At 36.5% G+C, this 133,952-nt stretch overlaps 2 protein-coding genes, 1 long non-coding RNA gene and 2 pseudogenes across 12 annotated transcripts in view; 4 read left to right on the top strand and 1 right to left on the bottom strand.

Moving 5' to 3' along the window:
- LOC131512218 (uncharacterized) overlaps positions 1–5,372 on the top strand; it is a 35,563-nt gene extending 30,191 nt beyond the window's left edge. Inside the window, exon 5 of the long non-coding RNA XR_009262031.1 lies at positions 5,223–5,372. This is a non-coding gene — a long non-coding RNA (uncharacterized LOC131512218). The remainder of the gene's footprint in view (positions 1–5,222) is intronic.
- Positions 5,373–25,683: 20,311 nt separating this feature from the next.
- Positions 25,684–26,061, top strand: LOC131512214 (small ribosomal subunit protein eS12-like; annotated as a pseudogene).
- Positions 26,062–39,727: 13,666 nt separating this feature from the next.
- Positions 39,728–48,116, top strand: LOC131513145 (cilia- and flagella-associated protein 44-like; annotated as a pseudogene).
- DNAJC19 (DnaJ heat shock protein family (Hsp40) member C19) lies at positions 48,079–54,278 on the top strand. 5 transcript variants are annotated; one of them, XM_058730601.1, is made up of 7 exons: positions 48,079–48,254; positions 48,751–48,862; positions 49,094–49,145; positions 49,225–49,298; positions 50,377–50,456; positions 51,009–51,079; positions 52,561–54,278. In XM_058730601.1, exons 2-7 carry the CDS (start codon positions 48,788–48,790, stop codon positions 52,629–52,631), a joined length of 423 nt encoding a protein of 140 aa, XP_058586584.1. In that variant the 5' UTR covers positions 48,079–48,254; positions 48,751–48,787; the 3' UTR covers positions 52,632–54,278. The 5 variants fall into 5 exon arrangements, with proteins under 5 accessions (XP_058586584.1, XP_058586585.1, XP_058586583.1 ...); XM_058730602.1 differs by having other exon boundaries at positions 48,739–48,862; XM_058730600.1 differs by having other exon boundaries at positions 48,642–48,862.
- Positions 54,279–54,607: 329 nt separating this feature from the next.
- FXR1 (FMR1 autosomal homolog 1) lies at positions 54,608–122,022 on the bottom strand. Of its 6 annotated transcripts, XM_058730594.1 has the most exons (18): positions 121,875–122,019; positions 101,609–101,661; positions 99,903–99,996; positions 89,058–89,129; positions 88,488–88,636; positions 88,170–88,263; positions 87,630–87,746; positions 85,747–85,917; positions 84,369–84,447; positions 80,593–80,702; positions 75,304–75,390; positions 73,823–73,880; positions 73,673–73,735; positions 68,559–68,762; positions 66,586–66,786; positions 65,780–65,860; positions 62,184–62,275; positions 54,608–61,415 (listed from the first exon to the last, which is right to left on the bottom strand). In XM_058730594.1, exons 1-18 carry the CDS (start codon positions 121,923–121,925, stop codon positions 61,245–61,247), a joined length of 1,947 nt encoding a protein of 648 aa, XP_058586577.1. In that variant the 5' UTR covers positions 121,926–122,019; the 3' UTR covers positions 54,608–61,244. The 6 variants fall into 6 exon arrangements, with proteins under 6 accessions (XP_058586577.1, XP_058586575.1, XP_058586579.1 ...); XM_058730592.1 differs by having other exon boundaries at positions 73,673–73,880; positions 121,875–122,022; XM_058730596.1 differs by lacking the exon at positions 65,780–65,860 and having other exon boundaries at positions 121,875–122,015.
- Positions 122,023–133,952: the final 11,930 nt, after the last annotated feature.

Genomic DNA, 133,952 nt, shown 5'->3' with positions numbered 1-133,952 from the left:
AGAGTGTCGTCTCTAAATCTCTGTGTTGGTGATGTAGCTGATTTTACAAAGACATTGGCCAAGATCCTGGAAGCTGGAATGGACTAAAGGGTCAGGGTTAAGACAGTATAGTATAAAAAGAACCAGAAAAGAATCCTATATTAAGTAAAACTAAAGTTAAATATTCAAGAGACCAAGTTCAAAAGACCATAAACAGGATCAAAATTTGGGCAGCCAAATGGTAAGTTTTCAGACATACAAAGATCAACCAGAGTAATAATATTTAGAAACCAAGAATAAAGGGGTGATTAGTGTGACCAACTTCCATATATCAACAACTTGGCATCCCATTATGGATGATTCAAAGAAACCTTTATTCTAGGACTCGTTTAGTCTCAATACTAAGTTATAACACTCCTGAGAACTCTACCCAATGCCATGTGTATTGAGAGTCTTCTCCATTCAAACTGGTAAGAACATGAACTATTCTCAGCCTTTTGTGAACTCCAGAAAGCATTTGGCCTATTGTTTTTTTATTCTTCTCTCCCTGGCCTCAGTGAGTTTCCTCTCATGCATGTACAGATTAGTACTCAGCCAAAGACTTGAGGAGATATCTCTGCAGACCTCTGGAGCTCTCTCTCAGTGAAGTTCCCTCCTCTCCAACACTCTTCCCACAAATTCTAGCTGCCTAGACTTTCTTAAACTGATCTATCACTTCAATACAATAAGATCACCAGAGTCAGCTTTGGATACCCCTCCCTGTACTGTGACTTGGAAACTACCTCCAGGATGAAAATTGGTATAATCTTAAACCTTACCTCATTTATCTTCTCTAAGGGTTTATGGTCCTGCACTATCTTTTTTCCAGTATCTTTAAATAGTTGTTCCATATATTTTCTTTGATTTTCTAGTTATTTATGATGCAAAGGCAATTCCTGTAGCAGTTCCTTCTTATGGGAGGGAGTAGAAGTCTTAATACACTTTAAAAACAAGTCAGCCTTGGGGCACCTGGGTGGTTCAGTCAGTCAAGCACGTGACCCTTGATCTCAGGGTTGTGAGTTTGAGACCCACGTTGGGTATGGAGATTACTTGAAAATAAAAATCATAAAAAAAAAAAAAAGTCTGCCTTCACTTTCTGTGGTCTGCATTCATCTGAAGAGAAATCTGGTTGTTAAAGCTCGAGTTGATGATTTCATGTACTTTTCTTGACCCCTTCTTCAGTTCGGAGTCTATGTGCAATGCAAGGATCCAGAAGCTCTGATCCAGTTTGGTGTCCTTAGTTTTTTCCTCTCACCTTCAAAAACGGCCCCTCAATTCAGATAATTTCTCCCAGCTCTACTCCTTCCTATCCAACATTCTAAACTCTCCTGACTTTATTTTAATGTCTCTAGTTCCCATCCCATGCCATGTTCCTAGTCTCTACTTCTCAGATCAATTCTTTCAAACTGATACACCTTTTGACCTATCTTCCTAGCCTAAGTTCTTTCCTTACTGCTTTTTCAAATGCTACACATTACATTACAAGTGACGTAAAATCCAACTCAAATTAACTTTCATGAAACGAGGTGTTTATTGACTGGTTGAAGTCTGGTGGTGGGTCAGGATTCTGAGTCAGTTGATTCAGTGGTTAAAAGATGTCCCCACACTTTTATTTCCAACTTCACTGAGGTATAATTGACAGATAAAAATTGTATATAGTTAATTGTATTAATTATATATATAATTATATATAATTGTATATATGTATATATTGTGAAACGATTACCACACTCAAGCTAATTCACCCATCAGTCTCCTCATATAGTTACCATTTGTTTTTGGGTGTTGATGTGGTGAGAACATTTAAGTCTACTCTTGCTCTTTCTTCATTTTCTCTTGCATGATATCAACTTTAATTCTAAGGCCAACCTCACTCATTGTAACAATATGGCTGCAGTACTTCCAGGCTTCTTATCTGAACAAAACAGCCCAGAAGATGAGAAAGATAAAGATTCTTTCTCAGATGTTACTAGAAAATATTTTTGCCAGTACCTTTGGCTCAAATCAGCCCGTGTCACTTCTGAACCTAAATCTTGACCAGGTGACAGAATAATGTTGCTGCATATGCAGCCCCTTCCCTAGAGATAGGAGTGAAGTCAAATTCCCACAAATACATGGGTTGGGTCAAAGAGTAGATAGTCAAATGAAAATAAGGTGACCAAGAGGAGGAATAGATGTTGAAGACTACACCCTGAACTTTGCTCCTCAGAGCTCCCTTGGCTCCATGTTCTGAAATTCAATAACCATATTCAAGCCTCTCTCATACAACTTCAGAGCCTGACCCCAGCCCCAGGAAGCACTCATAGCCATTGCTTACTCAGCAGGTAGGTTTTAGAATAAATAATATCCTGGAAATAAATTTATTTTGTGACTTTATTTCTCTATATGAAACTATATATATCTTCAGTGTACTATATATCCTCACTGAGCTGAAGCAATTTCAAATACTTAAACCAGTACTTGAGTATCTTACTTACTCTAGCTCTGCCTCTTAATAGGTGTGTGACCCTAGGTAATTTACTGGTCTTCTATGTGACTCATTTATCTCATTTGTAAAATGGGAATAATAATTGTACTTACTTACAGAATTTCAGAATAAAATTAGCTTAAATGTATTAATACACATAAAACACTTGAAATGTGCCTTAATATAGGAAACATTCAATAAATCTTTATTATTTCTTTGTTATTTCATATTATTATTTTTAGTAGTAGTAATACTATTAGTATTGGTATTTCAATATGTGACAATATACAGGTCTATTCATGATGTGATTCAATTATAGACAATTAATCTTCCTATATTTATCCCGCAAGCATATCATCCCTTTATCATCTCAAAACGTATACATAATACTGTCCCAAACCATCCAGGCCAATTTTGTCTCCCTAGAAACTTGTAAGTTAAAATAAATTATGTTGATGTGGACAACACATAAAAGGGCTTTTTTGGTTAAACAAAATGATCTATAAGAATTATCAAAAATTAATTTTAATATTACAGAAAATGAATAATAAAATATATGAGTGGTACATTCCAAGCATGTCATGATGATGGGAAAACCTTCACACACTTCTAGTATTTGAGGTAAATATTCCTGAAAAGGGGGGGTTTCCAATAAACTGAGATGACAGAAAAAAGGCAGTTTGATGAGTAATCAGGGGAATCAGATAAGCCAAATTGGGACAAAGATGGTAAGCCAAAGTAACAAATATTTAAACTGTTTGGTTTTTGGGGGCGCCTGGGTGGCTCAGTCGGTTGGGCATCCGGCTTGGGCTCAGGTCATGTTCTCACAGTTCGTGGTTCAAGCCCTGAGTCAGGCTCTGTGCTGACACCTCAGAGCCTGGAGCTTGCTTCCAATTCTGTGTCTCCCTCTCTCTGGCCCTCCCCTGCTCACACTCTGTCTCACTCTCTCAAAAATCAACATTAAAAAAAATTTTTTTTAACTGTTTGGTTGTTTTGTTTTTTTTGTTTTTTTTTTTAAGAAAGGAAAAAGGAAAGGGAAAGAAGGGAAAAGGGAGAGAAAGGCAATAAAAAAACATCTAGCGGGGAAAGATCTGGGTTTGTTTCCTGAAACTGCCACTTACCAGCTATACACTCTTAGGCAAATAACCATTCTGATTCAATTTATTCATCTTTAAAATAAGAGAAATAATAGTACCTACTTACTATTGTCTTTCATCATTCTAGCATTTTAACATGAAATGAAAAAGAGCACATTTTATAATCTATGGAATCTTAGAATCAATGAAATGTGGTAATACTATGATAATCATTAAATAAGATTATGCATGTTGGGGCGCCTGGGTGGCGCAGTCGGTTAAGCGTCCGACTTCAGCCAGGTCACGATCTCGCGGTCCGTGAGTTCGAGCCCCGCGTCAGGCTCTGGGCTGATGGCTCGGAGCCTGGAGCCTGTTTCCGATTCTGTGTCTCCCTCTCTCTCTGCCCCTCCCCCGTTCATGCTCTGTCTCTCTCTGTCTCAAAAATAAATAAAAAACATTAAAAAAAAAAAATTTAAATAAGATTATGCATGTAAAGCACCTAGCACAGTGTCAGGGCAATCTCCTTAACTTCTCTGGCTACACTTGTATTCATTTTCGTAAATCAGAAAACCGAAAGTTATTCCACCTAAAAAAAAGTGGTTTTCCCAGTGTATAAAATAAATTCTGAAGGATATAAAAATGTCTACTAATCATAAATAAAATTAAATCAACAAGAACTAAGGAACAAAACTCTAAAATTGACTGTAAAGAGAAATAACAATCTAATTCCATTTGAAATAAATAATATAACCTCAAAAAGCAAAAAGAAAGAAACCAAAGAACTGGGACTATATGTCCTCAATCTAAAGACAAAATGTATTGAAAAAGAAAAAAAAAAAATAATCCAAGTAACTTCAGAATGAAGTAACTAATCTAGATCACTGGCCAAATCTAGATCACTGCCTGCTTTTCACACATAAAGTTTTATTGGAATACAGCCATGTCCTTTTGCTACTTATTTTTTATGGCTGAATTCCCACCACAGTGGCAGAGTTTAGTAGTTGTGGCAGAGATTATATGGCCCACAATGCCTAAAATGATTATTATCTGGCCCTCTACAGAAAAAGTTTGTTGACCCCTGTTTTAGAACACAATTGTGATGGTTAATTTTATATGTCAACTTGACTGACAAGGAGGTGCTCAGACTAAACACTGTTTCTGGGCATGTCTGTAAGAGTATTTCTAGATGAGATTAGCATTTGAGTCCATGGACTCAGTAAAGTAGATTGCCCTTCTCATCATTCAAACTCTTGATGGCCTGAATAGAACAAAAGGCAAAGGAAAAGGAATTATCCCCTTTTTTCCTGCATCATTGTTTAGCTGGTATATCTCAGCTTCTCTGGCCTTTAGACTGGGATTTACACCACTGGCTCCCCTGGTTCTTGGTCCCTCAGACTTGAACTGAATTACACCACTGGCTTTCCTGGGTCTCCAGCTTGTATATGACAGACCATAGAACTATTCAGCTTACATTACTGCATCAAATAATTCTTCATAAGATATATGAACCTGTTTCTCTAGAAAACTCTGACTAATACAATACATAGACTGTATACTTAAGGATTAAGATAAAAAGATCAACAATCTTGAACTCTATTTAGTAGTTTTCATCATAGTGATATGAAGATAATAATTCTGAAACTATATTTTATGTATTATAGAAGTGACCAAGTGAGTAAATATTGAAGTTATTGGGAACCATAGTTCTCACTGCTGGAAAAGAACGATACAAATATGGAATGAGATAACGCTTAGATGAGCCATCAACCTAGCTGCCATCAACCTAGATCCATCTGCAGAGATCCTAAAAGTGATTAAGTCCCTAATAGCAATTAACATACCACTGCCTAGATCTTGGTTTCTAAATATCATTCCCATATGAAATGAACCAGAACTCTTTAGAGAAATGGCAGATTCCTCAGCAGAGGCAAAAAATAAGATGAGACTGGAACATCTATCTCATTGTGCAATAAAGTTAAAATTGCTCAAAAATTGATGGGACATGCTAAAATAACCAAGAAGCCCACTTAAAAAATGTTCTCACAGGAAAATCTTGGAAATTTTTTAAATAAAAAATAATATCTGGAGAAATAGCTGATTCTAAGGGCTAGAGAGGGAAATTACAAAATTAGTCTGGACCATTTTTATTTGAGTATAGTTGACACACAATGTTACATTAGTTTCAGGTATACAACTTAGTGATTTGACAAGTTTGTACATTACACTATGTTCACCACAAGTATAACTACCATCTGCCCCATTACATTACTATTACAGTATCATTGACTATATTCCTTATAGTCTGCTTTTTATTCCTGTGACTTACCTATTCCATAACTGGAGGCCTGTCTCCCACTCCCCTTCACCCATTTTGCCCAACCTCCCACTCCCCTCCCCTTTGGCAAGCATCAGTTTATTCTCTGTATTTATTAAGTCTGTTTTCTGTTTTTATTCATTTTTTAGATTCAATTTATGAATGGAATCATATGGTATTTGTCCTTCTTAGTCTGACTTATTCCACTCAGCATAATACCCTCTAGGTCTCAACCTCATCCTTTTTTATGGCTGTTTAATATTCCATGGTGTGTGTGTGTGTGTGTGTGTGTGTGTGTGTGTGTGTGTACACCACATTTTTCCTTTTTAAAAATTTTTTTTAATGTTTATTTTTGAAAGAGAGAGAGAGAGAGAGAGAGAGAGACAGAACACGAGCAGGGAAGGGGTAGAGAAAGAGGGAGACACAGAATTCGAAGCAGGCTCCAGGCTCCAAACCGTCAGCACAGAGCCCAACGTGGGGCTTAAACTCACGAACTGTGAGATCACGACCTGGGCTGAAGTCGGACGCTTAACCAACTGAGCCACCCAGGCACCCCAACACCACATTTTTCTTTTCTATTCATCTACTAATGGATACTTAGGTTGCTTCCATGTCTTGGCTATTATAAATAATGCTGCAATAAACATAGGAGTGCATATATCTTTTTTAGTTAGTGTTGTTGTTTTCCCTAGCTAAATACCCAATTATGTAATTATATGTATACTGGATCATATAGTATTTCTGTCTTTAATTTTTTGAGGAACCTCCTTACTGTTTTACAAATGGCTGCACCAATTTATATTCCCACCAACAGTGAATGAGAGTTCCTTTTCTCTACATGCTCACCAACACTTGTTTCTTGTGTTTTTGAGTTTAGCCATTCTAACAAGTGTGATGTGACAGCTCATTGTGGTTTTTATTTGCATTTCTCTGATGATGAATAGAGTTTGGGCATCTTTTCATGCATCTGTTGGCTATCTGTATGTGTTCTTTGGAAAAATGTCTATTCAGGTCCTCTATCCATTTTTTAATTGGATTGTTTGTTTTTGCAGTGTTGAGTTGTTTTTGTGATGCCCTGAAAGTAAGAAACTGCTGAGCCAGAAAGGAACATGTAAAAAAAGACTCAGAAGCCAAACTGAAAGAAGTATAAATGGCTGAAACAGGAATAATTTGAACTTCAAAATTAATAACATAGTATTGAATTATAACCCAAAGTATAAAATAAGTAGGCATGAGTTAATACTGATATAAATGATTTAATAAATAAATATATGGGAGCAAAGGAACAAATTTTCATTACACATGAACTCTAAACAATATATGTAGATATCCCCCACTTTAAGAAGTAGAACTTAATTTAAATTCCTTTGAGTGGGGTGCCTGGGTGGCTCAGTCAGTTAAATGTCTAACTCTTGATTTTGGCTCAGGTCATAATCTCATGATCTCGGGAGATCAAACCCCACCTCAGGCTCCGGAATGACAGCACTGACCCTGCTTGGGATTCCCTCTCTCCCTCTCTCTCTGCTTCTTTCCTGCTCATGCTCGTGCTCTCTTAAAATAAATAAATAAACATTAAAAATAAAAAATAAAAAAATAAATCCCTCTGAGTGTGGGATACCTTCAAAAGAATACTGTCTAGCTTCCAAAAAATAAAGAAAGGGGAAAACAGAGATATCTGGCAGATACTATCTTAACCAAATGATCAAAGTTAAAATCATCAGTGATAAGGCAAGTTAATATCATGTACCATCTAATATAATGCAATGAGAAGAATATCCCTGTGGTATTCTTCCCCAAAACCCATAACCCCAGTCTAATAATGAGAAAATATTAAACATACCCAAAGTGAGGTACATCTCACATCTACAAAGTACCTGACCAGTAATCTTCAAAACTGTCGAGGTTATGAAAACAATGAAAGACTGAGAAACTATCACAGATCCAAGGAAACTAAGGAAACATATAGGCTAAATGAACTGTGGTATTCCAGGATGAATTCTGGAACAGAAAAAAGAATACTATTGAAAAAACTCATGAAAGGTAAATAAAGTCTCTAATCTAGCTAATAGCATATTCCAAAGTTAAGTTTTTTAATTTTGATAAATATATCATGTTCACATAAGATGTTAACATGAGGGGAAACTGTGAGAGGGGTATATAGGAACTCTCCCTATACTGACTTTTCTATTTTTCTATATACTTAAATTATTCCAAAATAAAAAGTTTATTTAAAAAAAATGATAAACAATGATAACCCACTTAAGAAAATAAGAATGAGGGGCGCCTGGGTGGCGCAGTCGGTTAAGCGTCCGACTTCAGCCAGGTCACGATCTCGCGGCCCGTGAGTTCGAGCCCCGCGTCAGGCTCTGGCTGATGGCTCGGAGCCTGGAGCCTGTTTCCGATTCTGTGTCTCCCTCTCTCTCTGCCCCTCCCCCGTTCATGCTACGTCTCTCTCTGTCCCAAAAATAAAAATAAAAAATAAAAAATAAAAAAAAACGTTGAAAAAAAAGAAAATAAGAATGAAAGAGTACATACTGATAGTATAAGTGAATGAACAAATGAATAGGAAAAAAGGAAAAGCTCTAACTGCAGAATATCAATTAATAAATGTAAAAAGAATGGCAGAGTTAGGAAATTCCATTTTACAATCATCATAAAAATAATAAATTCAGGCAAGAATCAGAAAAGGATGTTATAACTATTGAGAGAGACTTTAAGGATAAAAAGATACACAATATTAGAGAAACGCATATCAGTTACTAATTTCAAAGGTAAAAATGGTTAATATTACCAATAATAGGACAACTGACATCAGGTACCTCCTGATATGATGCACTAAGGTGGACACAATGTCGCTTATATAATTTTCCTATCAAAAATTCATAATCTAGATTTACTTATGAGGAAACAACAGTCAAACCCAACTGAGAGTCTGTAAAACAACTGGCAGGTAGGGGTGCCTGAGTGGCTCAGTTAGGTTAAGCCTGAATCTTGATTTTGGCTCAGGTCATGATCTCATGGTTGTGGGATCAAGCCCAGCCTGGAATTCTCTCTCTCCCTCTCTCTCTGTCCCTTCCCTGTTCGCATGTGCACGTGCTCTCACTCTCTCAAAATAAATAAATAAACTTAAAAACAAAATCAGCAGGTATGTTCCAAAAATAATAACATGAAAGAAAAAGAAGGATTAAGGAACTATTACAGGAAACTATAGAATTATAACGACACGGTGTAGTGCATAATCATGGATTTGTTCCTGGGTTGTAAAGAAAAAAATGTTACACTGTCATTGATTCAAGGCAATAAACCATTCAATCTACATCAATTTTTAATTGAATCAGTTAGTTCTACCATACATGATTCAGAAAACAGAACCAGACAATCATGCTGAAAAATTAGTATGACTTCTGCTTTTAGGAATTAACACTAAAGAAATAAAAATATTTCAAATAGTTAACAATGTGAGCATATTTATTATAGCATTATTTATAAGAGCCAATATTTTGAAAATAATCTAAATGCCCGTATTGTAACATGTTTTAGGTTGCAAATGACCAAGAACTCAACTTAAAAGGGTTTAAACAGAAAGAAACGTTATTTGTTGGCTCTTATAACTGAAAAATCTCCAAGAGAAGAAGATTTTAGGGCTATCTTCAGGTTTCATTAATGCCACCAACACTCATCCTTTGATTCTGCTTCATTTTTTTTTCTGAAGGTCAGTTTCATCTTCTAACTGGCCCACTTAATGGTTATTATTTGAATACACCAAACAGAGTATGAAAATCTTATTCCCAGAAGTTCTGACAAATGTCTTCTTAAATCATACTAGCTCTAACATGGCTACATGTCCACCCTGAACCTGATCATATGGCTTTGCTAGAGTAATCTCACCCATAACATATGGCTAAAAATTACATAGTGGGAGTTTACCAAAGAAATGCAGAATACAATTACTACTAAGAGGGAGAATTGATACTAGGCAACAGACACAGGCATCTCCCATGATGTCCAGGATTAAGCCACTGCTCAAATATAGTATGATACATCCATTAAAATTAGGTTGAAGAAGATTATTTTTTTTACATGGAAAGATTTCCACAATATATTGTTAAGATAGGAGAAAGCAGTAACTAAAAGAATAAAATTATTTACAACATATTAATAGTGGAGTTTATAAATCCTCTGAACTTAGAAGCAAAATTCTGTGTGAATAAGCCATTTAGTATGGATATGCTTCATAGTAATTATCTGGTTCTCAAAGGGTTATAGTTCCCAAAAAAGCAAAGAATGAATGACAAGGGTCCCTTGCAATTTTGAAGAGGAGGAAACTGAGGTTCAGAGGGATTAAATGCCTTCCTCAATGTCACAACAATCTGCTAATATCAGAATAAGGCAAGATTCCAGTCTTCTGATCCCTGAACAAATGCTCTTTCCATGTTGCCACACTGCCTTAACTTAGCTCACTGGGCAGTATGGTCCAGGTTGCAACTTCTTTCAAATTAAAATTTTATTAAAAGTTGAGAACTGGATAAGCTTTTCTATTTTCAAATGTATCACAGAAGTTCATAATGTGAAAGGAAGAAACTAAAGAAAGCAATTTTTCTCAAATATGGATCCACTGACCTCTTAGAAATGTGCACCATAGACTTATTCCCAAAAGTCAACAAGTTCCTTATAGCAATATGTTTATGTCTGATTTATAATAATCTAAAATTAATATTTCAAATCTATATTGATACTCCTAGTAGAATATAAGCTCTCTGAGGGCTGAGCTTTTTTTTTTCTTTTTTATTCCCTATTTACCCCCAGTGCCTAAAACAGGGTCTGAAACATATAAGTATCTGACACATGAATTACTAATGAACAAATCAACTCATAACTAATTTCTGCCACATAAGTCCATTACACATGTTTGTGTCATGTTCACACTGGCACTAAGGTGTCCTGTTTCTATTGTTAAAAGCTAAAGAGAGGCTCCTGGGTGGCTCAGTCAGTTGAGCATCTGACTTTGGCTCAGGTCATCATCTCACAGTTTGTGGGTTCGAGCCCAGTGTCGGGCTCTGTGCTCACAGCTCAGAGCCTGGAGCCTGCTTTGGATTCTTGTGTCTCCCTCTCTCTCTGCCCTTCCCCTGCTCACACTCTGTCTCTATCTGTCTCTCTCTCAAAAATAAAGATTAAAAAAATTTTTTTTTAAAAGCTAAAGAGAAAAAGAGAAAGGTAGATTCAGTAAGTAAATGATATGCTTGCACTTACTTGAGACCAAATAATATCTCAGTTTGCTGTACAAATGAATAAAAGAAATTGGTTAAACAGTTGAGTCATGACTGGGCACTATTAATTAGATATGCCAAATTAAAACAAACTTACCCCATAACAGACAGTATCAAACACAACTTTCAACAGATGGATTTGGTTTCAGCAAACAACATCATCCAATGTATTAAATTAAAATTTTTGCTTGTTTATGCTTAATTTATTGATTCCCTTCAATTTTGTAGAAGCTACAAACATAAGAAATCTATGCCTAATTTTATATTCTTAAACTTTTACATACTTCACAATTATTTAAGTCAGTATCATAAATCTAAAATACTTTTTCCTCTAAAAGTTGTCTTTATATTACTCAAGTTTTAAAACCTATAAAGTAGTATATGTGTGGATCAAAAATTAGGAATTAAAAAAGTTAGGAATTCAAATCCGTTTCATAAAAGCCTTATTATATAACCCTGAGTTCTAATACCACTGTGGCTCCGTTTTCATTCGTAAAGGTGAGAATAACTTGAAAAGTATTCAGCAGAATAATTTTATTAATCATAAATTTTAAGAATCTGAAATAATCTGGAAAAGTAATATCCAGTCCAACATTCATTTTACAAATGAGGAAGCTCAGAGGAATTAGAGTGACTTGTCCAACATCAACTAATAAGTCATGGTAGGAATGGGCTGAGAACCTAGATCTAATCATTGCATCTACTGAAAAATGCCAAGCATTGTAAAAATACCTCTTAATGACAATGATGTTTTAACTCAACAGCCTATTGTTCTTAAATTGATTCCTGGGCACTGTTCTTGTTACATTCCTTAAGTACAAAGAAAAGCAGCATACTGTTCTGGATTTATACAATCAGATTTGAGGGCTGACATTATTGTAATTGCTTGGTCCTTGAGTCAACTGGCAGTGCATCAACCATTAAAATCAAAAGTATGTTAAAAAGCAGGAAGATCCTGGCAATGTATAAATGCACTTACAAAGAAAAGTCAAATTTGAACCTATCAACCTTGGCAGTTTTCCTTTAAGAGAGCCCAGAAAAGCCACAGTGGCCATAGAAATTAAAACTGTGTCTTAAATGAATGAGATGCTGAAAATATGAGAAGCTAAGGAAAGAATAATAAGCACTTGAAGCCTCTATACACCAATCAGGGTTTTTAAGATACATTTGGGATTCCATGTAATAGATGAAGCATTGGAGTGAATAATAAGACCAAACTATAAGAATAATTCTGTACTCCTTATCCTAGACTCAGACCAATCAGTGTGATAGTGCACAATTTATATTTAAATGTAAATTTCAAAACTAATTATGATTTCCAAATAGCAGATGGTAATTCAGTTAGAAACACAATCAAAAGAAAGATTCATTTAGTTTGCTTAAAAGGTTTTAGCAAACAGGATGAAAAACAAAGTTCATACTGGTCATGGGTTTCAGAAAGTACACTGGAAGCTGTGGACATCCCATGGATATTATAATCAATTCCATTTAATCAAGATCCTAACTGAACCAGAACCTTCTGATTTCTCGCTGAAGCTGTTCTGAAAACTTGCAGAAAACCCAGCATCAACCCATTCCCATAGGGGTTTCTCTTTAGGAACAATTCAGCCAGTAGATGCGCTGGTTTTCTTTGCCAGGCATCTTAGGCCTATCCTTATAGGCTACCACATACTATATTGTATGCCCTAGATTTGCTGAAATGATCTCAATCCCAATTTTTGTATCCCATTATCAGAGTCATGAGTCCCAATATTTGGCTAAAGAAATATGATCTCCATGACTTGGCACAAAAGTGAACCAACAAGGCCCCATTAAGGGGACTCTCAAATCTTTGAAGCAGTCCTAGAATTTAATATTAAATTTTTTTAAATGTTTATTTTTCAGAGAGAGAGATAGAGTGCAAGCAGGGAAGGGGCACAGAGAGAGGGAGACAAAGAATCTGAGGCAGGCTCCAGACTCTGAGCTGTCAGCACAGAGCCGAACACAGGGCTGAAGTCAAACGCCTAACTGACTGAGTCACTCAGGCGTCCCCAGAATTTAATATTAAAGATGAGTTCCTGGTTACCATCATGTGAAAGCCAGTTTCTTACTGGCTTTTCTCTCTCTCAAACATTTTTTTAAATTTATAAATAAATAAATAAATAAATAAATAAATAAATAAATAAATAAATAAATAAAATAGATACTAAAAAAACAATAGAACAGATCAATGAAAGCAGGAACTGGTTCTTCAAAAAGATCAACAAAATTGATAAACTTCTAGCAAGACTCATGAAAACAAAAAAAAAAAAGAGACAGGACTCGAATAAAATCAGAAATGTAAGAGGAGAAATAACAACCAATATCACAGAAATACAAAGGATTGTAAGAGAATATCACAAAAAATCATATGCCAACAGATTGGGATACCCTGGAAGAAATGGATAAATTCCTAGAAACATATAACCTACCAAAACTGAAGCAGGAAGAAATGGAAAATTTGAACAGATTCATTACCAACAATAAAATTGAGTTAGTAGGATGCATGGGTGGCCAGTCGGTTAAGCATCCAACTTCAGCTCAGGTCATGATTTCATGGTTTGTGGGTTCGAACCCGGATCAGGCTCTCTGCTGTCAGCACGGACCCTGCTTTGGATCCTATGTCCCCTTCTCTCTGCCCTTCCCCTGCACTCGCTCATGCTCTCTCTCCCTCTCTCTCAAAAATAAACAAACATTAAAAGATTGAATTAGTAATCAAAAAACTCCCCAAAAGCAAAAGTCCAGAACCTGATGGCCTCAGAGGCAAATTCTACCAGACATTTAAAGAAGAGTTAAAACCTATTCTTCTCAAACCATTCAAAAAAACAGAAGAGGAAGAAAAATTTCCAAATTCATTCTATGAGGCCAGCATGACCCTGATACCAAAATGTGATATAGACACCACAAAAAAAAGAGAACCACAGGCCAGTATCTCTAACGAACATAGAGGCAAAAATCCTCAACAAAATACTAGCAAACCTGATTCAACAACATATTTTAAAGACATCTCACACAATCAAGAGGGATTTATTCCTAGGATTCAAGAGTGGTTCAGTATTCATAAATCAATCAATATGATACATCACATCAATAAGCAAAAGGATAAGAACTATATGATCTGTTCAAAAAATGCAGAAAAAGCATTTGACATAGTACAACATATATTCACAATAAAACCCGTCAACAAGGTAGGTATAGAGGGTACATACCTCAACATAATAAAAGCCATATATGAAAAACCCACAGCTAACCTCATACTTGATGAGGAAAAACAGAGCTTTTCCCCTAACATCAGGAACAAGACAAGGATGTCCACTCACACTCTCTGATTCAACATAGTACTGGAAGTCCTAGACACAGCAATCCGAAAAGAGAAAGGAATAAAAGCCATCCAAATTTGTAAGGAAGAAGTAGAAGTTTCACTATTTGCAGACAACATGATAATATATATAGAAAACTTGAAAGATTCCACCCAGAAACTGCTAAACTAATAAATGAATTCAGTGAAGTCACAGGATACAAAATAAATGTACATAAATATGTTACACTTATATATACTAATATTGTAAGCACCAGAGAGAGAAATCAGAAAACAATCCCATTTACAACCACACCAAAAATAATAAAATACCTAGAAGAAAACTTAAAGAGGTAAAAGACCTGTACTCAGAAAACTATAAAACACTGATGAAAGAAATTGAATAAGACACAAACAAATGGAAAGACATTTCATGTTCACAGATTGAAAGAACGAATATTGTTAAAATGTCTATACTACCCAAAGCAATATACACATTTAATGCTATCCCTATCAAAATACCAACAGCATTTTTCACACAATAAGAACAAACAATCCTAAAATTTACATGGAACCACAAAAGAACCCAAATACTCGGAGAAATATTGAGGAAGAAAAATGAGGTGGGGCGCCTGGGTGGCTCAGTCGGTTAAGCGTCCGACTTCGGCTCAGGTCACGATCTCGCGGTATGTGAGTTCGAGCTCCGCATCGGGCTCTGTGCTGACTGCTCAGAGCCTGGAGCCTGTTTCAGATTCTGTGTCTCCCTCTCTCTCTGACCCTCCCCCGTTCATGCTCTGTCTCTCTCTATCTCAAAAATAAATAAATGTTAAAAAAAAAATTAAAAAAAAAAAAAAAAAAGAAAAATGAGGTATCACATTTCTGACATCAAGTTATATTACAAAGCTGTAGTAATCAAAATAGTATGGCAATGGCACAAAAAAAGACACACGGATCAATGGAATAGAATAGAAAACCCAAAAATAACTCACAGTTATATGATCAATTAATCTTTAACAAAGGAAAGAGGAATATCCAATGTGAAAAAGACAGTCTCTTCAACAAATGGTGTTGGGAAAATTGGACAGCTATGTGCAAAAAAAGAATGAAATTGGACCACTCTTCATTATACACAAAAATGAACTCAAAATGGATTAAAGACCTAAAGGTCACACCTGAAAACATAAAAATCCTAGAAGAGAATACAGGCATTAATTTCTCTGACATCAGCCTTAGTAACTTCTTTCTAGATATGTCTTCTGAGGCAAGGGAAACAAAAGCAAAAATAAACTATTGGGACTATATCAAAAGAAAAGCTTCAGCAAAGTGAAGGAATCAACTAAACTAAAAGGCAACCTCAGGAATGGGAGAAGATATTTGCAAATAACATATCAGATAAAGGGTTAGTAAAAAAAAAATAGAGAGAGAACTGATATAACTCAACACCCAAAAAACAAACAATCCAATTAAAAATGGGCAGAAGATTGGGGTGCCTTAGTGGCACAGTCGGTTAAGCGTCCGACTTGAGCCCAGGTCATGATCTCACACCTCGTAAGTTCAAGCCCCACAATGGGCTCTCTGCTGACAGCTCAGAGCCTGGAGCCTGCTTTGGGTTCTGTGTCTCCCTCTCTCTTTGCCCCTCCCCCACTTGCATTTTCTCTCTCTCTCTCTCTCTCTCTCTCTCTCAAAAATAAACACTTTTCAAAAATGGGCAGAAAACAATAGACGTTTCTCCAAAGAAAACATACAGAGAGCCAACAGACACATAAAAAGATCCTCAACATCACTCATCATCAGGAAATGTAAATCAAAACTACAATGAGATATCACTTCACACCTATCAGAATGGATAAAATCAACAACACAAGAAACAAGTGTTGACGAGGATGTGGAGAAAAAGGAACATTCATGCACTGTCAGTGGGAATGCAAAGTGGTGCAGCACTGTAGAAAACAGTATGTAGGTTCCTCAAAAATTTAGAAATACCTACCATCCACTACTAATACCATTACATTATTTACTCAAAAAAAATACAAGAACACTAATTCAAAGGGATACATGGACCCCTATGTTTATTGCAGCATTATTTGCAATAGTCAAATTATGGAAGCAGTCCAAGTGTCCATCGATAGATGAGTAAAGAAGATGTGGTATACATATGTGATGGAATATTATTTAGCCACAAAAAAGAATGAAATCTTGGCATTTGCAGTGACATGAATGGAGCTACAGAGTATAATGCTAAGTGAAATATCAGTCAGTAAAAGACAAATATCATGCGATTTCACTCATATGTGAATTTATGGAAAAAAACAAATGAACAAAAGAGAGAGAAAAAACAAAGAACAGACTCTTAACTACAGAGAACAAATTGATGGGTTACCAGAGGGGAGATGGGTTGGGGGATGAGTGCAACAGATGAAAGAGATAAAGAGTACACTTATCATGATGAGTACTGAGTGATATACAGAATTGGTGAATCACTGTATTGTATACCTGAAACTAATATAACACTGTGTATTAACTAACTGGAGTGAGTGAATGAATGAATGAATGAATGAATGAATAAATAAAGACTCGTGATTAGTTGGAAATATTGAGATGATTGGTTCTGTAAGAGAAGCTTTTTTCACTAGCAGGAAAGTAAAGGAATGCTCTGGTATTCAATTGTCACTCACCCATCCAGGAGTGGATAGTGACACCACAATTGAAGTATTTTCTTGGGAAGCTGATTTTGAATTTTTCTTTCTTTTTTATTTTTAAAGTTTACATGCCTTCCTCAGAAGAAAAGCACACCTCTCTTTGATCTCAGTGATATCATGAGACTAAGATGCTGCTATGGACTGAAATGTGTCCCTCCAAATTTATGTTGTCGTCCTAACCCTCAGTATGACTGCATTTGGAGATAGGACCTTTAAAGAGGTAATTAAGGGGGCATCTGAGTAGCTTAGTCCAACTTTGGTTCAGGTTATGATCTCACAGTTCATAGGTTCAAGCCCCGTGTCAGGTTCTGTGCTGACAACTCAGAGCCTGAAGCCTGCTTTGGATTCTGTGACCCCTCTCTCTTTGTCTCCCCCTCCCTCTCTCTCTCTCTCTCTCTCTCTCTCTCTCTCAGTCTCTCAAAATTAAATAAACATTTTTAAAAATTTTAACAAAAAATTAAAGAGCTAATTAAGGATAAATGAGGTCACACAGGTGGGGCCCTCATCCAATAAAACTGGCATCACTATAAAAAAAGGAGAAACATCAGGGGTCTCTATGCATACTCAGAGAAAAGGCCATGTGAGGATACACCAAAAAGGTGGCCATCTGCAACCAGCAGGAAAAACCAAACCTGCTGACACCCTGGTCTTGGACATCCAGGTTTCCAAACAGTGAGAAATAAATTTCTGCTGTTTAAACTACCCATTCCAGGGTATTTTGTTATGGCATATCTAGAAGACCAAATCCTTAATATAACTTCTCCAACTAGATGGTGCCTGAAACTTCACCTTAGGTACTCCTCTTAAATTATTTAAAGAGCACACAGCTAAGGACCAAGTACATGACATTTGGGACACTAAAAATTAGATAGAAACATACAGTCTTATGAACTCAACACGTTAAGGAAAGACTCCAAGATAAGCACACCTGGGAAGAAAGGACATCCCAGAAAGAAGAGAGCCAGAAAAGAGTGTCCTAGATTCTGTCTATAATCTCTGCTCAAATCTCTGGCTAACTCTTGAACCATGTTTGCACAGGGCAAATTGCAATCAGCCTAGATAAGGCTAGAGGAGCTAAAATGAAACTTCAGCTATTGCTCTCTTATAGAAAAGACCAAATTTTCAGTTTGAGCTGAGAGAAAATGACAAAACAAATCAGTATCTTCAAAAAAATAATGAGTGACATTACTGCAAATAGCAGAATGGAGAACTCCAAACCTTCATCCCTCTTAAAGCAATCAACAAGCTGACAAAAAAAAAAAGTCAGAATCAACTTTTTCTGAACTCTGGATATAATAAAAGACTTAAAACATCCAGAAGAACACATAATAAAGAAACTACTGAGTTTTGGTAAGAGAGGACTGTAGCATTTATTTACCTAAAATCCCCACCCCACCCAGATCAGGTGGCAACCATGAAGATAGTGGCCCAGATTCCTGATGCAGCTTTCTGGTGACAAAGGTGAACAATATGAACCTTGTCCTTAAAGAACTGTAGTTGTGTTTTTGTTCTATCTGATAGCTCACTGAGGTGTCACCTCAGGGGCTTCTCTACTCCCTCTTTACACCCACATAATTTAGAGCTTTCTCAGGCCTGAAGAGTGGTGGGAATATAAAATTATGCAGTTCTTTTGGAGAAGAGGTTAGGATTTACTCAAAAATGTAAGCAGAGAATTAACATGTAACCCAATAATTCCAATCCTAGGTACATATCCAAAAGAATTGAAAATAGGTGTTCAAATAAAAACTTGTACATTAATGATTCTAGCAGTTCTATTCACAATAGCCATAAGATAGAAACAACCCAAATGTCCATCAACTGGTGAGTGGATAAACAAAATGTGGCATATCCATATGATGGAATATTATACAGCCATAAAAAGGAGTGAAATACTCATAGATATACTACAACATGGATTAACCATGAAAACATAATGCTAAGTGAAAGAAGCTAGACACAAAAGACTATATATTCATTATTTGACTTACATGAAATATACAGAGTCGGCAAATCCATAAGAAAGAATGCAGATTAGTGATTTCCAGAGGATGGGGGCAGGGGAGAATGAGAAGTGAGTAACCAACTGACACAGGTTCCCTTCTAGAAGATGAAAATGTTCTGAAATTAGATAGTGGTGACAGTTAATATTATGAATACACTAAATGCCAGTAAATTGTAAACTTTTAAATGGTTAAGGGCGCCTGGGTGGTTCAGTCAGTTAAGCATCCAACTGTTAGTTTTGGCTCAGGTCATGATCTCATGGTTTGTAAATTCAAGCCCCAAGTCAGGCTCCGTGCTGACAGCATGAAGCCTACTTAGGATTCTCTCTCCTACTTTCTCTCTGGTCCCCATCCACACTCACTCACATGCTTTCTCTCTCAAAACAAATAAACTTTACAAATAAATAAACAAATAAATAAAATGGTTAAAATGTTGGGTTTTATGTTTTACGAATTTTATGAATCTATTAGAATAAATGAATTCAGTAATGTTGTAAGATACAAAACCATTACACAAAAATCTGTTGTATTTCTATACACTAATAACAGACTATCAGAAATGATAAATTTGAAAAACAATCCATTTAGAATTGCATCAAAAAGAATAAAATACCTAGGAATAAATTTAAGTAAGGAAGTGAAAGACTTGTGTAGCGAAAACTATGAGACATTAATGTAAGAAATTGAAGATACAAAAAACGGAAAAATAATTTTTGATCATGGATTATAATAATAAATACTTTTTAAATGTCCATACTACCCAAAGCAATCCACAGACTCAACGCAATCCTTATCAACATTCCAATGGTATTTTTCACAGAAATAGAAAAAACAATCTTAAAATTTGTATGGAGCCACAAAAGGCCCCAAATTCCCCAAGCAATCTTGAGAAAAATGAACAAAGCTAGAGATGTCACACTCCCTGGTTTCAAACTCTATTACAGAGCTATAATAATTAAAACAGTATAATTACTGGCATAAAAGCAGACAGATTAATCAACAGAATAGTGAGCCCAGAAATAAACACATGCATATTTGGTCAATACAATTACAAGAAAGGATCCAAGAATATATAATGGAGAAAGGGCAGATCAATAAACAGTGCTGGGAAAATTAGACAGTCACATGCAAAAGAATGAAACTGGACTTTCATATACCATACACAAAAATTAACTCAAATGGGTTAAAGATATGAATGTAACACCTGAAATTATAAAAGTTCTAGAAGAAAACATAGATGGTAAGCTTCTTTTTTTTTAATATTTTTTAAAGTTTATTTATTTATTTTGAGAGAGACAGTGAGTACATGAACAGGGGAGGGGCAGAGAGAGAGAAAGAGAGAGAGGTAATCCCAAGCAGGTTCTGCAGGGACAGCACAAAGCCCAACAGGGTGCTCAAACTCACAAAACTGTGAGATGATGACCTGCACTGAAATCAAGATTTGGATGCTTAACCAACTGAGCCACCCAGGTACCCCAGGTGGTAAGCTTCTTAACATAAACTTTGGCAATGATTTTTTGAATCCGACACCAAAAATAAAAACAAAAGCAAAAATTAGCAAGTAGGACTATATCAAACTAAAAAGCTTCTGCACAACATAGGAAAATAATCAACAAGACAAAAGGTAACCTACTGGATGGGAAAAGATACTTGCAAATCATATATCTTGTAAGGGGTTAATATTAAAAATATATAAAGAACGGTAACAACCCAATAGTGAAAACAAATAATTCTATTTAAAAATGGGGAGAAGATCTGAATAGACATTTTTCCAAAGACATACAAATGGCCAACAAGCACATGAAAAGATGCTCAACATCATTAATCTTCCAGAAAATGAAAATCAAAACCACAATGAGATATCACCTCACACCTGTCAGAATGGTTAGTATCAAAAAGATAAGAAATAACAAGTTTTGGTGAAGATATGGAGAAAAGAGAAAACTTGCGCACTCTTAGCGGGACTGAAAATTGATACAGCCACTATGGAAAACAGTTTGGAGGTTTCTCACAAAATTAAAAATATAATTATCAGGGTACTTGGGTGGCTCAGTTGATTAAGCATCTGACTTTTGATTTCAACTCAGGTCATGATCTCAGTTTGTGGATTCAAGCCCTGCATTGGGCTCTGCACTGACAGCACAGAACCTGTTTGGGATTCTCTCCCTCTCCCTCTCTCTCTGCCCTTCCCCTGTTCATGCTCTCTCTCTCTCAAAATAAATAAGTAAACATTAAAAAAATAGAATTATCATACGATCCAGCAATTCCACTTCCAGGTATTTACAGGAATATATATGAAAAATGAAAACACCAATTTGAAAAGATAATAGGCATCCCTATGCCCACTGCAGCACTCTTTCCAACAGAAAAGATATGGAAACAATCTAAGTGTCCAATGATAGATGAATGGATAGTAAAATTGTGGTATATATACCATGGAATATTATTCAGCCTTAACAAGGAATGAATCTTTTTCATTTGCAACAATATGGATGAACCTCAAGACTTGAGGATTTTATGCTAAGTGAAATAAGTTAGAGAAAACCAAATATTGCATAATCTTTTATTTGCCATCTTTAAAAAACAAAAAAAACAAGATCATAGATACAAAAAACATATTAGTAGTTGCCAGAGGCAGAGAGAGGGTAAGAGAAAAGGGCAAAGAGGGTCATAAGTAAAAAAAAAAAAAAAAAAAAAAGTTTTTAATTAAAAAATAATTTAAACAAAATTTTTTAACATAATAAAATTCAGTCTCCATAGTCTCCAGTATTTTTCACAATGTCCAGGATACAATCCAAAATCACTTAACATATCAAAAAATAGAATAAACATTATTTATACTCAAACAGAAGGACAGGAAAGTGTGACCTCAGGATACTCTGGACATTAAAATTAGCAGACAATGATTTTTCTTAAGTTTATTTCTTTATTTTGAGAGAGAGGGAGAGAACACCAGCAGGAAAACTTCTGCTCTGTGAAAGCCGCTGGTAAAAGAGTGAAGAGAGAAGTCCAAGACTTAGAGAAAATATCAACAAAATATATACTGGAAAGAAGACTCTTATCTAACACATACCAAGAATTCTTAAAACTGAACAATAAAAAAAATAATAATAAAAATAGGGAGATTCATGAGATTCTTTGATGGACTATACCCCACTTCCAGTGCCACCATTCTGTCACTGAAATTGTTCTCAAGAAACTGAATGACCTGTTGGAAAAAGCCAGGGCTGTTAATATGGGTGTTGCTGTGGGCTTGTCATATATGGGCTGTTTATTACATTGAGGTATATCTCCTCTATACCCAGGTTGAGTTTTTACCATGGAAGGATATTGAATTCTATCAAATGCTTTTTCTACATCTATGGAGATACTTATATGACTTTTATCCTTCATTCTGTTAATGTGTATCGCACTTGATTTATGGATGTTGAACTATCCTTGCATCTCAGGGATAAATCCTTCATGATGATGGGATATGATCTTTTTAATGTGCTGTTGAATTCAGTTTGCTAGTATTTTGTGGATGCTGCCCCATAATGATGTTTTCTCAATCTTAATATTCAGGGTCCTCCAACACAATGGATGGTCCTCACACAGAGCTCCCAGTCAATCTTCATTTTCCTTCATTTCCAAACCAAGAATAGGCAGATAAAAATCCTCATATATTTAAGTAAAATCTACAGCATGGAAGAAAAAAATCATGGGAAGCACAGAAAGAAACTGTCCTTTTAGGAAAAAGCAAGAATTAAGAGGAACAAAGAAAACCATTTTAAAAGTATGCCCTGATTGAAGTAGTCTTTGGAGAGCCAAATATTTCAAACTTATCTCTTGTTTGATACACTAGGATTGTGAAACTTTGGAACAATAAACCAAGATTTGGAGTGGATAAAAGCTACGCTCTTCTTGCATTCTGATCAAAAGTTTATGGCCGGTAGACCCTTAGGAACATTGTCATATATACTCAGAGATACAAGTACTCTAAAGATTGCTGTTATGTTCAAATCGAAACTAAGATATTAAAGGGGCACCTGGCTGGCTCAGTCAGTGCAGCATGTGTCTCTGGATCTGAGGGTCATGAATTCAAGCCCCACATTGGGCAGAGAGAGTACAAAAACAAAAAAACCACTAAAATATTTAAAAATTTTGATGAGGGGAGGCTTGGTGGCTCAGTCAGTTAAGCATCTGACTTCAGCTCAGATCACAATCTCACTGCTCTTGTGTTCAAGCCCTGCGTCGGGCTCTGGGCTGACAGCTAGGAGCCTGGAGCCTGCTTCATGTTCTGTGTCCATTTCTCTGCCCCTCCCCTGCTTGCGCTGTCTCTCTCTATATATATCCCTGTCTCTCTCTCTCTCAAATATAAAATAAAACATAACAAAAATTTTTCTCATTAAAAAATTTAGATGAAGTGTTTGATTGTTATAAAAGAAAAATTAACAGAGGAACCTGGGTGGCTCAGTCAGTTACGCATCCAACTCTTGATTTCAGCTCATGTCATGATCTCATAGTTAGTGGGTTCAAGCCCTGCATCAGGCTCTGTGCTCTCAGGAGATTCTCTCTTCCCTCTCTTCCTCTCTCTGCCCCTGCTCCACTCGCACACATGTGTGCGTGCTCTCTCTCTCTCTCAAAATAAATAAATGTTTTTGAAAAAACAAAAATTAACTCTTTAAAAGAGAGTCAATTAACAACTGACTCAAAATGAAGTAAACAAACTGAATGGAATAAACTGAAGTGGCAAAGTTCTACATCCCAGTTTTTACCAATGCATGAGAGGGAGAGAGAAGGAAAAAAGAAACCAGGCCCAAAGAGCTTTACTTGTTAATCTTCTATAAAGTCAACAAGTAACAATTATTACGTTATTTAAATTTTACAGCCTTCATAAAAAGATAGAAAACTTCCAGGGCACCTGAGTGGCTCAGTTGGTAGAGCATCCAACTTCAGCTCAGGTCGTGATCTCGGGGTTTGTGAGTTCGAGCCCAGCACCCTGTGCTGAGAGCTCAGAGCCTGGAGCCTGCTTTGGATTCTGTGTCTTAGTCTCTCTCTGCCCCTCCCCCACTTGTGCTCTGTCTCTCTCTGTCTGTCAAAAATAATAAATGTAAAAAAAAGAAAAGGAAAAAAAAATTCCCAAGCAAAAATAATATATTAGCAAGTTTGAATTCAAAATTTGATTAAGAAGATAATATGTCATGATTAAGTAAATATTACCCACAGATGTCAGCAAAACTGGCAGGATAAGAAACTCTGAAAGTTCAATCCTCCATAAAATCAATGAAAAACTTGCAAAAATTGTCAGAATTTATTTAGTCAAGAAACACTATTAGATATTGGTTAGAAGAGTGAGCTTTGTGTCATTTTAACTTACCCTACTCCCATCTCCTGCTTCCTAGCTATTCAGCAGCTTTGAAAAAACAACAATCCACATTTAGGTACTGGAGGGAGCAAAACAGACCTAGAGCTCTTTCAGAGGCTCAGTTCCAAAAAGGAGTCAGTATTTGATCTGTCTTGTTCCTATAAGGCCCTACTCAAAAGATCTGTCGTTATCAATAAGCAAGAAGGAAATGCCTCATCATATACAAGGGATTTGCAATAACATTAATTGCTAATTCCCCATCAGAAACCATGGAGGCCAGAAGGAAGTGGGAAGACATATTCAAAGTGCTAAAAAATTTAAACTATCAACCAAGAATTCTATATCCAGCAAAATTAACCCTCAAAAATGAAGGAGAAATTAAGACATTCCCAGATAATAAAAAAAGTAAGATAGTTCTTCTCTAGCAGATCTGCCCTACAATTAATACCAAAGGAACTTTTTCAGACTGAAATAAAAGGATACTAGACAGTGATAAAATAAAGAGCACCAATAAATGTAACTACATAGGTAAATATAAAAAATGGTATAAATGTGTTTTTTGTTTTTAATTTATTTTCCATCAAATATAAATGACAGCTGCATAATTCAATAATTATAAATCTACTTTGGCAGGCAAATAAAATTATAAAGATGTAATTTGTGACATAACAGCATATGAGGGTGGGTGGAATGGATCTATAGAGGAGCAAAGTTTTGTATACTGCCGAAATTAAGTTGGTTTTAATTGAAACCAGATTGTTATAAATTAAGAGGTTAATGGTAATCCCCAAAGCAATCTAAGATACATAGCAAAAGAACTGACAACTGATATTTTCTATAGTAGAAAATATCTGCTCTTTCCTTGCGGCCACCCAGTTGCGTGAAGGCAGAGGCTCAGGTGCAGTCAAGATTCAGCTCCACATGGGTGCCTGGGTGGCTCAGTCAGTTAAGTGTCCAAATTCAGCTCAGGTTGTGATCTCACAGTTTGTGAATTTGAGCCTCGCATTGGGCTCCATGCTGACAGCTCAGAGCGTGGAGCCTGCTTTGGATTCTGTGTCTCCCTCTCTCTGCCCCTCCCCTGCTCATGCTCTGTCTCTCTCTCTCTCTCTCAAAAATAAACATTAAAAAAAAAGTTGTTGTTTTTTTTTAAAGATTCAGCTCCACCCATAATCTGCCACCATGGCTGAGGAAGACATTGCTGTTGGAGGTGTAAATACTGAGTTGCTGAAGACCACTCTCATCCATGATGAGAGTACATGGCCTAGTACATGGAATTCGCAAAGCTGCCAAAAGCTTAATAAGCACCAAGTCCATCTTTGTGTGCTTGCATCCAACCGTGATGAGCCTATGTATGCCAAGTTGTGGAGGCCCTTTGTGCTGAACACCAAATCAACCTGATTAAGGCTGATGACAACAAGAAGCTAGGGGAATGGGTAGGCCTCAGTAAAATTGACAAAGAAGGAAAACCCTGTAAAGCAGTTGTGTGGTGGCTAAGGACTATGGTAAAGAGTTCAGGCCAAGGATGTCATTGAAGAATACTTTAAATGCAAGAAATGAACAAATAGAAAACTTGGTTCTTGTTCCAAGAAAAGAAGGAAAGAAAGAAAGAAAGAAAGAAAGAAAGAAAGAAAGAAAGAAAGAAAGAAAGAAAGAAAAAAGAAAAGAAAAAGAGAGAAAGAAAAGATCTATTTAACACAAAAGAAAGGAGTAATGGAGAACTGGAGGATCAAAAAAAAAGACATAAGATATGTTAAAAACAGCAAAATGTGTTAATTCCTACCTTATTAGTAATTGTATTAAATGTAAACAGATTAAACTCTCCAATTAAAAGGGAGACATTAATGAACAAAGAAACATGATGCAGCTATATGCTTTATACAATAGACACACTTCAAATTCGAAAACACAAACAGGTTAAAAGAAAATGGAAAAAGATATACCACGTAAAAAGAAATGAAAAGAGCTAGAGTAGTGATATTAACATCAGACAAAACAAAATTTAAGACAAAAATTGTTACTAGAGGGGCGCCTGGGTGGCTCAGTTGGTTAAGCATCCTACTCAGCTTCAGCTCAGGTCATGATCTTACAGTTCATGGCTTCAAGCCCCACATTGGGCTCTGGACTGACTCTGTGCCTGCCTCTCTTTCTGCCCCTCCCCCATTCACATGCACATGCTCTCTCTCTCAAAAATAAAAAATTTGTAATAATTTTGTATTATTATAATTTTTGTATATAATAATTTATTATTGTAAATAATAAAAAAATTCAAAAAATTGTAGTAGAGATAAAGAATGACATTTTATAATGATAAAAAATGTGAACCAAGAATATATAACATTCATAAACATATATGCATCTAACAGAGCTTCAAAATGCGGGAATAAAAAATTGACAGAATTAAAGAAAGAAATAGTTAATTCAACAGCACTAATTGGAAATTTCAATATCCTCATTTTCAATTATGAACAGAACAGCTAGACAAAAGATCAGTAAGGAAATAGAAGCCTTAAACAACACTATAAACCAACTACACCTAACAGACATCTACAGAATGCTCTGTAACAGAAAAATACATATGCCACTCAAGTGCACATGGAATATTCTCTAAAACAGATGATATTTTAGGACATAAAACAATTCTTATTAATTTGGGAACTGAAATCATGCAAAGTGTATTCTCTGATGACAATGGAGTGAAACTAGAAATCAATAACAGAAGGAAATTGGGGAAATTAAACAACACTTTCCAAAATAACCAATGGGTCAAAAGAAATCAGAAAGGAAATTAGAAAATACTGTGAGATTAATGAAAACAAAAATACAACTTTTAACAATGTGGAACTGAGTCAAAGCATGGCTCAGACGAAACTTTATAGCTGTAAATGCCTACTAATAGAAAGAAGCTAGGGGCATCTGGGTGGCTCCAGTTGAGCATCTGACTCTTGGTTCCTGCTCAGGTCATGGGTCCTGGAATTGAGCTCTGTGTTGAGCTCTGCACTGAGCCTGGAGCCTGCTTAAGATTCTCTATCCCTCCCTCAGGCCTCTCTTCCCTGCTTGTATGGTCTCAGAGAAGGAGGAGGAGGAGGAGGAGGAGGAGGAGGAGGAGGAGGAGAAGAAGAAGGAGAAGAAGAAAATATTTTTTTTAATAAAATAAATAAAAATTAAAAAAGAAGTTTAACTCTGCATATCTCTACACCCTTCCCTTCTGTGACTACACTCGATAATTTAAAAATAGCATTTATAACATTTAAAAGCCTTCTCTAATACATGGCCCATTTCCTGGCTACTGTATTTCTGTGTAAACAGTAATATTTTCATCACTCACATATAAGACTGGAAACTCTGTCCCCTTCCTACCTTTGTCCCACCTGATCTTCACCAGAAGGGCAGAACAGGATTCTCTCTCACATCCTACCCCATGCTCACACCAAATGAAAAGAAGATGATTTACCATAACAATAAATTAACTGCAACAGGAAAGGTTTGTTTGTTTGACAGGTCTCCAGTGTGGAGATGGTGAAGATCCAGGGCAAGCCAGAGCCTGGTAGGGGGAGGGGTAAATGGAAAGAAGACAGGAGAACAAGAGGGAAACAGACTTCCTAGTGCCCCAGGTAGTGAATTCTCAACTGTCTGAAAGGTGACCTGAGGAAAGAAGTTCACAGAAATCATTCAACTCCAAATTTATCCTTGATTCTGTCTAATGAATGCTGTCTGGTATTTGAGACTGAGCCCATATGTCTTTCTAACTATGGCAGTTAATTTATTACAAACTATATTTCAGTGTATGGAGAATGAATGATTCTGTTCTTAATTCCATTTTTCTTTTCATTTGCTTAACAGTCACTAAGCCCCTCCCCTACAAGCTAATCCTACTCTGCTGACAGATTCCTTTCAGTGATATCATTACTTCACTGTTCTTTTTTTCCTTTTATAAAACACTTCAACTTTGAATGATCTAAGCATCTCAACTAAAGGATATGTCAAAAATAAAGAAATGCAAGCATAAATGAATTGTGTCTTTAAAACAATAGAATTTGGGGAGCACCTGGCCAGCTCAGTGAGTGAAGCAAGTGACTCCCAACCTCAAGGTTGTGAGTTCAAGCCCCACACTGGGTGTAGAGATTACTTAAAAATAAAATCTTTAGGGGCATCTGGATGGCTCAGTCAGTTGAGCATCTAACTCTTGATTTTGGCTCAAGCCATGATCCTGGGGTCATGAGATCAACCCCCTCATCAGGCTCTGTGCTGAGCATGGAGCCTGCTTAAGATTCTCTCTCTCTCTCTCTCTCTCTCTCTCTCTCTCTCTCTCTCTGAGCACCCCCCCACCCCCGGCTTGTACTCTCTCTGTCTAAAATAAAATCTTAAAAAATAGAACTTTTTATAATTTATATAGAATCACTATTTTTAACAATATCCTTGTTCTAAGGATATTGATCTCACCTCTAGGCTAATGACTGCCAAATTTGATTTTTCCATACCCAATTCTAACTCATACTCCATAATTCCAGTTGCCTATTGAACTTTCATTAGATGTCTCATTGTCACAGCACCAAAATACTTAAATGGCACTTGATTCCCACAGAGTTCCCAGTACCAAATCCTCTCATGGTCCTTCTGTATCTCACTTGTTCCTGGGAATTAGGACAGCTTTGCTGGTGCCCTCATTTCAATAAGCCCATCATTAAGGCAACAACTTCAGCTTCTGCCTCAAGTTTCTCTCTCCACAAGGCTCAGGCTCAAATCTAAAGTACCAAGGTCTCCTCCTCCCCATTTCCAGTCACATCTGATGAGGGAGCATAAAGCAAGCTGAGGACAAAACACAAGCTAGCAACCTCCCACCCCCAGGTGGGATTTTTGTGACATTCCCCAGGCACTCCTGGTAGCCCAAGAACAAAGGAAAGGACAGAAAACAAGTGGTTAAACTGACAGAGTCTCCATCAGTTTACAAATATCTTATCAACAGCCTTACCTCCAGGAACTCCCTACTATCTTAATGAGAATGCATGAGAATGCTTTGCTAGAGGTAAAACAACCCTAGCTTGACAATAGCTAGGCCTCCAGTAATCTGTGAGTCTTCTTTAGCATATGGAAATCGCTTTAAGAAACTTCCTCTTAAAAATGAAAGACTGGGACTTCATCAAGATAAAAAGCTTCAGCACAGGGAAGGAAACAATCAGCAAAACTAAAAGGCACCAAAAGAATGGGAAAAGATATTTGCAAATGATGTATCAGATAGATAAAGGGTTAGTATCCAATATCTATAAAGAACTTCTCAAACTCAATACCTAACAACAAAAACAACAACAAAAATCCAGTGAAGAAATGGGCAAAAGACATGACTTTTCCAAGAAAGAAATCCAGATGGTTAACAGACACATGAAAAAAATGCACAACATCACTCATCATCAGGAAATACAAATCACAACCACTATGAGATACCACCTCACTACCCTATGGCCCAACAATTGCACTACTAGGTATTTATCCAAAGGATACATAAATGCTGATTTGAAGGGACACATGCAACCCAATGTTTATAGGAGCACTATCGACAATAGCCAAAGTATGGAAATAGCCCAAATGTCCATCAACTGATGAATGGATAAAAAAGATGTGGTATATACAATGGAAAATTACTCAGCACTCAAAAAGAATGAAATCTTGCTATTTGCAACAATGTCGGTGAAACTAGAGTGTATTATGGTAAGCAAAATAAATCAGTCAAAAAATGACAAATATCATATGACTTCACTCATAAGATACAAAACAGATGAAAATAAGGGAAGGGAAGCAAAAATAATATAAAAACAGAGAGGGAGGCAAACCATAAGTGACTCCTAAATATAGAGAACAAACTGAGGGCTGCTGGTGGGGTGTTAAGCAGGGGAAAGGGCTAAAGGGTGAGGGGCATTAAGGAGGACACTAGCTGGGATGAGCACTGGGTGTTACATGTAAGTGATGAATTACTAAGTTATATTCTTGAAAAAAATATATTTTTTTTTCTTAAAAAAAAAACAAACTTCTCTTGACTTACTTCCCCCAACTCCACAGTATATAAGCAGTCACTCTTCACAACCATCCAGTGCAGATCTTACTGCCCATGGGTCCTGTCCCATGCTTTAATAAAATCACCTTTTTGCACCAAAGATATCTCAATAATTCTTTCTTGGACATTGGCTCTGGACCCCCAACACTCCAAAACCCCATCAACATCCAACCACAATCCTTATGCAATTAAACCCTGTGACAGTTTATCTCACAGGCCTACATATAAATCTGTTTTAGACTTAGAGTAATATCACTGTAAACTAGTCTGTTCTCTCTTTTCTCTCTACTCCCTCCTCTCTCTCTTTCTCTCTTTTCCTCTCCTTCTTTCCTCCCTCTTTATCAACTAAATTCAAAATGTCACATCAGCTTGTCCAATCCATTTATAATCTATGTTATAAGAGCTCCCAAGGCAAATTAGATACATGAGACTATATGAAAACTATATGAAGAGATCTCTTCAACTATGTTCCTCTTCATTGGAAGTAAATGGAATAACCATGATTTGTGCTTTCAAGCAAGGTATGCAAGATTTTCTATGTCCATTCCCAGCAGATGAACAATATTTTTGCAACAAAGGAAAAAAATGCAATTTCTTCATATTCTTTGTTAAGATCCTTTATTTATTTATAGTCAGATCTTGCTAGTTTTTTTATATTACTATAAAGAACAAGGAGACTTTGGATTTCAGTGACGGTGGCCAAAGTAATTCAGATCATCCTCTAAAAAAAGGCAAACTGGAAAGAATAGATAACATACATAAAACATTGACTTGGATAAGTCAGGACAGCTAACAAGATTAAAGAATAATTTATCTGAAATATTAGAGAAGTCAGAGATTCAGAGAGTTTAGCCAAACATTGGCCTCTTTTGCCTTGACTGGTGGCATTTGCCAATTTTGGGTGAGGTGACTGAGATACTATAGAGCGTTTTTTGACAGGTTTATGCAGCAAGGATGACAAAATTGATTCCAGGCTTCCCAATGATAAGAGCTCCAGTAAACCATCCATCTTTGTATGAGCACTCCCAAAGAGCATTCTCTGTTGAGTTGAGAGAACCAGAATGAAACCCAGCTTCAAGTTAGGTATCTGAGTGGTTTAGAAAATATTAGTTGGATTAAAGTAATTACATAAGTAGGTGTTTGTAGACATTTGGAAAAGGGAGAAAAAAATCCCCTATGGAAAATGTAACATTTCTCAAGTTCCAACTAATTTCTACAAATAATTTTTAAATGAAATATCTGGCAGAAAATGAAGTACAAGCAAATACAAGAGAAGTCAGGACAACAAACAAGAATAAGTATAAACAACAAACAGCTCTAGATTTGATCATACATGAACTTAAAATAGCTATGCTTTTTTTTTTTCATTGAAGAGATTAAAAATTTTGTCAGTGAGCTAAAACTATACCCAGTGACCAGAAAGTTTATAAAGAGCCAAACAGAAATTCTAAAATTGAAAAGGAACCAAAATTAGGAACCCAACTGCTGTGTTTAGCAGCATATTAAACTTAGCTAATGAGGGAATCTATAAACTGAAAGATCAGGAAAAAAAAAAAAAAACCTTTAATAATGAAGCACAGAAATAGAAAAGGATGCACAAAACAGAATTCAGAGTTTGGTGGTTTTAAGAAATATCCATAATATATCTTATATATTCCATATATCCACAATATATCTTAAGATATATCCACAATATACATTTGACATTCATCCTCTCAAAAGTTAGAGTTTAATTCCTCTCCTCTAGACTGGGGGCTGGACTTAATAATTTACTTCTAACAAATGGAATATGGTGGAAGTAACAGTGTAGAACTTCCAAAATTAGGTCATAGAAGGCATTGAAATCTCTTCCTTGCATTCTCTCTCATTTCACTTAATCTGGGGATAGCCAGATACCCTATCATGAGACATGCAACAGCCTTATGAAATATACTATCCACGTGGTGAGGAAATGTGGCCTCCTTTCAAGAGCCATGTGAGCAAGCCATTTTGAAAGAGTTCTCTTTAGCCACATAAAAACCTTTAGATGAGTATGGCTCTAACCAACATCTCAACTGCAACCTCATGAGAGAGCCTGAGCCAGAATGATGATTGCTCTATAATTCTTGATCTAAAGAAACTGCATTATAACTAATGTTTGTTGCTTTAAGCTATAAATTTTGGGGTGGTTTGTTATTCAGTCATGGATAACAAATTCACAGAATAAAAGAAAACAGATGCAGTAAGAATTTTTTACACGTTATCTAACTGAGGTTTCAGAAAAAGAGAAAACTGAAAACAGGGTAAAAATAATACCTGAGGAAATATAACTGAGAATTTTTCAAACTGAAAACAAAAATCCATAGGTTCGTGAAGAAAAACTATTCCCAAGAAATGTAAATTAAAAAAAAAATCCACATCTGGGGCACCTGGGGGGCTCAGTCGGTTGAGCGTCCAACTTCGGCTCAGGTCATGATCTCGCAGTCTGTGAGTTCAAGCCCCGCATCGGGCTCTGTGCTGACAGCTCAGAGCTTAGAGCCTGCTTCTGATTCTGTGTCTCCCTCTTTCTCTGCCCCTCCCCCACTCATGCTCTGTCTCTGTCTCAGAAATAAATAAACATTAAAAAAAAACCCACAGGTAGGTATATTATAATTAAATTGCTGAGGGAAAAAAAGATAAAGATAAAAACTTAAAAGCACACCCCTCCAAAAAATGATAGAGGTACAAAACTATACTGAGAGACCTTTCTTCTCACCAGAATACAATGGGAACCACAGATAATGAAATGGCTTATTTAAAGTTATAAAAGAAATTAGCTATTAATCTACAGCTATATAGAGAATATAACCTTTAATAAACAAAACAAAGATATTTCTGAGTAAACAAAAATTGTAGGTCACCAACAGGCCTGCAATAAAGAACTACTGGAAGTATTTCTTCAGGTGGAGGGAATATGATCACAGACAGAATCATGGAAATGAAGAAAAGAAAAACAAAAAGAATAAAGAACAACAGAGATGATAACTATATGGGTAAATCTTAGTGAATACTGACTGTATAAAATAAAAATAAGGTTTTCAGCATTTAAAATGCATGTATAATTAAAATATATGAAAATAACACAGAAGGCAGAAAGGGGAAAAAGTCTTTTAAGAAATCACAGAAGTATTAATGTATATTAGATTCTAGTAAGTCAAAAAGCCATGGTATACTATTAAAAGTAGCCACCACAATAACAGTAAAAGAGTGTGTAACTAACAAGTAATGGAAGAGCAGAAACAGAATTCAAAAAACAAAACACTTGACTAATCCAAAAGAGGATAAGAAAGAAACACTGCAGTTAAATTCTCTGCTCAGGGTCTCACATGGCTGAAACCAAGTTGTCAACTCAGGCTGCAATCTCACCTGAGGCTTGGGGGCCTCTTCCCAACTCAGTGCAGTTATTGACAGAATTCAGTTCTTGCAGGTATAAACTAAGGACTCGTTTTCTTATTGGCTGTCAGCTCCTAGAAGTTGTTCTCAGCTCCCAGAAGCCACTTTCAGGTCCTAGCCACAGGCCTTTTGAAACATGACGGCTTACTTCTTCAAAGCAAGTGGGAGAATCTCCTTCCAGTCTGCTGGACAGTCTACTTTATGACAGTTTCTTACATAAAGTAATATAACCACAGGAATGACTATCAAATCACCTTTGCCATATTATGTAATCTAATCAAGAGCAATGAGCCCACCATATCCACAGGTCCAGCCCACACCCACAGGGATAAATCATGCTATGGATGAACACCAGTGCCTCGGAATCTCGGGAACTATCGTAGAATTTGACTTACCACAGTGTGGGCTGTGGGGAGGGAGAGAATACAAAGGAATGGGAAAACCTTGAATGGGTAGAGAGTAACTGGAAAAGGGAATAAAACGGATTGAGGAGTGATGGCAAGGGGAAAAAGAGCTGAGCAAACAGCATTGAGGGGAACTGGGAGCGCTTAGAGCTTTGTCTGTCAATAGATTTTGTGTGAGGCAGACAGTAAGAAAGAGACAATAAGGACACAAGACCTTAAAGAAATTCTTCTATTATGTCTTAGTCCCTCTTAAAATATTTTCTTCAGAGACCGCCGAAAATATCTTAATTTCTTTCAACAAATTGTATGTGCAGTTATTTTTGTTTGTTTTTATGTTCTGCTTCACTGTTGTTCCTATCAGTGCAAATATGTGCTCAGAATGAACTTCAACATGAGCCAACATTGTTTTGATTATACTGGAAAGATCAGGCTTAGGACGCAAACAGACCTTAAATAAAATCTCTAGTCCTTCACGTACTGGCTAAGTTATGTTTTTAAACCAAGAGCCGCTTATTAAGCATTATGTGCCTATGCTAACTGATGTTGCTTACTTTAGCTGATGATCAAGATATTGCCTCTAGTAGACTGTTTTATCTCCTATAACCTGGTTAAGTGACAGCTGTGATCACCAGCTTATCCAGAGTGACAATGAAATAACTAAATGCTGTTAATTGCTTCATTAACTTCCTTATGGATAAATTGCTTACAGATAAATTCCCTAATATCCTTATGGTTACATGCATTAAAAAGGGTATCTATAACTGTCTCAAGTACATAATAAATGTCAGCTTCTACTATGATAGTTTTTATTATTTCTTGCATCCTGGTAAACCAAATAGCATATACTATAATTAAGTCATGATCTGAAAAACAGAAGAGTGAAATGAAAACATGTCAGGAGGAAAGATCATACTAAGATCATGCTTCCCAGCTTAGACTGCAAAAGCACCACAGAGGCTGAGGTTTTCATCTGTCTCACCATAGATTTTTTCTCAGAGCTCTGCTCTGAGTGTTCAGTGAGTACAGTAAGTGCTCAATGAGTACAATATTTAATAAATGAAAACAATATTCAATGTCTGAATACCAGTTGTACTTGTGGTGCACAATGGCCTTATTGAGGGATCCAGGTTCGGATCCAGGTTCAAGGTAGAGGTAGAAGACTTACCTGTCAGAAAGTGAAGGGCTTGGTAGGGCTTAAAAGAGTGGAAAATAAATTATGTTCTTGATAGAAGATACTGCAAGTAATAAGTTCATTCATTTTACAAATATCCTTTGAGCACTTTCTATATGATAATAGATATGATGATAGATCTTGTAAGGAGTAAAGTATATGAGACATGATTTCAACTCACAAGAATCTTCAGGAATGGGAAAAGATATTTGCAAATGACATATGACAAAGGGCTAGTATCCAAAATCTATAAAGAGCTCACCAAACTCCACACCCGAAAAACAAATAACCCAGTGAAGAAATGGGCAGAAAACATGAATAGACACTTCTCTAAAGAAGACATCCGGATGGCCAACAGGCACATGAAAAGATGCTCAACGTCACTCCTCATCAGGGAAATACAAATCAAAACCACACTCAGGTATCACCTCACGCCAGTCAGAGTGGCCAAAATGAACAAATCAGGAGACTATAGATGCTGGAGAGGATGTGGAGAAACGGGAACCCTCTTGCACTGTTGGTGGGAATGCAAATTGGTGCAGCCACTCTGGAAAGCAGTGTGGAGGTTCCTCAGAAAATTAAAAATAGACCTACCCTATGACCCAGCAATAGCACTGCTAGGAATTTACCCAAGGGATACAGGAGTACTGATGCATAGGGGCACTTGTACCCCAATGTTTATAGCAGCACTCTCAACAATAGCCCAATTGTGGAAAGAGCCTAAATGTCCATCAACTGATGAATGGATAAAGAAATTGTGGTTTATATACACAATGGAGTACTACATGGCAATGAGAAAGAACGAAGTATGGCCCTTTGTAGCAACGTGGATGGAACTGGAGAGTGTGATGTTAAGTGAAATAAGCCATACAGAGAAAGACAGATACCATATGTTTTCACTCTTATGTGGATCCTGAGAAACTTAACAGAAACCCATGGGGGAGGGGAAGGAAAAAAAAAAAAAAAAGAGGTTAGAGTGGAAGAGAGCCAAAGCATAAGAGACTCTTAAAAACTGAGAACAAACTGAGGGTTGATGGGGGGTGGGAGGGAGGGGAGGGTGGGTGATGGGTATTGAGGAGGGCACCTTTTGGGATGAGCACTGGGTGTTGTATGGAAAACAATTTGACAATAAATTTCATATATTGAAAAAAAAAACAAGAATCTTCAGTTCAACAGAGAAAATACTTGTATACCAATAATTTCTGTACAAGGCTAGATGAGGTAAGCGGCATGTGTAAAACAAAATTGTACAGTTTAGAGAAAAGAGATCACTTTAGACCATGGACTAGCTCAGTGCCATGAGCCAAATTCATCCTGTGGCTTGTTTTTGTCAAGGTCCACAAACTAAAAAGGTAGTTTTCACATTTTGATAGAAGAATAAATAGATTACATATGGCCTGGACAGCCTAAATTTTACTATCTGTCACTTTACATAAAGTTTATGGACACCTGTTCACAATGAACAAAGAAGAATAAACAAAAGAAAGCTTCACCGCAGGCACACTGGATCTGGGCCTTTAACTGATGGACAGAGATATGGGATGGGGAAAGGGCACTTGGAACAGAGAGAATCGTTTGAATAAAAACCCAGGGGCAGTGGACTTGAGTGCACATCTGGAGAATAATGGTGACAAATCCTATTTGGCAGGACTATGAGGTTTATGAAGGGAGAAGTGGAAGAGTCTGGAATGATTGTGTGGGTGGGCTAAAGAAGTTGACTATGCAGTTACCAAGGACATCACAGTTGCCAGGAAGAATTTCATGGGGTTTTTGCAATGGCCTCTCTTCAAGGACTCTAGAAGATGATTTGTTTCACAGTAGAGCACTATAGCAATGAGATGCTTATGACAATTAGCCAGGAATGAATCCCATGCTTCATTCTGGCCACCAAATAACTTATGAACGCAACACGTATCCCCTTAACTTCAGCCTACGTCAAACTGAAACTCCCAAACGGGTGCCTAAAGACACCTTGTTTTATTACATCTCATCTCCTCCACCATCTACCTCCCTGAAAATGTGATTTAAAATGGGACTTCAGACAGACCCTCCAGTGTAGCTTTTGTTTCACATGACACTATGTTATTAATTCATGACACTATATTATTAATAATATTCACCAACAAGTCACAGACCCACTATTTCACCCTCATTTAGTGGCAATCTCCTGCAATCAAATAATTGTGCTTGTCTGTCTGGCCCGGGCACAAGACGCACTTACACAGACTGTTCTGCTGGTCAGTTCCATTTGCTGACAGCTCAGCAGGGAGGGCTCAATTTACTCAATGCATAAAGCTACTACATACACGTGGAACCCTGGCTGGGGACGGGGGAAAAAGAACTGAGAAACACAACAGAAAAAGACATGCAAAGATGGAATGAAATGGAGGGTTGATTGGGAAATCTCCGTTTGGAAAAAGGCACCTAGGCTACCCCAATTTCCAAGTCCCCTGAAATTCTGAGTGCCTCAATTTTCCTTCCTCACAGACTGAGAGCAGAGTCTTTATCCACAAATACATGCCCCCTAAGTGCTGTCACCCTGGTCAAATACATTTCATTTTTCTGACTGGCCCTCCACTCATGCTCTGGACCAAATAAGGAGAACAGTTCTGGTAATTACAAAGTAAATCAGGAAGTCAGACTAAGATGCAGTAAGGAAAAAATGAAACAGCTTGAGAAAAGGGAAGAAAAAATCACAGGAGACATAGTTATAAATTATTTTATAATAGCCACAGGGCAGGCTCAGCTGACTGGATGCAGATGAGGCTGACTGGAGTAAACAGTGTCTGGACCTTGGGTCCTCCTTTCTGGCTTCATAGCAACCCCTCCACTTCCCCATTACCGTAGGTCTTTGAATGGTTCCTACCTGGGCAGTCTTTGGTCCCACTTGTTCTAAATCTCTTCTTTCTTCCTTTCTTTCTGTACTCCAATTAAAGTATTCCTCTTACTAGTTATAATCCCAAAAGTATCTCTTAAAATACTTCACAGAGGAGCTGTTGATCACAGCTCAGTATTCATATCCAAACAGGGAACAACAAGATGAATTCCCAATGGAAGATTGTCAGGTCATGGCAGGATCACTGGAGGAAAGGAGGGCAGGAATAGGATAAGTGGAGGTGGAATGAAGAAGGAAAGGAAGGAAATATATACTGAGCACCATTTAGTTTTACATATAGCATTATGTGAGCAGCTGCCTACATAAGATTCCCTAGGCTAAATGGTTGTTAGTCAGGAACTTAAGAGTCCACTAATCCAGATCTGAGATAATTCCTAAAAAACAGTGGTCAGGAAAGACAGGAAAAGGTAATTCTGTGACCCTCTCATCTCATGACCCTAACATTACACACACCTGGAGTGTGGACAATAAGGGTGGGCAGTTACTGAACTGTGTCAGCGCTTTAGAAGTCAGTCAACCACTCCGAGGCCCTGTATAAAGCAAAGCTGTTGGGGAAAAAATGGTCTCTACACTTTCTTCTCATTCTTAAATTATATAATTTAATTTCATCAAAATTATTAGATTCAGTTAAAATAATTGAATTAAAATATTAATTAACTATATGGTTAAAATATGTAATTCAATGAATTTTGTCAAATTTCCCCCTCTATAAGGTCATTCCTACAGCAGATAAACATGCTTTTATTTCTTCCATCTTAAAAAAACAAAAACCCCTCCTTACACTACTTCTCCCTCTGGGAACTGTCCTTTCTCCAATTCCTTTCTCAGCAAAATTCTTTGAAAGAGATGTCTTATAATCCCTATCTCTATTCTTCTGTCCCCATCACAGCACAGAAGCTCTTCTCATATCACCAGTGATCTCTAGCAGTCAATTCTCAGTTGTTGTTTCATTTGACTATTAGCAGCATTTTACACACTTCTCCACTCAACACTTTCTTCATTTGACTTCCAGGACACCACACTCACCTGGTTTCTGGTCACCCTTTAGAGTCTAACTTTCTGGTTCTTCCTCATCTCCCTGAATTCCAAACACAGAGGATCCACAAAACAGCCCTTATTCCTCTTCTTTCTCTCTCCACTTAGGCAATCAATGATTTCATCTGTTCCTTGGCCTTGAAGACTATCTCTGGGCTGATGACTCCCAGACCTCTCTCTTGACATCGTACTTATACATCCAAAAGCCTATGTGAAAACATTCTTTATATACCTAATTGATATCTAAGTTCAAATTTAACATGAAAAAAGTTCCCCAGCTTGTTCTTCCTGAAGTCTTTCTGGTCCCATCCAGTGGCAACTCAATCCTTCCAGCTGCTCAAGCCTACACTTTTGGAGTCACTGTTGACTCCTTTCTTTTTCTCACACACTACATTTCCTCCATCAGCAAAATCTATCAGTTCTTTCTTCAAAACATAAGCAGGAGTCCGGCCCTCCTTTCCATTTCCACTGCTACCATCATCTCCTACTTGAATTATTTCAGTAGCTTCTTAGAACAGTCACCACCCATGCTAGAGACAGACAGAAAGCATAGCCAAATGGACTAACTGGGGAGAATTTAATAAAGGAACTATTTACAAAGGTATCAACAGGATTAAGAGAAACTCAAAATGATGGCCAAAGTGTCTGCGTCTAATAAGGCCACTGGGGCCTTATTAGTAGTAGTAGTCACTACTACTCTTAGACTTGAAGGAGCAAGGAGTGGGAATAACACACATATGTTCACATGCGAACACACACATACGACAGAAACTGTATTCTTCAATGGACAAACTCAGTCAGCCTGTGGCAACCACTAGGTATGAAGATGAAGAAATGAACATCATTAACTGACTGTCCTCCTACCTTCTCATCTTCTGATCATGGACATAAATGAACCCCAAGCCAGAATACAAGAGAGCTTCCTAACTTCGTGTGTTCCTCTGGGATATAGAGCAGAATGGAAAATGACAGAGAAGGGATCTGTAGGGAAAAACAATATATCTGGCAAAATATCCTCATCTGCAAAACAGAAATAAGTATTATTGTCATAAAGTAAAGTGAAATAATCTACATAAAGAATATAGCACAATGTCTAGCACATAGGTTCTAGGGAAAAACAATCTTATTTGCCTGGTATCATATTTCCAAGTGTGGAATTTTATGGAGCTATGCTTTCCATACTTCCTATCATGACCAATTAATGGGCTATAAACTTCATGGGTTTTCCAAGCATTTTTTTCTAAGAAACAGAAATGACCAGCATACATCTCATGAAGTAAGGATAAATATTGTCTCAAAAACATTCATTTCAATTAAATTCAATTTAAATACACATAAAATTCAAACTCAAAATAATACCTAGGACTCAGAATGTTTTTTCTCCTTCCATTTGGGAGCTACTGAAGCCTTGGCTATCTCTCCCCTCACTTATCTCATGACCACTACTTCCTTGAACTGCTCTTTTGTAATCTAGGATTTTGCTAGCAAAACATCTTTGGCTCAGATGAAATTCAAAGAGGTATTGCCCTGGCTTGGGTACCCCAACTGGTAAGCTACACTGGAAGACATATTATTTTAGTATTTAAAGATGGAGTTGTTCAAATTCTTGAACTCTGCAATCCAAAAGGCCTCACAATTTTGCAGAAAGGAAGAAAATTTCAAATGCAGATATTCATTTGAAATGTTTTTCAAATCCTATACTGCTTGTGTCACTGCTTTACCTTATGAACATGATGGAGAAATTCTAGCTACAGGGAATAAAGACTAAACTGTCTTCTTTGAGGTAGAAAAAGATTATAAGCTAATCGATTATGTTACTATTCTTGGACCTGTTTGCCAGTTAATATGGTCCTTGACCTCCCATCCTGAAAGTACTTTACTGATTATCTGTGAAACGGCTATGCTCTTGAAACTCTATTTCCAACCATTAAGGAGGAAGGGGAAGATCATGATGTAGTTTCCTATGAAATCGAAGACATATGCATAAAATGTTTCCATTCCTCAGGTGTCAAATCTAAGATTCTGTGATTAACAGAAACAGAAAAGAGAAATAAATAAAAGGAGCCAGAAGAGAAAGAAATGAAAGAAAGGAGGAAACGGACAGCAGCAGAGATGAGAGAAGATGGAGAAAAGGATTTCCAGGGCAAAAAGGAGGAAGAGAAACCATTACCTGAAATCTTTATTCCATCAATTCCCTGTCACATCCTCTATGGATTTTACTCTGAGCCAGGGAAGTTCCAGGCTTTTTTGGGAGGGTATGATTCTGGTTTTCTATCATTGTGAGTTCCCCCCATATGACAAAAGTAGTGATATCACAGAAAAGAAAGATGAACTTGTTGATTTTCATCTTCTTGAAGATACAGAGGATAATACCATCCAAACTATCACTTTCAGCATTAACCAAGATATGATGTTTTTTGGAATGCAAATGCAATGCAAATTGCTCAAAACAGAGCAATTCAAGTCTATATCCTAAATCAGAAAAATCCTTCATTGACAACTATGGTGGACTACTGGCACTTCAATATGCATGACAATATGCATGGATGGATTAAAGGCATCTATCCCAGCTTGATGACCATTTCTTGGTGACTACTGGAATAGATAATAATATTTTTGCTTTCACCATTTTTTCTGAATTTGAGCTAAAGAAAGCCATCAAAGCCAAAGTGCTGTCGCTCAGGTTTGGAACTGAAGCACAGCTAATTACAGAAGATATTGAAGATCCCAAAGTCTACAGTATTGAGAACGCCAGAAGAAAAAGAGAACATGATAAGTTAATGAAAGAAGTGAAAGAAATAAAGGTGGGAAGAAAGAACAACTCAAAGCTTTGAGGAAAAAAATTTGGAAACTCCTAGAAATGAATGAATAATTACCAAAGCGAGGCATCTCAGTGGCTCAGTCATTTGAGCATCTGACTCTTGATTTTGGCCCAGGTCATGATCTTAGGGTCATGGGATTGAGCCCCGTGTCAGGCTCTGCACTGAGCACGGAGCCTGCCTAACATTCTTTCTCTCTCTCCTTCTCTCTTACAAACAAACAAACAAAATTAAAAAAAAAAAATTACCAAAGCATACACAATTTAAATGAACAGATTTTGATCTAGATTCCAAAATTCATGCCAAGATTGACAGCTTATAAAATTCAACAAGTGGGAAAGGAATTTGCTTCGGAAGAAGAGAAACATCAACTTGGCTTCATGAAGCTACAGAACAGATTTCATGATTCATTGGAAAGTGATACTATTGGGGAGCCTGGGTGGCTCAGCTGATTAAGCATCCGACCTCAGCTCAGGTTGGGATTTTGCAGTTTGTGAGTTTAAGCCCCACATCGGGCTCTATGCTTACAACTCGAAGCCCAGAGCCTGCTTCAGATTCTGTGTCTCCTTTCTCTCTGCCCTTCCATGTTTGCACTCTGTCTCTCTCTCTCTCTCTCAAAAATGAATAAACATTAAAAAAAAATTAAGAAAAAAAAGAAAGTGATACTATTGTGGTTCATGCCATACAAAGTGATCACACGTATCTTCCTAGAGGTTTGTGAAGCCCTCTAAATACTCCAAGTCCAAATGAGTAAGTCAATCAAAGAGAAGAACAAGTAAATTGGAGAGGTTTGAAAAAGGGAGCTGGAAGAAAGGGTGGCCAGAAACATACAGGTGGGATTATTAGTGTGCTGGAAGAATCAATTACAGAAAAAAGGAAGAAATGTCGGCATAAAACCCTAAGCGAAATTATGGTGGAAAATCAAATTGAGAAAAGGAGGAAATATATAAAAGCTGAAAGGGCCCAATTTAAGATTCAGCAGTGAACAAAAAGAATGGAAGAAACCATACAACAGTAAATCTTATGATGACTATGAAGATCCCAAAGATGCTCAAACCATCAAAGAGGCCCAGTTGTAACACGGCAGACTTCAATCTGAAGACAGCCTCAGACTATAAGATACCTGAGCACATGAGAATAAACACTGTCAAGAAGAAAGAGAAACTGGGACACCCAGACTCCATGGCCCATTCAAAGAAAATGCACATGAACAAGTGCATCCTCTCTCTTCAAGACCTTAAAGTGGCTGCCAACAAAGAAATACAGTGCCTGGTACAAGAACTGAAGAGCATTCAGTCGATTCTTCCCCACATATCCCAGCATATTCCTAGTCCCCAAATGCCCCAGATACACCCAGGAGAAGTTCCAGAAAAGAGATTTCAATATGATGAGGAAATGCTCCTAGTTTTAAGCAACAGTAAATGAAGAGTCAAGATGAAAAGGCCCCCTGAAGAGGAACAGGCAGCATCTGCAGGCCCAGGTGGAGGATTCCAGGTACAGGAAAACTTAACAAAGAATGTTGGGAGAGGTATAAACAGCTTATCCAAAAAGAGAGAGATGGTAAAACTATAAGCAGAATAGAAGAAACAGTTTGTCAACTAACGATAGGAAAGTTTGGCGGTACGATATACCTAGAAGTCCTTCAGACGGTTTCTGTGAATACAACGCTTGGAGAGCTAAAGATAAGAAACTTTGAAAGGAATTACTGAATGCAAAAGAAGATGTGGTAGGAAAAGCTTGCTCAAGTGTGATGGGAGCTGATGACAAAGACCAAGGAACACACTGAAAAGCTTCATCAGATGAATGATTTATGTATCGAAAAGAAGGAACTTGAATCTCGGTTGAATACCTAAAGAACCACCAGGGCACTGCCTTCCAGGGCCCTAGGAAAGCAGACATTGTGGCAAAAGAAAAGGTCACAGAACTGATCCAAGTCCAGGCAGAAAGGATTTGGGTCTTAAAGGAAGAGGTTTCTTTTACTTCAGAAAGGTGGTCTCATCCTCTCACCCATTCAGCCTCCACAAGAGAATAAGATGAAGCCCGTATGCATTGTCTCTAAGTATGCCTTTTTCTCAAATCCATCCAGGATTTCTGACATAGAACTGACCAGAAGTTGTTTCCTTGTCTCCTGCAACAATCCTATTATTTTAAAGTAAACTTATCTAAAAGTCTAAGACCAGATCCAGTCATACAGTTTTAATAATTTTTCTCCAACTTGGTTACCTTAGAACTGACTGAAGCACTTAACATCTATTTCCTATTGAACTGAATTATTTTTGATCCGTTTGGAACTCAGCGGATTGAATATGGAGTCTCAGAAGGTTGTACCTCAAAATTGCAAGAAAGCATCTGTAATACATCGTGTCTTAGTAAATTTGTCTCTTGGTTATCGGAATTTTTAGCCATTGGCAAGACAAACTATCATTCAGCAATCTGTGAGAAAACTTCTTTTCCAATGCTTGGAAAATAAACTCTGAAGTCAAGTGTTCTCTGAGAGGACAAAAAGTAAAAGCACAAACTATTCTGCCAACATTATCTTAGAATAAGAAATGCAAATTAGAATTCAGACATTGTTAACTTCACAGAGCAGTTATTTAAGGGTTCAGGATGCAGGAAACACAGAGCAGTTTGCTTTGGACTGGCAGAAATCAGGAGACTACCCAGTTTCCTGAATCACCTCTGGTTTCAGCAAATTACTCAGCTCTGAATGGAGTAGTGTGTTTTACAAAATGGTCAATAAGGAGGCTTTTCTCTGAAGATGTTTGCAGCTCTACCAGTATTCTAGGTATTTCCATAGTTTCTCATGTCCTATGCCATTTTCTTTCAGGTTCTAGTAGAGTCATTTGCTGTTTTTGATATAGATCCAGAAGAAATGGTAGGTTACATTGCCCTGAGAGATCATCTCTAACAATCACTTTTGATTGTGCATAACATTTTTTTTTAAGTTTATTTATTTATTTTGAGAGAGAGAGAGAGAGGGGGGGGAGCATGAGTGAGCGAACATGAGTGGGGGAGGGGCAGAAAGAGAGGGGGAGAGAGAATCCCAAGTAGCCTCCTCGCTGACGGAGCCAATGCAAGGCTCGATCGAAGAACCATAAGATCAAAAAAAAAAAAAAAAAAAAAAAAAAAGAACCATAAGATCATGACCTCAGCCAAAATCAAGAGTCAGATGCTTAAGTGACTGAGTCACCCAGGCGCCCCATGATTGTGCATAACATTTTAACTAATTTGAAAGTGTCCTTTTCGTTTGGAGGTTAAGTGCTCATGGGAATTCATGGCTATACCCACTTATGGTCCCACTGATATTTGGATTCCTATTAGTAATAGAACAGAGCAATTTAGATTCAGAGCTCTAATATTGGTCCATTATTAATGAGCTACTCCACTGAGCTGTCCCAGAGTATAAACTGATTGCTGAGAAGGAAAGGTGAAGAAGCTAATATTGCATCAATGCAGAAAGTGACTCAGCAATGTCAAGTCTTCCTAACCTGATGAGGTTGCTGATCTATGCCCCAAATTAGATAGGACTTGTTTCTCCTCATAGATTTTTTTCATATTTCTAATTAAGAGGTCTGAATAGTTCAGACCTATTACCATAAGTCTCTGGTATAGGAGCTTCTATACTGGAGAACATCCTTTACCTGCTTTTTCTGTTGTATGCCCTAAACTATGTGTGCCTTTCAAGCATTTTAAAAAATGTGTCAGTCATTAAAATAAATAGATACATACACACACACACACACACACATTAAATTCAGTGCGTATTTGTGTGTGCATGTGTGTGTGTGTGTGTTCAAGTATGTATTTGTATGTATTCTCTGTAATGTAAAATGTATTTCTTACTAAGAGATCATAGTCTCAAAGTATTTGAAAGGCACAATGCAAGAACACTTTATCCACTCTCGTCTCTCACTTATTCTTCCCCAAGAAGTTACTTACCTGACTAGCAAATTTGGGAAAAAAAATTGAGCAGAGTCCTTTCTCATTCTCTTGTCCCTACAAGCTCCCTCTTTTGTCTTCTCTTACTCTCTGTAGTAGACAAAATAATGGCCCCCAAGATATCAGGTCTTAAAATCAGGAACCTGTAAACAATACCTTATATGGCAAAGTCTCTGCAGCTATGAATAAGGATTTTGAGATGCAGATATTATCCTCGATTATAGGATTGGGCCCTAAATGCAACTGTTGCATCCTTTAAAAGGGAGGAAGAGGAGATTCTATACATAAACAAAGTCAATCTGAAGACAGAGTAGAGAGAGATTTCAAGATACTGACCTTCCCTGAAGATCGAAGTGATGCAGTCACAAGTCAAGGAATGCAGGCGGTCATTAGAAGTTAGAAGAAGCAAAGAATGATTATCCATTCTTCAATTGCTGGAAATTTCAAAAGATTAATTTTAAAGGTTCTTTCCATGCCCTTAGTGTGAAAAGATTACCAGAGTTACATCTATGAGTGAGGTGAGATATCCTCAGAATTGGGAAGGCTCTGCACATCAACTTGTACTTCAACATGCCTCATAATAATAATGGCCAATACACTGAGTAATAATTACATGCAGAACATACCATGTACATAATTCGGTGAGGTGTGCATCATTACCCTTGTTTTACAAATGAGAAAACTCAGAGTCACAAATAACTTATCCAAAGTCCTACAACTAATGACAGAACTAGGTTGTACATCTATTTTGATTTGCCTCCAAAAACAGAGCCCTGTCCACTTCAACTTCAAGTGTCTCTCTGTGTTACCTATCCTTGGTTTCCTGAGACTGGGCTTCTGTATGTTAACCTGTTCCTCAAGCAAGCTGTATGCTGCAGTTTGTACATACAAAAATATACATAATAAGAAATTCTTTACATATTACATAACAAGAAATTTTGTTCACAAGAAATGACATTACAAAAATATCAGGGCTAGAAGAATTCTTAAAGATCCAAATAGCGAATCTTTTTACAGAAAGGGAAAACAAGGCCAACAAATTTGCATACATGTCTAATATGCAACCAGCTAATCAAAGCAAAATTTCCTTGCAATGTAAGCAAATTTTTAATACTTTGTAAATTCTAAGTGGAAAGTAACTCCAAACTTACTTGATCATCCAAACACTGTAAAACTTCGATTAATGTCTCCGTTACTTTTGTCTTCCCAAGCATATATGTAGGGCTGTATGAAGCTGATGCCTTGTAATGGCAAAACCACCCCTACTTTTTGAGGGGTTGTGGGGATTTGGGGATCCCATGATCAGAATACTAACTGTATTTAAAGTGGTAATTCCACTTCACAAAACAAACCTCAAATATTCCCACAAGGTCCCATCAAGTCACAAATTAAAATTCTTTTAAATATGAGAATGCTACCGAGCACCCCTGAAACACAGTGTGGTTTGTTGTTTTAGTTTTCTGGGACATATTCTCGTTTGCTATACTGGCTTGCTACATATTTATTTGGCTTCAGGTGGAACTGTTACTGCACATTTAAGAATATTCATTACCCTCGACAATCATAAACGAAATAAACGGTGAATGCATGTGCTGAGAAGGGAGGAAAAACGTTCTGAGTAAGGCTACACAGTATTTGTTCACGCCCTGTTGCACCAATACCTTTCCCCACAGGAATTTCCAAATACCTCCGGCCAGGTAGCAAAGGGCAAAACAGAAAAGCCCCAGCTTTGAGCCCAGTAAGGAGGCCATCCGCCCACCCATCAGCCAATCTGAAGCCGTATTCCGCACCTGCCCACTGCTTGAGCGACCTTTCCCCTACGGCCCGCTGCGGTCCCCTTTTACGACAGTTTTCCGGCCTAATTTGCGGCCGCTACTGCCGTATTTCCTAGGCACCTGTGTCTGAGCGGTTTGTGCCTGCTGGTGTCCGCGTCGCTCTCTGGTAGGGGCGTGAAATTTTGTGGCTACGGCATTTGGTCTGGAATGAACGGCGCTCTCGGTGGAGGCCGGGGAGCCGAGCCAGAGCCATGGTAAGTGCGGTTTTCTGGTCCCCTGGGCGATCTCGGGCCCAGGCCACAATCTCAACTCGTGACCTGGGAGGAGGGGAGCCGAGGTTGTCTCCCCAGTGAGACTCTGAAGATGTAGGGCCCCGAAGAGTCGCACCCTCTAGGACACAGAGCTGCTGGGTCAGCTCTCTAGGGCCTTTGTGTTCTACTATGGCCTTTGTGCAGGGGGCTGCAGTCCCTGGTCCATTGTCTCCGAGGCTGAGAGATTACTGGAAACGCGTCTGATTAGATCTGCCCTTCCGCAAACATCCTAACAGTACCTTCTCTACTTTGCTCTTTTTCCTTGGCTCTTGCCGATACATCTCTTCTCGGTTCCTGAACACATTTGGGCGTCGGTTCTGTGGTCGAGAGACGCCCCAGTGCCGAAGGCACTCTGAAAAGCGAGTCTAGTGAAGTCCACATTTGACGTTGAGATGCGTTATCAGAATTCTACAGTGACCTTAAACAGTTCTTTCTCTAGCGGAAATTTTATTTCCATTATTCTTGATTGAACTTGAATGTGGCCTCATTTGCCCGGAGATGCAAAAGACGTTTTCAAAGGGAGGGAAATCATTCTTTTCACTGCTGTAAAGGTAAATATGCAAGTCGGCTCGCCCTTCCCTTTCACAGTGAAAATCCAGTATCTCTACAATGAATTGGACATAAAAGTCCTTTTAAAGGGCCATTGGGTAGGATATTTTCATCCTAAAAATTGTTTCTCCCTTTGAAATAAAACTTCTGATGAGGTGGAATGGGAGAATGGGTACCATAGGGAAGGGTGATAATTAAAAGAAGTAAATATTTACTCTGCTTCCCCTTACCAGGCCAGTACAGTGGTAGCAGTTGGACTGACCATTGCTGCTGCAGGATTTGCAGGTTTGTTTATGGTTTGGAAGTGGAAATGAAGCAGGGAAAGTTGGAGACTTTTTAATTATTTTGTTGCTTTTGTTTTTAGGCCGTTATGTTTTGCAAGCCATGAAACATATGGAGCCTCAAGTAAAACAAGTTTTTCAAAGTCTACCAAAATCTGTAAGACTTACTAAACATTTTTGCTAATTCTTTGCTGTGTTATGAAGCCCAGAGTCACATTTGAAGAGGGTAAATTTCCAAACATCCATGAAGCTCTTAAGGGATTACTTTGGGCCCCTTCTCTTGCTTCCAGCAAGAAGGGTTCTGAGCTTTGTAATGTTGTTACCCTGAAAAAAATCAAAATGTTTTGTGTGACAGAATTGGGGCTGAGGGATTAACACAATTCTGGTACTATGAAAATCAATTCTACTTCATTGTGTAGATACTATTAACTCCAGCATCATTTGTCCACAAATTCTTGCCTTCCCTCATCTGCTCTACATCACAAAAAGAATCTAGGAAGCTGAAGTGATCCATTCTTAACTGTGTGGCCCTGGCATTCTCTAATAGATACTTGGATATCACTGGAATTAAGTAGGCTATAGAGTATGACTGGATATGAATGTCACACCTTCCATGGTCACAGTTCAGAATGAAATTGGCTGTGGCAGCCTGTTGAGTATTTATTTTTATTGTTGTGATTGAATGTGAGAGAATAGAGTGATGGTAGGCTTTACCAATATGATCTCTGACATAACAAGGTCAGAAGAGCTGGTAGCATAATATTCTCGATACTTAGTCTTGTTTTAGTAGTTGCCTTGACCCTCAAAATACCCTTGACTCACTCATCTGAAAACATCTCCAAATCCTTTTTTTGAGGCACTTGTTTTTCTAAAACATATAATCATATTCTTACATCAAATTTTTATCTGTAACACAGCTAGCTAACTTGGAATAATCTTCCTGTTATTCCCAGAACTGGCTTTGAGGCACTGTTGTTTTGTCTTATATTTTTAAGACAGTTTTTCTGGGGGGAAAAAAAAATATGGATGTTTAACAATCATTAAAGTATTTGCTGCTACTTACAAAGCTAAAATACCATAGGAGTTGCAGTTAAAATTCTCTGAAAAGTCTTAATTTTTCTGCTGTTTCTAGGAACAGTTATCAAAATTAAACTTTCAGTTTTTCAGTTATCAACTTTAATAAACATTCAGTTTATTCTAATAACCCATTTTTACGAATGCATTTCCTCTTTCAGGCTTTCAGTGGTGGCTATTATAGAGGTGGGTTTGAACCTAAAATGACAAAACGAGAAGCAGCATTAATACTAGGCGTAAGGTAAATAATTTCTAATATTTGTAATATTTTTCTACAATTCTAGAGCTATGAGCAAACATAAAAAGATCTTTTGTTAAGAGTTATAATAGTTGTATACATTTTTAAGATCTAAACACTCCCTACAAGTCCATTGAGAAGGCACTCTGGTACATAAGCACTCAGTTCATTGAAAGGCTTTTAAACAGATAATTGCAGTGCTCAGTGTTGTTCTCTAGAACACATTTTTTTTTTTTTTTTTTTTTTGTGGTGAAATTCTGCCTTCATTTCCAGATACTTAAACATGTTTTACCTTTTAGTAAAAGGGTTTTTATGATTATCAAGTTCAACTAATTTTTTAAGAATGTCTTATTTTTCTAAGGAGCTGTTTAGTTCCTTGATTCAGAATATTCATCTTTCTTATGTGATATGAAAGAGGTTCCTAAACCACTTCTCATATTGTTTTGATGACTTGACTCCAGTTTCACAGCATCTTTAATTGGCTTTTATATATAATTTTTTGATGTGATCCAGACATAGTCTGAAGTAAACTATACCTTTTCCTTTTTAAATTAGCCCTACTGCCAATAAAGGAAAAATAAGAGATGCCCATAGACGAATTATGCTTTTAAATCACCCAGACAAGGGTAAGTACCTGTTAAATTCTTACACGTTTTAAAGTGACTAGTTGTTACTAGTGGAATAATTTCATATTTAATTCTTGGCTATTACAAGAGAAATGCTTAAATCTGTGTGTAAGCACTATTGCCCAGGCTGGATCAGTTTTCTGGTGTCTTAAAAGAATAAATCCTGAGTGAAAAAATTTATAGAATAATGACCATGTCATTTGAAAGTAGGGGTAAGCATTAACAATGTTTTCAGATCTTAAGTAGTGATAAAATGTAACTTCTAAATACTATTAATACTACTGGTTTTTTTTGGGGGGGGGGTGGACATATTCTTAAAGGAAATGTTAAGTTTCAGTTAAACTAAAAATTTAATTTTTTCTATCCATTTAGACCTTTGAACTATAGGTTTCCTAGTTAGAAACCTGTAGGATATATTTCTCTCTGATACATGTCTAAGCAGCTTTGGCTGTGTTCAAAGAAAGCAAATAATTATTTAGGAATACCAAAATAGAGACCACAAAATCCATGTTCCAGTGCACAAATCTTTTTACTTTCATCGGATAGGCCTTTCATTAAGAGTGTTTTGAGTTTAAACTTGGTTGTGATTGTTTTTATCTGACTGTAGTAGCCTCCTTTAACGAAATTTAGTTTGCATTAACTGGGGGGGCTTCTGATTCATTTAGTATGGTGCCTGTAACATTGCATTTCTACCAAGCTTCTTACTGGGATGCTGATGCTTGCTGGTCTGAGAATCACACTTTGAGAATCATTGCTCCAGCAGAGTAGTAGGAAAGCACCTGCAGATAACATCATGAAGGCACAATTAGTAACATGAAAAGAGAAAAACTGTGAAGGATAGAAAAGGAGTGCAAATCATAGTGGGGTCTTTCCAACAAAGCTCAGAAACCTCTGAGAACATCATGTTTTCAAAATAACATAGTACAATAAATTCATGTTCATTTACAACTTATAATCATCATAAATAGGTAACATACACCATTTCAAGGTCACATGTGGAGGTGTTTTTAATCCTTTTTGTCAAGTTTAAGTTTTTAAAGGTGCCATTTTTGTGGAAATACTCCTCATGTGATTTACTTCGTTTACTGTTGATCATACATATTACCATACATTTGGTGATCTGGTTGCAGTGTCCTCATTATTTTCTGCTATCAGATGAGCATAGGGATCCTTGAAGAGAATAGGTTTTCACCAAGCAGAAATTAAGAAACCATATTATAACTATTCCTTTTGGGGCGCCTGGGTAGCTCAGTCGATTAAGCAGCTGACTTCAGCTCAGGTCATGATTTTGCGGTCCGTGGGTTTGAGCCCCGCGTTGGGCTCTGTGCTGACACCTCAGAGCCTGGAGCCTGCTTCTGATTCTGTCTCCCTCTCTCTCTCCCCCTCCCCCACTCCGGCTGTGTTTCTCTCTCTCAAAAATAAATATTAAAAAAAAATTTTTTTAAATAAAATAACTATTCCTTTTTTCTTTCTTCCTATAGGAGGATCTCCTTATATAGCAGCCAAAATCAATGAAGCTAAAGATTTACTAGAAGGTCAAGCTAAAAAATGAAGTAAATGTGTGAATTTTAAGTTCTTGTTAGTTTATGTATATGCGTGCTAGCTTTTTATAATAAAAGGCCTCAAAGCTACAAATTTTAAAAATGATTTAGCACAAGCTAAACCAAAGCTTGGGTATAAGTTTCTTTGAATTTGAGGATTTTAAATCAGGTGATAAAATATTTGGAGATTTAACACTCAGTAATTATGGATAAATGCATACCATCTGAATAGAAATATTTTTCATTATTCATTTAGCAAGTAATTTCTTACCCACTTCAAGGCAAAATGAATGTGACAGTCTGACTTTGAAAGGGCTCCCAATCTAATGGGATGCTGATAAACTGGTAATTAAAATACAGCAGGGATAGGGGCACGTGGATGGCTCAGTCTGTTAAGCATCTGACTTCAGCTCAGGTCATGATCTCACAGCTGTGAGATCAAGCCCCACATAGGACTCTGCACTGGGCATGAAGCCTGCTTAAGATTCTCTCTCTCCCTCCCTCTCCCAGGCTCACACACGTGCACACACGCATTCTCAAAAAACAAAAACAGTGGGATATTAGGATGGCATGAATTCATACAGGTTATAGGAGGGATTCATCTTCTTGTGAGAAAAGGCTGTTCACAGTTCAGAAAACTGACCCCACTGCTTGTAACCTTAAATTTTAAAAATGAATTTAGGTACATCTTTGACCTAAGAAATATATCTAACTATAGTATTGACAATTTAGATTTCATACATTAAAAACTATACCACTGTAAGATGTTAGAGTATAGGTCTTGTTTTTAATCAAGAAAATAATTACATTGTATTGAACTAGCCACTTAAAGAAATGGAATATATATATATATATATATATATATATATATATATATATATACACACACACATATATTTGCATAATAAAGTTTTGCATTTGCTATAACCAAGGTTAACCATAATTAGTAAAACTGAAATTAAATGCTCTCAGTTATCAAAATACTCAGCTTGGACTACTGGAGAATTTATACTCCTATTTAAATGATATTTGAGGGTAAAATGGCTATTGGCCTAAACCTAAAACCTAGGGATCTTAACCACAAGACCTGTATAAAACATATGAAGTAAATAAGTAGTCTGTGGCCACCACTGGAAATACTATCTTTAGCTCTAAAATGGTAATTTATACTATCATCTAAACCTTTAAGTCATCTTAAAGTTCCTAATTGTCAATGGAGAGCACAAGACCTTCAAGGTCAAAATTGTGGAAGGCAATCATATTTAGTGTTGGAATGTGTTTACCTGCGCTTCAGAGTTGGGTTAGACCTGCCCTAGGTTTATTTCCCATCCTGTTTCCTTGTTTAAAATCTGATCGAGTCCACTTGTTAAGATTTAGAGTATGAGAAAGCACCAGTTTACAGCAGCCATGGGTGTTACATATGAGAAGTCTTTTTTAGTAAAGAGGTATGAAGGTAGTTTGTGATTCAAAGTAGTTATGTTCTAGAAGTTACTGAAACACTGAATTTAACAAACACCGAACCATTTGTTCATACCTCTGAACTTCTGGGTCCCATTTTTATCAACCAGTCAATATATAACCTTGTTTTATGTGTGCTTCTATTTAAAGACATCTTATTCATGTTGTTGATTCATTAACATTAAACTTGTAGTCAACAATATGGCTCCTGTCAGCATATTGCAGCCTTGTGTTTAGGAATGCTAGGCAGCACTTCACTAGGCTTGAGGACAGTTAAACAGGAAAGCCATCAATAAGGACAAAAATGTGAAGAACTTGGCATTAAATGGACCACAGAAGGCATACTTGTTTACAATATAAATGAAACAAGGCAAGCTTCACTTTGAGCACTGGGTCATTAAATTTTTCACTACTCTTTATGGCCACGAATGACTAGGAAAAGTACCTACACATGTTGATTTTGGGGTTACAAATAAATTTTACCAAGTAGGTGAATTTGCAAATAAGGAATCTAATGAAGAAGACCAACTGTATTTTGGCTTACTAACCTTTTATTTCAGTCTTTTCGACTAATCAAGTTTCTTGAACAAGAGCTTTAAGAGATATTATCAATTAAAACTAAAAACAAATTTTTGAAAGACAAATAGAGTGTTAATAGGCCCACAGGCAGTCAAGCATGAACCTTGAAAGGGAAAACGTCATGTAGTAGGTATATTTTTAGGTGTGTAATACAAATAGCACACCTGTTTAAAGGCAAATATTAAGACAATGAAAAATGCTTTAAAATAACACTGAGCACAACAAAGCATGTTTTTCTTTCACAGTAATCAGTTTTATTTCCTCTAGGCTTACCTTAAATAGAAGAATCCACATTTCATTGTAGGCTATTAAGCACTCCTACCATTTTTCTTGGGGAAAGGTCACTTGACAGAGGGCTTCCAGATCATAGTGGGTAATTGATTCAAGTATGATCTGTGTAAAAAAGCCTTCCTCTTTTAATATTTTTTTTTTTAATGAAATACTTGATGTGTAATGTTAACGTTGACTACTTAACAGTGTGCTAGACAAGTAAGCATTTAAGCGTTTCACAAGGAAACAATAGTGAGATTAAGTAATTTACCCAAAACAGCATTCTGAATGAGAAGGCTGATCTTTCTCAAACCTAAAGTTCCATGCTTTGTTAACCTCTGCACTGTGGTACCCTTCACATATTTGAAAACCCAGGGATATTTGCCTTAGTGGTAAGGAAATTTGAGTCTGGGACTTTGTCCTTACACCTTCAGCTTGGGGCCTTTTTATCAGTAGGTACTCAAATGGTTTTTTAAGGGTGGGGTGGGGGGAAGTGGAGGTATGAACACAACACTGGGACATAGGAATATCTGGCATACCAGAGATATAGTTCCCCTAATTTTGCCTTGACTGCCTCAGAGTTGACATTATGAGTCCTATGCTGCTTTATAAAAAATGCTTTGTTGGTGAGGAAAGTAGGGTATGATAAGTGGTCCTCAAAGTTAAACCTTTTTCCTCTCTTATTTTCCAAATGATGAAAATACCTATGGGGGGAAAAAAAAATTGGGATGCTTGGGTGGCGCAGTTGGTTAAGCGTCCAAGTCTTGATCTCAACTGAGGTCATGGTTTCACCATTTTTGAGTTCAAGCCCCACATCAGGCTCTGCACTGATATTGCAGAGTCTTGCTTGGGATTCTGGTTCTACTTCTCTCTGACCCTCCCCCACTTGTGCTCTCTTTCTCAAAATAAACTTAAAGAAAATTCCAGTTCTACAAAATCAGTATCCCAGAACACCCAAACCATTCAAGAACTTGTGTGAAAATAGGTGGAATATCCATACATATGTATTCTAATTCTAGAAGATTGGTTATATGGTTTTCTCTGCTATCCTTACTCTAGAATCGAAGCAAAAAAGGGCATAAGGCAGCTAGAAGTAAAAAGTAGGTAACTAGCATCTTTAATACAGGGGTAAAACCCTAAGCATGTTAACTGTGCCACACTACAGTTATATTCAGCGTACTGAAAATGTACACCTTACCTTAAACCCTGCGTCAGAAATGATTATTTAAAAAATTCACTCAGGCAGAATGCTTCAGAGTTGACAAGTCACATTTAAGTTTCAACACTCAGGCTAGAATTGAAACAGTTGTTTCAATGGGAGAACAGGATAGAAAAAAATATCTAAATGAGATAAAGTACAAAAACACTGTTTAAAATGTTAGAGTGGGTTTTTGGTTATAAAAGAGAATCTTGGACTGAAAGTAACCTTGAGTACCAGGAAACGTCAATGACCTAAGCTCCTTTTGCTCTTGGCACTGTTAAGAGTACTGTGTATCTCTGCTTACAGCCAAAGCCAAGTGTTGCCTTAGCAACAGAATATAGGAGCTTCTATCCAGTGTTACTAGTTTTTCCTGACCAAAAGACAATGTCTACAATCCAGTGTTAAGGTCTAATATGAATATGTTAACACTTGCTGTTACCTTAGTACAAGTGCAATTAATGGCATGTCAAAAGTAATGTTTCCATTCTTCTTTACAACCTGAAAATGGGCAGGTTGAAAATGAAACTCAAACAGGTTGACGCAAGCTCCAAGGCAATATAAATTGGTTTATCCACAAAAACTGTGGGAAATTTTTTGCAATACTCTCTAAATTAAAAAATGAGCAACTACTTTTGACAATGCAAGTAAAAAAGTTACAAAATTATTCACAGAATACCCCTGTAGTTTCACCCCAAGAAAAATTTACCAATCACTGAAACAAAGAAATTTGGCAAGTTATTAACTAGTATACTAGGGAATAGTGGGGCTTTAAGACTGAGATCAGTGAAAAATAATCTTGCCCTTGCTTTTTGCTATCTTTAGACTGCACATGGCATAGTTGGAAATGTCTGGTTTAAGTACACAGAAGCTCCCAATTCTATAAATCTATACCTGCAATTTTCAAATTACCAAAGAAGTAATATGCAAACCAAATGTATTGGTGGAGATCCTCTTAAAGAGAAAGCTACATGATAGTCTACACATTTCAGTACTTGAAGTAGTAATATAGAAGGTACAGATGATTCTTTACAACGTGATCCGCTGATAACCTTTTAAAAAACAATATATTTGAGTATGTATCTCTCTCACCAATAAGGGGTTTTCAGGATGATTAGACTCTTGGTTGATTTCTAGAGTAAAATGATCATACTTAAAAAACCATACATAAGAAAATGCCACGTTTGTAGGTCAAAAATGGTCAGCTAGTGGCAATCTCCTATATTTCAACATATCGGACTTTCAACAAGTTGAGTGCAACTTCAAATTACTACCACTTGCCAAAATTTAACTATATATAGCAGACTGATTGTTGCTTTGAGTTTCTGAAATAAAACCCAAATGCTATCAAAGGTTGTGACTACTATCCATTCAAGAAAGCTTTCTAATAAAACAAAGTTTAAAAAAGGAGTCCCCAAATTCACTATACCAGATGTCCTTATAAAAAAGTATAGGGGATCCTGGGAGGGGCCCCTGAGTGGCTGGGTCCATTGAGAGTCTCTTGATTTTCAATTCAGCTCAGGTCATGATCCCAAGAGCAGAGCCTGCTTGGGATTCTCTCTCTCTGCCCGTCCCCTGCCTGCGTGTGCACTCTCTCAAAAGAAAAAAGGTATAGGGGATCCAAACCATAATAGCAAAGGTAGGAAACTCAGTGAGGATTCACACCATCCTTTTATCTTTTGGAATAATGCCAAACACAGAGATCCAGTTCAATCCAAATTCCTTAAAGCCTTTTAGAAAATCCAAGTGTAAAAGTAATTTACCTTTACTCTCCAATAATCACCAGTACAGGGCTTAATGCATTACAATCAGGTTTTCCATTCATCTGTCCTTCCTTAGATTAAAAGCTTTATTGTAGGCATAGCCTATAGGAAAACTAGGTTGATTTCAACCTCAAGAAAATGCAAATCTGTGTTAAGTTGTATCTGGTACTATTATCCAATCTAAGTGCAACATTGTTAATATGCCAACTCGCAGAGACCTCTCTCAAATTACAAATCAGATTTCTAGCAAATAACAGCTACAAAAATACCCGATGTTAGCATCGAGGTGATGGATGGACCCAAGCTACTAAAGAATGGCTGACATGGAGATCCAGAAAACAATAAAATACCAGCTACTTTTGCCTCTTCCTCAGTAACTTATTAGTGTCTCTGTTCTTAGATATTTTGCTTCCGTACGTGTACCTGTATTTGTTTTGCACAACTATTTAGGCAACTTCCCTCAGTCTTGTTCTAAGGAATGTCTGAGGTTTTCACGAACAGTTTGATGTGCTGCTTAACTCATTAAAATACACAAAACGACTTAAAAATTGGTGTATTCTTAGTACAATTTTACCAAAGGTGACTGTTTTACCAAAGGTGACTGATCTATCAACAAAGACCCATACACACCATTTTGCAAGTTTTAGGCCCACTGAAGGCTTTAAAAAGGTGATTCCATGGGCACTTGGCTCACTCAGTTGGTAGAGCATGCAACTCCATCTCAGGATTGTGAATTTGAGCCCCACGTCCGATGTAGACATTACTTAAAATCTTTAAAAAATAATGAAATGAAAAGGTAATGCCAAACCCAAGATCCTAGGCTTGCCAAAGTTTCAGGAAAAGATTTTTATCCCCACATAATCTTAATAAGCTTCCAGATGTGATTTCACCTAAGTATACTGAAATATGGGGGTTGCACAAGACGTTTGGGGCTTTTCTGTTGAGTGTCTTTTAGCATGGACTAACAGCAGTAAGTTTTCCCAGAGCAACATCTCACTTAACTGGTGTAGTAGCCAAAACATACATCCCTCTCAAATAATCTGGTGGGCTACCTAATCACCAATAGCTATCGCCTTTGGGGAATAGGCTTTTCTGAATCAGAGTATACGGTATTTACCCAAGAAAACACTCATGGTTCTGCAGTACAGAAGATGCTGGGTTTAGTCACTTGTAAATAATGAAATCTTGATACTTATTTCCTAGAATGTGGTTATTCTGAACAACTGATTGTATAATACCCACTTTCTAAGATGGTTTTAGGTTACTTTCTCAGTGAAACAATCTTTATGGCAGAAGAATCTTAGTGAATCTATTCTACATGAAAGAAAATGAAAAATCATTTTTTTCTTTACACCGTATTTACCACTTTGGGGATTAATGAAAATTCTCTTAACTTGTAATTAATCTGTAACCCTGTTACTCTAGACAAGAATTAAAAGGCCAACAGTTTTACTTCTTTCTTTTGATGGTTAAAAAAGACATCTGTGGGTTAAGTTTTTTTTAAAACTCAGGATATGATTTGATACTGTTATTCAAAATCCAAGGATTGCACTATTCATACCACACCTTACTTATAAATTCTATTATTAGGATTTTAGGGAAATGCAGTTAATGCCATCACATGTTAACCTCAGTGATAATAAACGTGAGGTCTAGGGTTATATGTACACTGACCTGACAATTATTACATTTTTAGCAATACCTTGAAATGTCTTTCAGCCATTATAAATGAACTAAAACCACTTAACAGTTTTATGCACATAACAAATTAACACAAATTATGCACATAAAAAACACTTTCAAACATCAAGTGACAGAAAGGGCTGTCTTTCTTGCTCAGTGGTCTATATATACCACTATAGAAAAAAATCCTCCAGTAAATCCACAATTATCTGATATGACCTCACAATTATCTGCATAATTATATCATTATTACTCTTTGAAACACTTTATGTGAAGTCTTCATCTTCCTAAAATTAAGTAATGTGGCTAAAATATATACAAAAAATACAATCATTAGTTTGACAATCTTCAAAATTATTTCCTTGAGAATCAAAAACCAAGTTCATGGTCTACTTCTTACTTAAAAATTGCTCACCATTCTGATTTATAAAAATATTTTTTAGTAAATTATCAAAGGCCAAAGTAAAATTCTGCATTTTATCCCACTGCCTTCCAAAAGTTGCCTTTGAGTAGATTATAAAACTTTTCCTAATTATTAAATGTATGACCAATTCCCTAAGCCAATCTATTCTAACAGACTAAATTTTAAGCTTTCAGAGGTTTCATTACAAAATAATTAACTCATCAATTAATATTTTTATACTATTTATGAGCAAGTAATGCTTTTTTAAAAGCAATTAGGATAACTATTCTAGGCCTATTACTAGTTCCAACTACTATGCTATAAAAAGTATACTGGTATAAAAAGTAGAAAGTTAAAAATCAGCAAATGGAAGATCAAAGTTTATTTACTACCTGCATACAAAAACATATTGCACATCAAACAACCAAAATCAAAAAAGAAAAAAGAAAAAAGAAAAAGAAAAAAGAAAAAAAGGAAAAGAAAAAGAAAAAAAAAGGAAAAGATACTCTACTGAAGACTAACATGTACTTTTATACAGAATAAACCTGGAAATTGATCTTTTCAGTAGTTCAGGTTATCTCTGAAATGGACATGACTAATTCAGCTTAGTGTTTTAACTAAAGCTATGTTTGATTTTTAAATACTGTACACTTTAATAAATAAACCAAACAAAGCCTCAATGTAGAACAGTCACTGCCAATATCACCCAGTGTCCCTGCAGATGAGTTTAACAAATGTATTCCAGTGGTCTGCAGATTTTCCTCAACATACAGCATTTAAAAAACACATTAAAACAGACCAGTTTCCAGACTAAACTAATGAAGAATTACAATTCAGTGCAAAATATTTTAGACTGCATTTCATTCTAGTTTTCCTCAGGTGAAGAAGTGGTTGCATATTATTAAAAATGTAACAAAAGCAGCTAATGCTTTCATAAAGAATATTACGTTAGGGATCCCACCCCACCCTCCTCCCCCCATCTCTGCCATATTTTGAAAACAAAATAACATTTCCTATAGCCAGCAACTTTTTTTAATGTTACATATACTATTCTCAAGGCACATCTGATGATATATTTTATAACACAGTAGGTGTCAAAGTATGTTTAACATATGATTTCTTCAGGATCCCTCCCCTTTCTGAATTCCAAATGGAGGAACTGAAAGTGCGATGTAAAGACTGGCGATCCATATTCTATCTTTGGCAAGCTTGTACAAGCACTATTGTAAAATGTAATGTAAAAGAACTGTAAACTAGGAACTTCTTCAGTTTATGAAACACCATTCAGGACTGCTGCTTCTTGAGTGTTTTCTTCTTTTAAGGTATTAATCTTTTCTTCTCCTGGAGTACGCTGTAGCTTAGAAATTTCATCGCCAGAAGCACTAGTTGGGCCATTTATTGCCTTTTCTGAAGGACCATGCTCTTCAATCACATCTTTTGCCTGCCAAAGGGAGACAACTTTTTCAACTTCTTTATAAATGAAATCTATAGCTGAGGAGGAAAACAGCTATATAAACATTAGCTAATAAATCATTTCAGTTTCACATATGACATTGGATCAAAGAATTAAAATGTTCTTAAAAGTTTCAAAGCATATACCAATGTATTCCACCTCTACTGGTCTTTCAACTCTATCTCTAGTACCTAGCAGTCCTTAACAACAGGAAGAAGAATCTGGACTTGTTTACTGAAAACATGAACCTAATTTAATTTTAACCACTGGAAAGCTCACCATGTAAAAGATATAAGGTTAATACCCTAAGCAAATAATGCCTATTTTACTCACCTTTACATTTCACATCCGTTAAAGCATTTAAAAGACTTGACACTTAAAGAGGTCTATAGCTATCACTGAGAAGAGATATATATAGCCTACTGATCCCCAAATTAAGCCAATAGTTTCTGTCCAATATCTTTGGATAGACTGAATTTTACAAATGCTATTTGGAATTCTAAATGAAAAGTATTCCAGGCTCAAGCATGCATATCTTCAGTTACCTGGGGCCAAGAACAAAACAAAGAGTAATCTTTAAAATATTATTTGTCTAGTTGGGGAAACAAGTGATCATACAATAAGATAAGAAGTAAACATAAAGCTAAACCATACCAAAAAAAATAATAAAAAAATAAAATAATAATAAAAAACAAAAACAAAAAAAACAGAAACGAAAACCAAACCAACAAAACCTACAGGTTAAATTCTCCTTACCATTTCTTTCTTGTTTTTAGCCAAAGTTTCCCTTGGGATGTTTCTTTGTCTGCTCTGAGACTCAGCTCTAGAAATATAATCTGCAACTGTGACTGTTGAAGATGAGAAAAAAATTACAGGTGTTGAAAAAATATTTCTAAAGTTTATTTATGGATAAAGAGTAATTTTACTTTTAAAATAAACTGACGGTGGGTAACCCAATTTCAAAATTTTAAGCTGGGTACCACCTCCAACCAAAAACAAAGCTTGAAAAATGTGCCTGTGATTTAGTGCTGACAATAGAAAATTCCAAGCTGGAGATCAAGGAAGCCTAGATTTTAAGTCAGCTTTCTGAAGAATCCAGCCATTGCTTCTGGTTGACTCCACGGTTGGGATAAAGTTTGATATAGAAATCCACAACCAAGAATAGGAAATGCAGCATTCTCAGCCCAGTGTTTGCAATTCTCAGTGGGGAAAAAATGGGGCACATTTGGTGCACATCACGGTGTGCTATACTTCACCAGAGATATAAAAGATGTACTCATATATTAGGTTTTTTTTTTTTAAGTACAAGATATCCAAGTGTGGTATTTTACAGTCCTTCTTTTAACATTTCACACTAGAAACCATTGTGAGTGATCTAAAATAAAAAACTACAAGCAAACTAAAGATGGCAGACCATCACCCTAAAAACGTGGACAATAATCCTGGTGGGGAAAAGGGCCACCATTAATTCTGTAACAATCCCTTCCCTGCTTCAATAATCTTTCAAGGGACTAACTGAAGTGTATGTGTGTTTGCAAGGAAGTGGATGGCAATAGTGACATAAGAAAAAGACTAACACAAGCTAACACCCTTCTGCCAACCCAAGTGGAAAAAAATGATCTCTGTTCTACAGGTACTCTGGCCTCACTTTACACCTCAATCCTTTCTCTTTAGGACTTTATAGCTTAGAATTTACTGATTTGAAGAAATGTCAAAATGATTGCTCTCTTTCAAAGAATTATTTTCTCCCAGAAACTGGTGAAGAAAATCTGATTATGTGAAATACAAGGTATTTTAAATTACAGGATGAGAGCAGGTTTATGTAAAGAATGAAAACTTCAAGTAAATTTTAAATTATTTAAAGTCACTAGGGGAGAAATGGTCAGTCCATTAGTTTCAAATTATATGAAAATAAATCATTTTGATAAAATAAGAAAGCTGGATGGTATTTACAATTCACTTTTTTGTGATCACAAACTAACATAATCCTTTTATAAGATCCAAGAACGTTCTGAAACTATTAATCTTTTTAAATCTCAAAAAACCACTTAATTCAGAATGCAAATCATTTATTAGAAACAGCACTAAATAAAAGATGTTTCCTGTCTAAAACTGCCTCTTGTCTTCCAAATTGTAAGAAACTCACTGTGCTCATTTTGAAGCTTTTAAAATCATTTAAATCCACTGTTAATTTATAAAAACACTTAGTAATAGTTTCCACAATTAAGAAGAGGAATACTATCAAGTCCATTTCATTATTATGTACACATATATGGTGGCAAAAACATTCTAGAAATGATTCTAGTTTGTGTAACACCTTCATGAATTCATTCTGTTTCCATAGTTCAACCCTTAGTGACACCTGGAAGAACTCAGCTACTTGGAAACCCTTCTGCATAGACAGACATATTGCTAACTTTGAGTATGTGACAACTGTTAGAACCCTTCATCCACTATGCACACACATAGAATAATATACTTTTTTGATATGGGTATCAACATTAGAGGCACATAGCTGGAAAGGTAAAAACTTACCAGTGCCCCTCCCCCATAAAGGGAGGTACAACTAAAAACAAACTCAATTGACTCAAAACCTGTTTATAGCTAGTCCTTACAATACTAGCCACTTAAAAGGTCAATGAAGATTAATAATTAGAAAAAAAGATAGGCAATTTGTGCAGCATAATTTGGACTGTAGAATTTCCTAAGTGGTCTAAGTATAACCAACTTGACACAAGTGTTATAATCACATTCTTATTAGTAAGGAATATTCACTGCTTAATTTATACTAAAGACAACAAGAAATCTTGAGCAAATGAGAATAAATTAAATTATATAAGGGAATGTTGACATTTTAGGAGGCTACTTTCCTAGAAGCACTGCCAGGGGCAAGGAGAAAATGATGTGCCTGTTCCATTAATCCTATCTTGGGGGGCTGGAGGGGGGGCTTTTAACAGTTTTTTAGGGGGAGGAGGCGGAAAGGCAGGCTAGGGAACAAGAATTTCCAGGAAAAGTGGCAATCCAAAGAACAGAGTAAAATAGGAATAAATGCACTATAGAACACAAACCATCATATTACTGGACACCCCAAACTACTCAATTTTCAATTAATATCACACAGAAAAATCTTTCTCTTCTTTAACACCACTATGTTTTTGATGTCCACTGACTTAATAAACCACCATCTAGTTAAAAAATTATGTTATATGTTAAACCCACAATGTACCTTGAATTTTCTTATTTATAAACGATGGCCAGAAAGTACTGTATTCACCACTGTGCCAACTTTAAAAAACAAAATAAATATGATTGCTTGATCTAAAGAATATTTCTAACACTACAGAGAGAAGAAGAGAAAGAAAAACAATAAAAAAACTTGGTGGAAACTTTCTATTTTTGACAATATTAAATTCCTTTTTAATTTACAACTACCTTTAAAACACGGACTTTTCTTCAAGAATGGAACTAACACCTTTAAAACCAGTTTTCCCAAATGTCTCTGCAACCACTAAACCTAAAATATTAAAGATACTTGAATTTACATTCTGTATTTGGGGAATAGACACCCAAAAATTTGCTTTTGTAAAGAATGCAGAAAATGATTAGTTCAAAAGGGGTTTATTTTTGGTGCACACAATTTCTTCATTGTGAATATACACGTGATTCTCTGTACACAGGAAACGGAATTATGTTCAAAATAATATAGACACAGCAAACAAGTTTCTTTGAAGTTACTAAAAATTATGTCTACTTAAATTAACATTCTAAAACTAAGTAAGTACTATTAATTTGAATAGTTAGTAGGTGTAAGGGAAAAGGCATCACACTACAGTAAACAAACAAAACATAACATGCATTCCTCTTATTAGAAAAAAGACACTTTCAAGTATTTTTCTCATTTATGCTTTTTTTGTTAACTGTGGGTATTTACAATTCCCACAAAAATGAGGTGCTGAATCCAGATATAGTGAGCAGCACCATGCAAAAGTTGCCCAATTTTGCCAATCAACCTCAACCACAATCTACAACATAGTCCCTGGGATGGCAGGCCCCAATTCAAGTATGAAGAATCTGCCAAGTGGACAAAATAATGGTCTTCTCAATAGTATTTCCATGTAAAAAAATTAAAACACAACATTAGTTCAATTAGACAGGTTACTAAACATTTACGAAGTGAAGGAAGAATGCATTTTAGTAGTCTTATTAGTTGAGAAAACAATTTATGTAATGCACATCTTGAATGTATATGCACACATGTGTACATGTAAGTATAATATATTTAGAAAGCAGACACATGACATTTTTTTCATGCTTGTGACCTGGTGTTGTCAACAGGTCCACTCAAAAGTTACCTGGCTGTCTATCTTCTGCCTGACCCCTGAAACGACGCCTGCGGCTACGATTGCGTCGCTGGGGTTTTTTTTCACTATCATCTGTAATTGCAAAGTTTACCATGAACTATTCTGATAAAAACAAAAAACAAAATAAAAAAAACTTCTTTCCTTCAAAGATTTAAGAAAAGCGAGAGAGAACCTTTTAATTAAACAGGGAAGATAAAACGACATACATTACTGACAGGAAAATAATTTTGTAGTTTTAACCATTTCAAATAGATTAAAAATGGAATTACCATCTGGAAAGTAAGAGGGTTTTAACTCTTAATTGAACAAACTGAAAGACTTAATTTAAATTACCATGATTCAGGAATAAAGTCTTCCTTTCCAATAAAATTTAGTTTTTAGCAAAGTTAATAACATTTTAGCCCTTTGAAAGTTAATGCCTACTCAATATACATACCTTCACTAATGTCATCATAATAATTTCTAAAGAAGCAAGCTGAAAGCCCAATTTTGGTTTATGAACAGTAAGAGTATTAAGTGCCTTGCAGTTTGAATATTTATATTGATTTAATGGCATCAAAGGGCACTTTTAATAAACACTTTCAAGTTTCAAATAATTTGGCTATATAAATCTGAAAACCAGACATTTCAGACAGATACAAAGCTATCTACCTTGTTTGAATTGAAGTAAACACTAAGAAAACTTCAGTATGTGAATTGCATTAAGTTTGGGTTTTGTTTTGTTTTTGTTTTTTGAAAAAAGCATCATACATTAACAATAGACAATAATATATCTTTTTCCCTAAGTGCTTACATACCTAGCCCATTTTCGTTAACTGAAGCTGTATCAGATTCAGTCATCCCATCCATCAGAACAGCATCTTCATCAGTCCTTCGTCTACGAGACCGCCTACGACGGTTAGTACTGTGATGAGATTCGCTGGCATCAGTGTCTGCAGTCTGATCAGATTCTGTATTATCAAGTAAGCTGTATGGATTGCTGTCTGGATCTTTGAGCACTATATGCATGTCAGAGGCAAGAAACATTCGTTTAAGAGAGCTGCAGTCATTAGAAATGCTTTGATCTATATTGAACTACATCTACAATTCTCCCCCTATATTCCATATTCAAAAAAAATGTTTCCTGTATGACTATTTTTCCTGGAAAGTAATATGAAGAACTTTAAATGGCAATGAAAAATTAAAGCAGAAGATGAGCAAACACCCTCACCTTCCTACCACTTCTCTTTGTTTTGAAAATGTATTAGAAAACAGTATATTATTACTTGCTATTTTTGACATTCACATCCTTAGCTAGTCCTACCCAGAAGCTAGAGAAATGAAAAGTGGAGAGACATAAATACACAATTTTGTCCCCTTTACCAAGTTCAAGGTGTCAGCTGCTTCTTTGTGCTAATGTTAATGTGCTATACCCAAGTATATCACAACACCTGCATTCCATGGCATAATAGAAATGTTACGAAACTGAAGCAATCAAAACAAGTGTATACAAAAAAAATCAAACTAAGAAGGTTCAAATTCTAACTGGTTATAGGAAAATATAAAGTTGACTAGTACTCCCATCTCCAGAAACAAAGAATGAAGGTGGGGTAAAGTAGGGTGAGGGTGAGAAAGGGAAAGTTTTAAGATATAATCATAAGGAAAAAAATACCCATCTTACCTATGTGCATTTATTGCCTCCACCAATCAAATTATAGAAGAAATTCACCTAATCACGATTTTTCCTTTCTAAGTTTCCGTAACAGCTAGCAAGCTAGCATCTTTGCAAAAGACACTAAGTTTATCCATTAATCATAAGCACTAGGTAAAGTACATTTATTGTGCAATTCAGCATACTACAATTTTACAAACCTTGGTAATAGTGAGCAATGTAGTAAAATATAAAAGTATTTCCCTAAAAGCCTGTAAAATAAACTTAGGGCTCAAAGATCACTGGAACCAGAGTACCTTTTAAAAATTGTGTGATTTGTTCCAGTTTTTTGTAGTTTGTAAGCAAGTCTGGTATATATTTAATTATATATACGTATGTTCTATAACATTTAAAATACCATATAAACTTTCACGAGGTGTATATATATACATTAAGAAAACATGGTTTTCTTAAAGTGGTATACAATAAAGATATGTTAAGGCTGTATCTATGAAATAATCTAGTTCACACATCTCTAATGATTCTGTCCCCCAGCCCATTAAGCTAAGCAAAAACATTCTCACAACTCCTACCAAAAAAAAAAAAAAAAAAAAAAAAGGAAGGAAGAAAAAGACATTGGAGTAAAAAGTTGCTCATGCATCTCAGTTCTCAGTCTTCTATACAGCTCAATTCCTCAAACAATACAAAAATTTTTAAATTTCACAATTCTTCCCTGTTCCCAAAATCGTACATAGTGCAGCAAAAGTTCTCAGTTGATTTTCAACATTAAGAATATTTAGTATTACATAACTTAGATCTCTCTTTGCATTAGAATTTTCTGGGTCTGGCAAACAGAAATATAGAACCCAAAAATTCTAGCAGAAAAAAAAACATTCTAATTAATTATGTAAGCCCCCCAAAACTAGAGGAATCTTTGACCACTGAAACAGAATCAGCCAACTAAAATTTCTGACTGGAAAATTCTAGCTAAACCTTCACTGAGAAACACTCTCCAAGGTTTCTCCTTATCATATGCTCCACTACCTTCCTCAGCGAGAAGACACTTGGGGAATGAATTAACTTGTACAAGGTTATACTGTTTACAAAATAAGGATGCTGACATAGTATATAAAAGACTACCAGAACTGATGGAGGATTTGCCACCACGTGGTCCACCACGACCTCGACCCCCTGAAACACTTCTCCCTCTTCCTCCTGGGCGTCTCCTACTGTCACGCTGATGTCGGCTCTCTCGATCATCTTCTCCTGCCAATGACCAATCACTCAGCTCGTCTTTACGCTCAGATTCTGTTTCAGAGGGGTTAGACAGCTCAGAGTTTGTACCTTGGGAAAGAGAACATAAGCCAATTAGATTCCTGATTTTTTTAAAAAAGGGAAAATAAGGAGTGAAACTTTCCAAAATTATTTCCTACACATTATTTTAATCACCCTATTAATTGGCTGATTCAAAGGAAGCTAAATTAAAATTAATGTGAAATTTACTAAGTAATAATCAAATATAATATTATACTAATAATATAGGATCTACTAGTGGGAGATTAAAAATTGGTTTAGATATACTATAACTTGGTAATTATACTTAGCAGAGATTTCTGTTTCCATGAATACAGAAAATAAATATTAAAACAAGCAAAAAAAAAAAAAACTGGTTTAGATGTGCAGAAAGACAGCCAATATAGTATTACAGCAAAGACACAAAACATTACATAGATAATGCAAATGCAGTTAGTATCTGGAAATAGTCAAAAAAAAAAAAAAAAAACTTGCCCACTTTTAGGTTTTAGTATAATGAAATAACCGCTATTATATTTTAAAGCAAATTTAATCATATTCACAAAAACGAATAGTTTAATTGTACAGTGTATTCTACCATTATTTTATTGATTCTATGAAGCACACTATTTCACACTTTAACATCTCTGAAATCACAGTGTTTCTCATAATTGATAGTCTCTTATAAATTGTGAGTGTATCTTTAGTGGTTGTACATAAAACAATTACATTTTATGAACAGTGGCTTAAATTAGAATACACTATTTGAAATTACAGAATAAATTTTAAGAATGTTACTGAGAAGACAACTTTAACCTGACAGAAAAATTTATCATGACTCTAAGAGTTTACAGACCATTTCTAAGGTTCCAGTGACCTATTTTAATAGCGATCTTTTAAAAATTTAAACATTGCAAAGATTCTATAAAAGCCTGCAATATCATTATCATTATATCACAATTATGTGTTAGATTTAGATGACTCAATCACTACAATACTCATTTCCACTTCTATTCTTTGTTAATTCTGGGATGCCACTTCCATCCCTCCCTTTTATATCAAATATCCAAATAGATCTCTCCTTGAGAGCCCAGTTCAATTTGTAGTTTCAGACCAATTTAACTGAAAAGACTCCTCCCCTCCTATTTCCTTAGAAGTAACATGTATCTATCATGCAATGCTGTCATGTGTTGTTTTCTATTTTCTTCCCTTTGGATTTACATCTCCCTTGGCCTATGGTAGAGCTTTCTTCTACCTCTAAATGCCCCCCACACACCTAACAATTAGCACAATTCTGTTAAAGCAATCTGCTGCATGACTTTGATGTTCATTTGCTCATCTCCCAAGTAAAAGTGATTCCATGATAAACCACAAGTTCCCTACAGTTAAACCCCAGTCATTTGATGATGGAAGTAAAACGTAAGAATTCTTCAGATGCACAACAGTAAGGTACCCACAATAAAACTTAACAAATGAAGAGGCCTAACAATTTCCTTTCTCCTTTAAAGAAAATTCTTCAACATTCATCTTTTTTTCTCCACTTGACATTAAATATGAATGTAACCAGTCAATGATATAAGAATGACTTAGTTGGAACTTTTATAAAAAATACAGCAAGTTTCTAGTATTTACACTCAAGTGTGTTTATTAGGAACGAGAATCTCACAAAAGAGAATGTCTCTCCCAAACACTTATTTATCCAAATGACAAAAAAGAATTTATTAACTGATGTCACGGTTTTGTTGGAGTAAGGGCAATTTATCATTTCATGAGTAGTGAAAACATCCTTTGGAATGTATCTGAATTTATTGACAAACCTATGCACTGCCTGAAAACATTACCAAAATCTGAAGATAAGTAATCTCATTTTTTAAATTTTTACAAAGTCCCTATTGAATTCTCTCTAGAAATACAGTGTATTTAACTCAGTGTCACAAGCAAGGGAATTCCTACTAAAGTTTAACCTAAATCTAATATTCACAGGAGTGCTGATACATAGGGGCACATGTACCCCAATGTTTACAGCAGCACTTTCAACAATAGCTAAATTATGGAAGGAGCCTAAATGTCCATCAACTGATGAATGGATAAAGAAGATGTAGTTTATATATACAATGGAATACTACTTGGAAATGAGAAAGAATGAAATGTGGCCATTTGCAGCAACATGGACAGAACTGGAGGGTATTATGCTAAGTGAAATAAGTCAGAGAAGGACAGATACATGTTTTCACTTATATGTGGATCTTGAGAAACTTAACAGAAGTCCATGGGGAGAGGGAAGGGGGAAAAAATAGTTACAGAGAGGGAGGGCGGCAAACCACAAGAGACTCTTAAATACAGAGAACAAACTGAAGGTGGATGGGGGTGGGGGGAAAATGAGTGCTGGGCACTGAGGAAGGCACTTGTTAGGATGAGCACTGGGTGTTGTATAAAAGCCAATTTGACAATAAATTATATTAATAAAAAAATATAGTATTCAAAAGACTTAAGGGGGGGTGGTCTAAATCATAAATACATTTCAGTAGATAAGACAGATACTGAAGTCAAAAACAAAAATGACTAATGAATTGGCTAGTGCTTTTGCTTTATTCATATTAAATAAAGCTTAAACGTTTCTGGGATGGCAAAAAGAACTTTGCAGATGTGGTAAGGTTAAGAATACTGAGGTGGGGAGATTATCCAGGTGAGGCCAAACTAAGCGAGTGGATCTCAGCTACAGAGAACCAGAGACACAGTAGCAGAACTCTACAGTCACTAGCTTTACAAAACAGACAAAGAGGGGGTCAGAAGCTGGAAATATCAAGGGAACAGATTCTAACCTGGAGCCTCAAGAAAGGACGAACATACAGTCCTGCTGACAATTTTAGCCCACTGAGACTCATGTCTGACTTCTGACCTAGAAAACTCTTAATACATCAGTGTTAAGCCTTTAAATTTGAAATGTGTTAAAGCATCAACAGAAAACTAACAATGTGTTGAAATCACTGCAACCATTCTTTTAATTTTGTAAAATAGAAGTTAATGAATCCAAAAAAAAATGTTTTACACTGGGCTTTAAAAATGATTCAAAGTAATCCATTTTTTCATGACTCCTAATACTTATTTTTAACAGAACTTGACATATTTTCCCCTCTCCAAAACTTCTAAAAGCTCTTATGAAGATGCTTTACATCCTTTTCAATGATCATGACTGCTTAACAGCAAAAGTACCATGTTTTATCAACTCCAATATGCCATCCATTCACTGAAAGACATATTTTGTGTGCCACTAAAGAAAATGTTGCCAATTGCAGTTTTAAAACATCATCCATTCTAAGGTATATACCAACTTCAGGGCTACTAGAAAAAGTTTCTTACATGACATACACACACACGTATATGTGTATGTGTGTGTATATATATTATCACCTAAAAATCCTGGTATTAAGTAGACAAGAGAACATCTATAACCAAATTCAAATGGTTTTCTCTCAAGCCCACTAAAATTCAATAGCTATTTCAACAAACGCAATGATACTACTAGTCTGCAAAGTTTCAGAGGTAAGAGTGCCATCTACTGAACAACTTGCATAACTTTCTTCAATCCAGAGGATATTCCCTCTACCACTCATAAAAATTATCTAATCATAAAAACTTATTATCTACTTTCAACAAAGGTATTTTGCAAAAGACTGGCCTCAGTAAGTTGACTTCCCAAAGGCTTATAAAAGTCTTCAATGAATTCACCATCCTCATCATCCAAAAAAAAAAGCCAAATCTAATTATCTGTACTAGTAGTTTGTGGCTCTAGAATCATTCAATATACTTATTTTCTCATTAATCACTCATTATCTGTCTTCTGTATTAAATGTATTTTCAAGAATACAGTAGTACTTCACAATTCTCAGATCTTCACATGCTAAAACATGTTCCTGGAATTTTGCTTTTCAGCTCTCAATACAGAGTTAACTTTAAATAATAAAAAATATCAAGAAATTAGAACATGGAAATATATGAAAGAAAAGGGATAATTAACCTTTCAAGTCTACAACAAATCAAAGTACAGATTTAATATAATGCTGGCATTATTAGATGAGTCTTCAAATATGAAATCAGATGTGGAATCTGCACACTGTAAGCTTTTATATATTCCCACTTTCTCTAAATGCCTTCTACTTTGGAAAAGTCTTATGAAATATTTTCCTAAAGCAGTTAGGATGAACAGAGGAATGGAGAAAAGAGAAGGAAAAGAGAAAGGGAAGAAAACAAGGGAAGACAAATCAGGTCACTGCTAAGATCCAAGTCCAAATGCAGAAAAATGGAACTCCGAAGCTGAAGAAGAATAAGTGAAAATTTAGGATTAGAAAATTGTTGACCACCACCATCCACTGGCCCCTTCATACATCGGTTAGGGCCCCATCCTCACAATGAAATACATTTTAGAAAAATGTTCATCTATAAAGTGTTGATTTGGTTCTGGCTTTTAAAAAGCCCTCATTTTAGTGAAATGTTCTTTGACAAAATATTGGCAGATGTGAGAGATTTATATTCAAAACTGCCAACAGAGCTATTAAGTATATTTTAAAAAACTAGTACAGATGTGCTACATGCAACCTTAGCACACTAATTAGCATAGTATTTCATTTTTACTTCTCCTGGAGGGTAGGCAAAAGAGGATTAAAAAAAAAAAAAAAAAAGATTCCTAGCAATATCATCACCATTAGGTTTGATATATTTACTTTCTATATATAAATGTGTACAAAAATTCCATATATATTTAGAATAAACATGATCATGAACTGCCAACCTAACAAAAAACATGTTTGATCTCATTACATAGCTCCTTGAACATCATATACCTTTTACAGTCATTACTATAAAGACATATGACTTGGAACACTCTCCTGCCCTCCATGCCAAAACAGAGTGAAGAACTAACTAAATCAAAAAGTTAAAAAAAAAAAAATTGTTTTTTTTACCATAACCGGAGGTGTAATTAGGGCCCCGACGACCTCTGCCTCTTCCACTATAAGACCTAGAACCTTGTACAGAAGAGACGGTACTTTCATCAGTGGCATATCCTTTTTCCTTTTCAGGCCCTCTGGTGGAAGAAGGTCTGAAACCCATACCAATCTGTCGTAGCTGTTCATCAATCTGTAGGCGTTCCATTCTTAGCTGTTCTACTTCCTATGAGTAAAACAAAAAAGGTAAATATTCTTCTATGTTGTATCATTTTTACCATCTTAAAAAAAAAAAACTGAAGCTATACTACTCCCTACCAATGAAAGAAACCAAGATCGTGACCAATTATTTGGTAAAATACAACTGTGTACTTAATAAATACAATTCACAAGGTCATTTGCTGACTCAATTCATTAAACATTTATTAAATACCTTACTGAGCACCAACTATGCTAAGTGTTACAGGCATACAATATTAAAAAAGACAAGGACTCTCCATGTTCAAGGGTTATGTTTAACGGACAAGCATTAAACTATTTGTTGGTGGTTACAAGGTAGAATAAATGTTTCTTATGCTAGGGCAGTATTCTCACTGGGAGTTTTAGTTCCTATATGTAATAATGTATGCATGCATAAACTGTTAAATAGCTAATAACTACACAATATTACCAGACTCACCCCTCAAGAAATTAAAACTCTGCTAAGTGGGATATAGGTGCCATGTATAAGAGGGACTATTAACCTACTTTTCCATCAAAACAGTGACACCCAAGTTGTGGCCTAGAGGTACCAGGAGACTTGGTCATTCAGAAACTAAGGTCATTACAAGATGTGAAGGTAAGGTAACTTGACAAAGCTCTTGACTAAAAGGTAGTAGAGTACTAGAAGATAAAGCATGAACATAAAATGCCAGACTGAACTAAGATTTCTAGAGATGAGTTTCAAAAGAATGGTATCAGATGTGCTTTCAAAATATTAACATAGCAGCAATGATATGAGTGACTAAAAGAAAAACCCACTACTAGAGACAGAGCTGTTGAAGGTTTTACAAGAGAAACTTAGTAATAAAAGTAAAAAAAATAACAATTGTAACTTTTAGTAACTTATGGGGCATTTTCCTAAAACCCTTGCTCTTTATCAACTCAAATAGATTATATTAGAAACAATGGTTAAGATCAAATGAGGTCTACAGGGTAGTGCATCTGATTCAGAGAACACCAAAGTTACCAGGAAAGCACACTTTCACTCCCAGTTCTCTGCCCTATTTGCACCTAAAACATCAAGGTAAAATAAAATGGTTTCAGTGTAGCACAGGTAGATACATAAAGTGATGACAGTCACATTATAGGAACACAAGCATGATCATTTCCTAAAGAGTAAGGAAAGAAATATAACAGTTCAGAAAAAAGAGAAACAACGTGCATAAAGCCCATCATTTTATTATGGGACTTTAAATTTTTAAAATTTTTAAAGGACTTTTTACTTTTAAATTCTCATGTAGAAAAACAGGGTAAATCTGAAGCTTGATTAAATTAAATTAATTTATTTTAAAATAAAGAATTGAAATTTAACATGAATATAAAATTGATGTAACCTTTAGTTTAACATGTGAAGCAACAATGACATGAATGTGGAACAGCATACAAACCTTTAGATAAGCAATATGGTACTCTAAAAGAACTTGCACATTTCCGATGCTTTCTTTAGTGCCAACAAATACAAATGGAACCATACCCTGTAAGAAAACACAATGTCTTCAGTATTTAATATTTTAACAAAGTTCTAGTATAAATGTGACATACCAATGAATAATTTGGAAAACTTTTCTAAAACAGCGATTTAAAATTTTAAATTTTAAATTTTTACTTTTAAAATACCAGTTTGTATCAGATTTTCTAATTTCTTTTTTTTTTTTTTTTTTTTTTTTAATTTTTTTTCAACGTTTTTTATTTATTTTTGGGACAGAGAGAGACAGAGCATGAACGGGGGAGGGGCAGAAAGAGAGGGAGACACAGAATCGGAAACAGGCTCCAGGCTCCGAGCCGTCAGCCCAGAGCCCGACGCGGGGCTCGAACTCACGGACCGTGAGATCGTGACCTGGCTGAAGTCGGACGCTTAACCGACTGCGCCACCCAGGCGCCCCTAGATTTTCTAATTTCTAATTCAATCTTTCTCTGTATACAAACCACCTTTTAAAGACATTTTCCTTGAACTGGTATGAATTTACAGACTAGATACCTCACCTTGGTGGTGATGGCTTTAAAATGGTCAAGTACATCACCTAGATTATCCCTGACAAGGGCACATAACAAAACCGTTAACGTCTGTGTCCTGGAGGGAGTGCTTCTTGACCATTAACACAAGTGTCACCTAAGGAATACAAACATTTACACAATATAAAGGAATTACTAATATGGGCAAATATTTAGTCACCACTATTAAAGCAAATCACAGGATTAACTTTGCTGAATTTATGAAGTAGTACACTTCCAGCTTCTTAATGGCTAAAGAAAATAAGTATAAAGCCTAAATACACTTACCCAATCAGTTTCAGTGCCTTGCCTTATTTTGATTCTACAAATTAGTTCCTAACAGCTATTTAAACAGATTGGCTTAAGAGAGCATGAAAAAAGGGAATATAACAAGCTTAGGAAGTACGGAAGTCTTGACCCTGTCCTGTGGAATTCACAAGCAGATAGAAGAGGGTGCAAAGTGAATTAATAAGGGGGGGGGGGGCGGGGGGAGGGGTGGAATCTAAAACATTTTAAGCACATACTATATTTCTGGGAGTATATTATTTTTTCTACATCTGTATCTTAATATTCATTAAAAAGTAACTTTAATACTCCAATTAAAAAAATAGTCCACTTTTACAGTTGAGAAGGCAATTTGCCCAAAGTCATACAATTAGCAAATCAGTCAGCCAATTTCATATCCGGTCAGCTAACTCCAAATAACAACTACATGTTACTTGCCAGAATCTACACTAAGGAAAATGGACAAATAAAACAAAGTCCCTATTCTAAAGGCAATCACAATCTCAGAAAAGATACTAAACATTTCTGCAATAATCTTATTATGTAATATTAGTGATATCAATAAAAAACACAAGAATATTAAAGTAGAATATGGACTATGCCACCACCCCAGATATGGAAACTTTGGGAATTCCTAAGAATATTATTAAAGTAAATGTTAAAAACAAATAGAATTTACCAAGTAGGTAAAGAAGAGAAAGTCATTCCAGACAGATGATCTGGAAGGAATTAAGAGAAATACAATGCCTTGACCCTGAAGATGAGATGCTATCACCAGTTAGCTACCTCCAAAGGACAGGCAGAAACACAACCTTAAAGGCACATATACTACAACATATTTTAATGACTACTATAAAGCCACAATAAAAAATCTGAAGAGTAAATGATTATTACTAAATATACAGATTTCTAAGACTTTTTTCAGTGAAATTTCTTGATTTTTTAAAAATACTAGTAACTGATCACTTATATTTAATAGATGGCACTGAGACTACCAACTAGCACATGGGAAAAATAAAGCAGGATCCCTGTTCCTAGTACATACACACACACACACACACACACACACACAAATCCACTGGAGTGAAAATTTACATACTTAAAAAACCCCCGCAAATGAAATACAAATGAATTTCTGAATTATCCACATGTAGGAAAGACCTTGCCAAGCATGGCAAAATCAAATGTCTTAAGTCATAAAACAAAAGTCTTAAAAAATCCCAACAGCATAAAAAATTTACGGGGGGGGGGGGGGGGGGAATATCAAGGAGAAAGAAAGAATATTTACTACAAATATGAAAAGACAAAAGACTAGCTTCCTTAAAACACAAAAGCTCTAGGGGTGCCTGGGTGTCTCAGTGGACTCTTGGGCTCCACGCTGAGCTTGGAGACCACATTTATAAAACAAACAAACAAACAAATTGGTGGCAAATATGTGGAAAATAGACATAATTCCTACACTGGTAGAAGGAATGTGTGGTGTGTGGGAAACTAAGAAGATCTAAAAATTTAAATATCTTTTACCCTTTGATCTAAGAAATCCACTTCCAGGAATTTACTCTCCAGTTGTAAAGGATGTTTGCTGCAGCACTGTTTTTAGTAGCAAAACAAAGACATAAAAAAGGCAACCAACAACCATCTAAAATCTATTAGACACAATGGAGAGAGGAGAGATATGGACAGAACACAGACACTCATTTGTTTTTCACACTATACCCTTCTGTGCTAGTCTAACTTGTATATAAATATTATTTATTTTTCAGTGAAAAACTCAAATCCACCAACATGGGACTTCAACTCAGGACCCTGAGATCAAGAGTCACATGCTCTACTGACTGAGCCAGGCAGGCACCCCTCAAACCCAATGTTAAAAATTGATACAAAATATTTATCAAGCACCTAACCCTATACAATTCATTGGGCTAGAGTAGAAAATATGAGAATTCAAATTTCATTTCTTGATTCAGAGTCCATAATGTGGCTTGGTGAGGTTAAGATAATAAACAGAAGATTGAGAGAAAAACCATTAAATACTCAATTACATAGATAATAATTGCTATGGTAGAGATAGAAAAAGACCCTCTCAGGCTAAAGGTGGGTCACCAAGGACTTCAGAGTAAACAAGCTATAAACAGAGTTGGCCACAGGATTTAGCTTATGAAATGGTAGCCCCAAATAAGTGAATGCCAACCTTCAGATTTGATTTAAAATGCAATGTTTTGAAAATTTTTAAATTTTACACATTATTATAGGTTTCTAGCTTCTCTTAATACCAAAGATATAGCAACACATAACACATACATTCCCACATGGCAACCAGATAAAAGCTAAGCAGCATCTGTTTCTTTTATAGAAATGGACCGTGTACTCCCCTATCCCTGGTCTTGTATAACCCAACCTGCTTCATCATTTAATAATCTGCTTGGTTTCTGTAAGCATATAAGTTTCTTAACCCTGGCACAGAAATAGGGGTGACACTGACCAAAACTACAAATAATATGTAGTACGGTGAAGTTCTTATTTATGAAGAAAGACCTAAAAGAGTCAGCCTGCAACAAGATTTTTCTTTCTTTTTTTTTTTTTTTTTTTTTAAGTAGGCTCCACACCCAACATGCGGCTTGGACTCTTGACCCCGAGAATAAGAGTTGCTTGATGTATATCGACTGAGCTAGTCAGGTGCCCCACAAGAAAATGTTAAATACTAGAAAGCAACTAGAGGTAAGTCAAGCTAAGAGAAGAACAGATAAGTAAGTAGATAAAACTAAGAAATTTACACTGGATTCCTATAATGGCCCTAACCAATACACATCTTGATAGTCAAACCAATTTTTAGGCAGTGGTTGTATGCCAAATGGATTATTTTATACATTAAATATAAAGGGGAAAAGCGCAAATTCCAATACTATGACACCTTGATTTTAATCCCCCTCTCAAAGGCAATGGGAGGTAGGGTTGCTTAAAAAGTAAAATTTACTTGAAATTTAAAGCAACTTTGGAAGCAGTGTAGGCATGAAACCAATTTGAGCCGCCAACTACTCATTTCTCTAAGTCATGTGTTTTTCCTTTTTTTTTTTTTTTTTTGCCTCTACATTCTAATTAAAGGGAATAAAGGAAATGGCTCTTCAGTAGGCATCTTTACAACATCCAACACATGAGGACTCCTTTGACTACAGTTGTTTTTGTTTTTTTAAAGAGGTGGTTTTTCCCAACAGGCTAACAAGCTCTTCAAGCAATAATCTATTCTGCAAAACTAAAGCTGCTTTCTAGGAGATAATTTGGAAGAAAATGCTTACCTTATATTCACAAGCATACAAAGTTTAAGACACTGGAGCCACCCAGTTAAGAGATCCTTAAAGGGATGGATGAGGAGTAAGGAAGTGCAGTATAGACAAAACATTAACATGTGAGAAGGGACTGAACAAGGAATTTCAGAAAGTTGTTGTCAGAATAGCAACACAGGGGCACCTGGGTGGCTCAACTGATTGAGCATCTGACTTCAGCTCAGGTCATGATCTCAGGGTTCGTGGATTTGAGCCCCATGTCAGGCTCTTTGCTAACAGCTCAGAGCCTGAAGCCTGCTTCAGAGTCTGTTTCTCCCTCTCTCTCTCTGCCCCTCCCCCACTCATACTCTGTCTCTGTCTCAAAAATAAACATTAAAAAATAAAAAAAATTTTTTTTGAAAAGAATAGCAACATAAAACCTTAAAGATTTCAATTAAGAAATAATCAGGGCTTTCAGATTCCAAAAAGGGTCAAGTACACAGTTATTTACTAAGAATTCCTTTAAAACAAACTTTTGTCAGAGTATCAAATTTTACAGCTCTATCCTCTTGTTAAGTACAAAAAATAACTGTTGAAATTATCAAATTGAAGTCTTTTTATCAAAAATGGGGTTTTTTACTGAAGTACTAAGAAACCAAATGAGATCCCAAAGCCCACGTTGAAAGATGACTTATTTTCTAAGTATGTAAAGCAATACAGTAAGGGACAAAAATTTTTTAAAAGAAAAAAACCCACTGTTATCAGAGTGGAAGTACTTCACTACATACAACTCACCAAAATGATTTCCAAAATATAAAATAACATTGTAAGTCAGCCAAGAACAGAACATGGTGAAAGAAAGAAGAAAGGAAAGAAGGGGGGGGAGGGAGGGAGGGAGGGAGAAAGAAAAGAAAGAAAAGAGAAGAGAAGAAAAGAGAAGAGAAGAAAAGAGAAGAGAAGAAAAGAGAAGAAAAGAGAAGAAAAGAAAAGAAAAGAAAAGAAAAGAAAAGAAAAGAAAAGAAAAGGAAAGAAAGAAAGAAAGAAAGAAAGAAAGAAAGAAAGAAAGAAAGAAAGAAAGAAAGAAAGAAAGAAAAAGAAAAACAGGCAAAGCTCAAACCAAATTACATTTTGAATACTTACATCTTCTCTAGGTAGTTTATTTTCATTGTCTCCTTCAATTCTCACCCGAACCACACCAGATTTGTCCACTATTTCCTGAATAACTTTGCCATTTTTTCCAATTACTTTTCCTTTAATAAGAGAAAAAAGATAGCAATAAGTTAAAAATCAGTACTGCTATCCTTCCAACACTATCTCCCAAATAATTTGACTTGCTATCAAATTTTTAAAAACCAAGCATAGTTCCATCTTCTTAATCTCAATATATTCATCCTGAAAACTACTGAGAAATTTTTATCCTTGGTCTGAAACTTCCCTTCTCTTTAGAATTCTTAAGGCTATAGTTAGCTAGGATTGACAATAGTGCTCACATGTTAAGATATTTTCAAAGACTAAACATGTTCTATGTCATTTTTCAGTATTTTTAAAATATCAATGCAGCCCATTCCAAAAGCTTAGATATACAAATAAAGGCAAAACAAACACTTTTATTTTGGCATTAATCATAACAATTTGTTTATTATATATTATTTTTAACAAATTCAATCTTGCTTTCATATTCAAGTTGCTACTCATCCAAAACACGCCTATAATTTGAACATATTTTTAAAATGAATATTCTCTTCAATGAAATGTCTGTAACATTTTTCACCAAGTTTTTAAGTATTTCACAGCTATACAAATACACATAGCATGTACATGGTATGCTATCTTCCTAGGTATGAAATACTGTATACAGACACAAATTCCAAATTATTTACCTTCTCCACACTTAACATGTAATGTGTCAAACAGAAGTTATTGAGTATCCAATAACGAAAACAGAAACTAAAAGGGGGGAAGGAAGATTCTCTTCCCCTTAGGAAATTGCTAGTTACAAAGACAGCAAAGTCAAAATACCAAAGCAATACTGGACAGTGTTACCTGGTAACAGTAGTAAATATTCAGGTAACCTTCCCTGTATGAAACAGATGTGTACACTCCTTATAAAAGTTACTAAGTCCAAATCCCCCCAGTTTTTTTTTTTTTTTTTTTAACTAAATCAAGCAATCTATTTCTACAATAAATTCATTTTGGTTGAAAAGAGTTAAAATAGAAAATTTTCCTATTGCATGCTTGAGAAGTTTCCATTAAAGAATAAATGGGAACAACAGCAAGTGGGTCAATACAGCAAAGACACCATTACAGGATTTTTCTATCCCTATTCTCAACCCTCCTTCCCCATTAATAACCCTAAATTTAAAAGCAGCAGCAACTGAACAGGTAAAAAAGAAAAAAATACAGTAGGACAAGGGATTCACATGATGTAGATCTTCTCTGAGCAGCCCTAGCAGCAGTATATAAAAGCAACCTTCATTGTTAACACAGTGAAGCTCAAGCAGCAACTCCATCCTTGACCCTGCTAAAAATAAGCAAATGTCTTTTCGAAAAAACAAAAATCAGATTGATATATCATAATCCCTCCCCCAGAATCATTCATTGCCCCTTCCTTCTATGAACTATACCACTGGTGAGTGTACATCCATCACCCTTCTGGGGTCTGTGGCAGGGACCTACCTGCAAGTTTTATTTAGTCCCACCAGAGACCGTCAATATTTTAACTGATCATTTCCATAGTTTAAATTCCAAAGCATATTGACAAACTGAAGCAGACCTGTAGTATAAATTGAGCACTGAGCATAAATGCTGAAGGGACAGAGTAAAGAAGTGATTAAGGAAGGCTTCCAGGAGGCGAAAGGTTTCAATTCACTTTAAATCAATGACCACATAGTATTTTTCTTTTTGACTTAGGAGGGGTGGGAATGATCAGGGTCTAGAATTCTTGGAACCTGAATGTATAAGGAAATTCTCTTGAACTTACCCACCAAGAAGTCCTCATTCCCTTCTACTCCTCAGTCCACTTTTTCTTTTTCACTTTGACTAAGAATTTACTATTTTTCAAAAGACTGCTTCACCCATAAAACATTTTGAAGCAAAACGTAGCATTATTATACACAACAACCAAGAAATCTTTACACTATCTGAGTATTTCACTAATGTAACAGTTCACTAATGTAACAGTTGCTGCTAATATATATTTTCTGAAGAGTCCCAAATAATCCAAATCACCAAAGCCAACCAAGACAGAGTAAAAAGAGACATGACACATACTCATATCATTGCACAGATAAATGAATAAACAAAAGAACCAGAGAACTACAAATATATCCAATTTCGTTATTTCTGAAATATCAGGAATTTTTACTCAAAATTAACACTACCACAAATTCTAGAAGACCAAGGCTATCTTCTACATACTTGTTGGGTTGGAAAAAACCCTGATTCCCATGCACACACTCATAGCCAAATCATTTTTACAAGTGAAGAAACCAAAGTTAAATTATGTTCTGTGAAGCAGCAACCACAATGTTAGTGCTGATGGATGTCAATAATTGTGATTTAAACAAAACGGAATCATTTTCAAAAGCAGCTTTTTGAAGGTGATTTCATTTGACAATAAACATCTGATTATATTTTGTGTATTGTTTATTAGAATTATACAAAACCCTTCAAGCTTAGACTCAATTTTGACATCTAAACTCGTCTTTTCAGTTCAATCTACAGTGAATAAAAACAAATAAAATGGAATTAACTTAATCAGCAGTATGTCATACCTATCCAAATGCTTAGGCAGAGCTAGAAGCAAACAGATAGTTGAAAACAAAGAAAACTGCCCAAGTTATTGTGCTGTAGACTTTTGTCCCAGGGTATATTAACTTGTTACTGGTCAAAACAAACATCTTTTTAAATATTTTCTCCAGCTATTTTTTTTTTTTAACAGTATTTGAAAAATAGAACACCTATAGCAAGATATCATTTCCTAAAAGCATAAAAAGCCTAATTAAATATAAATGAAGCCCAAGGGGCTCTGTTTCAGTAACGTCAAGAAACCACAACAGTGGACAAAAACTCAAGCCCCTCCTCTAAACATCTCTGCTTTCTGTGAATGCTTATTTTTGTATTAAACGTTTAGGATAATCACTATTTAATACAGGACAAAAATTTCCCCATTTGTCCTAAATAGCATTTAAAAAGGACAGTTAGCACAGATGTAGAGGATTTAATACCAAAGCTATTAAACAACTCATCCCAAACTATAAAGCTCTTTTACAGCTTCAAACTCAAAATTTGGGGGCGAGGGAGGAATCTCAAAGTTTTGTCACTATCTTAATAAGCCATGGGTACAATAATTTTCATTAATGGTGTCAGAAACTTAGTAGTGAAAACTCCCCTCCTATCACAATCACCATCCTTTTCTCCTGCCCATGACTTCTTACCTTATTCTATGCCTTTGCAACAACCAATTATTATTTATTCAGGGCCTACTGTGTAGAAGTTTATTACCCTACTGTTAGTCCACTCTTACTTTTTCTTCTGCACTAAACAAAAGAAATATCACAAACACCTTCTCAAAAATTACGATGACAACTTTGATGGACATATGAAGGATAAAAAGACATTAAGTGAATAAGAAGATAAAGCCCAAGGGATGAAACGGCTTTTAAAAAACTTAATGACAAACTGTTATAAAAATCATGGATCTTATCAGTGAGTCACTCTGTACAGAAGAAAACTCCTTTACTTTTTTAATAGGATAATGAGATACAAGACACACACAATGTTACTAAAAAATGAAAAGTACCCCTATCAGATGTTCCCGTAACTATAAAATATGGTTATCAGAAACATTAAATCTCCATTAAATCACTGAATATAATTACTAACATTTAACTTATTTAATAGTTAGAAGTACCTACCAACAAGATTCCTAGGAACCTGAATAAAATCCTCCACAAATTCCAAGAAACCTCTAGCCTTTTTTACAGCATCAGCACTCTGCAGAACGAGGAAAAAATAAAACATAAAAAAGAATCCTAAAGAAAACCCCAACCCAAAATAAAAACAAAGAAATGAGAAGTTCTGAATTATTATGCTCTAGTACAAGGTTCTGCTCAGCCCATCAATGTGACATTTTAAGTCAAGAAATTCATGAAGTACTTAAGAAAAAAAAAGAATTATAAAAAGTCTAGGAAAAAGTATACTATTAGAACATCTCTTTTAAAAAAAAAAATCTCTTCTAAGCCCTTTTAAACTCCTAATAAAACAGCAAGAGTTAAACTTACTTATGTTAGCCAAATTTTAGCCTTATCCTAAATGTATTTGTTCTACACTCGCATGTTATTTCTTCAGGTGAATGCTAAAAACAAATTGTTCATGGGGCAGCACCTGGGTGGCTCAGTGGGTTAAGCATCCAACTCCTGATTTCACCTCAGGTCATCATCTCATACTTCGTGAGATCGAGCCCATTACTAGGCTCTGCACTGATAGCACAGAGACTGCCAGGGATTCTCTCAACCTCTCTCTCTGCTCCCCCACCCGTCTCACACTCATGCACTCTCATAATAAATGAAGTTTAAAATAACCAAATTGTTCACACTGTCTATATTGTCTGTGCAGTTTTTTCATTCTCAACATAAGAAATTATTTAAAAAGATATTTTTGTGCAGACATATTTTTTAAAAAGCACCTACTGATTATGATCATTAAAATTCCTGGGGCACCTGGGTGGCTCAGTTAAGCATCTGACTTGGGCTCAGGTCATGATCTTGCAGTTTGTGGGTTCAAGCACTGCATCGGGCTCTGTGCGGACAGCTCAGAGCCTGGAGCCTGCTTCAGATTCTGTCTCTCCCTCTCTCTCTGCCCCTCCCTCGTTTGCACTCTCTCCCAAAAATAAACGCTAAAAAAATTTAAAAAAGAAAAAAGAAAAAGAAAAAGAAAAAGAAAAAGAAAAAGAAAAAGGCTCCTCTACTACATGCTATTTATAAATACCAGCGCCTGACATGTAGGCCCTCAAAACAAAGTGCATTATTTATAATGCACATAAATCGGGAGTTAAAATCAGAAGCAGTTGGGTTAAGAAACTTCAGAAAACAGTACATATTAAATACTCAGTAAATCTCTCGTTGCCCCATATAATACAATATCCTCTTTAACCCACCTCCATGCATGTAATGATTACTTGGGCTGACTGATTTTTAAGTATTTTATCACTGGGAAACTAAAATTCCAGAGAAAATACAATCAAACAATAGTTATGCTCTAAGTTACCCAAGGTGGGGTCAGACGATAGCTTACCTCTCCATAGATTCTGAATGTGCCAGTATCTTCATCTAGCTCAATAGCTGTAACTCCAGGAACCTTCCTAGCTTGCTGTATGTTACTACCATGTGTTCCTATTGCCAGGCCCATTAGATCTTCTCTCACAACAAATTCCTCATGAAAAGCTGCCGCAAGTTGTTTTGTGCACTAGTAAAAGAGGTATGTCAGAACTTATTACAAAAGATTAAAAATAAAGTTTTTTACACATCGGTTTGCAGCATTACTCATAACAGTCAAGAAGTAGAAGTAAACCAAATGTCAACTGAATGAACAGATAAACAAAATGATATACGCATACAAAATGATTCAGTCTTCAAATGGAAATTCTAGGAGTGCCTGGGTGGTTCAGTCGGTTAAGCGTCCCAACTTCGGCTAAGGTCATGATCTCACAATTTGTAAGTTCAAGCCCCACATCAGGCTCTGTGCTGACAGCTCAGAGCCTGGAGCCTGCTTCAGATTCTCTGTCTCCCTCTCTCTGCCCCTCCCCTGCTCGTGCTTTCTCTCTCTCAGTCTCTCAAAGAAAAAAAAGAAAAAAAAAAAAGAAGGAAATTCTAACACACGCTACAATGTGGACTGAGAACATTGTGCTAAATGACATGAGCCAGTTAACAAAAAAACTAATACTGTATGATTCCAGTTACATGGTTTCTAGAGTAGTTAAATTTATAGCAACAAAAAGTAGAATGGTGGTTGTCTGAGGTTGGGAGGAAGGGGATACGGAAGTTGTTTAACAGGTATAGTTTCAGTTCTGCAAAATGAAAAGTTCTGGAAACTGGTTGATTAACAATGTGAACATATTTCACACTCCTGAACTGCACACTTAAAAATGGTTAAAATGAGGGGTGCCTGGGTGGCTCAGTCAGTTGGTTGAGCATCTAACTCTTGATTTCAGCTCAGGTCATGATCTCATGGTTTGTGGGTTCAAGCTCCTAGGGATTCTCTCTCTCCCTCTGTTGCTGCCCCTCCTCCACTCAGGCTCTCTCTCAAAATAAATAAACTAAAAGAAAAATAAAAATGGCTAAGATGGTAAATTTTATGTTGGATCTTACCATAATTAAAAAAAGAACTAAGAAAAAATATATAAAGGATACTCATTTGGCATCATGTAATAGGGGGAAAAAGAGTTTGATCAGCCTATTTAGTCATGATCACAGAAAATAGTAATTCTAAAACAATGTTCTGGAATTACTGATACAACTAGTTCCCCAATTCAGAGGATTCATTTTTCACAACACAGTCACATATCCCTTATTTGGAACTTTTAAATTAATAAGGGTATGCACAAATTCGTCCTAAACAAACGTCAATTTCTAAAAGATTTGAATGTATGTTGGGTTCTCCTAACAGTGGGCCAGTGAAGAGTAGGAGAAAAGAGAGGAGTACCTTAGGATGGGATAGAAAAGCCAACAACAGGCTCTTTTTAAAAACTACGTGCTATGTGTCCTCCTCTCCTCTTACGTAAGAGATATTAAACTGAACTACTTACTAATGGAAGTGTGTTATGACTGACAGCTGACAGGGCACTAAAAAACGGTAAGGACAGAATAAAGAAAAACTAGCAATACAGTTTACTACTGGACATCCCTAATGTGTTTCTAAGTTCTTTTAGCACCTGTTACCTCAGTCGTAACAAAAAACTCAACAGGCATTTAGCAAACAGAAGGCTATATTTGGGGAAAGTAACAAAAAACAATTGTTCTATAGACACAATGACTCCTGGTATTAGCCACAGAACAGGTCCCAAGTTGCCTTACCTAACAGTCAAGTAGTTTGAGCCAGGGAACTCAATATACTTATGAATAATATACTTATGAAACTAAGTGGGACACACAAAAAATCTTTTAAGTAAACCCACTTACTTCTAAATGCTTAGTGGCCTCTTCATTTCTGGACATAAGCATCAACTTCGTACGAATACTTCGCAAATGCATGTCACTTAAAATGTTTACTCTCTTCACAGTTGCTTCACTGGCAGACTATTAACAAACAAATTAATCACTCAAAAAATCTTATTTTTCAAGATAATACAAAGGGCTTCCACATAGAGCCTTCCTTGATTCTCAACTACTACACTTCTCTCCTCACCCACCATACCCTCTTCCACGAGTAATCTTACTCTTTTCTGAATTCCCATATTATTTAGTTCTGCTATTCAAATTATGATTGGTGGAGACAGAAGGATCCAGGATCCCACACGTTAATAATTTCATGTTAAGAATGTCGTATTTTTTCCTCCTAATTCCACAAAAGAATTTAACATTTTATAGCTGTAAAAATTTTTCTCCCACATGGATTAATAAATTCACTATTGTACCAAGTTAGCTTTTATCTTTTGAAATACTTAATTATAAAATCCGGAAAATATCCATTGACTACCTTAAAATATGGAATTATCTTACCAGTATCATTAGCTGTGTGGTTTCTGGATGGTAAAAAATTCTGCATGCTCCTACTGCTTTCTTAAAATCTTTATGTGCATTTTCATTAGCACACCTAGAGAGGAATTCATATTTAAGACTTAAATAACAGATTAAATTCAGAAGGCAATTATAACACAAACTAAGTTTTTCATTTCAACACTACCCATTAAAACTTTTGTTTATTAAAAAGATTTTCTATCAAGTTTCTGATTGGGTATTTGGGAAAAAAAGATTTTTGTAGCACTAAAAAATCCTCTTAATTCACAAAGCAATTCAGTAGTAAACAAAACTACTCACGCCTCTCTCAAATCCTCAGGAACATCCACTGTGCATTTAAAGAAGGTATTTTTTTTGACAGTTTTATTTTGATTGACAGGCCGAAGTCGTTCAAATGTGACTATTTCATTGTAAGTGGCATCACAAGCAGCATATTCAATGACATAAAACTAAAAGACATCAAAATACTTTTAAAATCCCATCTGAACAAAAATAATGAGCTTTAAATGAAATTCTAATTGCCTTGCTCAGCTTAACCAGTAGACCCTCCCCCTTGTGGCACAAATACTAAGTACAGCTTAGTTACGTCAATCTGATTTGCCTTAAAACTAGATTATATGTTCTTACAAGCATGAACCCTGGTTGTCCTCACATGTTTGAAGTGCACCCCTGGAGAGCAGCTTTGATGTTTTCAAGTTCAGAAAACAAATAAAAAGTAATGGTCTGATGAACTTTTTAAACGTATGATGAACTATTTATAAAGTAGGCATTTAGAAACAAAACTAAGAGTTGAAGTAGCATTTACAGAAACCAAGAGTTGAGGTTATTTCCCTAGAAACTAGTCACAATGCAAGCGTTAACATTATTTACCTCTCCTTTCATCATTCGAACTTTAGCCAACCACCATCCACATGGTTCTTGGTCATTTGCTCTTGAATACACCTAAGAAGAGGGGGGAAAAAAGGTCCTTATCTTTTTTGAATGAAGAATCCTTCATTCTGAAAGATTTCAACATTATAAACAATGACTTATTTTAAATGCGAAATCCCGTGAAACTCCAGAATCAAAAATGTCACTGTACTGAAACTAGTGTGCTACAAATAATTTAATAAAAGAGTCATGTACAGTTAAATTTTACTACTGAAAAACAAAAATGAACCCTTTTTTGGGCCATTTGGCTCCTTGGAAATCTAATTCCAAATGTGTGAGTTTCCTAAACAGAAGTATTTTAAAGAATTCTTCTTACAAGACAGTTTAACACAGTGTGAAAGAGAGTTCTTTCAGTTTCTGTCAATACTGTTCATCTGTAAGCACTGTGTTGTGGTGATGCAAGTATCAGACACAAGGATAAGCTAGAACTTATTAAAGATGTATTTCAAATCTGATAACTATTTTTAAAATGTTGAAATCAGGGGCGCCTGGGTGTCTCAGTCGGTTGGGCGTCTGACTTCAGCTCAGGTCATGATCTCACAGTCTGTGAGTTCGAGCCCTGCGTCAGGCTCTGTGCTCACAGCTCAGAGCCTGGAGGCTGCTTTGGAATCTGTGTCTCCCCCTCTCTCTCTGCCCCTCCCTCACTCATACTCTATCTCAAAAATAAATAAAAACATTAAAAAAAAAAATTTTAATGTTGAAATCAAGAGCTGTTTTCAAAAAGAAACCCAATTTTAAAATTCCTTCAAGGATATGATATTTAGATTCCTTGCTGAAGAACCTGAATCAAATGCACAAATGGTTCACCTGAACAATAAATATTTAAATTCTAAATTTAGAACCTCTAGCAGGGTACATAAGTATCTTACAAGCATCCTATGCAACAACAACAACAACAACAACAAAAATCACCTTATATGCTCTGTATTTGTAATTATCAAGTAGTTTGTTAACATAACACATTAGAGAAGTTTCCATTAGGGATTAGAGTTATTATGATACAGCATCTTGTTTGATATACCGTTTTCAATACGTGGAAATCAGGGGGTGGAGGGGGGAGGCTGGAGGAACAGATGACCAAGAAGTACCCCCACAAAAGTCTTGATTATATGAACTAAGGATGCCTCTGCAGAGAAAACCTACCAATGATAACACCCATATGTGGGTTAAATGCAAACTATTAAACATGCAAATACTGTTGGAAAGCCTGAAACTTCACTGAGGTGATCTGAGAGTAATCTTGAAGTGGGGGAATACTGGGAATGTAAATAAGTCAAAACCTCATGATCAACTTCACAGTGCACCATGATCAGAAAAAAGGAAGACCTATATACCAATCAGGCTCCAGTGGACTTAACTTTACCTGTACATTTTTTATGAGCAAATCTACTTCGTCGCAACTTTTTTCCTTTCTTATAGGTCTCCAAAAAATAAATTTTACTTTCTTTAGAGTGAAACAAAACTCATTCTATCTTGCAATTATTGTATGTATCCAATGGAACCTCTCTGGGGAAATCTAGTGATCCTGTTTCTTCTGGATCTTGAAACACTTTACTACTTCACCATCATTCATCAATTATTTCCAATTGTGCTTTAAAAAAGTCTAAAGAAAAGAATGATGGTATCACCTGAAAGAACACAACAGTGAAATATAGTGTTACTACTGCATCACCCTGTAGTTTTACTGCATAGTCTTTCAAGAATAAAGTATAAAAAGACTGGAGACACCATTCTTGCAGTCTGCCTTTGGTTTTCACTGAACAGTTAAGAATTCAGAATTTTTAATTTTCCACCCATAACTGTAAAGACAAAATTTACAGAGGAAGAACTTTCATAACTATCAGAGGAATCAGGACTGATGCAGATAGCACCCTAGATTCAAATGATGAATGTGAAATTACAAGCAGAATCTCCCCAATATGAAGCCCTTAGATGACAACAACCTAGATGAATATTCCCAAACAATACACTTCTAAGGAGAAAAAGGAAATTTAGTATTCTCATCCAGTTAATCATTCAAATTGGGCTTCATCATACAAAATCCTGAGACAAGACTGGGGACCATTCTGTTTTTCTAAAAGGACATGTGACCATATTCCATATTCTTTCATCTTTTGTTTGCACACCAAAATGTACACCATACAATTCATAAATGGACAAATGCCAAAACAGCTGTGCATGCAAAGATAACTAGAAAGAAACAGATGATGAAGACATGAAAAAATTCAATGGATTAGTCAATGCAATTGGTTAAATATGAAAATGGTATAACTGTAGCACAAAAATGACTATGGTCTGTTCAATAATTTTAGAAGCTACTAAAAGTTCCAAAATATTCTTAGAGTATTGGATTCTGATAATTATAATTATATAATTATAATTATAATTCAAGTATAAGATGAACTAGAATGAAATGATAAACCAGAACTTACTAGATGTGTTTTAAATTTGACATTAGTATCTGTAAGATGAATTTATTCTGGGTTTATATGCATGAGCTGATGAGCAATAGGGACCTGTTCTCACTTTAGGTAGATGTATTATCAAAACAAAAAAATACGAAATAAAAAGCTGAATTTACTGGGGTGCGTGGATGGCTCAGTCGGATGAGTGTCTGATTTCAGCTCAGGGCATGATCTCACCGCTCCTGAATTCAAGCCCTGCATCGGGTTCTGTGCTGACTGCTCAGAGCCTGGAGACTCCTTCAGATTCTGTGTCTCCAGTTCTCTCTGCCTCTCCCCCGCGCGCTCTCTCGTGCTCTCTCTCTCAAGTAAATAAACATAAAAAAAAAAGTTGAATTTGCTATCTTTTAAATGCTCATTAAAATCCTTAATGTTGATTTTCAGCATCCTTTTATTAACTTCTGTGAAATTATATGTGAAATGACTTAAAAAAAAAAAATTGTTTTAATGGCCCACTGGACCCAAATGGAAGTGATGACCATTTTCCCAAAAACGCTGCAGATTACAAGAAAACCCTAAGAACCAGAGGGAAAGTGTACATGCCAAGTACTATCTCGGAAAGGCAGTTCAGCTAAGCAGACTGGAGTATCTCTTGGTGATCTAGTGAATGGGTGCCTCAAAAGTTTGCTGACAAAAATAGGTCTTTAATCTACCTAATCCCCTTGTTCTAATTCTGTTTTCACCAAAACACAATCTTCTAGGAATCTGGCTTCCTATTTGAGTTTACCTCCAAAAGAGAGAATAAACCATTCTGAACTGCCTTGAGGCTTTATCTCTCATGAACATTAAAATGCTGGATTCCATTCCATACTTAACATCTACCTCTGTAAGCTTCATTAGTAAGTTTACCGCTGAAAGACAAAGCCACTCACTCACATAAAGCCAACTAAATCCAAGTCCCTGAAGCTTGAATCAAACAGTATGAATTTGGCTCCACCTGAGTGCAGTGGGTCAAATCACATTCTTTATAAAATGAAGAGTGTATTCCATACAATAAAAAAATCACTTTATTGACCCAGCATTGTTATTGTGACCTACTATACTATGTCTCAGATGTTGACTACTATATTTATGACTACATCATTGGAGTAGAAGCACCTCATAGAAATTCCCTTTATTCAGACTTTAAATTTCCAAACTATTCCAAGGGAGCAAATCACACTCTCAAGCGATGGCCCTCATTGGTTTTAATATTCTCTTTCTTCAAATCCAAGGAAGATCTTTAAAAAAAAAAAAAAAAAAAAAAAGCAGATCAAAAAGCACCTGTGACAGACCTAAACACACAACAGTACTCAAGCTGAAAAAGTCCAGTTTCATGTAGTCGAGGACAGAATATGAAGACTCAAATTCCAAAAATCTATTTCACGGTTCTTGCTACCAAACAACTCCAAGTCAAACCTTATTACAAAATGGTCTCCAAATTCTAGCACACTACCAAACTATTACTTAAATGGAATTCAGTCTGGATCCTAACGTAATCAACTGTTCATTCAAGATAATAACATTCAACTATCCCTTTCAAAGTCACAACCAAATAAAGATAATATGAACACCAGAAATAAAGAATGTTTATTAATTTCACCGAATTATAAAGAAAATTTCTAAATAATATTAACCATTAAACTGAATATTTAATCACAGCAGCTGGTTTTATAACTGAGATATATTTGTTGAGTACTATTCCTCTGTATCCGCTATCTCATTACAATCATAATCTATTATGAAAAAATGGAATATGTACCTTAGAAAAACAAGCTTAACATCTAGAACACACTAATGTGACTTATCTACCTATACAATAGTATTTTCTCATCTGTGTATGTTGCTGATACTTTTAACAAATGAGTTTCTTAAGTCTTGGAAAATATCCATTTCCCACATAATAAAGATGAGTATGTTCACCTCTTCTTTAAGAAGCACATTTAAGAACACTTCCCAAGCACTAAGACTAACAAGAGACTTGGTATTTTAAGAAAGACTACCAATAGGTAAAACTTTCAGACTGGTTCCAAGAATCAAACGGAGACATTTTTTAAAGGTACAACGGAGGGGTGCCTGGATGGCTCAGTCAGTTAACCTTCCGTTAAGTCAGTCCAACTTCGGCTCAGGTCATGATCTCACTGTTCATGGGATCAAGCCCCACGCTGGGCTCTGTGCTGACAGCTCAGAGCCTAGAGCCTGGAGCCTGCTTCAGATTCTGTGTCTGTCTCTCTGTCTCTCTGTCCCTCCCTGGCTCTTGCTATCTCTCCCAAAAATAAACATTAAAAAAATATTGTTTTAAATAAAGGTACAATGGAAACTACACATATCTTGCATCTTTTGTATAAGTCATATGCTTATTTTTTTAAATTGTTTTACATTTTTATTTATCTTTGAGAGGGAGAGAGAGAGAGAACGTGCACACATGCAAGAAAGGGGGAGGGGCAAAGAGAGAGGGAGAATCTGGAGCAGGCTCCACACTGTCAGAACAGAGCTTGATATAGGGCTTAAACTCACAAACTGTGAGATCATGGCCTGAGCTGAAATCAAGAGTCAGATGCTTAACCAATTGAGACACATAGGCACCCCTAAAATACTGAATTTAAAAAATTTTAAGGTAAGGGAGTGTCCTATCTCAAAGTATTCTTATTACCTTTACCTACTTTCTCTCAAGGCCTCTATCCCAACATTTATTAAAGTATTAACAAAGCCTGACAATCTGCCATAAAATGAGAGAAAAGTCCTATGCTGCAAGAACAAAAATGTGCGAATTCTTATCTCAAACAAAAAGCATCACAATTCAAAAGAAAGAAAGAAAGAAAGAAAGAAAGAAAGAAAGAAAGAAAGAAAGAAAGAAAGGTTTTTTAATCAAATATGTTAAACCCAAGAAGAAAACTTTAAAAACCTTGTAAAATGACACACTAGCCTCAGATGTCAGACTTTCTATGTAATGTGTTTGTGTGAGCTCACGTATTAACTTACTGAACAAGGCAGGTATCTATAATAAAGACAAAACTTCACATGTAAAATCACCAGGGGAAAAACATTTTCTACTGCACTTCGGTTATCTCACATTATATAGCCATCTTAAGAAATTCTAAAAAAAAATCTTTGTTTTCTCATTACCTCCAACTTCACAAGCTGAGCATTTTCTTAGCAATCTTAAGTCAGCAAAATCAAACAAGCAAACAAATGATGAAAAATTTAATTGTATTAAATGTTGTAAGGATTTTAAAACCTATGTCACAGCTTCTTAAAAGTCAAAGAAAGTGACAAAGAGGGCTTAAAAATAAAGCTTGGAATTTTAGACCTCTCAAAATCATCTCTCTATTATAAATCATATAGTGTTTTCTTGACAACACTGGACCAATGACATTAATTTACGTTCTCTAATTCCATGTCAGCCTCAGGTTGACTGGAAAGGTAAATCCTCAAGTAACAGAAATATTTTAGAGTAAATCATATGAAATTGTCAATATTCAGCCATTCCTGACTGACAAGAATGAAAATTTCAGATGGCTGAACTTTAAACAAATGCCTGAAAAGTTCCACAAAAAGCTCTCTCCTGGATCATTTTTGTTCTAATTCATTACTGACAGCCAAATCAAAGTGATCTTTTCCTTCTGCAAAAAGGAAAGGTTCCCAAAGGTGCAAAAGAACAGGAGTTGCAAGTCTGGCACAAAACTGACAACACCCTGTGAATACAGCATAATTAACATATTAGAGAATAACGCTTAAGACAAAAACTGAAACTGGTTCTCAGCTTCCCAACCTTCAGGCTATACGACCCAGGAAAGATTTAATAAAGTATTCACAGCATTTAGAAGAGGCCCTAAAGAGGCTGTTATGTCAAACTGAGATAATCTGTTTAAAAAACCAATTATTCATATATTACAAATGTTAGTGCTATACAAGCATCAGCTATTATTACTGCTTTATGATATGTGACTAGCAGAAACAGTGGCTGATGATTTAAATATATCAATATACTAAAATATACTGTGTACTAAGTTAGATTAAAAACCTAAACACTCCTTAATAAAAAAAAAAGAACAGACCATACCTGTAGAAATACTAAAAGGAGTATCTTGAAGGCCACACCAAAAAAAAATTGGCAGATTGGAATAAATTATAACTTTGTGGCAAAAGGCATTAAATACGCTTTTTAACTGACTGGGAGAAAGTACAATATATAACACAAAAATGGGGTATAGCTCAGGGGTAGAGCATTTGACTGCACATATAACACAAAAACCTACATAAAATACAAAAATGTTCTATTATCAAAATCTACACGGACAAAAAAACTCACACAATTCATAGAACAAAGGGCTAAAAGCCAATAAACTAACTTAAAAGAAGCTCCATATCACTAGTGATCAAACAAATGAACACTCAGAAGACATCCCCTTCCTGTTATCAGGTTTATAAAACTTTACAATTAATAACAACCCAGCCAGCCAATCTATGAGGAAACAAACACCTTTATGTGTTAGCCAATGTGTAAGTGGTAAATCAAAATGCATTTTGGAGGACAAAATTGGTACATTTTGGTACCATCAAAATTTGAAATATACATGCCTCCAATTTAGCAATTTCAATGTCTTCTAATTATGATACACCTATCTTAATAAATATGATGGGGTGCTTAGAAAGAATGAGGTAAATCTGTATATGCAGACATGAAAAGGTCCAATTACATCCTAACTGAACACAGAAATCACAAATATAATGTACTCCCAATTTCTCTAACTTAAAATAAAACATTATTTATAAATGCAAATAAAAAAGCTGAAGAGAAACACAACTCTGGTAAATGATAATTAAGATATGGTGAACAGACAAGCACACCCACACTAAGAGGGAAGGTCTGCTTTTCACTTTATATAATTCTGTATCATTTCATTTCTTATATTACACTTTACTTAAATTTAAATTAAAAATAGAACTATCTTACAACCTACTAATCACACCACTGGATATTTACCTAAAAAATACAAAAACACCAATTTGAAGGGATACATGCACCCTTATGTTGACTGCAGCATTATTTACAATATTCAAACTATGGAAGCATCAAAATGTGCATCAGACCAAATGTGCATCAACTGATGAATAAAGAAGATGTAGTACACATACACAGAACATATACAATGGAATACAATTCAGCCACAAAAAGAATGAAATCTTGCCATTTACAGTGACATGGACGAAGGTAAAGGGTATAACATTAAGCAAAATAAGCCAGTCAGAGAAAGACAAATGCCATATCATTTCACTCATATGTGGAATAAAACAAAAGAAAGAAAAAAAAAGGAAGATAAACCAAAATACAAATTCTTATAGAGAACACATGGTTACCAGAGGGGATGGGTGAAATAGGTGAAAGGAATAAAGAGTACACTCATCTTGATGAGCACTGAGTAATACATGGAACTATTCAATCACTATATTGTACAACTAAACTAATGTAACACTGTATGTTAACTACACTAAAATTAAAATTTTTTTAATTAAAAATTAAAAAAAAAAAAACAGTGGAGTTTTCAAAAAATTGGTTCAAAATATAAAGCACCAATAACCACAATTCCTAAACATTCCAGGTCATGTAGACAGATTCCTAAATAATGATAGCAAAAAAAAAAAAAGGGGGGGGGGAGCCAACAAATCCATGGGTAGAGTATCAATTTTAACTTTATTTAAATTTTCGAATTTTTCAAAAGTGGAAAAAATGACAAGAACATCTTAATTTCAGATGAGTCTCACAATTTAAGGAGCAAATTTCACCAACTGAACCATAAAACACAATGTGAAATAAAATACTCTGCAATCATCAATTTCCAATTCATTCCATCTCTTACACCAGTATTTTGTATACTGCTGGGGAGGCAAGCCAAAAAGATGTCCAGGAACCGGATAGGAACTTCTAAGTCTGAGACAGGGGAAAGCCCAATGTAACAACATTGTGAGCACACCACCAAGTTTTTCCTTAAATCTGAGCCTTTACACTATCAATGAGTATCTGACCAACAATTTAAAAAGTATGAAAAGCATTAATCTCAGAATCAACCACCACACATTCCTAATTCTAGAACATTTCGAAAAATGAAGTCATTCCTTGCTTTTCCTGACTAATTACCAGAATTCCAGAAGGAAGAACTTCTAAAACAGAAATAAAATTTGAAAACTGAAAATAAATCAAGCTCTTTTACCATCCCTACAGAAAGAAATTAATTAGGAAAGGATATAGTATTGAGAAAAACATTTTTTCACGGAAGTCCAAGAGAACAGGTACAGTAGTAATTAGCATCACCACTACCAGTTCATAGTACTACCCACCAGTAACCTACTTCACATTCCTTAATTTTTAGCAATCACTTTGCCACTTTGTTTCCCTGTGTCTTCCCATACCATCTATGACATTTCCCTAAAGGACACAAATACACACACCAAGACTACAGTTACAGATCTCCTTATAAAAAAGTTCTTAGTACCCACTTTTGGTGGAAGTGAACTATAAAAGAAAAAAGTGAGTAAAGTGAAACCTATACCATTATACCATTAGGGAGCAGGCTCATGGTGCCCAGACACAATTAAGTTACAACATGCCTTGATTTACCAAAAACAAGAGTGCCCCCATGAACTTAGAGCAAGTAATTAAAATCTAGGTTGAATATTAGAATGGAAATGCTTTCAGGCTGTCAGGAGTGCCATAATTCTTTGGTTTCCTGGTATATAACACCTACGGTTAATGGGAACTCAAAATTTACCATTAAAAATTACAGGAAAGGGGCGCCTGGGTGGCTCAGTCGGTTAAGCATCCGACTTCAGCTCAGGTCACGATCTCACGGTCGGTGAGTTCGAGCCCCGCCGTCGGGCTCTGGGCTGATGGCTCAGAGCCTGGAGCCTGCTTCCAATTCTGTGTCTCCCTCTCTCTCTGCCCCTCCCCCGTTCATGCTCTGTCTCGGTCTCAAAAATAAATAAACGTTAAAAAAAAATTTTTTTTTAAAATTGCAGGAAAAAAAGGCAAATAACTAAATGAATTCATGTGCAAAGTGCTCAGACCATTGTCTGGCACAGAGTAGGTACTGGTAAGTGCTTATAAAAACATTTAGACAGCTATTTCATCTGTATAGGTTCTCCTATACCGCTGGTTTCCCTACCCCCGCCCTACATAAACTAGGTACAAAGGAAACCTGAAAATTCTTTCAGTATTATCAAACCAACTCCCTGTGAGAAATATATTCAGCGTATTAGAGCACTTGAAGGAATTATGTCAATTCCTTGAAAATCACAAATTTCTATCTCCAACAAACTCATAACACCTCTATTTGACAAGTATTTCCAAGTTTCATTTTACATAACATCAGGCATATTAACCAACACTAACATACTTAAGACAGACATCTAAAATCTACTAAGTGTAAAAAAAAAAAAAAAAAAAAAAAAAAAAGCTATATACAAAGAAGCAATACTATATGATCTCACTTTTATTTTTAAGAATAGGTGAGAGCAAGGGGCGCCTGGGTGGCTCAGTCAGTTGAGCGTCCGACTTCAGCTCGGGTCATGATCTCACAGCCTGTGAGTTCAAGCCCCGCGTCGAGCCCAGTGCTGACTGCTCAGAGCCTGGAGCCTGTTTCAGATTCTTTGTCTCCCTCTCTCTGACCCTCCCCCGTTCATGCTCTGTCCCTCTCTGTCTCAAAAATAAATAAACGTTATATAAAAAAAAAAAAAAAAAAAAAAAAAAGAATAGGTGAGAGCGAGCCTGGGAATGACAAAAATGGTTAACAGCAGTTTTGTTCTCTCAGCAGCAATTCCTGTTTAGTCCTTTGTGTTTTTCTGTACTTTTAAAATTTTCTGGACATTTCTAAAATATTCAACAAGGCAATATGCTAAATATAATATTTCACAGTTACGTATCAACGATATCAACGTTCACCATATTAAAGGATACCTATTACAAAGACACTAAAAAAAAAAGCACAAGAGAATTTTCAAGTAATTAGCAAAAAGAAGGAAAACAGCAACCAACACCACACAGTTGTGTCAGATTTTATACAAACCAATACAAAGGTACTACCATGTTTAATTCCCAAATTATTTTCATTTTAGTGGTAAAAAAAAATTAATCAAGGCCACAAAGGTAAAAATGGTAAAGCTGAGACAATGAATCCCTGTTCTGGTTCCAAAACTCAAGCACTACTATATTACACAGCCAATTAACAATACAAAGAATAGAGAAGAGGAATTATATTTATTCTCTATCAGCTAAAGAGACTTTCCTACAAGGATATTTAAAACAAAACAAAAAAAAGCACAAGAAAATAAAACTTAAAATACGTACCTCTACTTCATCTCCTTCACTAATTTCTTTTTTTATATCAGGCGGTGGTGGTAATCTAACTTCATTAAATGGAACCTGGCGTTCTGGCTGCCAGCTGAAGGATCAGAAAAATAATTAACAATTTTAGAATAGATTATTCTATAAGCCCCTAATATGGAAACTATACAGTCTATGCTTAGAGGTGTATATTTTTCAAGTTAATCATTTAGCTTTCCCTAAGGAAAAACAAGCTTCGTTCATATTATTTTTCCAAGTAATGAGTTTGTTGAGGTAAAACAGACTTTGCAAGACTGTTGATGAAGTTTCTAAATTAACATTAGTAGTAATTATGTATCACCATCCAAATTACTCATCCTAAGGGAATACATACGTTATCCTAAAAATGAAATAGGCTAAGTTCATAGTAGTAATTTAGACTCCAAATAATGTCACATCTACACTGCTGCCAATAAACGGCAGTGCAATCAACTTCTCTCAATTTTACAAGTAAATGATCTATCAAGGAACAGAATTTCAGAGATTATAAAATATTAGCTGCATAATGTGTACATGTTCACAGAAACACAGAAAATTACTCAATTATTTTGCATGCCTGAATTATAAAAGATTTTCCTACACAGAATTTATGTTTTCTGCAATGAATTCATACAACAATCTTAAAACCTGGGAAAAGTTTACTTTCAATCTTTGTAGCAAATACTGTATTAGAACAAATTTAGGAGGTGCCTGGGTGGCTCAATCCGTTAAGTGTCTGAGTCTTGATTTCTGCTCAGGTCATGATCTCACAGTTCATTAGATCAACCCCCAGGCTGAGGGAGTGGAGCCTGCTTGGGATTCTCGCTTTCCCCCCTCTCTCTGCCCCTCTGACTTGCACACATGCACGTGTGCTCTCTCAAACTAAAAATTTAGCTGTTGCTTAACTCACATTTTTTGTGTGGATCTTCCTACTCTAAGTTCTAATAGGTCATTCATATGCCTGGGAGGTACATCAGCACATGAATTCCTATAGCTTCCAGGTGCAAATGCTGTGCAAAACATCAGGAGATAAGGAATATTTTTGAGTGCTTTCTTTTCACCATTACAGTCTAAATGGCAGCTGCTAAAGGCAGAAATCATTCCAACATTTGTTTCTACATGAAAACAGCTGCTGGGCAGCTACCTTTTAAAAAGTGGAAGTTGAAGATTTCTTTTCTGACCTTTAATTATACAATGCTTCTTTATAGCTCTTCCTAACCAAGTTTTAAAACTACATGACCTAGATCTTACAACAGTTATAAAACTGATTATTACTCCTTATTAATATCCAGCTTAAATTAAAAGCAGCCCAATACTCAACTCTGACTACTAGTAGCCATGTGAAAGGCCTTCTACATCATTTCAACATTCTTGGATTTTAAGAATTAAGCACTGCATAATCCCATTTGTGCCACCTATTTTTACAAAAAATACTGATTCCTGTTCACCTATGTTTTGGAAAAAAAAAAGAAAGTCATGAAAAAGTGACAAGTACATTGTGGGCAGAAAAATGGTGAAAAGTCATCAAAACTAGAATTACTTGAACTGATAAGATGATCAAACAACCAAAGATCCCCACCCAAGAGCAAAATCACTTTCACTGGCAACAGGAATATCCAAAAGCAAACACCAATTTAGCACAACCAATCGTTAAAATCAAGGTCTGTATCGATTTAAAAAAAATAACTTACTTGTTCTCAAAAACAACTGTGAGGGAGTCTTCATGAACATCTTTGATAAATCCCTGTGAAAAACAAAAACATTATCAAAAGCATATCAATATTCAATCAAAGGTTATACTGGGGTGCCTTGCTGGCTCTGTCAGTAGAGCATGTGACTCTTGATCTCAGGGTCATGAGTTCAAGCCCCATTTGGGGCACAGAATGGAATTATGAGAATTTAAAACATTTAATAGTCACCATAGTACTTGGTGAAATTATGATTATAAATACTAAATTATAATCAACTGTTAGTAAAAAGCATGACTTCATTCTGAATACTAACCTTCCATTAATTGAATCTCATTTTTTCCTAACTTCCCATCTTCCTTCACTTAAAAAAAAAGGGGGGGGCTACAGTAAATACATTGTTGCAAAACCATTTGGGGATGAATATAAAGATTCTCAATAAAAATCAGGGGTCATTTTCTAGTTGAGTATTTTTAATCTATCGTCATCTGACTGATGCAACTGAAAGAAACTGTCAGAGGACATTCAAGAGAGCAAAGGACTTAGGTGTAGAATAATGGTTCAAGTGCTTGCTCCACGACTGTACACCTTGGGAAAGCAGTCCTTGGCACTTGTATGATTACAACTGACATTAAATGATACTTTATATTACTGTCACACAGAACTGCAAAGTTCTCAGCCTTAGTCAAATGCTTACACACACACTTTGAACCACAAGATATTCAGTAAATAATTTTCTAAAACATTTTTATCACACTAAACTCCATAATGTCCACTAAAAACTAGCTAAATAAAGAACACACTTGCAGTATCTGCTTAAAACAAAGCAGGAATGAACATATCCTGTTGACCTCATCTTCCTCCCAAAGTCCATTAAATAGCACTAAAGGAATTTTAAGACATAAACTGACACAAGAATAAAGACAATAAAGAGAAAACATTACAACAAAACTTTAGAAATTTACAAAACAGAAGAGTAAATGTCAGTTATTTAAAAAACAAACCAACAATTACTAACATTGAATACTTACTACATCAGACATAATTCTAAGCAAATTAGCAAACCCAACACTGAAACAAACTGGCAGTGGAAAAACCGAAAAGCAAGATCAGTACTACAGAAAACTTTTGGAACTACAGAAATTCTTAAAAAAGGAGAGAGTAACAGATGTGGCTTAATACAAAAACATTTTCCTTAATAATGCAGACTCACCAATCACAGAATGTAGGTAACTAATAAATCTAAGGTCAGTGCACTCTTCTCACGTTTGCTACTCAATTAACTGCATCATTTTGTATTTGGCCCTGATTCTCACTCCAGCTTCAAATGTCTATTACCTGCTTTGTTTGTGTACTTTGGGACATTTCAATGCAAATATCCTCATATGAGGCCTAAAATTCAGAATACATTCCTTTTAAGAGTGTTATAGAAGCTCCAGCCATGCAATTCTGGAGATCTTTTTATTCCTTTCTTCCTCAAAGTTAAAAATTAAGAGCTAGGGGCGCCTGGGTGGCTCAGTCGGTTAAGCATCCGACTTTGGCTCAGGTCACGATCTCACAGTCTGAGTTCAAGCCCCACATCGGGTTCTGTGATGACAGCGCAGAGCCTGGAGCCTGCTTCAGATTCTGTCTCCCTCTCTCTCTGCCCCTCCCCTGCTCACGCTCTCTCTCTCTCTCAAAAATAAACATTAATAAATAAGTAAATAAATAAATAAATATTAAGAGCTAACATTCCACTTCTGATTATCTGACCATGCTATAATGACAGCCTAGCCAGTTTCTTTATTTCTAGTAGGTTCAGCCACACATCCACTTTCAGCAATAATTTTGGTCATCACTTTCATAGTTACATCACCAACAAATTAATACCCATAACATCTGTAAGGAATACTTCAGAAACTGAAAATTTCCAAGTTCACGAATATGACAATAAAACACATCTTGCCATCAGAAATGAGTCCTATTTCCAACTTTCATTCGTTTTCTAGTCCTTCAGAAACCACTTTCAGAGTCTAGAATGTTTCACTAAGTAATCCTTAAGATTTCTGTATAGTTTACACAGTGAATTCGTTCAAATAAGAACTTCAAGCCACTGGGGAAATTCTACCCTTCGTTACAGTAAAAATCTTTTTTTATCCTATCTAAAATTCAATGCTTATTCATCTCTTTCCAGCCCCATCCCCTTTACTTCCATCACCAACACCAGCTTTATTTGGATGCACATTTTCCACAAACTTTAAGAGAAAATACAACTCTAGACACCTATTCTAATTACTTAATACCCCTCAATCATGAGATTAAGCAGATTAAGAATTGGACACCCAGGAGGTACCTGGGTGGCTCAGTCAGTTACATCCTACTCTGGATTTCAGTTCAGGTCACTGATCAGCTCAAGTCACTGATCTCCTGTTTATGAGATTGAGCCCCGAGTCTGGCAAGGAGCCTGCTTGGGATTCTCTCTCTCCCTCTTTCTGTCCCTCCCCTACTGGCTCTCTTTCACTCAAAATAAACCGGTTAAAAAAAAAAGAATTTAAAACCCGGTTCTTAAAATGTATTTGGGCTGTGATGAACAGTTAGGAAACATGTTCTAATCCCCAAATTCTAGATTCTAAGGATAAGGTACCTCTAATGGCCAGATCTCTATGAAACTTTGTCCATTTAATTCAGGACTCAGTCCACACTCCTGAAATTATTTCTGTACATTCAAAGTCACCAGAATGATGATGCTAGGTCCCTATACACTCAAGACCCAAAATGGCAGGGTTGGGTCTTTGCCAAAATCTTGGGAGTCAGGGGACACTGAATTACAAAGGTCACATTTCTCTGCACAAAGCAGTAGGGGGCTTTATGACTAAGTCTTCACAACTTCTGTCCACCTTGTATTCTAGTCCAACCTTTGGGGATTTGTTTCTCTCTTCCTATTCACTATTCATCTGGCCCAGAACCCATATTTCTCAGAACAAAACCTTTGAGATTTCTTTCTTTTCTTCCCATAGCTATGCAAACATGGAAGATTCATCATTACAAAACGGTCTCTTTATATGATTATATGTAACACTATTAACTATAATTTAAAATAGCATTAATAAGTAACAAGGCAGTATACCACATCTAAAACGTGATGAAATATCTTTAGGGGCACTTGGGTGGCTCAGTCGGTTAACCGTCCAACTCTTGATTTCAGCTCAGGTCATGATCTGTTTTTGAATTCGAAGCCTATTTCAGGGCACTGTCAGCACAGAGCCTGCCTGGGATTCTCTCTCTCTGCCCCTCCCTTGTTCATGCTTGCTCACTCTCTCACTCTCAAAATAAACTTAAAAAAAAAAAAAAAAAAAAAAAACTTAAAAAAATTAAAAACATATATGTATCTTTAAAATGCTACCCCTGGGGCGCCTGGGTGGCTCAGTCGGTTAAGCGTCCGACTTTGGCTCAGGTCGTGATCTCGCAGTTCGTGAGTTCAAGCCCCGCGTCGGGCTCTGTGCTGACGGCTCAGAGCCTGGAGCCTGCTTCTGATTCTGTGTCTCCCTCTCTCTCTGACCCTCCCCCGTTCATGCTGTCTCAAAAATAAATAAACGTTAAAAAAAAAATAAATAAATAAAAGTAAATTTTTTAAAATAAAATAAAATACTACCCCCAACAAAACAACAAATAGAACATTACATAGTAAAAACCTCAGAATGTCATGAACCATGTATAAAATTGAGATAAGGGACACGATGAACAGCAAGAATCCCAGAGCTATAGAAGAACTGCCTGAAGTGATTTTTCAAAAGTATTTTCAAAAGTATTTTTCAAGGGGCGCCTGGGTGGCGCAGTCGGTTAAGCGTCCGACTTCAGCCAGGTCACGATCTCGCGGTCCGTGAGTTCGAGCCCCGCGTCAGGCTCTGGGCTGATGGCTCGGAGCCTGGAGCCTGTTTCCGATTCTGTGTCTCCCTCTCTCTCTGCCCCTCCCCCGTTCATGCTCTGTCTCTCTCTGTCCAAAAATAAATAAAAAAAAAAAAAAAAAAAAAAAAAAAAAAAAAAAGTATTTTTCAAAAATAATTTTTTCTTTAAATTCAACAATTCAAGCATTAAAGCAAAAAGCAGCTGGAAAATAAAACAGACAAAAAATATTCTAATAGCAGTAGCAATGAAAAAATATAATCTTAGGTATGCCTCCACAGTTAAAACAACATAAATGTACAGGACCTATGTACATAAATTTGAAATTCAACTAATGAACATAAGTAGAATACTCAGGAAAATGTTAAATCCTATCATATTCTTTGATAGGAGATCTTGATATTGTAAAATTTTCAATATGCCCTTCTATGAGACCCCACTAAAATACTGAGAATGATGATTCCATTGGGGGAAAAGGGGCTAATATTAATAAAATTACACCAAAGTCTGTTTAAAAAAAAGAAAGAAAACACTCAAAAAGGAAATTTAAGTGGGAGTAGGAAGTAAAGATAACACACTATCCCAATCAAATATTTTAAGTTTTAAGTAATCACTACACCCAACGTGGGGCTCAAACTCATGACCAAGATCAAAAGTCAGATGTTCTGTGGACTCAGCCAGCCAGGCACCCCTATGCCTACCAAATAGTAAAGCTTATTTTAAAGCTACAATAACCAAGATAAAACACATTTTAAAGGAAAACAGATTCCAGAAACAGGTCCAAGTCACTTAGGAAATTACAAATAGAGGGAGGAATGGATTGTTTTTAAATGGTACTGGGACACCTGGATAATTATTGGAAAAAAAATGAAATAGATGTTTTCACCAAAAATAGAATTAATGGATGAAAGACCCAAAGTGTTTTAAATCAATAAAGATCCCAAACCACAAGTTACTTTTAACTTCAGAGTAAGGACGGCCTTTCTAACCAAATAAACAAAACCCAAAAGCCACAAAAAGTTTGACAAGCTTACAATACCTAAAAGCTAAAATAGGTAAACAATCATCACATGAAAAGAGAAGAGGATGGAACACAGCAGAGTTAAATTCCCAATTTATAAGTGTCAAGTGACCTAAAAGCTGAACAAAGCTAATAAGCAAAAGTAACAATGGGTATGAACTATATGAAGGAGTAATCACAGAAAAAGTTGTAATTTCAATAATATACAAATCCTCTTTAAAATCTATTTAGCAATTTTGAGGTGAGAGCTTAAATTGTCTGTGGAAAGAACAAGGTGACAGAATTATCTACCTAAAAGGCAGAAAACACTACAGCTGAAAAACAGTTTTCAACTTGATGAAGGTAGTCATGGGAGGGTGTAGGGGGTGAATCTTACTGATTAAACAGAAAAAAACATGGTATGAATTACTTCAGGAATGGGAAGAATGAAATTATAAATATAGTCCAATATCAGGACAGATGAATCAGGGACCCTGTCTGTGGAAAAGTTAACTAATAATCCTGAAGATAAAATTTCTACCAGGGCGCCTAACTGGCTCAGTAGAGCACACCTGGACCTTGGAACCTTGAGTTCAAGCCACACGTTGGGCGTAAAGTTTACCTAAAAAAAAAAAATGTATTTTTCTTTTATAGCCCATCCAGATCCTTCATTTTTGTAAAAGGGAAGCTGAAACCACATGCACACAGCCCCCAAATTCACTCCATAAGAGGCTGTAAATGCTGAATTTAAAAACTCATCTTCTAGGGGCAACTGGGTGGCTCCACATCAGGTTCGTTACTGTCAGCCTGTTAGCACAGAGCCTGCTTTAGATCCTCTGGCTCCTGTCTCTGTGCCCCCCCCCCCGGGGCTCCCCCAAAATTAAAAAAAAAAATTTTAATTCTATATTTCTGGATGCCTTTTCCAATGTGTTAAAACATCACAGCTGATGGCTTAATTATAAGCAAATCTGTGACAAAATACTGTATTTCTAAAAATTAAGTGGATTAAAAAATTATATATTAAAGGCACTGGGCTCAGTTTCTTAGATCCTTTGTTTCCTCTGTGCTAACTCTCCATTTCCCCAGCTACATCAGTAAAAGTTACTGCTGTGCATAAATATGAGAAAGGAAAAGTTGACAGCATATAAAAATTCACCTCAGGTCTTCCTCTGCCACCACCACCCCCAAAAACTACCCCCAAAAACTACCCCCATGGATTTGATGATCACTTGTTATCCCTCGATCAATTACCTACTTATTTACTGATTGTCTGGCCCCAGTCTACCTTCCTAGCTCTTCACTTCTAATTTAATCTCTCTGAAATCAGGATACATCTTAAAATTGATGGCATCTTAAGAGAACAGCAGATAGGCACATGGCAGCCAGGATATAAATGTCACTGAACACCCTCAAACTCGGTTTGCTTGCAATTTTCTGTGGCACTTGACTGCAACCTCTTGGCATTTCATTCAGCAAACCAACAAAAGCAAGGATAAAGGTTTCTTACCAGAAGGTAGTTCTGTTGACACCTTCTGATAAAATCAAGAAAACACCAGCACCAAAACTTACAGAGTGGATGAAAATTCTTGCAAGAAAACCCTGGAGTTAATACAGGAGAGTTTTGTGTTGTTTTTTTTTAATTTTTTTTTTTAACGTTTTATTTATTTTTGAGACAGAGAGAGACAGAGCATGAACGGGGGAGGGGCAGAGAGAGAGGGAGACACAGAATCGGAAGCAGGCTCCAGGCTCTGAGCCATCAGCCCAGAGCCCGACGCGGGGCTCGAACTCACGGACCGTGAGATCGTGACCTGAGCCGAAGTCGGACGTTTAACCGACTGAGCCACCCAGGCGCCCCCAGGAGAGTTCTTTTTAAAGTATGCTTGCAACATCAATGCTCTCTTTGGCACTGAGGAAGATACTGTAAGTAGAAACACAATCACCTGAATGTGAAGATACTTTAACCAATTTAATTTGCTTACTCCTTCCATTTTATGCATTCAAATGTTTAAGAAACCCTTCAGGAGCCCCTGGCCCACTCAGTCTTGAGCATGCAACTCTTTCGGGGTTGTAAGTTTGAGCTCCACGTTGAGTGCAGAGATTACTTAAAAAATAAAATACTGAAAAATAAATAAAGGGGTGCCTGGTGGCTCAGTTAAGTGTCCAACTCTTGATTTCGGCTCAGGTCATGATCTCACGCTTCCTGAGTTCAAGCCATGCACGGGGCTCTACACTGACAGTGCAGAGCCTGCTTGGAATTCTCTGCCTCTCCCCCACTCTCTCTCAAAATAAATAAACTTTAATAAATAATCTTTCAATAAACATCAACATCCACTAAGATTAACTGGCAATATTTCTTAGTGCCGCTTAGAACTGATACCACTTTAGATACAATGAAATTGTACATATCTCCCACGAACTTACCAAATCTGTGTACAGAAAAGTAATCTATTCCTTGGACTCTAAACCCCAATTTCAACTGTACAGGTCATCTCTGCTGCTGGCTCACTCTCCGACCTCAAACCAACATGTCAACAATCAGAATCATCTCTTGTCCTGCTCTGCACTCTACACGTTATGATCCATTTTACAAGGGTAAAAATAAGGCAACTGAATATAGCACACAGTATTTCTCAACCAGGGTATTAAGAGAATACATACAATCCATTCACTAAGCATTACCATGTGTGATGAACTTCTCTCCCATGCATCTAGAATGGTACAAGCTATGCACTAACCTCGGAAAAATTAAAGAAAATAGTGCTTCTATATAATTCAAATGAGAAACTCTATCAGATTATAACGGACTTAGATAATAGGTTCCCAAATACAGGTCATCATCATTCCCTAATTTTTTATGTCTCAATTTGTAAGCTGAAGGAATCAAAGCTTCTTAAATCAAGGTATTCCCACGCACTCAAAGGTGTGCCAGAAGTACTTAAAACTACTCCTCTCCCTAAAAAAATACCATCTAAAAACCTTCCTCCCAGTGCTTTTATGTCAAGTAATATTTCACATTTAAACATTTTATGTTTCTGGACTATATATTCAGGTAACAGATATAAAAAGACCTCATTAAGGAAGGGGGAAAACATTCTTGCTAAAAAGACTAGAGTGCAATGGTTTCACTGTTTTGGGTTTGTTTTTTTAAGATTTTTTAATTTCTAAGTAATCTCTACACCCAACATGGCACTTGAACTCACGACCCTGAGACCAAGAGTCCTATGCTCTTCCAACTCAGCCAGTCAGGTGCCCCCAGTGTTTTCGCTGTTAAAGACTGGGTGGCAGATACACTACTTACTATGTGATTGGTAAAACAAGAGGGCCCCAGGGCAGTAAGGTAAGGATAAGACTCCTAGGTGGCTGCATTTTTGCCACAAAACATGTCACACATCCTCCTTCAAGGACTCTTTACGGTCTTCCCAGAGCACTCCAGAAGACTTTCTGCAGCAATTCTCAGGATGTTCTATCAACCCTGAATGAGACCCAGCTCTCCTGGATGCTGGATATCCTCCTCATAATTCCCACACATGCAAAAACAAAACAAAAAACCTTTAAAACAACAGATGATTTTTTAATACATGGTACTAGCACATTTGCCTATGAATATTCAAACATAAGTCTTATAATTAAGATAAAATAAATGAAAACACCACAAAAGAATTTAGGAAATTATATGTATAAACATGACACAGGCTGTGTTTAGCCAGGACTAGAAACTCTGGTTTCTGTCGAGGAAAAAAATAGTTCAGTATGTAAAACATAAAACTTCTCTACAACCCAGAGATACCAAAAAGTCAACAAGAATTAAATGAGAAGGGGACACTCTTAACAATAAATGAATCCTAAGAGATCTCAAAAAGTGACGAAAGGCACAACAGGAATATGGGCAAACATCGAACAATTTACAGAAAAGCAGATCCAAATGGCCAACAAAACATTAAAATTCTCACATAGAAATCTGCAAATTAAAGTTCCGATATGATAATCCTTTAGGTCCAACAGAAACTGGCCAAAATTAAAGATTATAGAACCAATTTTCTGGCAACCATGTAAAGAAAAGCATTTACATTTACTGATGGAGGAAATACAAAGGGTCAAGCCCTGTGGCAAGTAATGTTAACATTTATTAAAGTTAAAAAAGCTCTCTTCCACCAACCTATCCCATTCTTCGAAACTTATCCAATGGAAACATGTGGAGTAGCAAAAATGTGAGAACAAAGTGAGTGTCTATTAACTGGGGAATGGCTGGATTTCATAATTCTTGCCATGGAACATTATATGACCATTTAAAAGTAAATTACACTCCAAGTGAAAACAGCCAAAATAGATTATCATACTTACATAGAGCAATACTAAAAAAAAAAAAACAAACAAAAAAAAAAAACCCTACATTCATGTATGGATATTTATCTATGCACCATTATAGGAGTACAGAGAAAAATCTAGTACGATACGCTCTGGTTATGCTACCTAAAATGGAGTGTGAATGAGAGGAGATTAAGTGGCAAATGGGAGCAAGGAAAAAAACTTAAAGCAAGTTCATGAATACTTAATGCATGGGTGTATAATTATACATATGTGTATGTATAAATATATCTTAAAACACTTTGTCAACCAGCACTTTTTCCATACAGCACATTTATACACTTTTTTAATTTTTCCATCTCTAGAGATGTCAATTCTGCATTCTAATTAACAAACTAGTTTGATGCTTACAACACCTAAAAGATGTGAATTGTAATTTGATTCCAGTAGCAGGCACAACCATTCAAGACTGATACTGCAATCAAATTTAACTTCAAACAGTATTTTTTTGAAGGGGCGCCGGGGTGACTCATTTGGTTAAGTGCCCGACTTCAGCTCAGGTCATAACCTCACAGTTCGAGGGTTCAAGCCCCACATCAGGCTCTGTGCTGACAGCTGAGAGCCTGGAGCTTGCTTCAGATTCTGTGTCTCCCTCTCTCTCTCTGCCCCTCCCTGGCTCTCACTCTCTCTCTCTCTCAAAATTAAACATTAAAAAAAAAAAGTTTTTTTTTTAAACCTACATAACTAAATCTAGAAATGGACATCATTTCAAATCAATGGACACATGTTCCACAGATAAAAGTCTGCAAATTTACTAAATACGTTATACATGAAATTATTGGATAATGGGGTAAATTTTACCATGGAAAAAATTATTTCAGGTAAACCTCCAGCATTCCTTAGTATTGAGCACTTAAGAGTTCTGAATAAAAAAAAAAAAAAAAAAGAAAATGACAATGAGGCACCTGGGTGGCTCAATGACTTTGGCTCAGGTTGCAATGTCGTGGTTTCTGAGTTCGAGCCCCATGTTGGGTTCTGTGCTGGCGGCTTGGAGCCTGGAACCTGCTTTGGATTCTGTATCTCCCTCTCTATCTGCCCGTCCTCTATTCATGCTCTGTCTCCCTCTCTCAAAAATAAACATTAAAAAAATAAATAAATAAATAAAATAAATCTTAAAAAAAATAAAAATAAATTTTAAAAAATGACAATATGAGAATTTCCTAAGGATGTATAAATACCTACTAATGCTTACATACCACAATGTTCTTGGATTGTTAATTTCACAAATTTATAATACCCAACAGTTCTCCTTGAAAATGGAATTACTTGAGGCACCTGGGTGGCTCAGTTAAGCATCCGACTTCGGCTCCAGTCACAATCTCATGATTTGTGAGTTCGAGTCCAGCACCGGGCTCTGTGCTGACAGCTCAGAGCCTGCAGCCTGCATCGGATTATGTGTCTCCTCTCTCTGCCCCTCCCCAACTTGGGCTCTGTCTCTCTAGGTCTCTCAAAAAATAAATAAATGAAAAAAAAAATAAAAAAAGAAAAGAAAATGGAATCACTTACTGGTTCCACATGGCCACCCAAAACTATTGTGACCTTTCCAGTTGCAAAGAGTTGAAGTTCCCTATAGTTCTATGCATCCATAAAATTCAGTGATAACATCAGAACTCAACAAGGATCAATATGTAAGCCTTAAAAAAGTTTAATATTCAGAGCGCTTGGGTGGCTCAGTCGGTTGAGCGTCCGACTTCGGCCCGAGTCACGATCTCGCAGTCCGTGAGTTCGAGCCCCGCTTGAGGCTCTGGGCTGATGGCTCAGAGCCTGGAGCCTGCTTCCGATTCTGTCTCCCTCTCTCTCTGCCCCTCCCCCGTTCATGCTCGGTCTGTCTCAAAAATAAACGTTAAAAAAAAAAAAAAAAAAGTTTAATATTCAAGTAATCCCTACACCCAACATGGGGCTTTAACTCAAGACCCTGATATCAAGAATTGCATGCTCTTCAAAGCTAACCAGATGCCTCCCCCCCAAAAAATTTTAAATTGAATGAATCAAAATCAGAAATGATGAAGTCAATTTTGTGTATATGCTATTATATTGCCTAAGTTTAAAAACAAATCAAAGAATGTCTTGAAGCCAAGAATGACTGAATCACTTGTTCATTCAACAAACACATAAGGAAGGTCTACTATGTACTAAATACACATTCTCAAGTCACTGGAAAATTTAAGACTTGAAAATATCCTACCACCTGAAAAACTATAAAAGCAAAAGGTTACAAAACAGGAAAGAAAGAAAGAAAAGTTTTACTATTATTAATTAGCTAGTGTTAAGAAAGGTGGAGATACAGAAGCCTGAGAGAAATTCTTGACCCTGAAGAGATCACAAGGAATGCATGTGCTTCTGCCAACAATAACTACAAACTTCATAAGTTATTACTGAGGGAGACTGCTACTCATTCTCCCAAAAAGGCTAAGCAAAAAATGCTGGGGCTTAGAGTAAAGGAGACAAGTTAAAACAACTGATAATTAACTGAGATTTAATGTTGGCCAAATTTTGCCACAGCTTTCAGCATCTTTTAATATAAGCACAAATAAAATAATTCTACGTTTTTTTAATTTTTTTTTAATGTTTATTTATTTTTGAGACAGAGAGAGTGCGAGCAGGGGAGGGACAGAGAAGGAGGGAGACAAAGAATCTGAAGCAGGCTCCAGGTTCTGAGCTATCAGCACAGAGCCAGAGGTGGGGCTTGAACCCACGAACCATGAGTTCATGACCTGAGCTGAAGTTGGAGGCTTAACCTACTGAGCCACCCAGGCGCCCCAAAGAATTATACATTTAAATATACACATTCAGACCCCTAAGAATTGTACATTTAAATATACACATTCAGAACAACAAAGCAACCCTTTGTGTGGCTTCATTTTGTTTTGCTCAAGGTATTTAAGACTTGGTACTAGGAAATTTAACAGGGCTATCAAAAATCTCTTATTATTGGCTAAACATCCACCAAAGAATGTTCTGAAGCCTTTTAATATTCAACACTATGTGGCCAGATTACCCAGAGGTGCCACGTCATAAGAAAATTTGAATGTGAATAAGAAAATGTGAATAGTAAGTTTCATGCAGTTGGCCCTTGAACCACCAAGAGATAGGGGTACCCACCATGTGTATTATGATTCCCCCAAACTTAATACTAATAGACTACTATTGACCAGAAGCTTTACCAATTAGTCTATTAACACGTTTTATATGTTATATATACTCTTGTTACAGTAAAGCTAGAGAAAAATGTTAAGAAAATCACAACAAAAATATTTACATATGTAAGAGGACACACATAGTTCAAACCCATGTTGTTAAAAGGTCAACTTTATATGCATATAGGAAGCATTTCAAATATTTCCCAAGATACTTCATACAAGGAATAATGTAAAGCCAGGAGAGGACAGTATATTTAAATCATAACTGTTTAGCATAAATTATAATCTGAGGCAAATATCTAAAGATTCTAGTAACCATACTAAAGTTTAAAAAAAAAAAAAAACAGGCAAAATTAACTTCAAATTTACCCCAATATATCCAAAATACTATTTTAACATGTAATCAAGATTCTAAAATTATGATGTCCTACCTTCTTTTTTTCATACTAACTCTTTGAAATTCAATATAGATTTTACAATTAAAGCACATCTCAATTCGCACTAACATACTTCAGCCCTGTGGCTTATGGCTATCATATTGGAAAGAAATTTTTGTAATGTGAAGGCACAGATCAAATCATTTCTCCAGGAATCCTCTCAATTAGTTCTGGACTCCAACTGTATTAATATGTATTAATAGCTTGTTAGTAACTGTATCTAATTAATAATAGTTTCTTAAGCTATATATTTGTACTTTTAAAAAAAATCACACTTTGAGGCAGAAAAGAAAGGCCCTGGCAGGCCAACAGGCTCAAAGAAGATGAAGAGGAAGAAAATGAAGATGAAGAGGGAAAAAAAAGAATAACTGGCTATCCTGTAACGATGTGTGTAGAGTGGGTGTGTACTCAGCCGACTGTTCTAAGAATGTGAACTCAAGTGCAGCTCAATAAAAGCTGTACAGATTGTTATAGAGCTGATAACATTCTTTGTAGAGAAAATACTTTTTAAAATGCAGGTTGTAGCTTTTTGAAGGGCTACTACAGTTAAATTTTTAAAGCTCCTGATGGTGAATGTTTCTAATTTATTAACTTGTGTACTGTAGAACAGCAAACTTGTAGAAATTAACATCCATAGTAAATTCTGGGGTTTTTTTTTTTAATGTTACATTTTGGGGTTTTTTAATGTGTGATAAAATTATGTGTATTTTTAAAAATCACACTTTAGTGAAGTCTGAAAGACCAGTGGGAACCATGAATCAGTCTATTAATTTTATGGACCTGGATTCACTTGGTCTCATTTCCTCAGGTGTTTATAACATTATCTCCCCTTCACTGTGATTGAGAAGACTAAATGAAATAAGTTCATGAAAAGTACCTGTGCAGTCTGATGGATAGCCTGGGTGCCAATAAACAGTAGCTTTGTTAGGAGCTAAATGAGACCTAAATGAACCTAGCAGAGACCACTTGATAAACTGTTAAATCTAACTGCCTAATACTGCAGATGAAAGAAAGAAAAAAGGTCTTACAACCACCTAGTACAAGAAGTGGAGTCACTCATGGAACAAATATTGCTCTTCTCACTATTTTAAAAAAAGAGGGCAGCTCCTGGGTGGCTCAGTAGGTTAAGCATCCAACTCTTGATTTAGGCTCAGGTCATGAGCTCACGGTTGAAGAGATCTAGCCCCACACTGAGCTCTGCACTGGCAGTGTGGAGGCTGCTTGAGGTTCTTTCTACCCCCCCCCTTCCCCCACTGGAGTTCTCTCAAAATAAACATACATTTAAAAAATGGGGGGGGGGAGGGGGGGCCACACCTGGGTGGTCTCTGACTTCAGCCCAGGTCACTATCTCAAGGTTTGTGAGTTCAAGCTCACAAACTTGGGATTCTCTCAACCCCCCTGCCCCTCCCTCACTCGTGGGCTAGCATACTCTCTGAGATCTCAAGATAAACTTAAAAAAAAAAAAAAAAAAAAAAAAGCTAGTTTGGGACACCTGGCTGGCTCCACCAGAAGAGCATGGTGATCTCAGGGTCAGGAGTTTGAGCCCAACAATAGGTGTAAAGATTGCTTATAAAAAAATAGTACAATTTTTTTAAAATGAGCCACATGGGTGGCTCAGTTGGTTGAATATCTGACTCTTGATTTGGGCTCAGATCTTATGTCCTGGGGTCGTGGGATCAAACTCCACGTGGGGCTCCAAGCTGAGCATGGAGCCTGCTTGGGATGTTCTCTCTCCCTTTCTGCCCCCTCCCCCCCACCCATGCATACACACTCTAAAATAATAAACATAAAAATTTTAAAAAACTAGTTTGCTACATGCTTAACACTGTGGTAAAACCTCACTTCTCGAATTATCAAGTGTCTGCCTTGTCTAATTAAAATACATTATAAGCTCACTACCCTGAGATTTCCTTTGAAGATCCTCTAATGTCACACTAAACTAGGCACTGGAAGTGAGAAGCCCTAGATTTAAATCTCTTTTCGGCTACAGTGTAGTCTCAGACAAAGTTATGGGTTATTGTCAGTTTCCTAATATATAAAATGGGAATAAAAACACATGCCTCATGGAGCCTTTGAGACAAAAAAAAAAAAATCAGAAAATACATATAAGCTTCATAGACTATCCAGCAAATAACAGGCACTTATAGTAAACTATTATTTAAAATAACCCACACAAGAATCTGATGTTACAGAAAATGTACAGGTGCATGAAAACATGGAAAAGAATATGTTTTCTCTTAATACATAAAGCCAAGGCCTTGATGATTTATGTCTAGGTAGATAAAATTTTTTCATTTTTTGCTTTTCTGTTTTCAGGTTTTTTATACTTACATGCTACTTTTTTTATGTTTATTTTTGAGAGAGAGAGAGAGGGAGGGAGGGAGGGAGAGACACACAGGAAGAGAAAGAAAGGGAAAGAATCCCAAGCCGACTCTGCGCTGTCCAAGCAGAGCTCCACTCAGGGCTCAAACTCACAACAGGGAGATCAGATCATGACCTGAGCTGAAATCAAGAGTCAGCCACTTAACCAGCTGAGCCACCAAGGCACCCCTACATACTGCTTTTATCAAAACTTTACAGACAGCATTTAAGTTTAATTTTTAAAAATTAAGTGGCCTTTCCAGTTAAATCTTAGTTCTTTTACATTTTAATAAAAAGACATTTTTTTTTAACGTTTATTTATGAGACAGGGAGAGACAGAGCATGAACGGGGGAGGGTCAGAGAGAGAGGGAGACACAGAATCTGAAACAGGCTCCAGGCTCTGAGCTGTCAGCACAGAGCCCGATGCGGGGCTCGAACCCACAGACCATAAGATCATGACCTGAGCCGAAGTCGGACGCTTAAACCGACTGAGTCACCCAGGCGCCCCTAAAAAGACATTTTAAAACATTTAAAACAACTAGGACAATCTTTGGAATTTCCACATCTGTGTAGATACCCCATTTGTACATGTATTAAATTTAATAATAAAAAAAGGTACAACTAAAAATCTTTAAAATATCTGGAAATGTAGGGTTTTAATTTAACAGTTTCCTTAATATTAATCAGCCACCAGGAAGCCTGAGTGGCTCAGTGGGTTAGCATGTGACTCTTGATTGATTTCAACTCAAGTCATGATCTCAGTTTGTGAGATTGAGCCCCAAACTGGGCTCTGTGCTGTCAGCACAGAGCTTGCTTGGGATGCGCTCTCTCCCCCTCTCCCTCAAATATAAATGAACTTCAAAAAAAAAAAGAAAAAAAGAAAAAAAGAAAAAAAAAAGTAGCCACCATCTTTTCCCAAATTATTAATCTGCACAAAGAAATCAATATGCTAAACTAACTTTGAAAGATCAGTACACTCCCAGAAAACTCCTTTACTAAAGTTCTATAGGTTTTACAACATTTATTAATGTTAATAAACCTATTGCCTAATTTACTCTCTCAAACTTCATTTTAATATTAAGGTAAAGTAATGGGAAATTTTGGAAACACTGCATTGCTTTGAAATTTGTAGTCAAGGAATCCCTGGGTGGCTCAGACCGTTGAGCGACTGACTCTTGGTTTTAGCTCAGGTCATATATCTCGAGGTTCAGGAGTTTGGGCCCTGCATCAGGCTCAGTGCTGACAGTGAGGAGCCTGCTTGGGATTCTCTCTCCCTCTCTTCTGCCCCTCCCCACCGCTCTCAAAATAAATAAACTTAAAATTAAAAAACAAAATGAAATTTGGAGTTAATTAGTAAAAGCAGAAATCGTAGAGCTCTGAAAGTAATTCTTTTACAAAGAAGGCCTGAAATTTCATTCAGCCATCTTAGAGATTACATATTTGCTTGGAACACCATGGAAACTTTCCTTTACATCAGCTAGGAATTGAGGGGTTACTTGCAACTTCCATTTAAATGATATTCTGCCCATGGCTATGCAAGTTGCAATGCAATTACAAAGCCCATTTATATAATAAATCAGTTAAAAAGCATTTTAATGACTCCAAATGGGCATAAGGGGTTTTTTTTGGATGGTAATAGAAATGTTCTAAAGTAAGGTTGTGATAAGGTTTACACAACTCTATAAATACGCTAACAATCATAAAATGTAAATTCTATCTTAAATATTTTTTTAGAAAAGCTCCTTAAATGGCCAGTAGTATAAACCCTAAGATGTCTCACTCTAGGTAGAAAAAGCTATAAACACTAATTTTTATATAAAATTATATCCCCTATCAGGTACTTAATTAACATATTTCCCATTACTGTATCAAGATTTTTATCTCTTTAACAACTATAGATCCACTTGTCGTTAAAAAAAAAAAAAGGCAAGATGCAAAACATATTACGTGTTTTGTTTTTTGGGGTTTTTACCGAAGAAAAAAATGATCCTAATTTTAGGTCACATCTTCAGCTTTTCACTGATTCCAATTAACTTGTAAAATGCAGTTTCAGTTCCACCAGAAAATTTGTAATAAAGGTCTACAGAACACTGCCTCAAGGAATGGTGACACTGGCTACTAAACCCAGGACTCTGAAATTCTTCTACTGAGATTTACAACATTCACAGCTGTGTGTGTATATGGGGGGAAGGGAAAAAAAGGAAAATCAGAATCACCTGCACACTGAAAAAGAAAAAAAACAACACTATGAAACAATAAACTAAAATGTTAACAGTTGTTATCCCAAGGCAACTTTTGTTTTGAAAATGCCCTCACTGACCACTATTATTGTTTAAATTAAGAAATTTTACTTAAAATTAAACTGCTGCTATGCTAAATATAAGAAACCAGACTCAAAATACTAATCAGCATAGTGTATGAATCTATTTATAGGACATTCTGGAAAAGGCAAAACTATGAAGACAGGAAAACCCCCTTGGATCTGAGGGTGAGAAGACAGGATGATTACAAAGAGGCATAAGGAAGACTGGGGGGCACAGTGGAACTCTTCTTTCTCTTCAATGCTGATGGTGGTTACACAACATTTTACCAAAGCTCATGTAATTGTGTACCAGAATAGGTGAATTTTACCACATGCAAATTAACCTAAAAACTCATATACTTAAAAATACTATTGCTTGTGCCATAAATCAATTTTTCCCCAAGTAGGCAATTCTGTGGATTAAAAAAATTGGTAATCTGAACTACTTCAGACCCTTCATTTTACACAAAAGAAAACGGACTCGAGATTTATTCAAGAGTCCACTGGCAGATAATGGTAAACTGAAGTAGAGACCTAGAATTCCCATTTATTTAACTTCAAATCCAGGGCTCCTTCCACTTCACCATTTCCACTCTTTTCAGAGTTCTAAAGATCTCAGTTTCCACAAAGTACAAGTGGATTATGACAGGACATAAAATTCTGTATGTTCAAGTGCAATTATTTTGGTACAATGTGGCTAGGATCTTTCCCAACCTCTGCAAAAGAACCACCTTTATTTATGAAGTAAAAATAAGTAATGGACTCAAAATCTAAGTAGAATCAAGTAGATTTGTTGAGTATGAGTAAGAATCCACAATACTTTAGAGTTCCAAAATGGGAATATTGTGAATTTAATTTTTAAAAAACTATGAAAAACCCAAGACTGTAAAAAACAATCTTTAAAGTTTTAGTAAACTGATGACCTTACATAATGAATCTTACAAAATAAAAATAAGAAATGAAAAACAGCTTATTTAGCAACCAACACAGTACTTTGGCTAAACAAGAAATGTTCTACCATCTACATGCTGCGACATGATTTAAGACAAAAAATCTTTTTTTATTTTCAATTTGCCAAGAGGAAAGAAAAGTATACCTCCATTACACAATTGTATCACCAAAGAGTAGGAATCTGAAACTTTTCCGGGGGGGGGGGGGGGGGGGGCAAAAAACGATGAACCTTACCTACCCTTAACAGAAGTATGGCAAGCCCATTCTTTGTGCACTGTGCCACAACTGTATTGTATCTAGGGTCTGAGAAGGCAACCACTAGATTTCAATAACAGAAGTCAATGAAATATCTACTCAAATTTCACTTGGGTCTTGTCTGACACCAAGTTTTAAATCTTAATTGCTAATACATCTAGTCAAGCAAAAAGACTCCTTTCCACCAGGCAGTCAGTTTTCACTTCATGTTGACCACCTAAGGCGACTTAAACTTGTAAAAAGCTTAGGGAGATCCTTTAGACGCCAACTGCGATTCCCCACCATGCTACTACCACGTGACAGTTAAACCAAATCCACACAGCTTATCAGTAAACTACAAAAGGAAAACAACGCTGAAATAGGAAATTACGACCATCAAGTAAAACAAAATCCTGTGGGTTGAAAGGTACGCCGAAATGAAACCCTGGGAGAATGCATTCTGCGTACGCACAATACTCCTGTTTTAGGAGAAGGCCCTTCATAAAAATAGCCAGGACTCTCAAACATTTGAGATCCTGGCTTAGTGAGCTTGACTGACAGACAACAGCTGGGGAGATTTTGTATTGATCTCGAAACACTGTGGTGGTATACTTTTGGAGAAAGAATCGGGACAAGGGACCTTTATATTGGCAGAACTAAATTGTAAGGATTTCATTTTCAGTTATGTGACCCCTGCACTGGAAGCCCCCACTAAATTCCTCTACTCTCGAATTCCTCTTCTGTTTTCCAGCCCGATCCCGTAATGCATCTCCCGGTGCAAACAAACAAAAAACCTCGTGGGGAAGGAAAAAAAATCAACACTTCTTTCCAACACTGGGCAATATAAAGAAACTAGTCACCTCCCCACCCGTCTCCCTTATCGATTTCATTTTTTAAATCTTGCTTTAAAGCCTATAACTCTAACCTTTTCTTCCGTAATAGAGGGGCTAAGGCGCCGCCCAAATTCCCAGGCCGCAAAAATATTTCAACCCGCCACATTAAAAGGTTTTCCTGTTTTCCCTTCGATCCTAACCCTCAATTCGGTACCCGCTTCCCAATCAGACACTGAAGTTTATTAGCCCAAAACCCTAAAACAAAGGTGAATTCTTAAGATTCCGCGACGCACCCCCCCCCCAAAGGGGTGGGGAGGGGTCGGAGCAGCGGGCCGACGCGCTCCCGCTCGGCTCAGTCCGAGGGGCGGGGGAGCTGCTGTGACCACACAATCCCACCACCTCCTTTCACGACTCCCCAACCTCCCGGCGCTCAGGCCTACTCCCGGGAAGCTCCCCGCCGCCGAGCAGCGACTGGGCTTCTCTTCACTGGCCAGCCAAGGACTGCACTAGCATCCAAGAAAAAGGTCCATAAGTAGAAAAACACAAGAGGTGTCCGACGTGTTGTTTCAAAACATAACGGAGCCCGGGCCCCCGAGACCGTTAAACCGCGGGTGGAGGGGGGAGAAGCGAGGAAACCAGGAGCCTCGGGCTTCGGCCTGGCCGTCCTTTGCGACCCCAAAGCTCACTCTCCAGGACCACCAGCATTCTCCCAAACCTGACTTAACCCCCACAACACCCGACAAAGCGGCAAAAGGGTCGGTACCTTGTAGAAAGCCCCGTTGGAGCCACGAACCTCCACCGTCAGCTCCGCCATGTTGGAACCGCAAAGGCCGCTGGGAAGAGATTCTAGAAACTTTCCAACCAGAGGGGAGGAGGGGGGAGGGGCATAAAGGAGGCGGGGGGAGGGGCGGGGAAAACACGGCGGGGACTGGGATCCCCCGCCCCACACCCCTGGGGTCTCACAGCAACGACCCCGACTCTCCCAGTGAGATCCCTCGCTTTCTTACATCACTCGTCCTGGGCTCCGCCCGCCGCCGCCCACGCCCCCGTTCGCCTCCCGACACAATCGCCCGACCTTTGCTGACCCGCCCCTACATCCCCGCCCTCCAGTGCCCGCGGCTTGCCCGCTCCGGCCAGTGGGTGCCTCCAGCTGCCCAGGCGTGAGCTTCCCTGACGCCGCCTGCCCCACGCATCTGCTTTCCTTGGGGCTCGGGCATTCTGCCCTAAACTTCTTGCAAGTGCTGGTAGCCCTGGAGTAGCTTCCTCACCTACGGAAGGGCAACTTTGGGGGCTCCAATTGTCCACTGGCACAACTTTTGGGCTGAGCAGGGAGCATAAAAATGTACCTATGTTCTCCGAATTCTTTCACCTCACTCGTTTTTATTTAAGTCGGATGGCCCTCCCTTGACTCAAATTCCGCAGTTCTACACCTCCTAACAGTTCGCCTGAATCCTCCCTCCACCTGTTTAACGTTTCAAATGCTTAAATGTCAAGCTAAAGCTGTTAGTTTTGGGTCAGAAGTGTGTACAACCTGCAGCAGAGTTTAGGTTAGTACCCATTGTTATAAGTAGGCGGAGAAACTTAGCTCTGAGCGGGAGACCATGTTTTCCCCTTCCGCAAATCCTGCAAACTTCCACGAAAAGGATCAAAGCAGAATCATCTTGTATGGCTTTCTACCAAGCATTATGACGGAGATATTTTGAGTATCTATTTTAACCATACTAAAAAATTTTCCCCTAGCAAGGCCGTTGGAAAAAATATTAGGACTCTTTTATGTGTGTGTCTTATTAGCATTCTGACAGAAAAAATTCTTTAAAAAGGGTGATTTGCTGACACTGTATTCTCAAAGAAACGCCCATGGGCCCAGCCTTTCTAGGACAGGGGGTCTTAAATGTACATAACCTTTCATCGGCACATCTACATCTCCAAATGTTCAGAAGGAAAACAATATATAACAGTGTTCAGTATTGTTTTGCACTGTACAAAATGACCTTTTTACAATGTTAATTATGGTGAGGAAACTGTAATTAAACTGAATTCATCAATGGGTAATGGCCACCGTTTATTAAGGGCTTCATCTGCCCAACACTTTTTAATATCATCCTATTATGATCCTTCAAATTACAATGCCCTAGTTTGCTTTTTATTCCAACAGCTTTATTGAGATATAATTCACATACCATACATTTCATCCATTTACAGTGTCCCATTCAATGGATTTTAGTACATTCACAGAGTTGTGCAATTATCACCACAATCCATTTTACAGCATTTTCATCCCTCCAAAAAGAATCTCTGTACCTGTAGGCAATCACCCCCCTATTTTTTTTTAAATGTTTTTTATTCATTTTTGAGACAGAGAGAGAGAGAGCATGAGCAGGGGAGGGGCAGAGAGAGAGGGAGACACAGAATCCACAGCAGGCTCCAGGCTCTGAGCTGTCAGCACAGAGCCCGACGCAGGGCTTGAACTCACAGACTGTGAGATCATGACCTGAACTGAAGCCGGACACTTAACCGACTGAGCCACCCAGGCGCCCCTCACCCCCCTATTTCACACAAGTCCCAGACACCATGCAATCTCTAACTTTCTGTCTATAGATTTTCTTAATCTAGACGTTTCGTATAAATGGAATCATATAGTACATGGTCTTTTATGACTGAGTTCTTTCAGTTAGCCTATACAGTGTTTTCAATTTACATCCATGTTGTAGCATCCATGTATCACTATTCATTCCTTTTTACTGTCAAGTATACCATTGTATGGATATACAACATCATTTTATTAATTCATCCATCCTTTGATAGACATTTGAGTTGTTTACATTGTTTTGTCTATTAGGAAAAAATGTTGCAATGAAGATTCCTGTACAAGTTATTGTATAGATGCATGTATTCATTAATATATGTAGAATTGAAATTGCTGATCATATTGATACCAGCAGGCCAGGTTGAAGGACCCCGAGGGGGTCCCACAGGACCAGCCAAAAGGGTCCTTGGCTTGACATAGGATGGAAATCAAATGTAAGCTAGCAGGACGTGAGAGCAGTTTACTGAAGATAGAGAGAGAGCAATTGACAGAGTGAGTATCCAGGAAACTCAGAAAGGAAAGGAGGGAGTCCCATCTTTGTTTGGGGAGAGAGTGCTGCAGGGGTTATTGAGAATGGAGTTCTGATCTACATGTCCTGTTGAGAATGGAGTTCTGATCTACATCTCTCAGAGTAAGCAGGTGTCATTCCTTGGAGCCAGGGGGTCTTGGTGTTAAGATGTCTAGCTCTAGTAGTCTGGAATGTGCATTATGGTAGCTTCTTCTGGTCATTCTCACCTGGTCTTTAGATGTAATTTACTCTGGAGAACTATGCACTGTTTTCTTCTACTTCTCAGTGTGAATGACTTTGGGTAGGGCTGCAAAAATTCCATTTGGAGACAAACTAAAGCATTCCATATTATCTGAACTTTGAAGAATAAAAGTTGGTCCTCTTCAGGACTTGCATGCTAAAAACATGCGAGTTTGCCCCTACCCCCGACCTCTTGCCGCTAACACTTTACTACTCCTGCTAGGTAGACCTATGATTTCCATTAAGCAATTGAGATTCACAGCAAAGACATTTATCTAAGATCACACAAGTTCTAAGTAGCAGACTAGGATTGAAGTCCTCCCTTTTCCATTTCCAAATCCCCATCAGTGACCCTGTTTGTTATATTCATAATGAAATATTACACAAAGTTTAGAATTTTGAATAGATCTATTTTCATCATCTTAGACATTTGTCATGAAAAGGAAAGAATGTCAATTATATCTCAATAAAACTGGAAAAAAGTAAAAGTAAAAAAAAATCATTAAAGGAAAAGAAAGGCAACATGCATAATCACATTTAAAATATTGTGTGTGTTTATTATTAGTGTATATTTCCACAGGGGAAACTTATGGTAGCCATAAATTTTATAATTGTTGTATTTTTTACATATCTGGATCTTTTGGAATGAGCAAATCACTTGATTCTCACAAAAATATTTCCATTTTTCTAGCATTATACCATGGACTCCTCTGTGGCCATTAGAGATGAAGTTTTAGAGTAATATTTATTAATATGAGAAAATGTTTATAATATACTAATAAAAAGAAGATTGTTAAATATCATGTGGAATCAATTTTGTACAGAAAATTGTTTTTTTTTTTAATTTTTTTTTCAACGTTTTTTATTTATTTTTGGGACAGAGAGAGACAGAGCATGAACGGGGGAGGGGCAGAGAGAGAGGGAGACACAGAATCGGAAACAGGCTCCAGGCTCCGAGCCATCAGCCCAGAGCCTGACGCGGGGCTCGAACTCACGGACCGCGAGATCGTGACCTGGCTGAAGTCGGACGCTTAACCGATTGCGCCACCCAGGCGCCCCTTGTACAGAAAATTGTAAAGAAAATACATTGTGAAGACTTCTACCAAAATATTAACATTGGTTATCTTAAAGCAGTAGCATCATAAATGATCAATTTTCTTCCTGTTTTCTGTTTTCCAAAGTCTCTGCATTGGCAAGTAGTACCATTCCTAATTTTAAAAATTATAAATTAGTATGAAACTGCAAAAGCCCCAAATAGTCAAAACAATCCTGAAAGAGAAAAAAAAACAAACTGGAGGCACCACAATTCTGGATTTCAAGCTATATTACAAAGCTGTAGTAATTAAGACAGTATGGTATAGGCACAAAAACAGACATATAGGTCAATGGAACAGAATAGAAAACCCAGAAATGGACCCACAACTATATGGTCAACTAATCTTTGACAAGGCAGGAAAGAATATCCCATGGAAAAAACACAGTCTCTTCAACAAATGCTGTTGGGTAAACTGGGCAGCACCATGCAGAAGAATGAACCTGGACCACTTTCTTACACCATACACCAAAATAGATTCAATATGGATGAAAGACCTAAATGTGAGATACGAAGCCATCAAAATCCTAGAGAACACAGGCAGCAACCTACCCTGGCCATGCTCTCTCTCTCTCTCTCTCTCTCAAAAATAAACATTTTAAAAAATTAAAACCAAAAACTGTCTCCTTCTCTCTCTACCTCTCCTCCCCCTCAAAAATAAATAAACATTAAAAAAAAATAGAATTGGGGTGCCTGGGTGGCTCAGTTGGTTAAGCATTCAAATCCTGATTTCAGCTCAGGTCATGATCTCATGGTTCGTGAGGTCAAGCCCTGGTCAGGCTCTGAGCTAACAGCATGGAGCCTGTTTGGGATTCTCTCCCTCTTCTCTCTCTGTCCCTCCCCTTGGCTCCCTCCACCCATTCTCATTCTCTCTCTCTCTCAAAATAAACAAGTAAACCATTAAAAAAATTTTTTTTAATGTTTATTTATTTTGAGAGAGAGAACATGAGCTGGGAAGGGCCAAAGAAGAGGACAGAGGATCTAAAGTGGGCTCTGTGCTGACAGGCTAACAGCAGCAAGCCCATCGCAGGGCTCAAACTCACAAACCATGAGACAACGACCTGAGCTGAAGTTGGACACTCAACTGACTGAGCCACCCAGGTGCCCCTAAATAAACATTTACAAAACAGAATTAAGTATGCACCCAATGAGACTTTGTATGTACACAGCTACTGAAACACTAAGAATTTAAGTTTTGATCAAGTTTTTGGCACTATATTTAGTTTGAGTTGTATTAATGAAATGTGTTATGGAAACATGCTATATTCATTTTAAATCTTCTCAAGGTACTGCACTGGAAAATAATTTTAACCCAACTAATTTGAGACTATGAGTTTTCCTTTCTCAAGAAAGGAAGAAAGAAACAAAGATTTAGAAACTGTGAAATACGGGTACCTGGATGGCTCAGTCACAAGAGCAAGCAACTCCTGATCTTAGGATCATGAGTTCAAGCCCCACGTTGGTGTAGAGATTACTAAAATAAATAAATAAGTAAATAAATAAATAATAAGCTTTATTATTTTTTAAATGTTTATTTACTTATTTTTGAGAAAGAAAGAGAGAGAGCTGGGGAGGGATGGAGAGAGAGAATCCCCAGCAGGCTCCATCCTGTGAGCTCAGAACCTGACTAGGGCTTGACCTCACAAACCATGAGATCATGACCTGAGCCAAAATCAAGAGTTAGATGCTCTGGAAATGCATGCTGGTGCATCTACTCTGGAAAACAGTATGGAGCTTCCTCAAAGAACTAAAAATAGAACTACCCTATGACTCAGCAATTGCACTACTAGGCATCTATCCAAGGGATACAGGTGTGCTGTTTCAATGGGACACATGCACCCCCATGTTTATAGCAGCACTATCAACAATAGCTGAAGTATGGAAGGAGCCCAAATGTCCACTGAAGGATGAATGGATACAGAAGATGTGGTATATATATACAATGGAGTATTACTCGGCAATCAAAAAGAATGAAATCTTCTCATTTGCAACTATGTGGATGGAACTGGAGGGTATTATGCTAAGTGAAATTAGTCAGTCAGTGAAAGACAAAAATCATATGACTTCACTCATATGAGGACTTTAAGAGACAAAACAGATGAACATAAGGGAAGGGAAACAAAAATAATATAAAAACAGGGAGGGGGACAAAACATAAGAGACTCATAAATACAGAGAATAAACTGAAGGTTACTGGAGGGGTTGTGGGAGGGGGGATGGGCTAAATGGGTAAGGGGCACTAAGGAATCTATTCCTGAAATCATTGTTGCACTATATGCTAACTAATTTGGATGTAAGTTTAAAAAATTAAAAAAAAAAAGAGTTGGATGCTCAACCAACTGGGCCACCCAGGAGCCCCCAAAAATAAATAAACTTAAAAAAAAAAGACTGTGTGAAATAACTTTTAATATTTCAACCAATAGTTTCCAAGATAAATTGTGCCCTATATCATAAATAGCTAATGAAAGACTCAGGGGTCATAGTTTAAAATATTTTAGCTTTTGCTCCACAGGCATTTTTAATTTTTTGATCACAATATATGTTATCAGTCATTGAGTATAAGAACTAATATTAAAGAAAACTACATTAAACCTAACTATTGAGTTCAGTTGTCTTAATATTATAATGTCTCAATTTATTTATTATGATATTGGCAACTAGAGTGAAAGAAGAAAGGCACCATATAAGTTTTATTTTGCAAGTCAGAAATTGAATCTCATTCCTCCCCACGGCCCTAACCTAATGTAAAGTTGAATTTAAAGCAAAAAAGACTAGATTACAAATAATAAAATCAAGAGCATAGGCTCTGAATGTGGATTGCCCTTCTGAAGTTCAGCTCTTTTTTTTTTTTTTTTTTTTTTGTAATGTTTATTTAGTTTTGACAGAGACAGAGAGACAGAGCTTGAGCTGGGGAGGGGCAGAGAGAGAGAGAAACAGAATCTAAAAGCAGGCTCCAGGCTCTGAGCTGGCACAGAGCCCTACGCAGGGCTCAAACTCACAAATCATGAGATAATCTGAGCTGAAGTCAGATGCTTAACCAACTGGGCCACCCAGGTGCCCCAGCTCTGTCATTTTCTAGTTCGAATTATATGTGAGTGAGAAAGAAAATTTTATTAAGGTTAAGACACAATGATACTAGACTACTAACATTTCTACTCTACTACTTCAAAATAAATTCCAGTTGAAACAAAAACTTAAGGGTAAAAATAACCATGGAATTATGGTAAATAACAGGTAAATATAGTAAATAGTTTAAAAACTATTGTTTGACTGATTCTGCCAAAACAAAATATCCAGCAGCCAATGGGGAAAGACTTGGAAATGTGAATACATGAACATTTAAAACTTCTCAATGGAAAGAAAATATTTGTCATAGTCAAAATATAGCCTGAGGGGGAAAATAACTGAATTCCTTACTAAACAAAGATCTCTTGCAAATCATAAGGAAACAAATAAGCCCAAAGAAAAATGGATAAGGGACATGAACAATTGACATAAAACTAAATATAAATGGTCAATACATATTTAAACTCAAGTAAAACTCTCAACAAAAGAAATACATCTAGATACCACTTTTTTCCATCTCTGAAAAATAATGACTTATACAAATATAACTATCTAGAAATAATAAATATGTATAAATATATAATAAAGTTTGATGAAACATTTTAGAAAAAAATTGGAAAAGAGTCATATTGGTACACAAATGTGTAAATTGGTTCAACTTCTTTGGAGACATTTTTCTTTTTTTTTTTTTTTTTAAGATTATTTATTTATTTTGAGAGAGAGAGAACACAAGTAGGGGGGCAGGGGAAGAGAGAGGGAGACACAGAATCCAAAGCCACCTCCAGGCTTAAGCTGTCAGCACAAAGCCCCACAAGGAACTTGAACTCGCGAACCACAAGATCATGACCTGAGCCAAAGTCAGATGCTTAACCGACTGAGCCAACCAGGCACCCCTGGAGACATTTTTCAATGGTCTCAGTGTTTAAATTAATCATACCGTTTAAGCCAGCAATTCAATTTGTAGGAATTTATTCTACAGATCTACTCAATAAGGTTGCAAGATTGTTCATAAGGATTTTTATTCGTGGAAGGAATTTATAGTCCCAATTAAGAAAAAATAAATTAAAAAGGTAAGAAATAAAAATCAATGCTAAATTAACCCTTCATACAGCAATAATTAGAGCAAACTTATCCATAAAATTAAATAATATACACCCATTGAAAGTAATGGGATAAGACCTTTAGACTCAAAATTGCCAGAACTTCTATTCTGCTGGCCTAGCTATAGATTTCAGACTCACCAGCCCTTACGGTTTTGTGAGGTAATTCTTTAATCAGTCTCTGTCTCTGTCTCTCTCTCCTCCTTGGAATCACCTAAGTGATGCGAGTGTCTTTTGTTATTCACATGGAGCCTTTTTGAACACTCTTGAGTTTATGCTAATGTGTTTTAGCATGGAACCCCTTATCTGGCTCAGAATTGGGCTGGTCACCAAAAAGACTAAGGGATTAGAGCTGTTGGAACTTTCAGCCCCACTTCTGACCTCTGGGAAGGACAAGAGTGGAGTGGCTGGAAACTAAAGCTCTGTAAAAACTCTTTTTTTTTTTTTAATGTATATTTATTTTTTGAGGGAGAGACAAAGCACGGGCACAAGCGGGGGAGGGACAGAGAGGGAGACAGAATCCAAAGCAGGCTCCAGGCTCTGAGTTGTCAGCACAGAGCACCATGTGCTCCAACTCATGAACTGCACGCAAGAGCATAATCTGAGCCAAAGTTGTATCCTTTACCAACTGAGCCACACAGCCGACCCTGTAAAAACTCTTGAATAAGGAGATTTGATGACACATCCACATACTGGAAGGGTGGTGCATCCTAGTTCCTCAGGAACAGAAGCTCCCATGCTCATGATCTTTCCTGACCTCACACTATGTACCTCTTCATCTGTATCCTTTATAATTTCCTTTATTATAAACTGGTAAACCTAAGTAAAGACTTCTGTGAACCACCCTAGCAAATTAATTGAACCCAAGGAGGAGGTCATAGAAAACTCTAATTCGTAGGTTGGTCGGAAGCACAGGACAGCCTGGACTTACTTAGCTATTGGCCTCTGCAGTGGGTGAAGTCTGGGGGTTGAGGTAGAGAATAGCCCCATAAATAAGCAATGCCGATTCAACAGAACATACTGTGTTACAACTCTGCCCCTGTAAAGTGGATATTCCAAGGAGGAATGCAATTAAGTGGCACCTTGAAGACACGAGTTATCATGTAGTCAAAGAAGGATACATTCCAAACCTAAGAACAATGTGAAAAATGACCAAATGCATGAAATAGGAAAATTCAGTCCAGTTAAAGATTTTTAGTTTGTTCACATAGAATATGGAATATTTCTATGTCATTGTATTATGCCACTTAATTGAAACATATTGCACTCATTTTCTACCAACCTGTAAGCTCTTTGAAGGAAGTTTTTGGTTTATACTCAACTGCACTTGGTATTTAATAAATATTTACTAAACAAAAATTTAGTAAACATTGGGACAAATACTGCAAGCCATGTTAAGAGGTTCGGAATTATTGTATTTCTGAAAGGCAGCTGTGTAATGTAATGTAAAGTAAAAGTAACAACACTAGAGTCAAACTGCTAGCTCTGCCACTTACTAGCTATAACCTTGGGCAAATTATTTAACCTCTCTGTGCCCTGGTTTTATCACTTGTAAAACTGGAATGAAAATGACTACTCCAAAAGAATTGATATAAGGATTCAATGAAATAATATATACAAAGAACTTAGAAGAATGTCAGGTATATTTTAGATAGATGTTCAATAAATGACGATGATGGAGTCAGATAATGAACAAACCACCACAAGTTCAGAAATAGGGTGATCACTTAACTACGTTTGGGTTTTAAGAAAGAAAATTTATCAGTAGAGAGGAGCATAGATTTAAAAATCACAGTAAAAACAGAAACCAGATAAAAGGCTATTGCAAGCTAGATAAGAGATAAATAAAACCCAAATAAAAGCAATAAGAGTGACAAAAAAGAGATAAAATTGAGATATTTAAAACGTTGAAGCAATGGGACCTAATAGCTAGATATATGATGAGAAATGAGAGACTCAAGGATAAATGTTAGCTTTTACCTGGGCAACTGGGCACATAATGATGCTATTAATTTAGAACATAAGGGGAGATTTGTGGAGGGAGATAAGTTCTGTTCAGGAAATACTGCATTTGAGATGTTTTGAAAACACTCTGTGAAGGTTTAGTAGAGGTGTAGGGTAGAGATTAAGTTTTGGGAGCTTATGGTGAATATTTAGCATTTAAGATTAGGAAAGTGGATGAGATTTCCTAGGAAAGCTTTTGAGGAGAAAGTAAAATAAGAGTGAATGCAATTTATAGATGGACCATCTATAAATGGATGGTCCTTGTTTTTAGGGAATTTTTCTTCTTAGAAGGTAAAAAGCAGGGGCACCTGGGTGGCTCAGTCGGTTGAGCGTCCAACTTCAGCTCAGGTCATGATCTCGCGGTCTGTGAGTTCAAGCCCAGCGTCAGGCTCTGTCTCAGAGCCTGGAGCCTGCCTCAGATTCTGTGTCTCCCTCTCTCTCTGCCCCTCCCCTGCTCATGCTCTGTCTCTCTCTCAAAAATAAATAAACATTAAATAAAAATAAAAATAAATAAACTGCACAAAGAACCCATAGTCTTTTCAAATAAATGAGTCTCACACTTAAATTAAAATACTGATTCTCCAGGCACCTTGCTGGCTCAGTTGGTTAAGTGTCTGACTCTTGATTTCGGTTCAGATCATGAACTCACAATTCATCGGATAGAGCCCCGAGCAGTTAATCAAGAGCTGAAATCAAGAGTTGGATGCTTAACCGACTGAGCCACCCAGGTGCCCCAAAATAAATAAATATTTTTAAAAAATAAAATAAAATACTGATTCTAACAAAAATGGTAATTTTAATACTCTAATCAGCACTGATTCTAACAGTGCTTCTGGGGTTTAATAATAATAACTGAGCACTCATTGCATGCCAGACACCATACTCAGCTCTTCTACATACATTGCTTCACTTAATTTTCTCATTAGCCCTTAGAGGGGTGGCCATTATCATTCTTCATTTCACAGAAGAGAAAACCAAAGCTCAGAGATGTTAACCAATCAGCTTAGAATTCAAATCCAGTCTTTCTAACTCCAAAGTTCATGTTTTGAACTGCCAAATTATCATATCTTAGTACCATTAGCAAGCTAATTACGGTGGAATGGGCACAAGGGTTAAATGATAAGAACTGCCTCAAAAGATGGTGGAGGAAGTCAGGTTAAGAGTGGACAAATGGGGCACCCAGCTGGCTCAGTTCTAGAACTTGCAACTCTTGGTCTCAGAGCTGTGGATTTGAGCCTCATGTTGGATGTAGACTTAAAAATAAGATCTTGGGACACCTGGGTGGCTCAGTCAGTTAAGCATCCAACTTTGGCTCAGGTCATGATCTCGCTGTTCCTGAGTTCAAGCCCCTCATCTGGCTCTATGCTGACAGCTCAGATCCTGGAGCCTGTTTCAGATTCTGTCTCCCTCCCTCTGCCCCTCCCCCACTCACACTCAGTCTCTCTCTCTCAAAAATAAATAAACATAAAAAAATAAAATAAAATAAAATCTTAAAAAAAAAAAAAAAAGGAGTAGACAAAGGATTTGATAATGTAGCCAAGAACAGGAATCTGAATTTGAGAACCAGGTATTGTCTACTGACCTTGTGAACATACTTCTACTTTTCTTAGTCCTCACTGGTATTACCAGATCTCAGACTTTTCAGTCCTGGATTCTATGCAAAGCACATAGGATACACTTTCTTTCTTTTGAAAAATTATATATCTTCTCTTGTATGTTTTTCTTTTTGTTGAAAGTTATATCTAATTTAAAGAATCAGTTAGTTCTCAACGAATTTTAGAAACTTCAGTGCCCCACTCTCATCTATAATCATTTCCCCTTTCCCAGAGATAACCACTTATAACTTATTAGCTATCTTCTGTATCTCAGATAATGTGTGGACATTAGCTATTGACTTCCCATTGTGGAAAAGGAGGCCTTAGGTCTTTTCTTTTTACTACCACCACAGCACATGCACACTTTCTATTGTTAGCCTTTTACTTTAGTCTTATTAGAATTTAGGTTGGATCAGTATATTATGTAATAATAGTATATGTTATACTTATATAATATATATTCATATACTCAGGGGTGAGCCATAAGATAATTAAGAGTTAGTTTTCTGGGATGACTTTAAATTTTTTTTTTAATGTTTATTTATTTTTGAGAGGAGGGGGAGGGGCAGCGAGAAAGGGGACACAGAATCCAAAGCAGGCTCCAGGCTCTGGGCTGTCAGCACAGAGCCTGACTTGGGGCTCAAACTC

The sequence above is a fragment of the Neofelis nebulosa genome, chromosome 5 (assembly GCF_028018385.1).
Source record: "Neofelis nebulosa isolate mNeoNeb1 chromosome 5, mNeoNeb1.pri, whole genome shotgun sequence".
NCBI lineage: Eukaryota > Metazoa > Chordata > Mammalia > Carnivora > Felidae > Neofelis > Neofelis nebulosa.
The sequence above is the reverse complement of the archived record's forward strand: the minus strand, read 5'-3'. Positions and strand labels throughout refer to the sequence as shown.

Coding starts and splice junctions, on each gene's coding strand:
- FXR1 (XM_058730592.1), bottom strand. CDS start 121,925: ATGGCGGAGCTGACGGTGGAGGTTCGTGGCTCCAACGGGGCTTTCTAC. Junction 88,637..89,057: donor TTCGAATGATGAAAGGAGAG/GTAAATAATGTT, acceptor GATGTCTTTTAG/TTTTATGTCATTGAATATGC. Junction 85,918..87,629: donor AGGCCACTAAGCATTTAGAA/GTAAGTGGGTTT, acceptor CTCTTTTACTAG/TGCACAAAACAACTTGCGGC.
- DNAJC19 (XM_058730601.1), top strand. CDS start 48,788: ATGTGGCCTCATTTGCCCGGAGATGCAAAAGACGTTTTCAAAGGGAGG. Junction 50,457..51,008: donor GCATTAATACTAGGCGTAAG/GTAAATAATTTC, acceptor TTTTTAAATTAG/CCCTACTGCCAATAAAGGAA. Junction 51,080..52,560: donor TTTAAATCACCCAGACAAGG/GTAAGTACCTGT, acceptor TTCTTCCTATAG/GAGGATCTCCTTATATAGCA.